The sequence below is a fragment of the Carya illinoinensis genome, chromosome 3 (assembly GCF_018687715.1).
Source record: "Carya illinoinensis cultivar Pawnee chromosome 3, C.illinoinensisPawnee_v1, whole genome shotgun sequence".
Taxonomy (NCBI): domain Eukaryota; kingdom Viridiplantae; phylum Streptophyta; class Magnoliopsida; order Fagales; family Juglandaceae; genus Carya; species Carya illinoinensis.
This window is the reverse complement of record NC_056754.1, coordinates 39,361,690-39,505,868: the sequence shown is the minus strand read 5'-3', so window position 1 is coordinate 39,505,868 and position 144,179 is coordinate 39,361,690. Positions and strand designations below refer to the sequence as shown.

The 144,179-nt window shown below is 38.2% G+C and overlaps 6 protein-coding genes and 1 long non-coding RNA gene across 7 annotated transcripts in view; 2 read left to right on the top strand and 5 right to left on the bottom strand.

Moving 5' to 3' along the window:
• Positions 1–331: 331 nt before the first annotated feature.
• Positions 332–9,965, bottom strand: LOC122304208 (vacuolar protein sorting-associated protein 27). Its single transcript, XM_043116324.1, has 10 exons — positions 9,707–9,965; positions 8,458–8,514; positions 8,302–8,369; positions 2,973–3,183; positions 2,794–2,894; positions 2,123–2,198; positions 1,971–2,030; positions 1,856–1,906; positions 1,589–1,667; positions 332–589 (listed from the first exon to the last, which is right to left on the bottom strand). The coding sequence occupies exons 1-10, from the start codon at positions 9,788–9,790 to the stop codon at positions 498–500; spliced, it is 879 nt and encodes a 292-aa protein (XP_042972258.1). The 5' UTR covers positions 9,791–9,965; the 3' UTR covers positions 332–497.
• A 16,139-nt stretch (positions 9,966–26,104) lies between these two features.
• Positions 26,105–27,221, bottom strand: LOC122304780 (protein FAR1-RELATED SEQUENCE 9-like). The gene is made up of 3 exons (XM_043117044.1): positions 26,576–27,221; positions 26,203–26,270; positions 26,105–26,113 (listed from the first exon to the last, which is right to left on the bottom strand). The coding sequence occupies exons 1-3, from the start codon at positions 27,219–27,221 to the stop codon at positions 26,105–26,107; spliced, it is 723 nt and encodes a 240-aa protein (XP_042972978.1).
• Positions 27,222–27,256: 35 nt separating this feature from the next.
• LOC122304779 (protein FAR1-RELATED SEQUENCE 5-like) lies at positions 27,257–28,225 on the bottom strand. The gene has a single exon (XM_043117043.1). The coding sequence runs from the start codon at positions 28,223–28,225 to the stop codon at positions 27,257–27,259; it is 969 nt and encodes a 322-aa protein (XP_042972977.1).
• Positions 28,226–46,394: 18,169 nt separating this feature from the next.
• On the bottom strand, positions 46,395–54,337 carry LOC122304207 (protein FATTY ACID EXPORT 2, chloroplastic-like). Its single transcript, XM_043116323.1, has 3 exons — positions 53,798–54,337; positions 51,417–51,551; positions 46,395–46,783 (listed from the first exon to the last, which is right to left on the bottom strand). The coding sequence occupies exons 1-3, from the start codon at positions 54,243–54,245 to the stop codon at positions 46,644–46,646; spliced, it is 723 nt and encodes a 240-aa protein (XP_042972257.1). The 5' UTR covers positions 54,246–54,337; the 3' UTR covers positions 46,395–46,643.
• A 6,893-nt stretch (positions 54,338–61,230) lies between these two features.
• Positions 61,231–88,514, top strand: LOC122304776. Its single transcript, XM_043117042.1, has 2 exons — positions 61,231–61,527; positions 88,170–88,514. The coding sequence occupies exons 1-2, from the start codon at positions 61,231–61,233 to the stop codon at positions 88,512–88,514; spliced, it is 642 nt and encodes a 213-aa protein (XP_042972976.1).
• Positions 88,515–121,978: 33,464 nt separating this feature from the next.
• Positions 121,979–124,385, bottom strand: LOC122304206. The gene is made up of 2 exons (XR_006240963.1): positions 123,610–124,385; positions 121,979–122,248 (listed from the first exon to the last, which is right to left on the bottom strand). It is a non-coding gene; the product is annotated as an uncharacterized LOC122304206 (long non-coding RNA).
• An 11,038-nt stretch (positions 124,386–135,423) lies between these two features.
• The window catches only part of LOC122304205 (uncharacterized oxidoreductase At1g06690, chloroplastic), a 12,316-nt gene continuing 3,560 nt past the window's right edge, over positions 135,424–144,179 (top strand). Inside the window, exons 1-7 of the mRNA XM_043116322.1 lie at positions 135,424–135,825; positions 138,092–138,183; positions 138,309–138,349; positions 138,441–138,605; positions 138,705–138,727; positions 138,840–138,911; positions 139,137–139,304. Of these exons, the coding sequence (XP_042972256.1) occupies positions 135,612–135,825; positions 138,092–138,183; positions 138,309–138,349; positions 138,441–138,605; positions 138,705–138,727; positions 138,840–138,911; positions 139,137–139,304 (775 nt within the window). The 5' untranslated portion in view covers positions 135,424–135,611. The remainder of the gene's footprint in view (positions 135,826–138,091; positions 138,184–138,308; positions 138,350–138,440; positions 138,606–138,704; positions 138,728–138,839; positions 138,912–139,136; positions 139,305–144,179) is intronic.

Genomic DNA, 144,179 nt, shown 5'->3' with positions numbered 1-144,179 from the left:
TCCCACTAATGCACTATAATTCCCATTATGAAAAGAATAAATCATTTTCAAGCAAAAGATACTATCGTAAAAAAAGAACCAAGGATAAAAATATGAAAGAAATTACAATACATGTTTATGCAAACCCCAAACAAAACTTTGTCATAAACCAACCCCAAAATTGGATTGAAGCATCTTTTAGATATTTCTAAACGTCCAATTCATTTTTTTTTTTTCTCAAGAGAGAGAAAAGAGAATCGAAAAGCAAGACTTGGAGAGAGAACAATGCATAATCGCATAAATTTGTAACTATACCGGCATTGAACCTTATTCCGTGCAATACAAAAGGGACTTCGAAAACAGAAGACCAATTTATAGTTTGACAGGAAAACCTTTCAGTACAGATAAACACGCCATGCAAACAACAGTAAATATTTAATACAAGACCATTTAGTAGTTCATCAAGTATTTTCTTGAATTTGAAACAGATATCTTAAACGACAAGATGAATAAAACTCTCAAATATGCTGATGGGGAGCCTCACCTTCTTCCATCTTCATTCGCATCTTGTATTGCAAAGTGGCAGGAGCACAATCCAATGGTGTTTCTCCTGAAGAAGCAAGCAGTAGAACTGTCCAATTAGATCGGATGGCAACTGCAAGTATTCTCGACTACATAATAATAATAATAATGGCTGAATATTATTTGCACATTTACAGGAATATTTTTGGGTGTACAACTCTTATTTATAATGCTATATTAAATCCAACCATTGCAATGTAAGATGGGCACAAAAAAGGTTTAATGTAATATTTCCATTATAGTAATAATAATTGTAGCCACCTTCATACACATGAATTAAAGAACAATGAATAAGCGAAGGAGAAAAGCATTGTTGTTTTTCATACGCCCACCAGATAGGCACAGCCTTCTCATAAGAGGTGCCCAAGGGAGCAAAACCATGTGCAAATTGGGACTAAGCCATCCACCTTTTTCTCCGTCTCTCTTCTTTCATATTTTGTAAATATTGGGAGAGATTTTCTCAAGACATACCAAACAAATTAAATACCACTTCCTTCTCAGATTGTTTTGACTAGATAGCCTAATACTTCAAAGCTTTATTGCAAAATCTAGGACGGGCAGAAGTCGTTTCACTTGAACAACCCGATCAAGCCTGGGATATTCATTCAGCCTCGTATGGCAACCAATTATTTTTCAAAAATTCTCAACATTTCTCGTAACTTCATTCCTAAACATCACTCAAACACAAAAAACCTTTATACTTAAATTTTCAACTTTTCATCTAATCATTACTCAAACACAAAAAATCAATACAACTTTTACAAACTCCAAAACAAAAATTAATCTGAAAAAATTATATTCAAACAACTTTTCAACTTTATCTATCAACTTTGACAAACTCCAATACAATACTTATTTTAAAAAAGATTTTTATTTAAAATTTCCCCTCCTTTTCCAAAACCTAATCTCAAACAAATTCCTAAAATTATCAAATATTTCAAAACATATTTGGTAACCAAGCATGTCCTACTCTACTAGCTAACAACTCAATCAAATTTCCATTCTAAGTGGACCAAGAATTAATTACCCTGTGCATTCTTGTAATCCATGCTTGCTCCACACTCCATTAGGATGAAAACTATGTCGGTTTGATTAAAGAGTGCCGCCTACACCCAATTACTGATATCAGTATCAAATGTTTTGAGCAAGGGAACACAAAAAAAAAAAAAAAAAAAAAAAGGCATCAACTCTTATTCACTAACAATTGATTACAAATCCTTGTGAAAAAAAAAAAAAATTATATATCTCTGTGAGTGGTTGTGGGTGTGGGTGAGAGAGAGAGAGAGATCAGTACCAAATGTAGCAAAGACAATCCTTGCTTGTCGTGGTAATTTGCATCCACACCCTGCAAATGTGACAAAGCATAAACCAATTTTCAAAGTTTACTGTTGCATTAAAATGTGGAATACCTCGCTCAGAAGTTTCTTTACTGCAGCAGTGTCACCATTCTTTATAGCTTCTCTTAAGCCCTAAGAACAACATTGTGCTAAATAAGTAAATAATCCACAGCAACTAAAATGCTTCTCCACATTTGGGTTAATAAATAATCCAGAATATATACCTCCCCATTGGGTTCATAATCCATCTGAGGTTCATTCAGAGTACCATTGGTCACTTGACCAAGATTGAAAACAGAACTACAAAAGAACTATCAATTAATAAAGATATACAGTTCAAGAGAGCAAAATGACAGTTTTGAAAGTCAATAATTATTATCCAGCATGATCAAATACATTATTGCATTGTCAAACTTACAGCATATGGAGTTATATAATTCGTAAATACATACAATAAATGCTTGATGGAACTTGAAAGGCATAAGCTATATTATGATGATCTATACATGTACAGAAAATTGAATTGAATATAACAGACTTCCACCCATGCTGAACAGAAACGTAACAGGAAAAATTGAATCCATCAGAAATCGGAAACAAAAATATCCCGAGTACATGAAACACCATCCAGCTGAGAGAACAATTAACATCAGATTGATCTTCATTGTCTGATGATAAATCAAAAATTTTCTGAATTGAAATTAGGTTTTAATCAGGTCAGCCAGAATAAAGTAATAGCAGCTAGACTGGTTTCAAGTCCCCTAGATTACAGAGAAAAAAGTGCCACTATATATTTCACACTACTAACAGAGATTCATCCTCAAAACCAAGGTTTAAAAGTGTAGTGGATTGGGAAGAAAAGAGATTTGATATTTAAACCCTGAAGGCAACATACCTCAACTTGTTGCTAGAAGTGGCACCTCTATTCCTGGGAATGGTGTCCACCTTCTTTGGTTTTGGATTCGTTTGAGGAGTAATGTTTGGCGCAATTTTCCTCTGCCAAAAAAGAGAATCAAATCTGTTAGGTGCATAGAAAACATAAGAGATTCATCTAAAGATCAAAAGTAATCATACCTGCAAAGCGAGTGCATCAGCCGGGGGGCCTGGAGCTTCACAAATGCATAAAGGCATTCCACACTTACATTCTGAAATGACTGACACAGATCGATGCTCTTCAGTTGGTCGAGCTTTAGAATCTACATCAGCACTTATGTCTAATTTAGAAACTGTATCTGTTACACGATCAACTCCATCTAAAGAAGCTTGTGGATCATCTTTTCCAGATCTGTGCTAAAAACAATTCCAAAATTAAGGACATACACTGAATCTGTAAGGACACATAGAAGCTTCTTTAATGCTCAGGCATTTTCAGAGTATTAAAGCCCAAAAGGATGCTTTAACTTTCAAAGATTTGACAGAACAAAATATATTAATAAACTAGCCCAAAAACTTTACAAAGCTAAGAATTCGAACTAACAGGATCAAAACTTAGAGTTTGTGATGAGATGGAAATTTAATGATCAAAGAGCATTTGTGGGCATAGATGAGTTCCAAGAAATCTAATTAATTGGGTCAATCATGGATGGGATAATCAAAGTTCAACATGAAAACTTTCTTAAAGTTCTTCTGAATTAAGTTGCAGGGCCCAACTGCAATAATTGTTTTTGATCAGCCAGACTGCAATAATTATCAGACGGACAAGAAAGGTGTCGGAAACCTGAGAAGTTTTCCCACTTCGAATGTATGCTATTATCCTCTGATGGCTTCCATTAACCAGTAACAAATTTGATACTTGTGAGGCTGCACCACCGCAGACATGAAAGATATAATGTCTAATATAATGTCAATCAGTAACCTGGGCTATTGTTTTCGAGCAGAGGAAGTCCTCCAGTAACTACCTCTCTCAGTACATTATTATCCACGCACCTAAATTATGGTACACTTCTTAAGATCCAAAGTCTAGCAAATATCCAACCATGCTAAAGTTTAATTAAGCTTCTTAATGTCCAAAGCGAAGCAAAACAAATAAATGTATACATAAGAGATAATATGCACTACCATGTGAATAGTCTACAGTATTGTATTTGTTGAAAACCACAGCCGCACACTAGGCTTCCTTAACGAAGCAAAGAGAGCTGTTGACTATCATGGCAAGAATTTGGAAACTCTAAACCGGTAGCAGGTGGGAATGCTGTATTGCTTTTCAAGGATAGATTTGGAGAGAGCCATGCTGCCACAAAACAGCATCCAATTTCGATTCTAGGATGCGAGATTCAAAGTGGCCTTGTCAACAAGCATGACTGGAAATGCATAGAGAACGGGTACCTTTATAGATCACTAAAATATGTGAAAAGGCATCAAATGATGGAAGCATATAATATAATCCATAAAGATGGCTATAAAACTGCTCCCAAATGAGTCTTAATCTCCAGTGGTCTATAAGTTCCATCAATAAAGGTGGGACACATTTCGTCTTCTTAGGTTGGCCTTATTCTCCACCAATACAGACCAAAAAATCAGTAGGCTGTAAGCACTATATAATGAACCTCAACCCAATAGAAAACCAGGATCAATTGTTTGGCAAGCCCAAATCAAAAGAAACCATATACACACCAGAGGCATGAGCCTATAGAACAGATCATGCTGAATGAAAAAGCATGCCCCTATAAAATAACCTAGTCTAGCAATTTGTAACACCCAAGCCCTAGAATCACCATAGGAAAAATTCGCACTTGATAGGAGGCTGCCGCATCCACCAAATTCAGAAGACCCTAAAAGAGTTGAATTTTTTGACTTGCCAAGAAATTCTACTGATACTAGGGATCCTAACCTTGCTAGGAAACCTAGTCACACTAGGAAACAACCAAGAAACCTAGATGTTAACTCTACCAACACTTAGGGTGGTCCTTTCATGAGTATGAATCTCATTTAGAGTGGTCACAAAGGTCAAAATTCTGAGAAATTTCCAGAACTTGCTGCTGCTGACTTGGAGGATTATTAGGAGTCCTCATCTTGACGGAAACCAAGGCATAATAGGAAACTGCCAAAACAATTTGTTAAAGACACGAAAAAGGCTGGAACATCTGGCAGGAAATCAAGAAAACCCTAAGACACCCTACAGTGGCAGCCACAAGAATCTCCTATCAAGTATAGGAGTCCAACTCCAACTAGGAAATCAAGAAACACTAAAGCCCTAGAACTCCAAGGCTGCCGCCCTGCAAACTTCAAGAACTTATCCCACTGAAACTCCAGTTGCCACCAGATCTGCCTAGAGTACAATAAAATTAGGACAACCTAGGATAAAACCTAGCAGCTGGGGCAAGTCCTCAATGGCCTAAGATTCTTAAACCTTATCAAAATCCAAGTCCCATACTCCATGAAAACATAGACTGCCACCCCCCTCTCCTCATCAAACTCTAAGAAATTTTCAAGAACATCAGCTGTAAGGACCTGCCTTCTGCCGCAAGCCTCCATTACAAGAAAAGCCATGCAACACTCTCTGTCGACTCAACCTCATAGGCATAAAAATCATCAAACCCCTGCCGTGCTACCCTGTATCCCTGCCTTTTTCATTGATTCTCACCATCAAAAACCAGCTAAGAAGCACCCTCACATCGTTTGCTTTGCGCCACCTGCTACATCACCTCTTTCTTGAAGATTTCTTGCCAATCTTTCTACTGAACCCCTAGGAGAAGCTGTTGCCATCCAAGGTTAAAGAAGAAGTCCAACTGCTGCCACCAGATTCTTTCTACTGTGCCGACAACCTAGGTATGATTATCCCTCAAACTTTGCATACCTTTAGCCATTAAACATAGAGTAGAACATTAACACCTAAACCGTGATGCTGTCCATGTTTACAGCACCAAGAAAACCAGAAAAAAGGATGGCTTTTGCTACCAAACTGCATACTGAGCACCATGACTTGCATGACTCTTTAAACTCTTTGTTAAATCTCATCAAATTTTGAAAGGGGTTGCTGTTACATCCCCAAAATTCCCCAAACAGCCACCAAAGTGCCAAGATGCAAGGACATGCATACATACAGCATGTAGTATAGCTTCATGCCAAAATTCTTTTTTGATAAGTAAAAGTAAAATTTCATTGATAAGAAAAGGCATAGCCCAAGTACACAAGGAGTACACATCGAATATGCCTAATTACCCCTAAGGACAAGTGAGAGAGCTTCATAACAAAATTCATGATTAAAACCCAGACTTTTATGCAGTTAGCATGCTGCCATAGAGTGGACAGCAACCCCAAAACTGACCAAAGGGTCGAAATTACTCTTTTGAAGCCCTAAAACATGTCAAACAGCCACTGTTATGATTCTGACAGTGACAGCAACATGTTCTCATCCACAAAACACCATACAAGCATGTGATTTCTTAGAGGTTGACAAGATGTTGATTGTGTGATTGAATAGGTGATTTTGATGCACTCGATTATTGCATAAGTTAAGAGGCAAGTAACCATGATCCCACCCTTTGAACTATTTTATGTAAGAAATCATGATTACATCCTTTTTATTACGATCACACTTGTAGAACAAAGTGATCATCTTTTTCCAAGCTATATTTTTTTTTTGATAAGTAAATAAATTATATTATCAAAAGAATAGGCAATTGCCCGGTACAAAGTATAGTTTCCATCACTACGTATGGGCGATGGACATCAGAAAATCATGTAGCTCTAGGCCATTAAAATCAACCGCTATGGTCCAAATACAAAGAGTTCTAAAAAAGAAAACTTTCAATTCCTCCATCGATCTCTCTTTGTCTTCAAAGGTCCTTGCATTGCGTTCTTGCCATAAACACCACATAATGCATATGGGTATCATCTTCCACACCTCTCTTATCTGTTGGTTGCCTCTCATATTTGTCCAGCTAGCCACTACTCCTGCCACCTTCTCAGGCATAACCCAAGCCAAGTCGATTCTGCACAGCACCTCATTCCATAACCCTCTTGCTATCTCGCAGTGAATTAAGAGATGGTCCACCGATTATTCCAAGCTATATGATATGTACATGTTTTGATTTATGACTATATGATGTATGGCTTATTCTATGGTAGCCCAAATTGCATGCACCCATATTTCAGTGGGGCCGGGGAACTTTCCCCAATATACAAGATATGAGGTGGGAGATGGTTCAAATATATGGTTGTATTCTGTGTGATGGAGAGATCAGCTTTTAGTGTAATTCCTGGTGGGAGATGGTTCAAATATAAGGTTCTATCATGTGTGGCGGAGAGATCAAACGTTTAGGGCAATTCATGGTGGGAAATGGTTTGATATTGCTTATTTTTAGGATGCATCTATGGTGGACCATTTACAATTCTCTCATAACCCTCATCAATGGGATGTTGATTTTACAGAAATGCCATATGGTTGGGAGGTGGATCTTTGTAATAATTTTTTGACCAGTTGTATTTCATTCAACTGGGAGAAGATGGTGAAGACAAGCTTTATCTCCCAATGATAGTAGCACTTTTTTGTGAGCAATATATGGCAGAACAAGGCTCCCATGAGAGTGGCTTTTCTTGTTTTGACAAAAGCTTTAAGGAAGATTTTCACCTTGAATAATTTAAGAAAGTAGCATGTTATAATGATTGATTGGTGTTGCATGTGTAAGAGAAGTGGGGAAACAATCCATCATCTTTTGCTTCATTGCGAGGTAGCATGCCTTATGGACCTTTCTTTTTTATTTTTTTTGGGCTACATTGGGCCATGCCTCGACAAGTAGTGAATCTATTTGTGTTGGAAAGGGTAGTTTGGTTGTCATCAAAGTGAAGCTTTATGGAAATTGATCAGAGTTGTGGAGACTATGAGAAGACGATGGCAGATCTCAAGGCCCTTCCAAAACCTTTTACCATCGGATGATTGCTCATAATTTTTTTTTTCTAGTTCTATCTTCCAGGATCTTCCTGATCTCTACTTTTTATGGTTAGTTGTATCTATTGTATACACCTTGTATATGTGAGTAGCTCCCTTTATGAGTATTAATATAATCTACCTTATTTATCAACAAAAATAAAAAAAAAAAAAAATCTCATTCACAAATCCATAAATATTCTTGAAGTCAACCTTAAGTATCATAGATATTCTTGATTGGAGTCAACCTTAAGTACAAGCTCATTCATATTAAAATTCTAGGAATCTCAACATTCGTCATTATGCATAACTAAGCTATTTCCTAACCCAAATATGTACAATTACTAGAAAGCACCTACAGCAAAGAAATAAAGAATGGAACAAAAACTTTAAGGAGTCACATTGCAATGAATCTACAAAGATATCACAATGTGCTTGTACATAATTTTTCAACTTACTGATGGTATTCAGTTTCCAATTACTTTCACTAATAACAAACAAAAAGCCCATTTTATATTCAGTAGCGTGATTTACCTAGAGGAATGGTTAAAGCAGTCGGTGCAAACTCTAACAAATGAGTGAATGCCAAATTGTGGTAAGGCCTGAATTTGTGCAGAGAGAGGTCATCAGCTATTGGTAAATTTCGATGTAAAACAATCAAACTAGCAGGACAAAGGGGAAAAATCCTACCATTTGATTTGATGAATGTTCACTGCACAAAGTCCTCCCACAACTTCGGCAGTGATGCTGCCACATAAGAGAGAAGAGAGATGAAGTCAGGCCAAATTCTAAAATCAACAGAACCAACAATATCTTTTTTGATCAAAACAGAACCAATAAAATCAACATGTTATATTTACAAAAAGAAAAAAAGTTCATGGTTAAACAAAAATCAGCATAAGATGAGGTGCATTTATCGTCACTTGGATGTATTCTACGAACTTTAAGGTATAATTACAAACATGTGAATAGAACACAATTTGAAAATATTAGGAGCCTGGATAACGGATCTCCTAATGGGGATTTAATGATAAACTAGGTTATTAGAGAAACCTAGAAACACCTTCAAACAATAGTTTCAAAATAATTCTTCTCAACAATTTTATTAATGCCCAAAGGTCACTTTAATAAACAAACCAATCTGTCCAAATAGAAGCATGACTCCAAAGCAAACTTAAAATTACAAACCATCCTAATAAGAAACAAGCTGCCGTCAAATAAAAATCAATTTATATGAACACAAAGACTCACTGAAAGATACCAATTAATGACTCCAATTTTAAGACAATTTGATCAAGACTCATAGCTTACGTGACCAAAGCTAGAACAAACCAATAGACATGATGAGGTAAACTTCTGTATCTCGCATGCCTGCACATGTAATATACTCCTATTCATTATAATGTGTTGTTGCCATTTGGACTTGGATTTTGCTGCTTGTAACTTCGTACGACTCGTAACAGACTTTTTCTACAGACAATTTGACAAGTTTTTAGGGGAATTTTAACAACACAAATTGAAACTAGATTGTTCCAACTAGAAACTATTCTCTGAATCTTGAATGGTAATAAAGAAAAATGAACAAATATCATGAGATTTACAAGCTTTAGAAAACAAAATTCACCAAATATCATACAGAATTACATAGTGGACATCATCAAAAGCCCACAAAGAATAAAATTGCAAAGAATAATTGCAGTTCACCAAACGATCTTCATACGTTAGGTGAATTAAAATTAAAAAGGGATTCAGGAATTACATGTCTGGTCCCTTAAAACTCAGATCATAGATATAGTTTGTTATTACCATTTCTATACTTCTTCTTACACATACACATACACATACACGCACACCACACAAACACACACAAATATATATGCATGCATATATACACAAACATACATCTATCCATCCATATATAAAGGAACCAAGGGGGTACCCGTCGCCTGAAGGTATTAAAGCTGCATTTGCAGACGTCGCAGCGCTCTGCTTCCTGGAAAGGGGGAGGCTCCGATGACATCATCTCTGATTTCTTCCAAACTCTCCAACCTGATCTTTATTATTTTCGAGTTTTCGATCCTCCCTCCATTTGGATGTCCTCGTTAATCCCTTGATCTGAACCCATATCCTGCTTGCCCATAAAAAAACCCGACAAAAGAATATAATACCCGAGTCATACCCCGCCGCTTTCGGGGCGACCCAATCTATTTACAATCTCCATTTTTAAACCTTTTATATAAATATATATATATATAAGATATTTTATTTCCTAACCCATCAATCTAGTTACAATTGCGAAACAACCACACTACTGTAAACGATAAAATCCGAGAAGGAATCCCACCAAACAATTATATCACCAACATTTCAAACATGTCTAGCAAGTCTGTGTGTTGCTTCATTTCCAAAGTATGCCCTTGTGTGTTTTCTTTTTTCTTTTTTCTATTTTTGGTTCTAATCAATCATGCATATATTAATAAAATAAAAGATTACAAAACAACTGAAGGGTCTTTCCTATTGTCTAAAAGTAAAATACTAGGATGAATAAAATTTAATAGAATGCTAGGAGACAAAGAGTTTGTAGCTGCCCATTACACAACAGAATGCGCAAGTCGATTTTAAGATTGATCAATCTTGTTAAAACTCCAATCAGGATGAGACTTTAAAGAATTTGTAATGTCATCCGAGATGGTAAATATTTGCCAAATCTCTTACGCTTTAAATGTAGAAAAAAATTACCAATTGGGAATCTCCAACTAGGGAGATATGAGAAGTGTTGATAAATTCTATCATTTTGAAAGCCAATTTAGTCGCTAGAGCTTCAACTATCACTAGGATTGTGGTAGGGTTCTCCTCAGTCCAGATTTCAATTACATCCTCTTTTGAGTTTCTACTAACTGCCGAGACTAATGAGAATGAGTTTCTGACCGTGCATTGAAAGATATGCAAATATAATCTGTAGGAGGATTTTGCCATTTTTTCCCCGAGTTGGTGCTGGTTTTTTCCTTCCAAGCTTGCAAATTTTCTTCATAAGAGAGATTTAACTACAGTGAAATTTTTTGAAGAGAGAATTCCTTTTGGTTATGAACCAAATCATTTTGAAGCCTCCAAATAAAATCTAAAATAAGGCCAGAAAAGATATTAGAAAGGTGTTCTTCTTTGGAGGGTAGCCCCAATTTCCACGTGGGATATAAACTTAATTGTATCCAATCCTTCATTAAATTTAATCCTAAGGAAGAGAGGTTTAAAGGCCAATTGCTCTGACTCCATAAGTTTCTTGATATAGGACATTCTATGAAGAGGTGTAACAGAGTCTCCTCTATTTCATCATAAAGAGGGCAATTTGTGAAGGTTACCGTTGAGATAAAGCATTCGAGGCGCTCTCTTGTCGGCAGGATATCCCACAGAATTTTCCATAAAAGGAACTTGTGCCTATCATGGATTCTAAGATTCCAGATTTTCCTCCATTGAATATCTAGAATCACTTCTCTGAGAAGGAAGGCAATATTGGAAGCTAGGTGATGGGCAGTTTTGATTGAGAAAATCTCATTTTGTGTTTTAGTCCAAATGAGTACATCCAGTCCTTGGTTTGAGAGGGGTAGAGGGATTTTTAGGATTTCATTTATACTATCCTGTTGAAAAAGAGATATTAGGATAGTTATATTCCAGGATCCATTGGCTTGAGAAATCAATTATGAGACTTTCATAGTATTTGAGATGTCTGTTGTGTGGTCTAGGGGAGTAGGTTTGAAGCCTTCCAAAATCAGTATCCAAGGGTCGGACCAAACTTTAACAGACAAGCCATTAATAATTTTGAAATACTTACATTTTTCTAGCAATGGTCTAATCTTGAGTAATCCTTTCCAGAAATGTGAGTCAGTGACCTTTGATGTCGTATTTTCGAAAACGCTTGATATCATATATTTCTTTGATAATAGCTTTTGCCAGATACTATTGGGAGTTTTGCACATTTCCCATCTCGTCTTTGCTAGCAAAGCCACATTCACATTTTCCATCAGTTGTAAACCTAGACCTCCATCTTTTTTCGGTTGGCATATGATTTTCCAAGATTTCAGGTAAAACTTGTGCCTTTGGTCTTTTGATTTTCTCCATCAAAAATTTCTGAAACTGGCATTTAGAGTCTTGCAAATAGACTTTGGGAATATATGTATTGACATCTAGTATGATGGAATAGAGCTTGCTACTGATTTGATGAATATGGTTCTACTAGCTTGAGAGAGCATTTTTGATTTCCAGCTATCCAGTCTTTTATTTATTTTTCCCAACAAATCTTTGTAATCTTCTTTTCTAGATCGGCCAAACGTTGTTTGTATTCCCAAGTATTTCATTTTTTAGGACGATTCTTTGTATGACAGATTCGCCGAGATTATTATTATTGTTGCCTGATTTGTATTTTGGGTAATAAAGATTAAGGACTTACTTTGGTTGATTCGCTGGCTCGACCAAGTTTGATATTTCTCTAAGACTTTATTGATAGGTAGGATCGAATTTTCTTTTGATTTCCTGAAGATTATTAGATCATCTGCAAAAAGAAGGTGAGAAATAGAGGACATTCTCTGCTAATTTTAATACCTTCTAAATTCCTTGATTTTTTTTATCTCACCAATAGTCTTGAGAGGACCTCCATACAAAGAATGAAGAGAAAATGTGAAATAGGGTCACCTTGTCATAGTCCTCTTTGTATTTTGAAGAAACCTTTTGGGGATCCGTTGATGAGAATTGAGAACGAAGTCATCGTTATACATTCCTTGATGAGGTTTATCCAAGTCAAGCTGAAACCCAAAACTTTCATAACCAAAAATAGAAATTTCCATTCCATATAGTCAAAAGCCTTTTTCATATCAAGCTTTAAGGTCATCTGCCCTTTTTTCCCTTTGTGGTGTTTAAGATGATGAAAAATCTCATGAGCAATTATGGAGTTTTCCTTTATGTTACGGCCAGGGACAAAGGCTGTTTGGAAATGGGATATTATACTTGGGAGTGATTTCTTTAAGCAGTTTGCCAATATTTTTGTAATGACTTTGTGTATAACATTAGTCAGGCTTATGGATTTATAGTGTTGTGGAGTGCTTGGACTTACAATTTTTGGAATGAGAGCTATGTGGGTGTGATTTATCTATTTCAGAAGTTTCCCGCTTCTAAAAACATTTTGCACCACCGCAATCACATCAATCTTGATAATGTGCCAGTAATGTTTGTAAAAGAAGCATGTCATTCTATCTGGTCTTGGAGTCTTATTGTTTGGAATTTGCTTAAGAGATCCAAGAATTTCGGCTTCCAAAGGTAAGGCTGGTAGGAAATAGTTTTCTTCATTTGAAATCTAACTTACAAAGAGATTTTCAAGGTGCTCCGGGAAAGAGGGATTCGTGGAGGTATAAATGGATTCAAAGTAATTAATGAAAATAGATTCAATAATATTCTAATCCATAGTCCAAATACATGGGCTTATCTTGATCAAATCAATCCCATTTCTTCTGCGACGGCTAGTAATTGACAAGTGGTAGAACTTTGTATTCAGATTCGTGGTGGTGAGCCAATTTATTCTTGATTTTTGCCTCCATAGAATTTCTTCGTGTTTTAGCTGCTCTTGAATTTTGTAATGAAGAAATTTCTCTCTCTGTAAGTTCCAGTGGTTTGGAATGTTGCTCTAAAGATTGCTTAGCTCCATCTCAAATTGTTGAATATTTGTTTGGATTGTCCCAAAATGATTTTTATTCCGAAGTTTGAGTGCCTTTTTTGTTTCCTTGATTTTGTTACAGAGAATGAATGCTGGATTCCCTTAGAATTGTAGGCTCCAAGCTTCTTGGATGATTATATTGCTGAGGGGCTCCCGAGTTCAGAATTCCTCAAATTTGATCAGAGAGGGATTTTTCGTTGTCTTCACAGTGTTTAGTAAGAGAGGATTATGATCTAAGGTCGCAGAAGTTATATGTTGGATAGTAGCATCTGGGAAGAGTAGACACCATTGTGCATTTGCTATACCACGATCAAGTCTTTCTCTGATCATCGTTCTCCCAATTCTATTATTTGTCCAAGTGAATGTTGGTCCCAAGAAGCCAATATCAATAAGACCATGAGTGTCCATTAGATTCTGTAGGCCACCTATGGAAGATGACGTTATTGACCTACCTCTATACTTATCATTTTGGCATAATAAATCATTGAAATCCCTTATGCAAAGCCAAGGACCTGTAAATGAGTTATGAATTGAATCCAAATGAGTCTAGAAGCTCACTTTTTGTTTCCATTGGGCCGGAGTGTAGGGCTGTTTGCCAACCCGACATGAAAATGCAAATGTTCGACCCGACCCGTATTTGATATATACCAATTACCCGTTAACCGATTAACCGATTACTCCTCCTTCTTCCTCCTCTTCTTTTTTTTTTTTTTGGGGGGGGTGGGGGGGGAAGGGAAATAGCAACTCAATAAAATATGATTTACCACAAAAAAAAAAACTCAATAAAATACAAAATTTTCATCACAAAGTAAAGTTTTTTTCTAATATTTCCTACGAGCCACAGTACATGAAAAAAAAATCAAAATCGGCGTAGGACGTAGCTATGATGCCCATCAATGGGGAAAAATGGGTCCTAAGGATAGAAAGATGAAGTACAGATGCCACACCCACACTACAACTTGAGAAAAACAACTCTTTGATGCCCATTTCCCCTTCCCTATTCCAAGCCAGACCCTATGCTTCTAAATCTACAACCAACTTTGAGTGAGATCCACAAAATCCTTTGCACTGAGATCTAGTATTAGTTCGAGTACACTTCTCCCTAGAAGTTGATTTGGATTTTGCTGACCTTGATAACATGAGAATTTGGGGCAATTTGTTCTATAAACTTGACCGGACTCCAAGGAATTTGAAGAGTACAGCTTTGACATCCATCAGAGTAAATCTTCAGAGAGAGAGAGAGAGAGAGAGAGAAACTTTCTAAAACAGATAGACGATTACGGGGTTGGAAATCGAAATAGGTTAAAATCGAGTAATGAGTAATACCCGTTTCTGATTTTAACCGTAAATGGGCCGGGTTTTGGGGTCGGGTTTTCGAGCTTTTTGTTTAGCCCTACCGGAGCGTAAACAAAAGAAACTAACTAAGGGTGATTAGGAGGGTCAGAATAAACAAAAGCAGAAATAACATTCTCATTAGTATGGATCGGTTCAACATCAACACCCGGTCGTCATAATAATAAAAGGCCTCCTTTTTGCCCAAGACAGCTACAATTACAAAATGGTGGAAACCTAATCTATTTACAATAATAGGGGTGCTATCATTAGCCACCAAAGTTTCCAACAAAAAAATAATATCCAAATTATAATTATTTATAAAAGCCCTTATACTTCTACTTGCTTTGGGGTGGGCTAAACCCCTACAATTCCATACCAATATCTTCATGGATCAACTAGAGGCATGGTAGAGCCCGCCTTATCAGCTTTCTTGAAATGTTTAGGCAGTAGTGCCTTTGGTGTGACTCTACTGTAGGATTTTTTCTTCGCAACTTCCTTTGTTTTTTTAGATTTCCCAGATGACTTAGTTTTAATAGATAGGAGTAAATCAGCCACCTCCTTATCCTCATCCCCAGTATCTTTCATTATGATTCCAGAATGTAGGGTCCCAGCCTCTATAATTTTTTGGACTTTAGATCTTTGTAAGTTTGGATCATTGAAACCAGAAGGGACAACACTTTTTTGTGAAGCTTTTATTTCAGTTATTGGGATCAAACTTATTGAGCTTTCAGAAGAGGGATTTCTATTTTTTTCTACGAAGCGAAAAGTTGGCTCTGGCTCCTTCGGTTTCTTTGAGACTAATTGAGAGCTAGAGATTTGGCAGATGGGGCCACCAACTGGATAGGATTATAAGTAATTGAAGGCACATAGTTTTATACCTTGGGCTTCAAACCCGAAGGGTTGTGCACGTTGTAAGGTGGACCTGATTTCACTTTAAATACTTAGGCCTTATTAACACGTTGGGTCGAAGCCTCAGCTGAGCCTTTAACACTTTCCATCTCTTCCCACAGGCCAGTTTACTTGGTTTAGCCGCAATCTTTTGGTTCACATGGTTCGTGCCTTTAGTCAACAAGCAGTCCTTCGGTTTGGATTGCATAAGTATTTCTGAACTAGTTTTCAACTAGCAAGCGACCCATTCCTCTAAATCTATAGTTGAAACCGCCCCTGTTTTATTGCTGAATGCTTGTGGTACAAAGGTTTGAGGCGGATGTGAGGCTTGAAAGATTGATGGGAGTTTGTTAGGTGGTGGAGGATTTACTATCTGGTGCAACGAAGAAATTCTGGTTGGTGAGGAAGCATTAATTTTTAGATTCAATTGGCTACTATAGCCAACAGTGGACTTGATCTTGGGCATATCGTCCTTCCTATCCAAAAGATTGAAAGTTGCTAGAGTGCCGTGGCAAGGAGCCGAGGAGTATTGACGGAGAACCATTTCTTTGATGCACTGCCTCTATTTTTTTACCATCAGGAGGTAAGTTTTGATCTATCTTGGTTGCTGGTGTCTATTTTCAGGGATCTGAGTTAGTATACTACAGGATTAGGGCTTGAAATTAGTTCATGAGAATTGTTGACCCTGATTGGATAGTAGTTCATGTTGGTCTTCAAATCTCCTCTAACAAATAAGTTTCCTCTAACCAAGAGGCTGCCATCTTCTACCACTTCTTTTCCTTTCCCAGTTCCGATATGTTCTTTTGCTTGTATTGCTTTTTGTTTTTTTTTTTTTTCCAAACTGAGGGGACATTGGTATTATCAGTGTCGATGAGCCAAAAATCCCATTTTCTCCTAAATCAACAGGGTATTGTGTTTTATCTTGGCTTGCTTCGTCTTCTACCCATTGAGTCATCAGGAGCATGTGAGTTCTTTCTTGACCACGATGCATAGGTTGGACGGTCATGAAAATTGGAGATTCCGCACGTAGTTAGGCCCAAACGGCATTTGTTCTGGGGTAGATTTTAAGAATTTTCAGAGAATTTGGGAGTGACCATTCCTCCCACAATCATAACAGAAGTCTAATAAGCATTCATACTTAAAAGAAACCCAAGTGTCGAGATTGCAGTCTCTTGGTTCCCAAAGACCTTGTTTCAGTGGTTTGGTGATGTCAATCTCCACCTTAATCCTGATGAATTTCTTACAAACTAAACAGAATAAAGGGTCTACATCCACTACAAGAAAGTTACCTGGGGCACTCCCTATTTTAAAAGCATTTTTTTGTTATGTGATTTCTTGTAAGACCATGGATTTGAACATGAAATGGTGAAATGTTGAGGCTAATCTCTTTCCATGTAGAATCTGCAGGGCAACTTTTGAGGATGAGGAGATGCCCCTTGAAATTCCAGGGAGCTTGATTCAGTATTCTGCTTTTGTCACTAGTATTTTGGAATGTAAAAAGGAACACATTTGCATCCAGATCTTCAATGTGGAATTTACTGAGGAAACTCCATGCAGCTCTAAAGGAGGCATGTAACGAAATTCTATTAAGAGGTTGAAGTGCCGCTATTCTACCAATGAGGGCTAGATCAGGGTCACCATTTGTTGGTTTCTTTTCTGGAGATAAGTTCAAACCCTCCCAAGAGATAGCCTCTGTCTGATGAATCAACTCTTCCATATCCATAGTAGAAGAATGAATAGAGGAAGAAAGAGCAAGAATTGTGGAGGTGGGGGATGGTGGTGGTGTGGTGATGGTCAAAGCAAGATGATCAAAGTCACTATGGAGAATTACAGAGAGAACTCTATTCTGGAGAGAGAGAGAGAGAAAGAGAGAGAGCTGGTTTCGAGGGAGTATTAGTGATGTCTGCCCTTGTGTGTTAGCATATATGTTAATGCATAAATTGGCACAACAAGTCGAATGAGAGGAAAGAATTATCCACGGCCCACAATAGTGATACGGGCTTCGATACAATGTTCTTCATATTCATCCATTAAATAAATAATAAAAATAAATATAGAGACACAAAAATTTACATAGTTTGGCATAAAAGCTTAATTCCACAGGGTGTTTAGGGGCAATATCCACTATAGTAAGCGATTTACAATCTCTCATGATCTTACATATCTCTCAATACAATGAAGGAATTTAGGATTTCTGGAGGTTAAAGAACATGCCTCTTTTGAGATGTGATCCTTTGAAGTCATTGTGCATGGTGGGGTTCGTGAGTCAAGAAGTTGTAGAGAGCCCCCTAATTTGTAGAGATCTCCTCCTTTTATAGAGGTTTATTTCCTTCTTTGGAGTGGTTGTGTCCTATTTGCCTTATAAAGCATTTTCCTTTTAGGAGTTTAAGTCAACTTTTCTTATCTTTTTTTGGCTTTATCTCTTGACTTTATCTTTTCCCTTATTATTATGATAGATTTCAATGGGCTGGACCCAGTTAACTTTATCCTTAACAAATGCCCGCAATTCTTAAGGCCAGTTTGCTCAACAAGAAAGCCTTCAGAATCTTCAAGTCAAGCTATGATAAACACTATAGAAAATAAATTCTGAGAACCAGTCCCTGGTTTTCTGTTTGTTTGTGCTAAGCAGTGAAGAACTCTTAATGCAGAGCTCGAATTGGAGAGATAGACAGGAGATGGACTTGACTATGTTAGGTGCGAACACAGAGCTCGTTTTGGAGTTTGTTTGTATGAACATTTGACTAATAAGTTGCACAAGACTATTTATCATTAGCAAATAGTGTGTATTTCCACGATTGTTTTTTGCTATTTGTTTGTAGTAGTGGATTTTTTACCCCTTGGTGCGATTTTTCTATTGATGTTTCCATTTTGGTATTTAAGATTAGAGTTTGTTTGCTATAACCTGCACTAAGTGGTCAAGGAGCCCATCGACCCCTTGTGTCCATCCCAAGTAGTTGCAGCGCCCATCAATTCGTTCCTGAAAGTAACCCATGTGAGGCTCATTCCCGGATGTAAACCACAAGTGGCAATTGTGGTGAGTAGAGACACTCAACTTTCTTGTTTAGGTGAGAGATGTGCTTGAACTCACTTAGGGGTGAGGAGGGAAACATTTCGTTGAATTGTTTCTCCTTTGTTTGTCAAGTACAAGTGGAGACACTTGGATTTTTGTTGGGCAAGAGGTTGTCTCGACTATGGAAAAGGGGCAAGTAGGGAAACATTTCGTAGACTTGTTGCCTCCTTTGTTCATTAGGTGCAAGTGGAGACACTCGACTTGGTGTTTGGTGGGAGGTTGCCTAGACCACATTAAAGGGACGAGGAGGGAAACACTTTGTTGAGTTGTTTCCTCCTTAGTTCACCAGGTGCGAGTGAAGACACTAGGCTTGATGCTTGGTGAAAGGTTTCCTCGACCGCCTGAAAGGGGCGAGGAGGGAAACACTTCGTTGAATTGTTTCCTCCTTTGTTCGTAAGGTGTGAGTGGAGACACTCGGCTTTGTGTTTGGCAAGAGGTTGCCTCAACTGTGTTAAAAGGGCCAAGAGGGAAACACTCTGTTGAGTTGTTTCCTCATTTGATCTCCAAGTGCAAGTGGGGACACTCTGCTTTGTGTTTGGCAGAAGGTTGCCTTGACCATGTTAAAGGGGTGAAGAGGGAAACACTTAACTAAATTGTTTCCTCCTTTCTTTGCCAGGGGCGAGTGAAGACACTCGACCTTGAGAGCTAGGTAGGAGATAGACTCAACCATGCTAGGTGCAAACGTGGAACATTGACTTTAGCAGAAGGTGGACTCAACCCTTATGGTAGGGTGGAGACAGATCTTGACTATGCCACTGTTGCAAGAGACAAGGCTCGGCCATTTTGCTTTAGTGAGAAGCAAGACTCAATCATGTTACTGTACTGGGAGGTCAAACTCAACTGCACTGTTGTTGCAAGAGACAAGGCTCAACTGGTCTGATACAACAGGAGGCATATTTGAGTGCTCTGTCATTTTGAAAAATTCTTTGAAAACCAAACTAGTTAGTGTAATCCAAATTAGAAGGTTGTAAGACTTGCAAACCTAAGCCAAGTGGCGGGACATCTAATATGCATTCAATTTCAATAATGCTTGAGAAAGGCTTGAGGTGTTGAGGCGAGGCTCAAGGGTGAAGTAGTCCTTTTGTTATTTTCTTTTTGTTGCCCGCAACACTCTTTGGCGCTTGGCCATACAACACTAGAGCCAAATCGAGCAAGTGTCAGCTAGGAGCACTCGGCTGGAGTCAATGGTAGATGAAATCGGCTATTGCAAAGCGTTGAGCCGCATTGCACTAGGGCCACATTGGGTGAGTGTCAACTGGGAGCACTCGGTCGAGATCCGTGGGAAGCAAACTTGACCAATATGGTCCTACAAGGGGCAGAGCTCAAGTACTTTGTTGCGATAGGAGACATACTCGACTGCTCTGAGAGGTTTCTGCCAAAAACCAAATAGGTTAGTGTAGATAATCCAAAAGTTTGAGATTTACAATCCTGAGTCATTTTGCTATAGTGTGTTGAGGCACACAAGCGAGAACCACAAGTAACCATGCTTTGGCAACGATGAAGATCTGGTGTGCCCGCAAGACCAAGCTGTCTATTATGATAAAAACAAATTAAGGTGCCTGAACGATGCTCGAGTGGGGCTTGTAGCTGATGTTTCATGTCACATGGGTGATTTTCAGCCAAGAATGTTCCTAGGACGTGTAGCTACTGAGATTCTCGTGGAACCTCAATTATTTTTATTGGAAAAACCTCCAAAAACCAAAGTTGTTTGTAAAAATGAAGATCAAAGAGTAAGTGAAGAAGTTACCCCAATTATTTGGCTCCATGCCACACGATTGGTAGATTTCACATCTTCTAGTGGTGAGCTAGTTGCTCGCTGCTATGAGCCGTTGTATTTATTTATTCATTGTTGATTGGTCAAAATGTTGCTCTCCGTGTGAGACATTGGCCACCTCACAAGGTTTGGCCATACATTGTTCGCTGTGGAGGTTATGAAATGTATTGCAGTGAATGCATTGCACTGGGTGAGCTATCATGTGAGTCGTTCAGGGTTAGTGGAGTTGCTTCCCGTCACCAAGGGCGAGCAATAGTGAATGCGTAAACAGTGGAATAGTAACCAAGTGGGACTGGAGTATCTGTGGTGAGTAGACATGGCAGGCAATGGCCTTCCAGAAGTCAAGCTCATGGTGGCATGCAATCTCTTATGGTGACTAATGTGATTGTGACGACCAAAGCAAAAGCAATGAGCTCTTCCAGGGCAAGCAAAGGTGGCGACCAATATCTTGTGGCAAACAATCCAAGTGGGAGTAAAGTTTCTAAGGTGAGCAAACGCTGTGGGCAAAGCTTTTGTGGTGGGCAAACCCAACGGGCAACTAATTGTTTCTGCCAATGTAGTGGAGCAACGACGGTTTAATGGTGCAATCGTGAATGGCAATTTGGGCTAATTGCAAACCGTGAATGGCAGTTAGAGTGGTCCAACAACTAGGGTGCAATGGTGCAATTGTGACTGGCAATCCAAGCAAGTTGCATGTGGGGACTTTCACATGGATGCTCAATTGGACAATGGTGATGGCCACGTATTGGTGGTGCTTAGGGTGGAGCTAGGTAGGCTAGGCGCGGTGGCAGCTGTTGTGTTGTAGTGGAGGTGCATGGCAGTTGGGAGTGCTCTGTTTTTGGTATCATAAAACAGAGGATTATCGTGGCTCACATTTGGCACTGTACATAGGGTTGTGGCAGTCTCATGGCGGCACGATTATTACGTTGGTTCCTGGCTGTAGCTGAGGGGAGTGGCGTGGAGGAGGCTCTACGGTTTAGCTTGGTGTAGCGTAGCAACTTGCATGGCACAAGCACGGTGGCTAGCATCATGTACTTCTCGGTGGTTTTATCTTCTTGGGTGGCAGCCTAGGGCTAAGTTGTTTTCCATTCTCTTAGCCTGACCATGTGTTGATGTGGAGGAGGATGGTTGTGAGGGGACCAAACAGGTTTGTTTGGTGATTGCTTCCAGTGATGAGTTTATTTGTTTGGTGATTGCTTCCAGTGATGAGTTTAGGGACTTTGGTGCTTGTGTGTTTCACTAGACATGTGGTAGACGAAGCGACGTGGTCGGATAAGCAGCTGCTATTGTGGCTTGTAGTGGAGAGGACCATGGGATGGTGGCTCAAACCCTAGCAACTAGCTAAAGAAGACAACTCACATGGTATTTATCCAACGTGCATGTTGGCAATGAAATTTACATGTCGGCCATGCTAAACCTACTCACCAGCCGTCAATATTCCCTTGCCTAACATAGGCATATCGGTCTCGTTGAGACCCAAGAAATCTAAAATTATATATGTTAATTAAATCACGTATATATGTATATATATATATTAAATGATGGGATGTGCTTTGTTTTTCAATGTCCCAAATTTACACAAAAGGAAAATTTATAAGTGCAGTAGAGATAACACTTTTTGCAAGATAAAGGGTGACATGACTTATCTAGTTTTTTGGAGATGTCATCTTTGAGTCTGACAATTTTTCGCTTGGAGATCAATAAATCGGGTCCCACAAACGTGCCAACTTTTAATACAGAAATTCGCATAATAAGCTGTAAGGGAGGAAATAATCATCTTCGGCCACGATGGTGATTCGAGTTTCGATACAATGTTCTTCATGTTCATCTATGAAATAGATAATAAATAAACATATAAAAATAAATAGAGAAATACAAAGATTTACATAGTTCGACATAAAAATCTACATTCATGGGATGTTTGGGGGCAAAATCCACTATAATGAGCAACTTATAACTTCTCATGGTCTCACGTGTCTCTCAATACAATAGAGAAACTTATAATTTTAAGAGATTGAAGATAATGCCTCCCTTGAGATCGGATCCTTTGGAATTTAGGCACCCAGTCAACTTAGCCCTTACAATGTAAGAACTGAATCTCTTGAGCATTGATCTACTAGCACCTGTCACCATGTTACTAATAGGAGATAACTGGAGATAAAGTTATAGTGTTTAGGATTATATTCGTAATCATAAGTAATACAACGCCTTCCACTTTCCTAGACTATATTTGTTATGCCCATGTGGCACACTAATTGTAATCCTCTACTTTCCTGCATTAACTTCATTTTATTTCTGCAAGTTGCCATAATAACTTTTCCTTTCTCATCCCTTACTATAATCAATATTTTTAATTTCATTTCATTCTGATCGAATTAGTCCCAATTTTTGTGTTGAAACCATAACCGATATATATGTATGGTGAATTTCGTTTCGGCCAAAATTCCTACCATTTCAAAATGTTTTGGACGGTTTCAACCAAATTTTGAAATTCCTTTTCAATTTCATCTAAAAAATTGTTTAGTTTTAATACAGAAACGATTTTATCTCATCTCATCTCATCATTATAAATTTTATAAATTCTCATATAAAATATAATAAATAATTCAACTTTTTCAAATTTCAAGACAATAATAATATTAAAAATAATATTCTAACAATATTTTATTTAACTTTCATTTAAAACTATCTCTTCTTATCTCATCTTACTATCCAAACTATTCCTGTGACATGTTGTCATTTTGTCACAAATCTTTTCTAATCCTGCGACATTTTATTTCTTTATTTCTTCTATTTTTCAACTCACATGTCTAAGGCTGCGTTTGGATATTGAGTTGAGTTGAGTTGAAAGTTGAATAAAATATTATTCAAATATTTTTTTTAATGTTATTATTATTTTGAGATTTGAAAAAGTTGAATTGTTTATTATATTTTGTGTTAAAATTAAAAAAAATATATAATGATTATATGAGAAAAGTTGAGATGAGTTAAAAAACCAAATTGGCCCACTCCATGTAAATATCTCTCTCTTTTCATTCTCTAGGCATTATGATTTTATTTACGTTATTTTCTCCCCTTTTTATCCTTAGGACCGGTCGGGCTGTTTATACTCAAATAACAGCCCGCCAATCAGCTGATGCCACGTAGGACTTCCACCGAGTAACTCGTGGACCAGCATCTGATGGAAGCCCCTTGCCCTCATTTGTAACTGAGGCCTAACTCCTCGTTCACCCTGAAGCCCTTCTCCCGAACGTGGTAGTCCCCTCCCCTCGTTCACGTTGAAGCCCTAACCTAATGCGATTCCCGAACGTGGTTGAGTCCCCTGCCCTCACTGCCCTAACGCGATCTCAGCCTGTGATTTCTCCAATATTCATCTCCGATCTCAGCCTGTGAAACCACGAAGCGATCCCTCACGTTGGCACGACCGGACCGATTAACAGCCTGCTATCGCTCGCCATTTCAGATCGATTTCTCAGCCCTCACGATTCGGAAGATTTTCGGTGATGTTATTTACTTAAATGATTTTAACTTCATATTCATAGCAATGATTTTCTATTCTTTTGGTTTCAAACAAAATACATACTGAAAATATTGGATTTGTTTGATGGTATTCATGGCAATGAAATATATCTCGCCCAAGTTTGAGTGGATTTGTTTGATGGTATTGGTAGGAAATCTACATTCTACATTCTACATTCTGAATAACTGGATTTGTTTGTTGTAATTAAGGGTAAAAGTAACTAGTAAATTAAATCGGTTTTGTTTGATGTCCACTTGCTTGCCAACTGTTTGTGTATATGACTAAAAGAGGTTGAATTTGTCCACGTTCAGTTACAAATAAAAATGCTAGCAGATACATAATCTGTGACCCTAAAAATGCAATCCTTTAGTTGAGCAGATTCTGTTTGAGGACTTGATATGCATGTTTTTCCAGATAGAATTGTTCACTGGAGTTTTCTTGTCTGCAATTCTTGGTGTATCTTTTGGTTCTTTGGCCACCTTGTTCACCAAGGATCCTGAAGTCTTAGGAATTGTTAAAATTGGGGTATTGGTACGTAACCACACTTATGTTTTAAAATTTGTTCAAAATACTTTTTTAGCTTTGAAAGTTGATGTAACTACCAGTGCCCTTTTGATATTTCTAATGATTTTATCTAAAACTTGTCACAGTTTGTCAGTGCTAGTCAACCTTTGAGAAATCACTTGCTTGTCCGACAACTTAGAAGGCCTCCCTAAACCCCATAAACCCCTAAACCCCATAAACCCCATTCTAGTTCTAAACCCCATAAACCCCATAAACCCCTAAACCCCTAAACCCCATAAACCCTAAAACCCTAAACCCTAAAACCCTAAACCCTAAACCCTAAACCCTAAACCCATAAACCCCTAAACCCTAAACCCTAAACCCATAAACCCCTAAACCCTAAACCCTAAAACCCTAAACCCTAAAACCCTAAACCCTAAACCCATAAACCCCTAAACCCTAAACCCTAAACCCTAAACCCTAAAACCCTAAACCCCTAAACCCTAAACCCTAAACCCATGTGATTCTTTTAGTTCTTTTATTTCTTTTAGTTCTTTTGACTAAATTTAGTTCATGTAGTTCTTTTAGTTCTTTTTACTAACTTAGAATTCCTCTTAATTGTTGTCTAATATATGCTGATCTGATTATGTCCTTTTTAGCAAATGAGTTCTGCTTCTCATTCTTGCACAAGTTTGGAGAGACCACTTTGCTATTGTGGCTGCCAAACGAAGCTACGGATTTCTGGAAAAGCAAATACTTTTGGTAGAAGATTTTTCAATTGTCCAAACTATAAGATGAATAAGCAATGTGGTTTTTTTGAGTGGATTGATCTTCAAAGTCAGCAAAACAATTGCTGTAAGATGACATTGGAGTTAGCTGAACGGAGGCACGAGAGGGTACTTCATGAGCGTCTACGCATCGAAGAATCCAAATTTAAAGCATTGGAGAAGAAATACATGAGAGTGTTACGACTATTAATCTTGACATGGTTTTTTTTAATAATAGCTTATAGTGTACTTTTTATGAATCCAATAAATTATAGTGTATCTCGGCCACTGCTACGACTCATGTAAGCCGTTGTAGTAAATGTACTAAATGTCTCTTATGTAATGAGAACATCCTATGAATTGAATGCTTTTGAAATTTCCGGACCTTATTCTGAGATCAATTGTAGAATGAATTGATAATGTATTTCGACTTTGGTATAGTTTTTTTGCTTTTTTCGTTGTCCAAAACATGCTATAAAGGGCTATCATTTGGAAGGCATAATTGAATAAATTATGAAAAAAGGTAAAATCCACTTTTCACCATTAAAGTATACTAAGTAGGGCAAAATTATAATTTGACTAGATAAAGTGCCACATTGGTACAAAAACCTTCTATCAAAATCCCATTACAATAATTTCAAACAAAAATCTTCAAACAAAAATCCGAAAACCAATAAAGTGCCACAAAAGTTAAACACCATTACAAAAGTGTCATGTATCTACATTCTATTACAAAAAATGCCACTTCTGAAGAAAGGACCATGTAAATCAAGCAAATCGGCTACATTCCCTGTCACACGCAAAATAATGACGGATTATTTTAACCGATAAAATAAGTAAGACATTTATTCACTTACAAGTGAGTTCTAAATCACTTACCAAGTCACATGGGAAGCCATCATTATTGTAAATGTATCGATTTGTTGTCAGTTGCTTGCCCCAAATCCCTACATAAACAACAACAAAACATAAACAAAACAAATTTCATATCATGATAATAAATTGATAAAATACAACTAAACAGGAATATACCTCACTGAAGGACAATTGTTTTTAACATGTCCCTCATTCTTGCAAATGCTACAACGTCTTTTCTTTGTTGTCTGTGTTTCTTTTGGGTTTTTCGATCGTAACGATTTTGGCCGTCCTTTTGTTGGTACCCGTGGAGGATCCTGGACCGTTTGTGAAAAATTCGATACAACTTGACTTCTTTCGTTTTGGATAATATTGGTTGACTCCCCTCTTTGTGAACATGCTACATGATCTTCCATTGCAAGTAACTCTTTATGAACTTTCTCCAATGCAAGACATAGATGATTGTGTTTTTCAGCTGACTGTGAGCCAAGTTCAACAATGTCATAAAGTTGAATCATCAACTTGCTTTTTCTCATCATAGGATCATCTTGTCCTACCTGAACTTGCCCTTCCATTAATGGTATGTCAGGAATGGGTCGAGCTTTAGCATTAATAGTCCATCTTTCTTTTACCCAATGCTGTGGCAATTTATCTAACATCGATTTCTTGCCAAAAACACACAAGATATGCCGACAAAGAAGCCCCATAAACTCCCACATATGGCATGTACATGTTGTCTGTTCTTCACCATTCTCCAATGTCACATGATAAAGTGGTTTCTCTTTACCACTTATTACCACTCCATATGTCTTTCTTTCACCCTCTTTAGATAATTTTGTAGCTTTGTACCGTAAACTATTGAACAGTTCATCTTGGAAGATTATGAAAGACTTTCTTGTATAAACCATTGCCGCCTCCTCTTCAATTTTAAGAGGTGTTTTCAATATAGCCCGCGTAGATCTTGTCCGCACATCTTTCTCTTTTTCTTTAAAGTAACGTGCATCTATTGCCTTTTCATACTGATACACAAAGTCACTTACCATAGTGCTTGAACGAACGTAATCTTTGAAAAATTTGTTCATGCTTTCGCTCCTTTGAGTTGTGACATGCCAGCACAAAATGTCGAACGCAAGTAAGCCGGAACCCATTTATCCCGTTGGCTATAAAGATTCTGCAACCAATTATTTTCTTCTAGTTCATACTTCTCTAATATACAGCCCCATTCTTGCTCGAACTCATTAGTTGTAATTGTCTCATGGATGCAATGACGGAAATCTTTGCCAAAGTCCGGGAATTTGTTATAAACATGGGCCAAGTGTTCAGGAAACTTTTGTAAAATATGCCATAAACATAACCTATGAGTTGTATTCGAGAGTACCTCTGCAATTGCCTTCGCCATTGCCTTGTCATCATCGGTAATAATAGTTGCAGGAGCTTTACCAAGCATTGCCTCTTGCCATGTCCTCAATAACCATGTATATGATTCAGCTGTTTCATTAACCAATAACGCACAACCAAATATTATGGTCTGATGATGATGGTTAACTCCAGAAAATGGCACAAATGGCATCTTATACACATTGGTCAGGTATGTGGCATCAAAGGTAACAACATCTCCAAAATACTGATATGCAGCTCTTGATCGCGCATCAGCCCAAAAACAACTTCTCATACACCCATCCTTATCAACTTGCATGGAGTACACAAACCCAGGTTCTGTGAGTTGTCGCTCAAGAAAGTAAGAATATAACCTTTGTGCATCCCCCTCTTCAAATACTTTTCTCCTCTTGTTTCCCAAGTAGTTTTCAACATCCTTACCAATACAGCCAACATTGAAGTCACCACCTGATTCTTTACTCAACACTGACATAATCTTTCTTGTCGGTACACCGGACTCATTCAAAGTCATGATAAGTTTTTTTTGGACTTTAGTAACCTTTCTATTTCCGCGGAGCAAACTAGCACTCCTTGGTGTAAGTAGAATGTGGTTATGTCCAACCACAAACTTGTTCACCATCCACTTTTCACCATCTTTTTTTACTCCCATAATTGCTTTACATCCAATCTTGGTCTCAGCAATCTCAGGAACTGTTCTTTCTTTTTCTTTTCGACTTACCCGCCGAAATCCTTCCCTTGTGCAAACATAGTCTACTGCACAAAGTTTTTTCTCATCTTTCGACAATCAAGTATGATTTGTCCGAATTGCAAAACCTTTCCGTCTTGCATAAGCTTTGTAAAATGATTGGGCGTCTTCGACATCGTCAAATATCATACCAATAAATGGCTCCAAAGCCCCACTACTTGAATCTTCCACATTCACTTGTTCTTGAAGATTGACTCCTTCTTCAACATTCAACCCATCTTCGACATTCACACAATCTTCAAGAGTCACATTACGCTCATCATCCACCCCATCTTCAGCATTGACATCAAATTGTGCATCTACACTATCATCATCGACTTCATCACTATCAACCCAATAACTTTGTTCCTTTCATAAAAAAAAAAAAACCACATCATAAATTCAATAGTTATTAAAAAACAACCAAATTATAAATCTATCTAACATGGTTTAACACCACCATGTTTGAGAAAAAAATTAAAATCCTCAAAAAGAGTGGAATGTAATATATGATCTAATAACTAACAAAAAGTTGAATAAATTTTTCTGATAAATAATTATGAAGATATATGCAAATGATTGTTGCTTATATAGCATGTGGCTTTAGAATTGATATTCCCTAGTGGTTTTCCAGCTACTTATCACAACGTCATTAATTTGTTGGTATTATAAATAGGAACCCGCAATAGATATATGGGCAAAATATATGGGATAAGATTAATCAGACTCCACCAATCAAAGTCGAAGCTATCACTACATGGCTAACATTAGTATGCTTTAGTTTTTTTTTTTTATCTAACATTACAGACAGGATGCCTGTTTTTTTGGGTGATAAGGGATCAATCAATACATGGCTAAATTGTTCTTCATCTTCCAAGTTTGATGATGTGCTTAAGCCATGCGAAGATCCAGATTTAGTTCATAGCTTTATACCCCTAAGAAATAACAAGATTTCTTATATTAATATTCGTCACTTTTTACGTATCTATGGAAATTCATATTTCAAATGTTTATTCTTTTTTGCCTATCTCAAATATTTCAAATGTTTAGCCAAAAATCCAACTGGAATATGTGAATATAACATAACAGAGCCCTTTGTGACATTTAATCAAACACATACCGTGTCAGCCATGATAACTCCTTCTGGGCAACCGATTGTGTCGGCCAATAATATCCTAAGCTGCGTCGGCGTTGGACTGATATACAGGCGGTGCGAACAACAGTAGCTGAGTTGGTTTCGGACTGAGAAGGGTAGTATGATTCGGAAGGGTGAATGGTTTCGGACTCAAATGGTCTCGTCCCCGATTTACTTCGGCGTCGGTTTCGGACTGCGATGATTGAGTCGGCGTCGGGCTGAGATAATTTCGTCGACGACGGGCTGCGATTTTGGCCGTCCGTCGGTGTCGGGCTGAGGCAAATGGCAGAAGGGAGAAAACCTGTGGCTCGCGATCGTGGGAAGGGCAGACGAAAAACTCAAGCTGAAGCCTTCTGATTCCCTGCTTCACGGTCTACGGGCTGTTTACAGCTTTCTCTTACGTGGCATCAGCTGATTGGCGGGCTGTTATTTGAGTATAAACAGCCCGACCGGTCTGAAGCGTTTCTGTACTTTTATATGTTGCCTTTAATATCTCTTTGTGGCTTTAATTGAAAACACTATGGTGTCAATCATTGTGGAAAAGGATTGAAATTAAACGCAGCAAAGAGAAATGATTTATATTGATATTTATTTGATGATTATTGATTATTGATTAATTATTGATTTTATCATATTCACTATGAATTACATATATAAAAATAAATTTTATAAATGATAAAATATATATAAATCTATATCTCAAAACAATATACCGAAATATTTCTTTTAGTACTTAAATCGAAATGATTACCGAAATAGAATTCAAAACTTTGATTATAACCCCCATTACTACCTTGTGTAGATTATTGAATATAGCCCCATCTATATTTAGTTGCAGAGTTGCTTATTGTAAATTGTAACACCCTCAACTTTGAAAAGCTCTATTTTATTATTTATTTAAGGTTATTATTTATGTGGGGAGTTTTATTTATTTTTATTATTTAATGTTAAGTTTCAATGTGAAAATTTGGGTGATATTGTATTAGGCTTTTAATCCAAACCCATTATTTATTAGAAGCCCAAATGGCGTCATTGAACACTATTGGATAAGTGACAGGCCGGAATTTCATTCATGGTGACTAGGGATTTTATTGGGCCCAATAAATTGGTTAAAACTCATATAATATTATGGAGCAAGTAGGCTCATATTTATGGGATAATAGAGCCTAGAGTTTATTTAAAAGCCCAAAAGTAAATTTATTTGACAAATTGGTTTATTTTGGACTCAAGACTTGGGCCATTGGGATTTATTAAATATGTGGCCCATGAATATATGGGCAAGTCCAATAATTTATTTGGATCCTTTTAAGTGATTTTACCTGTTTATTAAACTTAAGAAGATTACTAAAAGGCCCATAAAAGGGCCTGAAGAGAAAACATGAAAGAAAGCCCGTGAAGATAGGCTCAATGATAGACCGATCACATATAAACCCCATGACCCGTGAGACCCAAGTTCCAGACCCAAATAGTATATAAATAAAGCCTCCATGCACGGACACCTTATGAACCTCCGACTAGGTTTTCTATTGTTTGTGCCACCCAAGTTCCACAGAGAGTCGCCTGGACCAAACTAGTTGCTTCCCTCATGGATGCAAAGTGAGAAGAAACACCACAACAAGCCACTTTGTTAGCCTCTCTCCCTTTGTGTTGCAGTTTTTAGAGATGAGATGGGATAAGTTAAAGAGATGAGATGAGATAAGTTAAAGTTAAAGTTAAAAATTAAATAAAATATTAATAGAATATATTATTTTTATATTGAGATTTGAAAAAGTTAAATTGTTTATTTTATTTTATATGAGAATTTGAAAAAGTTGTAATGATTAAATAAGATGAAATAAGATGAGATGTTTTGTGAAAGTGAACAAGGCTTAATCTTCTTATTTTATTTTCATGTAAAGTCAACTTGGGCTAAGCTGTTATTTTTTCTCAGTTTAGTTATTTCTTGCCTTTTATATCTGTGTATAGAAACAAAGGCCCAGTGTAATTTTGTTCAAGTTGTTACAATTTTAATCTTCTCATTTTGTTTCATGTAAGGTTAATAAGTCTAATAGGGCTAAGTTGTTATTTTTTCTCTATTTAGTCATTTCCCTCCTTTTATATCTGTGTATATACACAGAGGCCCCACTTAATTCCATTCAAGTTCAATACAAAGTTTCCATTTACAAGATTACATTCGTTCCTAAGTTCTTGGATTCTAGGATTCTTATTTGTTTCATGGTATTAGAGAGGATACCTTAGAAAGGTTCACTTCCTTCTACTACAATGGCATCAACTACCTTTATTTCACTCATTCCAAATGATTCCTATGCAAATCCTTATCACTTGCAGCATGGAGATTCGCCTAGTATGGTGCTTGTATCTCAAGTCCTCATAGGAGATAACCATCATACTTGGTGTAGATCAATTCATATGGCTTTAAAGTCTAAAAACAAGATTGGGCTTATTAAAAGAGTAATAAACCAACCTAATGACACATATCCGTTGTATGAAACATGGGAGCGCTGCAACAATATGGTCTTGTCATGGATACTGAACTCTATCTCAAAGGTAATTGGTGAAACTATTGTCTATGCAAGAACAACAAAGGAGATGTGGGAAGAACTAAAATGATTCAAGTCTAAGTCGCAATAGGAAAAGGACTTAGAGCTCGAGATCACCCTTTCCTGCACTACAGAACTCGAACAAAAGTCCTAGGCAGATAAGGCAGTAGCCAAGCCGGCCGAGGTGGAATGCCAGTTGGCAGCCAGTAATGTTCTCATCAAGGATCTGAAGAGCAACTTGGCGAATGTGAATGATGTGGTTCCTTCCATGGATGCCCAAATGAAGAACGCACCATTCATTCGAGATTAAGCATGGGCATATGGTTACATTATGGGGCATAAAGAGGATGCGAGACCATGTGTTAGAGGGCCCTTAGGGCGACTTGAGGTCCCTTGACTTGGCAAAGCTACCGCCTAACTTGCAAACACTGAAGCCCAGGGCTTCCATAGGCCCAGAATGGATGCCAGACGCCTTTATGAGTGATCATGCCAGGTGACTTTATTTTTTTTAGCTCACACTCTTTGTATCGCATATATTCATTAATAACATACTTTTTCTTCTTCTGGAACTCTTTGTCATCCTTTCTCATTTTGCTCCTTTTTATGTACTTTCTCTATTGGGGAGTGTAACAGTGTAGACAATACTTAGATCAATCGACATAAACAACCAAGCCCTAGATGCAAGATGATTAAACTTTGTTAGGGAGATTGAGCAGTTCATAAGACTGAACTCACCTCATAGACTCTACCCTATCAACTTATGAATTTGTAAGCTTGATGGTTAGATTTGTAAGACTCGAGCAATTCATAGGATTTGTAAACTAGATGGCCTTGCCTTGCAAACTTGTAAGCTAGATGGAGGTTTAGTAGTATGTCAGATTAGACTCGCCTCATTGACCCTCGCAAACGTAAGGGGAGTCGATCAGTACGTCAGACTGGACTCACCTTATGCCTTGTAAACTGGAGGGAGGTCGAGCAGTACGTCAAACTGGACTCGCCTCGTTGACCCTCATAGGTGCGAGGGGGGTCAAGTAGTACATTAGACTGGACTAACCTTATAAACCTATAAACTTGATGGAGGTCAAGCAGTACGTCAGACTGGACTCGCCTCTTTGACCCTTGCAGGCACTAGGGAGTCGAGGAGTACATTGGACTAGACTCGCCCTATAAACTTGTAAATTGATGGAGGTTGAGTAGTACGTCAGACTTGACTTGCCTCATTGACACTCGCAAGTGCAAGGGGGATAGAGCAGTACCTTAGATTGTACTCACCCTATCCCTTGTAAACTGGATGGATGTCGAGTAGTACGTAAAACTAGACTCGCTTCATTGACCCTCATAGGCTCGAGAGGGGTTGAGCAGTACGTTAGACTGGACTTGCCCTTGAAACTTGTAAACTGGATGAAGGTCAAGCAATACATCATACTAGACTTGCCCTGTAAACTAGATGGAAGTTGAGTAGTATGTTAGACTGGACTCGCCTCATTGACCCTTGGAGGCACGATGGCAGTTGAGCAGTATGTTAGACTAGACTCTCCCTATGCCTTGTAAACTAGATGGAGGTCGACTAGTATGTCAGACTAGACTCTCCTCGTTGACTCTCGTAGGCGCGAGGGAAGGTCGAGCAATACGTTAGACTAGACTCTCCTTGTAAACTGGATGGAGGTCAAGCAATATGTCAAACTGGACTCACCTCGTTGATTTGGACAGGAATATACATACTCATGGGAGACAAACACAATTTCGTTTATTTCTTTGACGTTATTGAAATAAAGTATACCTTACACTTTCAGCAAAAGAACTTCTGCAAGTCTTTGGCATTCCATGGGTATGGTAGGTCCTTTCCTTGTGAGTCTTTAAGCCTATACGAGCATGAGCAATTGTTGTTCATGACTACATAGGGACCATCCCATCTCGGCCCTAGCTTTCCTTCGTCCCGGGTGGTTGTCCCTGTCTGTCTCAACACTAGGTCTCCAACTTTAAAGGATCTTGGTAGGAATTGCTGGTTGAAGTGGCGTTCGACCCTTCTTTTGTTGACTGTCGTCCTTCCCTCTGCCTCCAATCTTCTTTCTTTCAACAAGTCAAGCTCTTCTTCTAGTCTTGCACTATTAGAATCTTGATTGAGGTGTTGGATTCTGTAGGTGGGCATACCTACTTCAACGAGCGCAACTACCTCATGTCCATAGGTGAGGGTGAGGGAGTTTCGCCAATCGAGGTTCTGACCGTGGTTTGGTAAGCCCACAGAACCCTTGGGAGTTCTTCAGCCCACGCTCCCTTCTTGTCATTATGCCTTTTTTTAAGGATCCCGAGTAGTGTCTTGTTGGTCGCCTTGATTTGCCCATTGGATTGCGGGTGTCATGGGGAGGAATACTTAAACTAGATCCCCAGATCTCTGCACCAGTCACTATAATGGTGTGAGTCAATCTGCCTTCCATTGTCTGATATGATAAAACGAGGGATATTGAATCTGCACACAATTGCTTTCCTCATGAACCAAGTGATGTTGCTTGCCATTATCATCACCATGGCCTCCGCTTTAACCCATTTAGTGATGTAGTCTACTACCATCATTACGAACTTTACCCTTCCTCTGCCCAAAGGAAGAGGGCCAACCAGGTCAACACCTTATTGTACAAAGGGCCATGGTGACGTGATTGATGTCAACTCCTCCGGTGGGCAATGAGGTACCAGGGAGAATTCCTAGCACTTCCAACATTTTCGAATTAACTCCTTTGCATTTTTAAGGGCATGTGGCCAATAGTATCATGCCCTTATTACTTTGTCGCCAATGCTTTTCCTCCCAAGTGGTTACTGCACACTCTTTCGTGTACCTCTGCCAGGACGTACTACGTTTGCTCAAGCAAAACGCACCTTAGGAGGGGCATGAAATAACCCCATTTGTATAAGACCCCGTTAGTCATGATGAAGTGAGCTGCTCTATTCTTGATTTTCTTCACTTCCCACTTATCATCTAGTAACTCATTCGCATCAAGGTACTTGATTATATTTGCTGCCCATTCTAGAGCTCCTGACTTCACCTCTGAGATCTCAACCCCTATCGTGGGCATCTCTACTGGCCTGACCACTGTTTGCTCTGGTAGGGGCGAGTCTTCCTACCTGGACGCAGCTTGCACCAGGTTTTCGACCTTTTGGTTCTAAGCTCTTGTTATTTACTAAATCTGAAAATATTTAAAGTGGCTACATTTGTCTCCTACCAATGTTAAGTACTTTTTCAATTTTTCACTCTTCCTGATTAACTTCCCCCGGACCTTGTTGACGACTACCTGGGAGTTGGCTTTCACCTCTATCTCATTAGCCCCCAGCGACTCAACGACCATTAAGCTGGCCAGTAGCACTTTGTACTCTACTTTTTTGTTGGTGATTTGAATGCTAATCTAACAGTGTAGTTATATTCTTCTCCTACATCTAATGATATGCACCCCTACTCCCCCTATAGCCTGATATGATGAACCATCAACAAAGACCTGCCAGGGCTTCACAGGAGGTGCATCTTGAATCTCACCTAGGAAGCCAGTGAACCCCCCTATGAAGTCTGCCAGTACTTGACCTTTGACAGAGCTTCTATGGATGCATTTGATGTCGAACTCACTCAGTTCTACTGCCTAGTTCGTCAACCTGATCGAGACATCTAGTCACTGTAAAATCTTCTTCCGATGGGCTTCAGTCAGGACTCGCATTGGGCATGCCTGGAAGTACAATCTGAGTCGATAGGTAATCATTATAGGGGTAAAGGCAAGTTGGTCCATGCGAGGGTATCTTGCTTCCGTACCCCAGAAAGCACGGTTAGTGTAGTACACCAACTTCTGGGAGTCCTTCAAATCCCACACTAGGGCTCTATCATGCTGACCCCACCTTTCTTTGGCCTTAGTTCTTGCATGTCTTCTGATAAGGCTTCTGGCCTTAATGTTTTTTGAGAATTGGTTGTCTTCGGCATACAAAGGACACGTTATGCCTATAGGAAAAATCTCACAGATAGCACCACTATTAACGTTGTGTTTCATATGCCTGGACAAGGTTCTAGCAACTAAATCCAGGGTCTACACATGCGAAAATAAGGGAAAAATGGGCTCAATGTGGTTCGAGAAACCTCCAATTCCTAAATCAGTCTCTTTGTGTGTATAGTAATGAATGGAGCATCACCGAAAATCAGAGAGAAATTTTTGTACCTGGGATGTAGCTTTGATACAAAGCTCAGAGAGAACATTCTATCCTTCATGTGATGGGAACCAAGATGGGCCTACTCTTAAAGATCCTTTGCAAGTTCCAAATGGGCCAATTACAAGATCGAGAGCTAAGAAGATCAAGGAAGCAATGCAAGAATTAGTACAAACCACTTAGGAAGAAGCTAGCAAGAGCCCAATACTCAAGATGGGCTTGAAAGAAAAAGAACCATCTTTGATCCACTTGATCTAAGCTGTGGAAGACTTGACTTAGAAATATGGCCTTTAGATATTAAGGCTTTCAATTTGTTTAAAAGATTTTTATTATTAGTTTTGAATAAGTGGGTTTGAGGATGCTTAACCCACATATGTCTTATTTATTTGAACTAGGTTTAGAAGTACTGTAGCATGACACTGTTCACGCTACAGTACCCGCGGCTACTGTTTACTAAGGGCATTTTTGAGAGAAAGGGTCTCAAATTTTAGTCTAGGGTTTTATCATGTTTTGGAGAGGGTATTTAAAGGATGTAACCAGCCATTTCAAAGCAGACATTTATTTCGAATTTTAATTGTGAGTGAGTTTTCTCCTCTTATTCTTAATTGAACTTTAGAACTTATCAAAGGTAAATCACAACTTTTGTGGCGTTCTTCCTCGTAATTTGGGTTCTTGAGACGGGATTTCAACGGGTCTAGATTTTAATATAACCTAGGTTCTTGAAACGAGTTCTCAACGGGTCTAAATTCTCCATCCATAGACTTGAATTTGGCATTCTTGGATGAGTTTTCAAATTGATTGTGGGTTCAAGAGATTCTCTTCCGGCGGGTTCACATCATTTGGTATTCAAAGCAAGGTTTTCATTCAGGTCTAATTCTATCTTTTGTTTGTTGCATCTTTAATTCTAGAGCTTCATTGTTTTAGGGTTCCAAAAAAAAAAGTGCAGAAATTCATTCTTCTTAGGGATGCGAAAATTTGCACCATTTAGGATTGAAATATCTATGGTTGCATTGATTCCCTTCTATTTTATTGTCAATTTTTATGTGTTTGAATTCAATTGTTTGATTATCCCAATTGAATATTTCTGTTTGTAGTTGAATTGTTGAGAAAAGAAAAGAAAAAAAAAATCCTCCAGAAAAAAAAGAAAAAGAAAAAAGAAGTGTAGAAAAATCCAAATTTTTTTTTTGAGCCTTTCATCATTAGGATTGTGTATCCTTCATTACAGTTGGTATCTTGTGTTACACTCACTCTTTCATTCATATAATTTCTGTGATTCTCATGTCCTTTCTTTCATTATGTATTTCTCTTGTTCTTGTTTCTTGGATCTAATTGCTAGTTGGGATTAAACAAGGTTGTTTTATCTTGATTGAGTTCAATTAGTTCTGAAAGAACTTGATTGAGAAAACTCGAGGTAAAAGGTAAGAGAGTGTGAGATTATTATCGGAAAAAAAAAAAAAAAAAAAGCCATTTCAGAGTGAAACACGAGTGGAGTGCCATCATTTGAGTATAAACACGTAAGGGAGCGTGTGAGGTCTTTTCTTTTTCTGCTAACATTTTCTTTTTGCTGCACATTACAATGTCTCACCGCAGTGGCTCATCACCCAAGGGGATATCAGATAACTCATTTGTGTTGCAAGCTATGCAACAACAGTTTGAGCGGATGAACATGCTATTAGGGCAATGGAGAATAGGATGAATCAACAACAAGCAGAGATTAGAAATTTGCAAGGTGGGAGAAATCAGAAGCGACGTGAGCCTAGGGTTGAAAATGCATATGAGAATGAAGGAGATGATGAGGATGAGGAAGACCTAACATATGAAATTGGGTTGGGTAGACATAGAGGAGTTAGGCGTGAAAGAGGATTTGAGGGGAACCTAGGGGGTCGGGATGGTGTCGATAGAGACTTGGGGAGCATCAAAATGACAACATCATCTTTCCAAGGTAGAACTGACCCAGAGGTTTATCTAGAGTGGAAGAAAAAAATAGATTTGGTATTTGATTGTCATAATTACTCTGAGGAGAAGAAAGTAAAGTTGGCAGTAATTGAATTCACTGATTATGCTATTATTTGGTGGGATCAATTAGTGGCCACTAGGAGGAGGAATCATGAGAGGCCTGTAGAGACATGGGGAGAGTTGAAAGCTCTCATGAGGCGGAGATTTGTACCTAGTTACTACTATAGGGACCTTTATCAAAAGCTCCAAAATCTTACACAGGGGTCTAAGAGTGTGGAGGATTACCATAAGGAGATGGGGGTGGCTATGATTCGGGCTAATGTAGAGGAGGACCGGGAGGCCACCATGGCTAGATTTTTGAGTGGTTTGAATAGAGATATAGCCAATGTGGTTGAAGTGCAATATTATGTGGAGATAGAGGATATAGTGCACATGGCTATGAAGGTGGAGAGGCAATTAAAGAAAAAAGAGACAGCAAGGTACACTTCGGTTTCTAGCACTACTTGGAAATCAAAGTGGGATAGGAATGATCCTGCTGAAGCAAAGAGAAAGGTTCCTAAGGGCAAAGATGAGGGACCTAGCAGCAAAGCCAAGGTAGAATCTCAACCTTCAAGGAATAGAGAAAATTAAATGCTTTAAGTGTTTGGGTTTAGGGCACATTACTTCTCAATGTCCAAATAGGCGAGTGATGATTATGCGTGATAATGGGGAGGTGATGACTGAGAGTGAGGATGATCGTGATGGAATGCCCGAGTTGGTTGATGCTAATGATGACGAAGGAGTGATATACGCTGTGAGTGAGTCTCTTATTGCAAGGCGTGCTCTCAACACACACATTAAGGTGGATGATGCCGAGCAACAGAGAGATGACATTTTTCGTACTAGATGCCACATCAACAACAAGGTATGTAGAATGATTATTGATGGAGGGAGTTGTACTAATGTTGCTAGCACTATTTTAGTTGAGAAATTGTATTTACCTACTTTGAAACACCTTAAACCATACAAGTTGCAGTGGTTGAATGATTGTGAGGAGGTTAGGGTAAATAAGCAAGTGTTAGTTTTTTTTTCAATTGGGAGGTACAAGGATGAGGTACTTTGTGATGTAGTACCAATGCATGCTGGCCATATTTTGTTGGGGAGGCTGTGGCAGTGTGATAGGAGAGTGATTTATGATGGGTTTAGAAATATGTATAACTTTGAAAAGGATAGAAAAAGAATCAAACTTGCTCTTTTAACTCCAAGCCAGGTCTATGAAGACCAATTGAAACTGAAAAGTGAGGTTGCTCAGAAAAGAAAGAGTGAAAATGAGAGTAATCAAAAAAGAAAGAGTGAAAATGAGAGTGATAAAAAAAAATGAGTGAAAAAGAGATTGAGCAGAAAAGAAAGAGTGATAGTGAAAATGAGCACAATAAAAAGAGTGAAAAAGAAAGTAGAGATGTGGCTGAAAGTAGAGAAAAAAGAGTAGAGCCATGAGAGAAAAAAGAAAGAGAGTCTGTAGAGAGGAAAGGAAAGACAAAAGTGAGTTTCTATGCCAGAGAGAGTGAGGTTAGGAGGGCTTTCTTCACAGATCGCCCTATGATTTTTCTTGTCTATAAAGAGTCTTATCTTACTCTTGATGACACTCACCAGTCTATTCCTAATTTGGCTATTTCTTTGTTGCAGGAGTTTGATGATGTATTCCCAGAGGAGATGCCTAATGAGTTGCCACCCATTATAGGCATTGAGCATCAGATTGATTTTGTACCTGGAGCTGCTATTCCAAACCGACCAGCCTATAGGAGTAATCCAGAGGGGACAAAGGAGCTTCAAAGGCAAGTTGAGGACTTGATGAGTAAGGGGTACGTGAGGGAGAGCATGAATCCATGTGCAGTACCAGTGCTATTAGTGCCAAAGAAGGATGGGACGTGGAGAATGTGTGTTGATTGTAGGGCGGTCAACAATATTACAGTAAAGTATCGGCATCCCATTCCTAGATTAGATGATATGCTTGATGAATTGCATGGCTCATGTATTTTTAGTAAAATTGATCTTAAAAGTGGGTACCATCAAATTCAAATGAAAGAGGATGATGAATGGAAAACTGATTTTAAGATTAAGTATGACCTTTATGAATGGTTGGTTATACCATTTGGACTTACAAATGCATCCAATACTTTCATGAGATTGATGAACCATGTCCTACGTGCATTCATTGGCAAGTTTGTGGTTGTGTATTTTGATGATATCCCAATGTACAACAAGGACTTAAATGAGCATATTGAGCATTTGAGATATGTGTTTGATGTGTTGAGATGTGAAAAGTTATATGCTAATTTCAAGAAATGTACCTTTTGCATGGAAAGAGTTATTTTTCTTGGATATGTTGTTAGTACAAAGGGTATTGAGGTGGATGAAGAGAAAGTCAAGGCCATCAAGGAGTGGCCAACGCCAAAGAGCATCACTGAAGTAAGAAGCTTTCATGGCTTAGTTAGCTTTTATCGGCGTTTTGTTAAAGACTTTATCACCATTGTTGTACCACTCACTAAAGTCATTAAAAAGAATGTTGGGTTTCATTGGGGGGCTACTCAAGAGAATGGTTTTGCCACCATTAAAGAAAGGTTGTGCTCTACACCTGTGCTAGCATTACCTGATTTTAACAAAACTTTTGAGATTGAATGTGATGCCTCAGGTATGGGGATTGGAGCTGTTTTGATGCAGGATAGGCGGCCCATAGCCTTCTTCAGTGAAAAGTTAAGTGAGGTCTCACTCAAGTACCCTACTTATGACAAAGAGCTTTATGCTCTTGTTCGTGCATTGGAGACTTGGCAGCACTACGTATAGCCTAGGGAATTTGTGATGCACACCGATCATGAATCATTGAAGCATCTCAAGAGTCAAGGTAAGTTGAATAAAAGGCATGCTCGTTGGATGGAATACATTGAAACATTTCCATATGTCATCCGTTACAAGAAAGGTAAGGATAACATTGTTGCTGATGCTTTATCTCGAAGGTATGTACTTCTTACTTCTATGAGTGCTAAGATACTTGGGTTTGAATATGTGAAAGACCTATATGCCGATGACGCTGACTTCTCTAATGTGTACATGGCATGTGATAAGACAGCATTTGGTAAGTTTTACAAGCATGAGGGTTACTTGTTTAAAGAAAACAAACTTTGTGTGCCAAGTTGTTCTATGCGTGAATTACTAGTGCCTGAGGCACATGGTGAGGGATTAATGGGACACTTTGGTGTCAATAAGACTTTGGATATTTTGCATGAACATTTCTTTTGGCCTAAGATGAAGAGAGATGTCACTCGCATTTGCGGCAGGTGCATTACATGTAGGAAGGCCAAATTTAAAGTGTTGCCACATGGGTTGTATACACCCTTACCCGTTCCTAGTGAACCATGAGTTAACATATCTATGGACTTTGTTTTGGGGCTACCTAGGACAAAAATGGGGTAGAGATTCTATTTTTTTGGTTGTGGATAGATTTAGTAAGATGACACATTTCATTCCATGCCATAAAACATATGATACCACAAATATAACTGACTTATTTTTCAGAGAGATAGTGCGACTCCATGGTGTTCCCAGGAGTATTGTTTCTGATAGGGATGTTAAATTCCTTAGCTACTTTTGGAAGGTGTTGTGGGGGAAATTGGGTACCAAGCTCTTATTTTCCACTACTTGTCATCCGCAAACTGATGGTCAGACTGAAGTAGTTAATAGGACCTTAACTCAGCTTTTACGCACTGTTGTTCATAAGAATTTAAAAACTTGGGAGGATTGTTTGCCATTTATAGAGTTTGCATATAATAGGACCGTGCATACTACTACTTCATATTCTCCTTTTGAAATTGTTTATGGATTCAATCCGCTTACCCCTTTAGATTTGTTGCCTTTACCAGTTGATGGCAGGAGTAGCTTGGATGGACAAAAGAATGCGGAGTTGGTGAAATCACTACATGAGATGGTACGGCTTCAAATTGCCCAAAAGAATGAAAGGGTTGCTTCCCAAGCCAATAAAGGGCGAAGGCGTGTCATCTTTGAACTTGAAGATTGGGTTTGGGTTCACATGCGCAAAGCAAGATTCCCAATTCATCGGAGGACTAAGTTGCATCCTTGAGGAGATGAATCTTTCCAAATCTTTGAGAAAATTAATGAAAATACCTATAAAATGGATCTCCCAGGTGAGTATAATGTGTCTGCTACCTTCAATGTTTCTGATCTTTCTCCTTTTGATGTAGGTGAAGATTCGAGGTCAAATCCTTTTGAGGAAAGAGGGAATGATGGGAACCAAGGCAGGTCTACTCTTAAAGATCCTTTACAAGTTCCAAATGGGCCAATTACAAGATCGAGAGCCAAGAAGATCAAGAAAGCAATGCAAGGTACAAACCACTTGGGAAAAAGCTAGCAAGAGCCCAACACTCAAGATGGGCTTGAAAGAAAAAGAACCATCTTTGATCCACTTGATCCAAGCTGTGGAAGACTTGACTTAGAAATATGGCCTTTAGATATTAAGGCTTTCAATTTGTTCAAAGGATTTTTATTATTAGTTTTGAATAAGTGGGCTTGAAGATTCTTAACCCACATATGTCTTATTTATTTGAACTAGGGTTTAGAAGTACTGTAGCATGACACTGTTCACGCTACAGTACCCGCTGTTCACTAAGGGCATTTTTGAGAGAAAGGGTCTCAAATTTTAGTCTAGGGTTTTATCATGTTTTGGGGAGGGTATTTAAAGGATGTAACTAGCCATTTCAAAGCAGACATTTATTTCAAATTTTAATTGTGAGTGAGTTTTCTCCTCTTATTCTTAATTGAACTTTAGAACTTATCAAAAGTAAATCACAACTTTTGTAGCGTTCCTCCTCGTAATTTGGGTTCTTGAGACGGGATTTCAACGGGTCTAGATTTTAATATAACCTAGGTTCTTGAAACGAGTTCTCAACGGGTCTAAATTCTCCATCCATAGACTTGAATTTGGCATTCTTGGATGAGTTTTCAAATTGATTGTGGGTTCAAGAGATTCTCTTCCGGCGGGTTCACATCATCATGTCACGGTTAAGCCGTCCCCTTCACATCTATTTTCATATGTGACATGGTGTTCTGTGGAAGAGCTTTTAATGTGACAACCATATGATTTTGTCCTTATTTTCCATAGTACTAATTGGAGTTTTTAGAATCAAATTAGCTTCCCCCTCCTCGAAAATGTCTTGTGCCAATTCTACAACGGTTGCCTTGCCATCTAGGGTCTTGACTAGACTAGTGACTTTACTAGGATTAGAGTGGCCTAGCCATCTGTCTTTCCAGATTAGGATGGATCCTTCTCAGTAAGGAGTGCATACCACATGGAGAAGTCAAGGGAGGTGGCAACTCAAGGTCAAGCATCAGCAAGTAACAGATTTAAAAATGTGTGGAATAAAATTTGGCAACTTCATGTAACTCTTAGTGATAAAGTTTTCGACCCCCCCCCCCCCTCCTAAAACTCAATCCAATTTGTTTAAGAAGAAAGTGGTGAATGATCCCCTATGCCCCATCTGTTGCAGGGAAGAAGAGAATGTCCTACATGTCTTATGGAGCTGTAAAGCAGCAATGGATGTGTGGAGTCAATGCTCTAAAAGGCTTCAGAAATGCACTATCTCTCAGTTGCCAATGCTGCTATTTTTTGACTTATTAACTAGGGTGCTAGATGAAGAAAAATTATAAGAATTTGTGGTGGTGGCAAGGAAACTCTGGTGGAGAAGAAACTCCTTCGTCTTTAACAAGGAGTTTACTCATTCAAACTCCATTGTAAGGGATGCAAGAACTTTGTTAGACATGCTGTTAGAGAGGGATAATGAGCATAACAGCAGAGAAATACAGGTATGTTCCTTAGTTGCTGTATGGCAGGCCCCTCCATCGAAATGGTTTAAGATTAATTGGGATGGTGTTGTGGATAGGGCTAGTGGATTGATTGGCATTGGAGTGCCTATTAGGGACTATGCTAGCCAGATCATTGCCACAATGAAGCAGAGGAAACAATTTTTTCCTGACCCCTATTAGCTTGAGTCATTTGGAGCTTTACAGGCTACTAAACTGGAATTGGATCTTGGATTGCAATAGATTGTTATTGAGGGGGAATCTTTGCAAGTCACAAAGTCTTTACTAGAAGAAAAAGAAGCATGAAGTAGTTCTAGCATGTTTATGAGTGAAGTAAGGTCATATCTTAAACATTTTACAAAGTAGGAAGTTTCTCTTGTTAGGAGAAACGGCAATATTATAGCGAACTTACTTGTAAAAGATGCTCTTACCATTTTGATTTAATTGTAACTATGGAGGAAGCTCCTCCCTGTATCTTTTCAATTTTATAATGGAATGGCATAAGGATATTTCCTTTCCCAAAAAAAGCAACAGTTTTAATTTTTTTTTTTTTTTAAATTTTCCTTGCCCTTAGCCTAGTTTCCCATACTAAGCACTTTCTTAATTTGATACAACCTAAAGGGCTGAATCCTTTGGATGACTCCAAGGATGTTGGAAGGGAAGGATGGGTCGAGATGGGCCTCACCACCCAGCCCAAGCCTAGCTAAGATAGGCTGTGTGGGAAACAACTCTTCCACTTCATGTGCCTTTCATCAATACTTTGAGTTGAGTTTGTCACTAAACTAGTTGGTTAACCAATCATGAGTGGTGGTATCAAATTATTCGGGACTTGGTAACAAAGTAGACAAGGAATTTGTAATATTGCCTAAGTGAACACAAAGTGTACACAACGTATTCATAAAATTGTCCAAGCGAATGACTATATAGAATAATGATGAGCAATCGATTAAGATGGCGAAGTTCGATGGAAGAAAATCTTTTCTTTTGAGTTGCGAAAAGCTTTACTTAATAAAGAAAGAAGCTAACAAGTACATCAAATGAAAATGGAAGAGAGACGGATCTTAAAGCCTCTCGAATGAATCTAAACTAGATTTTATAGACTCCTAGTTTGATTATGAGATATCTATTTCTATTTAACAGGGGTTATATGCAGTGAATGGTAGCATATTGTACACATAGTAAGAAAAATAAAAGGGGTGAAGAATAGAGTTTTCTTTACAAGAGTTCTCTATATCATCTCCTACTTTCCTATACTCTTGGTAACTTGTTTAGAATTGCCTCTCAAAAACTCTCCATTCTCTCTCCCAAAAAAAAAAAAAAAACCCCTAACATACCAGAGTGATTAACGGGGGTGGGAGCTTTGGCCAAAGTCTTGGACTTTGGCCAACTGCCGATCTTCAAGACCACCGAACGCGACGCCAAAAGGGAAGGAGCGTAGCCCACACGCGCGAGACGGAGTCTCGGACGAAACCAAAGCGTGGCTATCACCGCCACCAGGGAGCCACCTGCCGACTCAAAACCTGGCTTTTATGGGACCTAAGACTCCGAGTGATCATCAAACGACAGTCGGATCCCCTCTAAGAGTGGTTGCTCTGCACGCACCACTGATTTGTGTTTTTCGTCCGTATGTTTTCACTGTTATTTTCTGACTTTTTGTTTCGTATTCCTTGTTTAAACCGAGCGGGTGATGAGTTTTTTTGACCAGACACAATCTAAAACTTGTGCTGTGGAGTAAGGCAGACGATGTTACAGCCAATCTCTGCAATAGAGGTTTAGTGGTCCGCATGCGAGCTGGGTACTCGTATTGTTTTTGGGCTCCTAATATCGACGTGTAGGGTGGGTGTGCCATTGAGCTCTCGCCACTGCTGGGTTTCTCTATTGTTCTGTTTTTGCTTTGTAATTTAGTTTTTATGTTGTTCTATTAATAATATTTTAGGAATAGGCTTTTGAACTTAATGTCCAAAGTAGTATTGTTCCTTACTCCACCTTCTAGGTCGAAAGGGCCTGGTCATTCTATTTTATACAGATGCTCTCTCTATTTAAAGAGGTTTAGAAGTTAAGACAATGTCCACCACTTCGTATGCGAGGGTGCTTCAGAGCAGATGCATAGATTAGCTTATAATCTAGATTTTCCTGTATTGATAAGTCATATTTGTAACTTCGTTATAATGAATGAATTTACATTTAAAAAAAAAAAAAAAAAATCTTGTTTAGAATCGGTTTGCCTTGAATTCACGAGTCCTTCAGGTCACAAATTGATCCTCATGCAAACACATTCTGTTATCGAGCCAACTGCATATGTCAATGCATGGCACATAGCATCAAGGTCAAGACAACATTCAGGCTCGTACGGCAACCTAAAACAGCAGACAATGGTCAAGACAAAGTAATTTCTAAGGGTAGGGTAGGGGAAGGGGGGAGGGACATGGCTTAAGACTTGAGTAGAAGCATCTGTATAGAAATATGTGTACAGGGAACATATAAACAGCTCTAATAACAAAAATAAAAGAAAAACTGGAACACTAACACAGCAGACAGTGGTCCAAATAAAAGTTCAATGCGTACTACACAACACAGAAGACAAGCAAAAACAGTGATCCTGGTTCCCAGATGAGATATAATTCGATCAAAGTTGGTGACTACCATACAGCCTCAGCTGATAACTAAAGTCTCGCTTGTAAACATTTCAGTGTAGACTCCGCATAATCCCATGTAAGTAGCCACCAGTCATTATAAGCGACACCAGAGATACAACACCTGCTGGAAATATCTTCCCAGATTTCTTAAAACGAGTACCCATCACTCCCAAAAGTGCAGCAGACAGGCCTAGCAAGTAGGAGATACAAAAGCATTTAAACAAAGTTTAGATTGAAAATGAAGGATCCAGAAATTGACAGCCTTCAATAAGTAACTAAAACTTAATAAGATTAGGAGGTAGACAAACAATTAGAAATTCAAAAAATTAAAAGACCTACCTTACCATTCAATTTCCGATTGCAAAATATTTTAGATATATATATGTAATGAATGTATCTGTCAATTTGCATTGTAACGTCCAGACCTAGATTTCTTAATCTTTAAAGTTTGGACCACAAGCCCAATTTTGTTACAGCTAGAAGGAAGATTATTTTATTGGGCCATTAGCTCATTCGTAATATTCGAGGAGATAGGATTGGATATGAAATTATGGTCCTAGATTCAAAATGGAGTAGGTTTGGGCCATTAGGCTCATATATGGATGGATAAGCCCAAGAATTAACTAGCCAAAGCCCCATTTTTGGCTATTAAATACGTGATAATGGAAACCAGCAGTTTCTGGATAAGTTAGAACTAGATTAGGTGCCAAGAAACCCTCTAGATGAAGGTTATCCACACTTAGCCTGTTAGGGAAGAATTCTTGCACCAATAAGAGTCTGTTGCAGCCTGCCAGGACTCTTTTAAGATAAGATTTGAGCTGTTCCAGATCTCGGGAAGTACAAATCACCCCCATTTATGACTCTTAAATGGATCCAAATAGTAGCAACATATTTACCCTAGAACTCCTAGCCATTAGGATTCTTAGAACCCCTTTTTAAAACAAACAGAGTTAAATTCGTACAGAAGCTGCAGTGAGTATGGAAAGTTTTTATAGCAATCCCTTGTGATGTTCTTCAAGAAAATCAATCCCTAATCCTAGATAACTGCTGCAATTTCAGGATATTGAAAAAAGAACCATCCTCACCCAATCAAGGCCAACCCTTTTCCAGCAACTTCAAGTAGCTGATTATCGATGCATTTGTTATCGATGGAAGCAAAGAGGTAAATGAGTAATGATACTCACACCATGAGAGTATTTTTTTAAAATGATGTTACTTTTATAAGGTATTTTACAAAAGTAACCCTCATTTAAAACATAGTTGTGTAAAGTGTTGTGAAAAATATTGCGTAAATCATTTTCCTTATTGAAGCCCTTTTTACGTATCAAGTTATGATGAAAGTGACTTTTCAATGTCATGTTATTATATGTTGTATATGCATCACAATATGTTTTCATTTATGATTACGATGAGCTATATTATGTGTTTTACATGTATCATGGTAAGAAATATAAAAGACAAGATATGAAAGAAGCTTTAAGAATGTCCATAAGAGTTGCATGACACCAATGCAGTTATTGGTGGATGTGCAAGCCATGGACCTAAGCATGGTCCATCATAGTATGTTATGATAAGTTAAGTGGTTCCCGTTGTGGCCACAGACATTGGAACCGGTGCACAATCCTGCACACAGGGGTTAAGGTGTGCTAGCAATTAAAGAAAGTAAATAATGAGTTATGCATAGTACATGTGTATGTTAGTATTAGTACTAAGTATTAAGGATTATGTTAGTATTAATAATGAGTTATCCAACTAATGAGTTATGTTAGTATTAAGTATTAAATATTATCCTTTTCTATTTGGGATAATATTCCAGAAAAAATGGAGAGGAAATTGGCTAGTTGGAAAAGGATGTATTAATCCAAAGGTGTTAGGGTCACCGTAATCAAAAGCATTCTTTCCAACTTGCCAACCTCTTTCCTATCATTATTCCCACTCCCCATCAAAGTGGCTCATCGCATGGAGAAACTCCAAGTGACTTCTTACAGGGGGATCAATGATGACTTCAAATTTCACTTGGTGAAATGGTACAAAATTTGCTCTCCCATTCAAGAGGAGGTTTGAGTATTCAGAACTTGCAGTTTTTCAGCAAAGCTTTGATTGGTAAGTGGCTGTGGAGATATCACAATGAGAGGGGGCTTTGTGGAGAAGCATCATTGAATTGAAGCATGGGGAACCATGGGGAGGATGGTGTACCAAGGAGGTGAGTGGGCCTCATGGGGTGGGACTATGGAAGCATATAAGAAGATGTTGGGTCATATAATCAAGATAAACCCGCTTTAAAGTGTGTGATGGATCCAAAATTAAATTTTGGCATGATGTATGGAGTGGTGATATGGTGCGGAAGGAAACTTCTCCACAAGTTTATGGCATAGCAAGTATGAAAAAAGCCTCGATTGCGGACGTCTTCATACTCTCTAATAGCACTCCACAATGGAATGTCACATTCCTTAGAAATGCACAAGATTGGAAAATTGCAGCTGTTTCAGACTTCAATAACCTAGTTTACTCCACTCGGTTGTTGGCAGGAGTTGAAGATAAGATCTTTTGGAGCCCTTCTAAGATAGGGAAGTTTTTAGTCCGCTCTTTCTACAAAGCCATGAAAATGCATGGTACAAATTCATTCCCATGGAAGAGTATTTGGAAGAAAAACGTGCCCCTAAAGGCAAAGTTTTTTGTATGGATGGCTTCCTTGGGGAAGATCCTCACTCTAGACAATCTAAGGAAATGTCGAATCATAGTCTTGAATTGGTGTTGTATGTGTAAAAAGAGTGGAGAGTCAGTTGCATCTACTACTTCATTGTGAGATTGCCAAAACATTGAGGAATGAAGTTTTTGCTCGAGCAGGATTAGCTTGGGTGATGCCAAGACAGTAGTGGACCTCCTAGCTTCTTGGAAAGCCATTCAACATAACTCTCAGATTGCCTCTATTTGGAAGTTGGTTCCAATATGTTTACAGTGGTGTATTTGGAGGGAGAGGAGCGAAAGAAGTATCGAAAATCAAGAACAGTCAACGGAAGAGCTTAGAAGTCTATGTTTCAATACTTTACTCCATTGGTCGATTGTAATTGATTTTAATGGCTTGTCATTTCATGAATTCCTTGTATCTCTAAACTAAGCATGCATAGGCGTTGCTCTTGTATATGTCCCATATACTTGAGCTTTTGCCTATCTTTCGATCAATAAAATCTTATTTACTGATTTAAAAGGAAAAAAAAAAACAAAAACGTATTAAGTATGCAAACTTTTCAAGCAAATCCTATGTTTATTATGTTTACTGTATGATGTACTACTTAATGAATATTTGATTCATTTTGGGTCTTTATTTGTTTTTTTATGTTTTCAAAATGTCCAGGTAAAGACAATAGTGTTGACAAGCTGACATCCAAGCATATATCACGTGTCAAGGGATTTTCAGACTTAGGCCTCGTTTAGTTATACAGATTAGATAAGAAATTTATGAATAGTAGTGAAATGATTTGAGTTAAGATTTTTATGGGGTTTTGGGAAAGGAGAGAGAAAAAATTGAATATAAAAATTATAAAATGAAAAGAGGATAAGAATATAATTTTTTAATATTATTTTTATTTTGAGATTTGAAAAAGTTTAATTATATTTTGTTTTTTGTTTTTTTTTTTTTTAAGTTTAGGAAAGTTGTAATGATTAGGTAATGATTAGATGAAAAGTTAAAAATTTGAAATTAATAAATATTTGTGTTTGAATGGCATTTGGATGTTGCGTAAAGATGAGATGGGATGAGATGATTTCAAAGTTTGTGAAACCAAACTAGGCCTTAGTTAATAAGTCTCTTTTTTTTTCACAAAAAGATCAGTTTTATATTTTTCTTGTTATTAGATTATATTTTTACGCTATGTTTTTTGGGAATTTATTTCACAAAATTAGGTGTTTTTATTATGTTGGGTCTCTTTACCGGGCATAGTTACAAAAGTATGTAACAAACCCAACCTAGGGGAAGGGTTCTCGGGTGTTACATGCATGCTTACCATTATGACATCCCTTTCATTAGTTTCCAAGAATTAAAACAATATTTCAAAAGTGAAACTTCCAACTGTAAATGCTCAGCATTCGACCAGCAGTTACATGGATGACCTTTTGGCTTATTATAATGCATGAGTAGGAACTTTTGTATAGGTAATGCAAGCACGAATAGGATTACAGGGGTATGAGTAATTACTTTAGTTACTAACTTTTTTAGATCCTTTAGAAGACCATAACTTAAGTTTGCTTCAATAAATCTTCTACAAAATTCTAATAACCATGAAGTCCACTAATTGAGCATTCTTTAAAAAGAAGATTTTAGTACGGACCATGCTAATGAAAACACTAAGGCCTCGTTTGGTTACACACAGATGAGATAAGATGAATTGAATAAAATATTGTTAGAATATAATTTTGTTAGATGAGATAATTGAGCATTCTTTAATAAAAAGATTTTAGTACAGGCCATGCTAATGAAAACACTAAGGCCTTGTTTGGTTACACAAAGATGAGATGAAATAAATTGAATAAATATTGTTAGAATATAATTTTTTAATATTATTTCTGATTTGGAATTCGAAAAAGTTGAATTGTTAATTATATTTTGTGTAGGAGTTTGAGAAACATGTAATAATTATATGAGATCATCTCATCTCGGTAACCAAACCAGGCCTAAAAGCAGGTTGGTCTTATCCATACATGCATAGAATAAATCTCTTGAAACATGGCTCTAGCAACATAAATATATAATAAATATAACAATATATATATATAATAAATATGGAAAATTTAACATAATTGTGAAGAGCATGATTAAGTCTTACCAAGGCCTATGGATGATGCAAGAACAGGCTTTGTGGGAAGTGTAGCATAAACATAATACAGTAGTGAGGCTGATACTCCTCCTGCCAGGAGTGACTTCTGGCTGCCACTCTTCATGTAGCCCATAGCTCCACCCACTGTCAAATATCAGTCATGCTTCAATAATATATACAGATTGGAACAGAGCGGAAAAGGTGAAAATACAGTCATAATTTAGTTTTGCTTCTTGATTAGTTTATAGAACCAAGGCTAAAGACGTCAAGGAAACCGATATGACTCATTTGCATAACGATTCAACTAAATGAGAAAAGAGTAAGGCTAGATACAGTCCTAGGATGTAAAATTCTTGCTCACTTCCTTTGAAAAAATGGGAACCACCATGAAAATGTTGGTCTTTTCACGTGAATCCCAAATTCCCTATACTTCTTTTCAAATGAAGTGTGCGGAACTTGCACACTCTAGCACTGTACAAATCATTTTACATAACAAAATATGCTCAATATCAGTGTCTTTCCATAAATAACCAAAGTTTTTAGTAATAAACGTGAAGGATGCAACCTGAGTAAACAGGCAGTACATACAAGACCTAATTCAGCAGTCCCCAATGGTGCAAAGCAATTATTTTTCAAGTAATTCAGTGGTCTGCCAACTTAGATGCATAATTAACCCGAATTAAGCCTTACTACCAAAGATGGAATTACAAAATTTAATTCCTTGCGCCCACCCATTACATGCCATGCTCGAATTATGTGAAATATTACTGCCCAAATTTTCTCCAAAACATTTGCATAAATTTTATAAAGCCGGATTCTTTAGTTGTTTTATGGTAAAAGTTCGTAAAAACTTAAAAGGGAATTTTGAATAGTTACGAGATGATAAAAAAGTTGAAAGTTAAATAAAATATTGTTTGAATATTATTTTTATTTTAGAATTAACAAAAATTAATTGTTTATTGTATTTTGTACAAGAATTAGGGGTGGGCAGCAGGGGCCCACACCCAAACCCCGTCCACCCCCACTTGGGTGGGCGGGCTACCCCTCTCTGCATGCCCAGTGGGGGCCACGCCCCCTGCTCAGCTCCACTATGTATAAAAAAATTAAATTTTATATATTTATATAAATATTTAAATTGTATATATGTTGAATAGTTGAAGTTGTATTCAAGTTGGACAGCTGCAATTGAGAACATTCAGACAATTGATAATTGAGAAAACGTGGATTGATGGTTATGGAGTGGTGTTTCATGTGTAAGAAAGCTGGGGGATCAGTAGATCATTTACTTATACACTGTGATGTGGCTAAGGGGTTATGGGATGGGGTGTTTAGAAGATCTGAAGAATTCTGGGCCATGCCAAATTCAGTGATAGAATTACTTGCTTGTTAGCCTAGACTTCATTCTTGCTCTCAAGTGGCAGTTGTGTAGAAGATGATTTCTTTGTATATTACGTGGTGCATTTGGCTGGAGAGAAATGAGAGGTATTTTAATAATAGGGAACGAACTGTAGAAGAACTTTGGAAATGTTTTATGTTTTCCCTATTTATTTGGTTTTTAACTATTGTTCTGAATGGGGGGCAGTTCATGAGTTTCTGTCCTCGTTGCTTTAGTTGTTGAATGTATTTAAGTGTTTATTTTGTATACTGTTTGGGTACATGGGCTTCGCCTATTGCATTTGTTGAATAAAATTCTTATAAAAAAAAAAAAAAAACACTCTAATGAGTTCAAATTCTTTTTGTATTTTAAAAAAATTTATAATTTAAATTCTATTATAATTTTGATCTAAAAAAATCTTTTTTAACCTAAAAATAATTTTTAAACCCAATGGATTGGCCGGGGGGGGGGGGGGGGGGGGGGGAGGGATGAGGATTTCGAGCCCGCTCCTCGGCGGTTGAAAACCCTTCCCTTTGTGATATGGGATGAGATGCAGAAAATGGTCAACCCAACCCCGCACCATGCAAGTATCACCCTTAATAAAAATTTGATAAAATTGTAATAATTAGATAAGATAAAAAGAGTTATTCTCTTGATTCAAATAACACCTTATTATTTTTATTAAGAATTTTACTACGTACAAGCAAAGTCACATACTAATCTGGTACTAATACTGATTCCTTCATATTTAAAATTTAAATTAATACTATTTTCAATAAAATCTATTTTTTAACCAATAACATTAAATTGACGTGCAGATTAATATACAATTATACTTACAACTAGATTTTTTCTTTTATTAAACCTCGTGCAACTATTTTTCGTTTGCTTAGCCAGAAAGATATGAAATGAATTATTCGCGGCTACCCTCCCCAATCAAGCAAACAAAAAGAAAGGGGAGAAAAAGAAGGCGTCAATAAATAAAGTATTTATGCTGAAAGCGTTAGTTCCTTACCTCCAACAAGAGCGGCATAAGCCAGAGTTAACTTTTGAGACATGGACATGCCAGCCATCTTCTTGTTGTTTTCGTCTGACCCGCCTCCGCGCTCTTCGTCGTCTCCGTCACCACCGCCGCCACCTCCACCACCGCCTCCCCCTCTGTTACCCAATTCGTCTCCGTCACCACCACCGCCAGTAGCAGTATCCGGTCGGGAAGAGTATATGGTGGGCGCTTGAACTGAGTCAGAAGAGACGGCCCCAGAAGCAGCCAAAATGCACCGTCTTTGCTCCGATCTGACCCCAACTCCCAAAGAAGATCGCAGTTCTGAAAGCCGTCGGCTTGAACAACAAATGGTGCTGTTACTACCACCGTTGTTGCGGGTTTCCCGATGTAAGCGAAATCCAACCCTGCGCCGTGCCACAAGTAGAGAAGACTGAGAAATACCAATTAAGACGTCCGCCATCCCTCCCTTTTTTGTTTTGTACTTTTGTTCGCTGCGATGGCCTTTCGTTTCAGTGTTCTCGACCTTTCCAATTTCCAAACCCGAAGTTCTCAACCGGGTCTTAACTTCGGATTGATCGCTGTGACCCAGGGCCGGCCCAACAAGTTGTTGGGCCTAAGCCGAAATTTTGAGGAACCTCTTTTATTAAAAAGGTAAAATACAATTAATTTATTTTTATTTTTATTTTTATGTTATATTTTTATTTAAAAATTACTCCTATCATAAATTCATTTTTATTTAAAATTTTATACCACCTTCTTAATTAATAACCGACTTAATTTTTATTAAAAAATTATCAGTTTAATTTTTTTTTATTAAAATTAGTTACACGTGTTTTAGATTCTCAAAATCAATTATATCTATTATTATAAATAAAATTCTATAAATGCACACATTTGGAAAAAAAATGGCTCGTCTCTTTAAATGATTATACTAAAATCTTTTATCAACACCGAAAAGTAGATTTTACTCTTTATAATTTTCATGCTATATATTAAACTAATAATAACAAAAAGAAAGTGTACCAAAAGAATTAGATTATGTGAAATAATTATTTTGTGGAGATAAGATAAGAAGTTAGATCACTTCATGTCTTAGTACCAGAAATGAAAATGAGATTGATAAGAGAAAAAGTTTTGTCATCATCAAGTGAAATCAAATATAATAAAACTTAAAAAAAGAATTCCAATATTAACATATATATTTAGAAATATAATCATAAATATTCAAGAATAACCAAGCAAAAAAAAAAAAAAAAACTCAAGCCAACGAGTATGTTTTTGGTAATTAAAAACATTACTAACATCTTTATTAATTACTTAATATGGAAATAAAAATTTTGACGGTGAGTTGAAAGATTATAAAACAGAAAACTATAAACTAAGAAAAGTTCAATAAAAATTGAGTTTTCAGAAGAAATGAAAATATGATAATTTAGAAAGAGAACTAATTATATAATATCTATTTGATACTTTTGATATTTTTCATTGATTTATTCAATTGTTTCTAGTTATGGCTTTTTTTCTTTTAAAAAATTCTGTATGAAATATTTTTAGGAGTCTTTTTCCACTTGAGGCTTTAAACAATTGCCTAAGTTGCCTAATAAAAGGGTCAGCCTGTTGCTGTCCAAGGCCCGCAAAGATTCGCAATTTCTGTTTTTATTTATTTCAAATTTTAAAATCCAAAGTTAAAACGCCGGATACATATGTGCTTAATATATATATATATATAAATATATATATATAACAAACTACATTTACGTCAATTTGGAAATTTAAAAACGGATTCATTACTAAAATTGAAATTTTAGATTTTCTTGATTTTACAGATTATCTATATTAATAATAATATGGTGTTTACATATACTAAACTACTTTATATTATAATATAAATATATTATTTTATAAATATTAACACATACTATTATAATATTAAAATTAACTATAGTCTATATGTTAAATAGAGGGGACGCCCACACTGGCAGACCTCCCCTTTGGATGCATACGTTATAACGCATGGCTTAAAGTTATGCGTTACACAGCCGGTAAATGCATGGCTTTAAGGCTAGCCGTGTAGGAGGGGCTATATATAGCTCCCCTCCTGTTGATTCTGGTGCATCAATCACAATAGTAAAAAATCTCTCTCTCACTTGTTCTCTCTTGAAATAGTCTATAGACTGTGGATTTGTTAAGTGTTACTCTAGTTTTATAACTATATATTACACTTTACTATTAAGAGAAAACACTTGTTTTTTGTCGCGCTGGAGAAACTTGTGGAGCATTTCTTTAAGCTGAATCTGAGGTACTTTCCGCTGTATTTTTCTTACATTGGTATCAGAGACTTTATAATTGCTTCCAGTTTCTGTTTGGTATATGCATATCAACTGTGTTTTTTTTATGTGATTTGCGCACATGTGGTGTTGCATTTTAAAAAAAAAAAAAAAATTTGACGAGCCGCTCTACAATGGACGAAAAGCACCGCGTCCACCACCTGTGCATGGAGGAGCAGCGCGCACCAAATGGTGCTGCGCTCACCACCCACGCAAGGTGGTGCACCGGCTCGGTCACAATGCGCGCGCACCAGAGCAGCACCGGCTCGGTGCAGCGCGCACCAGAGCAAGGTCGGCTCGGTGCTGCGCGCATCAGAGGGGTGGTGCTGCCAGCACCACCTTAGTGCTGCTCCAGCACCCAGCTTCCTCTGGAAGCAGTTTCCAGCGATCGGCAGCGCCGGTGACATCCATAAACGGCAGCTGTGATTTTTTTTTTTTTTCTGAGTTACTGTTCACGTGAACAGTAATTTGCAGGAGGATGAAGATGACTTGAGTTATCTACCCTCTGATGGGTCGGGTTGGGCTTGGGCCGAAGTTTTTTTTTTATTTTATTAAAAATAAATAAATAAATAAATAAAACATAAAGTGGCACAAATGGGTTTTGAACCCAAGACCTACCACTAAACTAAGGAGAAGGCACACCATTGGGCTGCGAATATTCTTTGGTTTAAGTGAGGGTTTTAATTTTTTTTTTGTTAAATAATAATAAAAAATAAAATTTTTTTTTGTGACATGATTTAATATATGCTTGAATATATTGTTATATTATATGTGATCTTTTATTTAATGTTATAGATTAAATGTGATAACATGTGAATATTTGTTTGTTTTCATGCTATTTTTTTCCATAATATTATATTACATGTGATCTTTTATTTAATTTTGAAATTAAATGTGATAACATGTATGTGTGTATTGAACATATGGAAATATGATTATTTTATCATCTATGAATGTTAGACTTGAATGTTTAAACATTAGTCTTTATTTCTTTTAGTGATAAAAATATAGAAAATCCCACTAAGTAGTCTTAGTTAGAATTGTCAGTGTGAATGATAGACTGAAAGAATTGCAGTGACTCCAGTAAGAATTGTAAATGCATTGTATAGCCAAAAGACCATGGTGACCCCAGTAAGAACTGTAAATGCATTGTATAGCCAGAAAGACTACAGTGGCCCCAGTAAGAACTGTAAATACACTGATGGAACAAGAAAAATGGACTGTAATGGTCTCATATGAACTATCTTTGTAGACTGGCCCAACAGGTTACTGTAGTCTGGCTGTCTTTGTAGACTGGCCCAACAGGTTGCTATGGTCTGGGTAGCTGTCCTTGTAAACTGGCCCAAAAGGTTACTACGGTTTTAGTAGGTTATGTCTTTACATATGACTAGGACTAGGAGACTACTTAAAATAGTGGGAGTATGGTTGAGATTTATGATAATAAATTCTTCCATATTTTTTTTTAAAAATAATTTGCGCGGGAATTAGGTTAGAAATTTAATAATTGGATATTGTGGCGCAAGAGATAATTATGAAGCTTAGCGATTTTTTGATCTTGCGACATGTCTAAATTATTCTTTTTCTATCTTGAAAGGACGCGGCCGATTTCTTAGGTGTGTGTGTAATATCCCTTCTTTGCGTATTGAAGTAATATGACATCCAAAACTATAGTTGCCGACTTAAACAAGGGGGAGAAATTAGATGGGGAAAACTATGACATATGACATCGCAAGATCCAATATGTCTTAGATGAGCAAGAGGTCTTGGAGGCCTTGTCTCACATCCTTACTGTGCCCGCAGAAGGGACGTCGGAACAACATAAATAGATCAACAAGCCTATACTCAATGGGCTAAGAAAAATCGGTGCACGTTCATAATAATGTTAAGCAACATGCATAATGATCTAATGTGTGAGTTCGAGGTCTATGACACTGCCCAAAGCATGTGGAAGGCTTTAAAATTGAAGTTTGGTGGAACTTCAGCGATAAGGTTGCGTGGATTAACCATGAGATTCAACTCCTATAAGATGCGCTCTGACCACACGATGAAGCAGCATCTTAGGGCTATGCCAATTATGATCCGCGAACTTAGGTCGGCAGGAAATAACCTGACAGATGAACAGCAAGTCCAGACAGTGATTAGGTCACTACCAAATTCTTGAAAAAATATGAGGCAGAACCTGACGCATAACGAGAACACCAAAGACTTTGATGATGTCTCGCGTCACTTGAAATTGGAGGCTGAGCGCCTAGAGGCTGTTAAGCCCAATCATACGGCCTATGTGGCTAATGCTGGTTCGCGCAAGGAATCAAGGCCTAAGCGCAAGAAGTCCAAGATTGGGGTAGCTGTTGGACAAATTAAAAATGTGTCAGAAACTTCTTAGCGTACCAAGTGGGGCAAGCGTGGGAAGAACAAGTCAAAATTAGAGTGTTTCAACTGCAGAAAGACTGTCCACTTCGCTTGTGACTGCACTGAGCCGAAGAAGGTACACTCTGACTTTTCTCGCATTGTTTTTGTAACTAGCCATGTGATGGTTGCTCACTCCTATCCTTTGTAGACTACTGATTCAGGAGCAACCGAGCACATAGCGTTAGACATAGTCAGATTTGTGGAGTATCGCCGGATTCCAACTGGGAGCCGTGATATCAAGGTGGGGAATGGAGCTAGCGTGGAGGTACTGGGACTTGGTACCTACAAGCTGGATTTGCGGGGAGGCCGCACTCTTTTCCTCCACAATGTGCTATACGCTCCCGAGATCCGACGAAACTTACTTTCAGTTGTTACTCTATTAAAACTTGGTTTTCGAATTGTTTTTGAAAACAATAATGTTTCCTTTTATTTGGGCCATGTGTTTTATGGCAATACTTTTCTGCAAGACGGTTTTATGATATTAGATTTGGTTTATTCTAATATAAATGAATCTATTGCTTTTCTTTCTTCATCTGTTGATAGTTTGGATTCACATACATGGTATGCTAGGCTTGGCCATATAGGACAAGATAGAATGACTCGGTTAGCTAGAGAAGGCCTGATAGGCAATCTCGCTAGGGTCATCTTGCCCACGTGTGAACATTGTCTAATGGGAAAAGCTAAGAGAAAACTGTTTGGAAAAGTCACTAGGGCATCTTTTCCACTGCAATTAGTCCACTCATACATCTGTGGTCTAGTGAGTGTGAGGGCAAGACACAGAGGTATCTACTTCATCACTTTTATAGATGATTTTTCACGTTATGGTCATGTCTACTTAATCTCCCATAAGTCTGAAGCATTGGAGTGTTTTAGACGATATCTAAGAATGGTTGAGAATCAGTTAGACAAGAGTTTAAAAACTCTAAGAACTGACCGAGGACGAGAATATCTCTCTGAGCAATTTAAAAGGCTCTGTGATGAAAAAGGAATCAAAAGACAGTTAACGATGCCGAGTACGCCGCAGCAAAATGGCGTGGCGGAAAGGAGAAATCGAACACTGCTTGAGATGGTTAGGTCAATGATGGCGCAAGCAAACCTACCAAATTCTTTTTGAGGGATGCACTTTTGACTACTGCCTACATTCTTAACAGAGTGCCCTCCAAATCAGTAACTTTCACTCTATATGAACTATGGACCGGCGAGAAACCCAATTTGAGTAACTTGTGGCCATGAGGTTGAATGGGTTTTGTTCATGATCTTTCTCATAAGTATGGGAAATTAGGCCCTAGAGGGAATAAGTGTATCTTTATAAGGTACTCAGAACACTCTAAAGGGTATGTGTTAATAGGCGAATAAACTGATGGAAGTGTGACTGAAATTGAATCACGAGATGTGGACTTCATTGAAAATGAATTTCCAAGTAGAGGTGAGGTTGATAGGAGTTTAGAACTTCATGAGATTATAGAACAAGAGGAAAGTGCTCCAAGGAATTTAGTTGAGAATGAGGAAGAAATTCCTCAAGCTCCTACAAATAAGGACTTAAATCCGAGTGGGAGTATACCACTTGTCAATCAATTACAACAACCTCAACCGCGTAGAAGCACACGTGAAAGTATTCCCCGTCGTCGTTTTGAGATTAAAGGGGAAGCTTTTATGGTAGCTCCGCATGATGATGATGAGCCTAGGACAATTAATGAGGCTCTCTCATCTTCTACTAAAGATGAGTGGATGAAAGCTCTTAATGATGAAATTGAGTCTATGAAAACTAACCAGGTTTGGGATCTGGTTGATCTACCGACAGGGCGTAAGACTATTGGGAACAAATGGATTCTTAAAGTCAAACGCAAGTCGGATGGATCGATAGATAAGTACAAAGCTCGCTTAGTGGCGAAAGGATATACCCAACAGGAGGGTATAGGCTATGAAGAAACTTTTTCACTAGTCGTGAGGTTTGCTTCAATTCGCTTGATTCTAGCTATAGTAGCAAACATGGATTTGGAACTCTACCAGATGGATGTTAAGACAACATTTCTCAATGGAGAACTAGATGAGGAGATCTATATGGATCAACCAACGGGTTTTGTGGTCAAAGGTCAGGAGCGCAAAGTGTGCAAGCTCAAACGATCTATATATGGCCTAAAACAATCATCTAGGCAATGGTACCTCAGATTCCATCGAGCCGTTCTTTCGAATGGGTTTACGATGATCACATAGGACCATTGTGTTTATGTCAAAAGATCCAAGAAAAGTTTCATTACGTTGTCATTATATGTTGACGACATACTACTAACTGGAAATGATAAAAGGTTGATAGTCGCCACAAAAGAGTGGTTATTCTTCAATTTTGAAATGAAGGATATTGGTAAGGCATAATACATTCTGGGAGTTAAGATCTACAGAGATCGCTCAAAGAGAATATTGTGTTTGTCCCAATGAAATTACATAAAGAAAGTTCTCGAACGCTTCCTAATGAGTGAATGTAAACCCATTGACACCCCTATTACAAAAAGCGAGAACTTATCTAAAGAGTTGTGTCCTAAGACTCAAAGAGAAAAGGAAAAGATGGCCCGTGTCCCTTATGCTAATGCTGTGGGTAGTCTAATGTACGCAATGATGTGTACTCGGCCTGACATATGCTATGCAGTTGGCTTAGTAAGTAGATTCCAATCTAATCCCGAACTGGCTCACTGGAAAGCAGTCAAGAGGATTATGCGATATCTAAAGGGAACTGCAGATTATGTGCTATGCTATCAAGGTTCAGATTTGCAGCTAAGAGGTTACAGCGATGCCGACTGGGGCAGTGACCTAGATGAGCGTAAATCAACAACTGGGTATGTATTTCTGCTCAACAATGGCGCCATTACATGGAGCAGCAAGAAACAACCTTGTATAGTTTTATCCACCATGGAGGCAGAATACATAGCTTGTTCTGCAGCAGTTCAAGAAGTTGTTTGGTTACAGAGGTTCCTCAAGCATTTAGACATTGGCACAGATACTTCAAATCCGGTGACAATATTCTGCGATAGCACAGCTGCTCTTGCATATGCTAAGGACTCTAAATACCATGGAAGAACCAAACACATAGATATCAGATATTACTACATCAGAGACATGGTAGCGCAAAAGGAAGTGGTTCTAAAACACCTCTCTACAAGTTGCATGGTTGCTGATCCCTTAACGAAGCCCATAGTAAGAGAAGTCTTTGAGGCTCATGTTAGGAATCTAGGACTACGAAGACTGTAAATGTAATTTCTGTTTCAAATGACATTGAGATCTAACCTTTCCTTTGGGATATTAATACAATATGATTCAGTTATTGTCTTTATCGTATTGTTTTTTCTAATACACACACAAGATATGTCAACAGGCTTAGATCGACTCACTCATAAGAGCGTTCGCCTCTAGCGTTTGAGAAGCGAGTAGAGATGAGAAATTTTGTTCTTAGATACCTATCCAAATTGATAAGTTAGTTGACACAAAGATATGTCGTTTTAGTGGGAGCTAAAATAAGGTCCAATAAAAGGACTATGCATGGGTTACCCCACAATCTATGTAGCATGTGGTTAGCCAGATGTGAGATCTTCTTTGACGCCTTGGAGGCGAGCAAATGGAGGAACTCGGGTTAGATGCTTAAGGAGCGACTAGACTAAGATCTATACGGTGTTGATATAGACATATGCTCTTTAAGAATGAGAAATCCACCTTAGCATGTATTTCATACTACATGTGCTTATTCGACCAAATGAGTAAGCGAGTAAAAGGTTTCCCTCTTTATCATTGTGTGAGTCTCATTTTTAAGTGTCCTTTACTTTTGACTCTGTCACGAGATGAAGGTTGTGATGTTTGCTACTTTGGCATGTTGTCTATGACCATGATTAATACGGTCTAAAGAGGCATTGCTGGGAAAGCGGTTCGACCAAAGTTGAATGATATGAGTGCAAAGGAAAGATTATTCGATATCGCATCTTCGATAGTGTTTGCTGATGTCAAACTATGACGCTACATACTGGTAGCGACTAAGGTTGTAAACATATTAAAATGATTTGGAGTTAGTCAAGTATTGTTCTGAGTTTTCTGAACTCAAGAGGGTTTCGAAAATGCTTGATCTGATGCGATTGAATAAGTCTAGGATATGACCAGACACTTTAGGGATGTTACTATGCTAGTCTTCTCTGGGAGAGATTTAGTGTATGTACTCCCACCTTTCTAAAGATATGCTTGGTGGTCGCACGGGCTATTTACTTGTGTGAACAAGATTGAGAACATTAGAGAGATGCAGACCTAGGGTCATGCCCACTGTGTGCGAGTGGGAGATGTTAAATGGAGGGGGCCCACACAGGCAGACCCCCCCTTTGGATGCATACGTTATAACGCATGGCTTAAAGCCATGCGTTACACAGCCGTTTCCAGCGTATTGAAGGCTGGCCTTTAAGGCCAGCCGTGTAGGAAGGGCTATATATAGCCCCCCTCCTTTTGATTCTAGTGCATCAATCACAATAGTAAAAAATCTCTCTCACTTGTTCTCTCTTGAAATAGTCTATAGGCTGTGGATTTGTTAAGTGTTACTTTAGTTTTATAACTACGTAGTATACTTTACTACTAAGAGAAAACGCTTGTTTTTTGTCGCCCTGGAGAAACTTGTGGAGCATTTCTTTAAACTGAACTTGAGGTACTTTCTGTTGTGTTTTTCTTACACTATATAAATTCTAAACTTTTTATATAAATATATATTATCAAATGTGTAAAAATATATTTACAAAAAGAATATATATTATAATTTATTATGCCAAAAGTGTATTTATCCTTGATATATATATATATATATATATATCAAAAGGAAGTTTATATTAATAACTTAATATTAATGTTTATGTTTAAAATTAACATGTTATGTTATGTTTGTAACGCCCTAGTCCCAGAGGTCCAGGGAGTTAGGTTTTATTACTTAATATCAATTAAAATATCACAATTATAAAATCCAAAAAACTCCATAAAATATTAATTCATTTACTCAACCCAAATGTCCATATTTCTTCATAGTGACAACAAAGAAATTCTCAAAAATAAAAAAAAAATTAAAACTCTTCAACAACTCAAAAATATCATTAACTCAACATATCAAAATAACAAAACATAATTAATTTACTAACCATGACTCTCAAATAAGCACTTGTACCCTCAGACATTTATTCCTCTACGATTATCAAACCTCTCTAATGCTGCCTACTTTTGCTAATCTCCAGCTGAACCATCAAGATTATCTGAAAAATATTATGGAGATTAAAGGTGAGTTATCAACAGCTAGCTCAATATGCAGAAATAAATAATTTCATTTTCATAATACATACCCCATAACAAACTAGCTATCAAAACATCAGAGCAATATTTTATAAACTGTTCATGTACAAGAAAACTGTTCATATTCAAAGATCGATTACAGAGGGTACCTATCAGAGCACTATAGACGGAAATTACAGGTAGAACTCTACCACCATCCTTGCTTACCACCATTCTTTCAGCTCCTGGGTACTAGGAATTGTTAGGCGAGATTCTACCACCATCCCTGACTTTGCTCTAATACTAACTATTCATATCACTTCAAAGATTTTTTATTCATATTCAAAACTGCACATGTATCTTATCATATCATATCAAATCACGTGTTGAATATCTTTATATCATTTCCATATGATTAAAACAAATCCAAAACATTTTCATATAACATGTATAAAATTCTTAAATATAATATTCACTCTTTTGTACATTTCATAAATATATCACATATTATTTATGTCTACACTAGTTATATCAGAAAACACTTTCCTCTTTCATATAGATTTCATAAGTAATGCAGAAATACATAACTAAAGTTGTTTTTAACATTTTCTTTTCAAAACACATCATGCACATTTTCAAAACCAACCTCAATTCATTTTTCTTTTTATTTTTTTATGCCAAACCTAGCATAGGAACCCCACTTACTGGCTCTCTTAGCCGTTCAGAAAAATTTCCTCAACAAAGCTGAACAATTATTAATCGTTTTTTTTTTAAATAGACTAAGGTCTCCTGTCCATAAGAGACCCCGTCCCAGAATTTATTAAAAGACCCTCACGTATGGCGGAGAAATACCATAAAACAATCACAAAAGAAAGAACAAAACATCCCACCCTTTCAAACCAAAAAACAAAAAAACCCATTACATATCACCTTCTCAAATAAGGCATCCCTATTTTATCTAGCCGTACAAGACCCCGAATCTGCCCATGAATGGCAGATGCATCATTAAAATCTAACGTCAAACTCTTGCTCCTTGCTTTGCCAAAAAATCCGCCATCATATTAGCTTCTCTATAGATATGCCGACAATGTACATTAAGCTCCCTAACCATGAGTTGCACTTCTTCCCAAAAGTTCAAAAGAAACCAATATTTACATATCCCGAAAGCTAGCCAACCAACAATAACTGCAGAATCCGATTCTACCAACACATCCTATATATTTAACCGTTGACATAACCGAAGACCATCATATAAGGCCCTGCATTCAGCAATAGTATTAGTGGCATGTCCATATTTATGTGCAAACCCCCAATAACATCTCCTCTATAATCCCGAAGAATACCCCCTCCCCCTACCTGTCCTGGGTTTCCACAAGAGCCACCATCTATATTTAACTTTATTCTACCTCTGTTTGGGGGACTCCATGCAATTAATTTAATAGGCTTTGGTGAAATAGGGATCATCGGACATGCAAGCCTCTCCATTATCTCTCTATCCTCTCCACCAATGTGCTGGAAATTTCTTATTTTGTATGCCATATCTCTAATCCATAATTTAACTGAACGAATTGTGACGCCCCCAAATCCCCACGCCTGGACACGGGGAAATCGAAACATCCGGATGATGACAACCCGGGTCACCACCCTAACGACGAGTGCCAAGTGTGTATAAAAGCAACAAATGTGCAAAGGAAACGCAGCGGATAACGAAAGTCATATAACTAAGTACCAGAATTTTTCTTAATATAATACAAGCTGTTCAAAACATACATAAATAAAATATTACATAACACAAATATAATTTTAAAAACAGCTACAAAACATTACTTCAACTCAAAACTCCGGCGGAGCCGCATCCTCAGGCTCAGCTTCCTCCTCCTCCTCGAATCCTGCACCAAAATCTACGGAACCAAAAATGGTGCCGCAGGTAAGTAAAATCCAAACACCACCAGATAAAATATATAGAACTCAAACAATATGCATGAAGTGATGCCAATGCACAAAATCCATAAAATCATATTTTTCCAGACGCGCCAAAAATTCCATTTGGCTCAAAAACATATCCTTTCCAAATATCACGCCAAAAGTCACATTTGGCCCATATCCATCTCAAACCATTATCCATTTTATCCGTATGCATCATGACCTCCCCTAGGGGTCATCCGCACACCCTGGCTCCAGTGCCACACCGCAGAGTACCACCACGCATATGACACCTAACGAGCGATGCCCAGTTCCACGCCCCACGTGTTCGTAGCCAAGCATCCTTTAGCCCTCGCTAGAGAAGGGTCACGGAGTCGGTGCGTAGAGCGATGCCCGGTTCCGCGCCCGGCGCGTTCGTAGCCAAGCATCCCCTAGCCCCCGCTCTCGTCATCGCCCAACGACAACTCAGGGGACATCACTCAGTTTATTCCGCTCCTGAGTGACCAGAGGAGCTCCACCGAGATAATACCCCATCCCGGCTTGGGGTCGTGATACACACGCACCCGTAAGTCCACTTACGCCAACAAACAGGCTTTTCACAATTAAACAAAAACACACGTGCATGCACCATGTAAATGCTATATCAATGCACAAAAATAATCAACCAACATAAATCAACAAAACCAAGCACTCCATCCACAACCCATCCGACCCCCGAACTCCTCGGACTCAGTCCAGAATCAGCCAACCAACAGATAAATATTTATTGAATGAGCAAAATATATTTAAATCTAAAAGTAGAGTTTGGAAAATATTTACAGCGCTATATGGTATTTTTAGAAAGCTCGCGGCATTGCAAACGGTAGAGGAAGAGCAACGTAACAGTGTAATTTACACTGTTGCCGTGGGTAATAAATTACCTATTTTCGAACGGGGACAAACCAAGGCATGAAATTGATAGGGAATGGTCTTGAGATATTTATGAAGCTAAAGGAAACGAGTTTTGGTCGTGGGTGGTGGTGGAAATGGCGGTCGAAGGCCAAAAAGGGGCTGAACGGAGTTGAGCTCGTGGGAGCTGCTCCGGCAACGGATCTAGGTTGGAAATGGGTGGTTTAGGTCGGCAAGAGGTAGGGGAAGAAGCTATGAAAAGATGGTGGCCGGAGGTGGTGCGACGGTGCCAGAAACGGTGAAAAACCGTATGGCTTGGAGGAGCTTGTGGTGGCTAACGGTGGCTCGGATGGAGGTGAAACTTGGTGGGGATGTTCACCGGTGAGAGGGGAAGAAAACTGGGTGGGTGGTGTAGGCCACGCCGCCGGCGAGCAGCGGTTCTGGGCTGCGAAAGCAACCGGCGACAGGGGCAAAAACAGAGCAGGTGCAGCGACTTCCGGTGGCTCTCGAAGGCTAACGGCTGGTCCGATGACTCTGAAAATTGGTGGGGATAATCTCTGGTGGAAGGGGAAGAGAATGGTGGTGGCAGTGCACTAAACGGTGGCTGGACGGCGGAGAAATGGGCGGTCAAACGGGCGGCGATGGGAAGGGGTAGGAGAAGGGGGCTGCACGAGGAGAGAGAAAACGGGAAGAAAAAGAAGAAGAAAAAGAAAGAAAAGAAAGAAAAGAAGAAAAAGAAAAGGAAAAAGAGAAAAAGAAAAAGAGGAAAGAAAAGAAATGAGGTCCAATCCTCACTCCGGAGACCAAAAATCGATCCGCCGAAAACGATATTAAAAACCGTAAAATGACTAAAATAAATTAAACACAACATCAAATAAATTAAAACCAATTTAAAATGCATTAATTTAAAATAAATAAACCAATATATTAATTAAAATAAAAACAACAATTCAGTGAAAATACACATAAAAGCGGGTCATCACATCCTCCCCCCTTAAAAACAAATTTCGTCCTCGAAATTTGCAAGATCAACCATCAGCGCCAAACAGATACAAGGTACAACTACAAACATATTTGAGAGATACATAACGTCGACAACTCCCAACAAAACCAATGGTTATTAACTTTACACCACAAATTGCTAATGTCAAAGACGCATTTGCTTTACCTTCCGAATTTTCATCCTATTCCAACCTTGGTAACCTAATAGCCACTTCTCGAAATTAACCATCAATAAATAAAATTTGCACGACCAAAAGATTAATCTCCCATTAAAACTCTGAATTACTACTAATTCCTCAAAATCGATACAAAATTTGAACTTCTAAAAATCTCCAAAAATCATGCTTTCGCGCGCACTCTTATAACTCACCAACATACATAAAGGCTATATCCTTAAAATTAATATCATGAAGTACAAGCTCAATCCACACCTAACCACAAGAAAACGTTTACCACAATCATATACTTCCAAAAACCACAAATCTTCACTCATTCCTCAGTTGGCCATCGCTGCCCTAAACGAAAATCGACATTCCGCAAAAATACATCCATTGATTGATGACAGAAACCAGTACTAATCAACCTCCAGGCCCCAATTTGAAAACACATAACACCATCCCAAAATACACCTGTCTCTTCTAAATATAAGGAACATCTCCAAAAGCCAAGTCCTTCCTGGCCAACCAACGAGAGCGCTTATAACTTCTATCCGATATCCCATACTTCAAACTCATTATAAACTACCATTGACATCACCTAGACATAATCAAAACGCTCTTGGTAACTCACCCACCTACTTGTACTCTCAAAAACTATAGTTTTAGCACAACTAATTCCTTCATAGCACTTCACAAATAAATCTCAAGACAGGCCATACTGTTTAAATCTTCAATCCATCAAAAACTATTAAACAACATTCAAGGATCCTACTGCTTTATTACTTCATACATATGATCATGCTACCCACCTTTGATGCATAAGTTTCAACTTCCAAGATTTATTACTTGATACACCCCACATGGTGACCTAACGATCTCCTTTCAAGTTAAATAACCATATCCCCAATTCTCCCAACTGGATACTTGATCTCCAAAGAAAAGTATAGCCTCACCAATTTAAATTCCTATGACTTCAAGTCGCAATTAATTCTCAAGATGAATACAACAGTCGTTTCAAACCATCATCCCAATGGGTAACCCGATTTGACTGTACATTCCGTTCAACTTACCAAATGACTCAGAGCCAAAATATCTTGAATTTAGTATTATCACACAGATTCCTCTTCAACTCCTACCAAGCCAAAAATAGATTAGAGTAGAACCAGCACTCCCCGAAATCCATACGCACTTACCATTACTACTCATCGATCTCATGTACTCTTAGCCAACACCACAAATCATTCAAACGTACAAGTGATCCATTATTACATTTCCATCACCTGGACTTATATCCTCAACTCAACAAGAATCATTCCTGAATCTACTCAACTTATATCCTTAAATCAGCAACTAGCTATTGCTTAAAGTTTGGTACCGAGAATGACCTTAGACCTGCTAATAATCCATTCCCAAAAGTCTGCAGATCATATAACCTCAAATTCAATCGTATTTAATACCAACACAAAATCTACTATTTCCAACATCCTGATAGACCTATATCTTTCGAATCGATAGAATCATTTCTTAAAATCTGGCACTACAACCTCGGGTTAACAGTAAATATTTTTCTAAACTAGCTCGATATATTCAATCCTCAAAGAAAAACACGAACTAGAAGATCATTACCTCCAATTCTCAAAGGAATCTACTCTAGAAAAATTTTCATATCAATAACTCAAGTCTAATCAACCCCATTTTAATGGTTACAAACTAATCACTCACTAGAGTAGATCAAGCTACAGCACTAAGTCTGTAAAACTAAGAACTCAATTCCAATTATAAATCAGTCCTTCAATTCTGCAATTCTAAAACCTTAAATCAAACAAGAATCATCTTCCGGAATCTCTAAGATCAAAGAACTTACATCCTATAAAAGAAAATCGACTCTCAAATCCTTCAAATTCTAAAACATTACTAGATAATAAATCATTTTCTGAAATTCTCAAGATTGGTGGCTTTAATCCGAAATATTCACCTTAAAAGTTTGTAAAATCTAAAGCCCTATTTGCCACCAAATTACTCATCCGAATCACGAAATCTAAAACTCGAAACTTAATTATTTCCCCCCCAAAGCTTGTCGAACCTAACACCTTAATTACCATAAACTTATTTTCCTAAAATCTATAAGGCCCCAAACTTTAAAACTTTAATGAAATTTCATAAAATCTAAATCTATTGAACTTACAAACTACTACGCTATAGACCATTTCATAAACTCCACGGAACTAAAGAACTCAATTATTCTACTTCCCTAAAAGATCACCCAGCTCATGCCACTCTCTCTAAGCCTCTATAATATAAGAAAAACAAACCACACAAGGTGTTCATCACTAAAGATTAGATTAGACCCCTACCTGTCATGACTCTAACATTTTGAGTCTCCGTAACCTCGCCTCCAACGGTACCAAGAGTCACTACGCACATGAGCCCGAGCTAAATGCCTCTGGTTAGTTTTACCACTGCGACGAGCTCCACGGCTTTCTTGAACTCGACTAGGGCAATCACGAGCAAGATGTCCCGTCTGGCCGCATTCAAAACATTGGTTACTACCCAGACGACACTCGCTTCCATGAGCTCTATTACATCTTCCACAAACTGGCACTCGTCCTCCCATACGCACTCCCGAGGCTGCTAATGGTCGAATCCCAGTCTACTGAACAAACTTCTGAGGCAAACCCGAACTACTTCCTTCACCAGTAAAACTCCGCCTCTTTTGTCTTGAAGGGGAGCCCATATTCAGATTATTCTCTCGCTCTACAAGAGTGACCACATCCACTAAATCCTGAAAAGTGAATATCCGGTAGCTGACCACCATTCGGCATATATCAGAACGTAGACCCTCTTGGAAACGCTCTGCCTGCATCTCCTCCGAGGCGATGAGGTGAGGAGCAAATCACCCAAGTTCTATAAATTTTCAGGCGTACTGCTCCACGGTCATGCTCCTTTGGACTAAGCTTGAGAACTCTCATACTTTTTACCACCTCACTGAAGCAGGAAAGAAGCGATCATTAAATTCTTTCTTAAAGCGCTGCCAGGTCACAGCGGCAATAGACCCCAATCCTTAAACAAAATTCCCTTAAACACATCCTTAAAGTTCGCTGAACCTACACTCTCCTATCCTATAGCCTCGTTACATAAATTCTACAAAACCTTGACCTCAATCATCTTAAGCGACTTAAAGCTAATCCCTCTCCTCATTGCTACGTGAGTTCCCGCTTTACAAAGATTGCCTAAACCATGACATTCCCTTCAGACCTCAACATCATACAAGCAAACCACATCACTAAAAATTCAAACCTACTACACTAAATGTTCTTGCCTAATAATAGTATCCTCGATTATACTGCCTTCCTGCCACAACACAACATTTGACCCCCTTTAAGAAAAACAAATAAAACCAACAACATAAAACCAAAAACTCAAACCAAACCACATAACAAGAAAACAAAAAAAAGAAACCAGCATGCAATAACACAACTAAATAAATACATACAAGCAAATAAGCTCAAACAAATAAAACAATTAGAACATATTCAAAAGCAACTTTACTTAAAATAAATTTTAAAACACAACTTTAAAAACATTCTGGTACTACCTACGGGACATGCTCTGATACCACCTGTGACGCCCCCAAATCCCCACGCCTGGATACGGGAAAATCAAGACGTCCGGATGATGACAACCCGTGTCACCACCCTAATGACGAGTGCCAAGTGTGTGTAAAAGCAACAAATGTGCAAAGGAAACGCAGCGGATAACGAAAGTCATATAACTAAGTACCAGAATTTTTCTTAGTATAATACAAGCTGTTCAAAACATACATAAATAAAATATTACATAACACAAATATAGTTTTAAAAACAGCTACAAAACATTACTTCAACTCAAAACTCCGGCGGAGCCGCATCCTCGGGCTCAGCCTCCTCCTCCTCCTCGAATCCTGCACCAAAATCTACGGAACCAAAAATGGTGCCGCAGGTAAGAAAAATCCAAACACCACCAGATAAAACATATAGAACTCAAACAATATGCATGAAGTGATGCCAATGCGCAAAACCCATAAAATCATATTTTTCCACACGCGCCAAAAATCTCATTTGGCCCAAAAACATATCCTTTCCAAATATCATGCCAAAAGTCACATTTGGCCCATATCCATCTCAAACCATTATCCATTTTATCCGTATGCATCATGACCTCCCCTAGGGGCCATCCGCACACCCTGGCTCCAGTGCCACACCGCAGAGTACCACCATGCATGTGACACCTAACGAGCGATGCCCAGTTCCACGCCCCACGTGTTCGTAGCCAAGCATCCTCTAACCCTCACCAGCGAAGGGCCACGGAGTCGGTGCTTAGAGCGATGCCCGGTTCCGCGCCCGGCGCGTTCGTAGCCAAGCATCCCCTAGCCCCGCTCCCGTCATCGCCCAGCGACAACCCAGGGGACATCACTCAGTTTATTCCGCTCCCGAGTGACCAGAGGAGCTCCACCGAGATAATACCCCATCCCAACTTGGGGTCGTGATACACACGCACCCGTAAGTCCACTTACGCCAACAAACAGGCTTTTCACAATTAAACAAAAACACACGTGCATGCACCATGTAAATGCTATATCAATGCACAACACTAATCAACCAACATAAATCAACAAAACCAAGCACTCCGTCCACAACTCATCCGACCCCCGAACTCCTCGGACTCAGTCCGGAATCAGCCAACCAATAGATAAATATTTATTGAATGAGCAAAATATATTTAAATCTAAAAGTAGAGTTTGAAAAATACTTACAGTGCTATATGATATTTTTAGAAAGCTCGCGGCGTTGCAAACGGCAGAGGAAGAGCAACGTAACAGTGTAATTTACACTGTTGCCGTGGGTAATAAATTATCCATTTTCGAACGAGGACAAACCAAGGCACGAAATTGATAGGGAATGGTCTTGATATATTTATGAAGCTAAAGGAAACGAGTTTTGGCCGTGGGTGGTGGTGGAAATGGCGGTCGAAGGCCAAAAAGGGGCTGAACGGAGTTGAGCTCGTGGGAGCTGCTCCGGCAACGGATCGAGGCCGGAAATGGGTGGTTTAGGTCGGCAAGAAGTAGGGGAAGAAGCTGTGAAAAGATGGTGGCCGGAGGTGGTGCGACGACGCCAGAAACGGTGAAAAACCGTATGGCTTGGAGGAGCTCGTGGTGGCTAACGGTGGCTCGGATGGAGGTGAAACTTGGTGGGGATGTTCACCGGTGAGAGGGGAAGAAAACTGGGTGGGTGGTGTAGGCCACGCCGCCAGCGAGCAGCGGTTCTGGGCTGCGAAAGCAACCGGCGACAGGGGCAAAAACAGAGCAGGTGCAGCGACTTCTGGCGGCTCTTGAAGGCTAATGGCTGGTCCGATGGCTCTGAAAATTGGTGGGGATAATCTCTGGTGGAAGGGGAAGAGAATGGTGGTGGAGGTACACTAAACGGTGGCCGAACGGTGGAGAAATGCGGTCAAACGGGCGGCGACGGGAAGGGGTAGGAGAAGGGGGCTGCATGGGGAGAGAGAAAACGGGAAGAAAAAGAAGAAAAAGAAAGAAAAGAAAGAAAAGAAGAAAAAGAAAAGGAAAAAGAGAAAAAGAAAAAGAGGAAAGAAAAGAAATGAGGTCCAATCCTCACTCCGGAGACCAAAAATCGATCCGCCGAAAACGATATTAAAAACCGTAAAACGACTAAAATAAATTAAACACAACATCAAAGAAATTAAAACCAATTTAAAATACATTAATTTAAAATAAATAAACCAATATATTAATTAAAATAAAAACAACAATTCAGTGAAAATACACGTAAAAGCGGGTCATCACACGAATGATCTTATCAGTCATAAATTTTTCACCTTCCATCCTTGCCTCACATCTTGCCCTCCATATTGACCAAGAAATGACAATAGGAAGAGAACTTCTAATCCAACCCACCTGAGAGTTCATAGAAGCTTTATTCCACCAGCAGTACATCATTCCTTCGCAGAATCTAATGTGCGCAATCTTTATACGGCATGCATCAGCAAAAAACTGCCATACCACTTTAGGTCCTTCCCCCTCACAAAATAAATGATTAAACGATTCTACCTTGGCCTGAAAGCAGCACTCACACTTTGAAACTATAGGAATTCCGAGTCGCCGAATAACATCATCAATCCGAATAGCTCTCCTTCTAGCTCTCCAAACAAAAAAGGACATCTTTTTTGGAATCCATTCTTTCCATAGCCATTTTTTCCAAGTACACACTGCCCCCCTGTTTCTGATTAACTACTATGCTGATTTTGTAGAGAATTCCCCATTTATTGTATGCTTCCATACGCATATATCAGTTCCTGATTTAAGCCGCACACCTGAAGCAACAATTTTGGCCAAAGTAGCATCATTTACCAACGGCTGTATCCGATTCAGTATAGGCCCCGAATCATCAAACATGTCTTTAACCTGCAACTTTTCATTTTCAATAATAGTCATGTAACTCTATAAATATTTGAAATTAACATCTTTTTCAATACTAAACACGAAACGCTAAGTAACCTATTTTTCTAACAATCTAAATTCCTCATGACCTTAAAATATAAAAAATTCTCTAAACATCAATTTTCACTTAATATCTCGTACTATTTAAACTCTAAATTATCTTGATAACTTAGAAAGCATGGCTGGCATTTATACCCAATTTAGACAAAGCCATGAAACAAGAACATCCTCACTTTACTATGGACTTATAATAACCCTAATTCAAAAATAAAAATTAATAAAAAAAATAACCAAGGTCTAATATAAATTCATAAGCATTTTTATTTAAAAGAAAACATATACTTCTTCAAAAATAAAAGCCCACTTTTAAAAACAAATTAATCATGGACAACATGTTTTCACTAGGATACCCAAGTGCAGCAAAGACTCACAGAGAGGAGTTACAACGGAGCTAGGCAAATGCGATGGTTATGCAGGCAAGATGAGTGGTTGAGCATTGATGAGAGAGAGAGAGAGAGAGAGAGAGAGAGAGAGAGAGAGAGAGAGAGAGAGAGAGAGAGATGTGAGAGAGAGAGAGTAGGCCAAGAGAGTGTAACGGAGATGTTACCGGTGGCCTACTGAGAGGGACATGGTGGACCTGGAGCAGCATGTAGTGCCTGTCGAAGTTTTCTGTGCTGGTGGAAATGACGTGGAGGTGGCTGGTGCTGTGTGGTGGCTCCGCACGAAATGAGCACTAGGCTGGTTGATGCTCTTTTTTTTGGGGGCTAAAACAGGGGACAAATGGTTGGGTATTCCATGAGAAGGGGGGGTCGTGGCATACTTAGGGGTGTAAAAAAAATTCTGTAAACTAGACCGGACCAGACCAAACCGGTGGGATCGGTCCAATCCCAAGTTTAGTTCAGTCTGGTACCGATTTTATTTTTCTTTAAAGGGATCAAAATTGGTCTAGTTTTAATTTTTCTTTTTCTAAAACCGGACTGGACCAGTTTACATATATATATTTTAATTTTTTCTATCGTATATAATATTTATATATAATATATAACTATATATAAAATAGTTTTGTATTATATGATAAATTATTAATTAATATATTATTAAATTTTAAAATCTTATATCATTTTGTTTATTGGATTAATAGTTATACTAATATTATATAGTGCATATTAATAGTTATATTAATACTATATTACTATATATATTATAACATACTATAATATATCATTATATTATATATTATATTATATCATTATAGTCTATAATACAATTATAATATATATTATAATATACTACAATATATTATCACTATAGTATTAAATACTATATTATATATTAAAACTGAAAAACTGGATCGAAAAGTGGTAAAACTGGAGTACCGGTTTAGGAGGGTAACCGGTACGCAATCGATTTTGAAAATGCAAAAATGGTGTATACCAATTCGGTCCTAAATTTTGTCCAAAACAGGACCGAATCGAACTCGTTACACCACTAAGCGTACTAGTTAGGCTGACAGAGTCTTCGCAGAGGAGGCCTGGTCTTGGGCATGTGCTGGTTCGAGCAGCTGGGTAGTGGCATTGGCTCTATGCATGGGAGACTTGGGACGTTGGTTCTTCCCGAGTTGATGTGGGTCCACATTGCTAGATGTCTTACTGCATGGAGCTTGACAGAGGCTACCCTAAGGTGGTGGTGGGGTAGAGGTCTCGGTTTGGCATTCTGTGAAGAGGAGAACGAGCGGCAACTCAAACTAGGGTTGAGGATGTTTAAAACATGCATCCATGAGTTTGAGTAACATGCATATATATATATAGTGACACCGAGAACCCTAATTGAAGACGTGCATGCGGAGGAAAAGGTGTGACACCCCCAAATCCCCACGCCCGAACACGGAGAAATCGAGACGTCCGGATGGTGACAACCCGGGTCACCATCCCATGGACGGGTGCCAAGTGTGTGCAAAGGCAACAAATGTGCAAAAGGAAACGCAGCGGATAACGAAAGTCATATAACTAAGTACCAGAATTTTTTTCTTAATGTAATACAAGCTGTTTAAAACATACGTAAATAAAATATTACAAAAAACCCAAATACATTTTTAAACAAATATAAAACATATCATCAGCAACCCGGCGGAGCCGCATCCTTGGGCTCAGCCTCCTCCTCCTCATCCTCATCACCTGCACCAAAAGCTACGGAACCACAAATAGTTCCGCAGGTAAGTAAACCCAAACGCTACCAGATAAAAACACATAGGACTCAAACAATATGCATGAAACATGCCCAATGCACAAAGCCCATAAAACATAATTTTTTTCCACACACGCCAAAAATCCCATTTGGCCCAAAAACATATCCTTTCCAAAAAAACACGCCAAAAGTCACATTTGGCCGCCAAAAGTCCATTTGGCCCAATATCTCGCCAGAAGTCCATCCGGCCCAATATCTCGCCAGAATTCCATCTGGCCCACGCCAAAAGTCCCATTTGGCCTCACAAACCATTATCCAATTTTAACCGCGTGCACCATGACCTCCCTTAGGGGTCATCCGCACACCCTGGCTCCAGTGTCACACCGTAGAGTACCACCACGCATGTGACACCTAACGAGCGATGCCCAGTTCCGCGCCCCGCGCGTTCGTAGCCAAGCATCCTCTAGCCCTCGCCAGTGAAGGGCTACGGAGTCTGTGAGTAGGGCGATGCCCGGTTCCGCGCCCGGCGCGTTCGTAGCCAAGCATCCCCTAGCCCCGCTCCCGTCATCGCTCTCGACAACTCAGGGGACATCACTCAGTTTATTCCGCTCCCGAGTGACTAGAGGAGCTCCACCGAGATAATAACCAATCCCGGCTTGGGCTCGTGATACACACGCACCCGCAATACACTTACGCCAATACACAGGCTTTTCACATAAATCCACAAACACACGTGCATGCACCATGTAATGCCATAACAATGCATAATAAAATAATCCAACAATCATAAATCAAATAAACAGGCAACTCCGTCCTCCATCCATCCAACCCCCGAAACTCCTCGGACTCAGTCCGGAATCAACAACCAACAACAGTAAATAAATAGAATGAGCGATATATATTTAAATCTGAAAATAGGGTTTGGAAAATACTTACAGCGCTATACGGTAATTTTAGAAAACACCCGGCGTTGCAAACGGCGGAAAAACAGCAACGTCACAGTGAAAATTCACTGTGGCCGTGGGTTGTGAAAAACCCACTTTTGAACGGGGACAAACTAGGACACGAAATTGATAGGGAATGGTCTAGGGATGATTGTGAAGCTATTGGAAGTGGTGGTTGGCCGTGGGTGGCGGCGAAATCGCCGGAAATGACCGGAAAACGCAAATCGGAAACTAAGCTCGTAGGAGCTGTTCCGGTGGTCGTTGGAGGCTGGAAATGGGTGGGCTAGGACGGCAAGGAGTCGGTGATGAAGTGGTAAAGAGGTGGTGGCCGGAGGTGAAGCGACGGCGGCGGATCGAGCCAAAAACCGTGTGGAAAGAAATGGCTCTAGGTGGCTAACGACTGGCCGAATGGGGGAGATATTTGGTGGGGTGGTGCGCCGGAGGGAGGGGGTTCGAACGAGACCGGCGGCGAGCCAAACGGTGGCCGGACGGCAGCGGTCTGGGCTGAAGAAGATTCCGGTGACAGGGGCAAAAACAGAGCAGGTGCAGCGACTTCCGGCGGCTCTCGAAAGCTAACGGCTGGTCCGATGGCTCTGAAAATTGGTGGGGATGATCTATGGTGGAAGGGGAAGAGAATGGTGGTGACGGTGCATCAAACGGTGGCCGGACGGCGGAGAACCGGCCGGTCAAAGGGGCAGCGACGGGATGGATAAATGAGAGAAAACGCACGGGACGGAAGGAAAGGAAGAAGAAAGAGAAAAGAAAGAAAAAGAAAAGGAAAAAAGAAAGAAGAAGAAAAAAAGAAAAGAGAAAAAAGGAAAAGGAAATAGAGAAAAAGGAAAAAGATGTGAAAAGAAATGAGGTCCAATCCTCACTCCGAAAAACACGCCGAAAAGAGATTAAAAACCATAAAACAACTAAAAGAAATAAAACACAACATCAAATAAATTAAAAACCAATTTAAAACACAATAATTTAAAATAAATAAACCAATATATTAATTAAATTAAAAACAACCCTTCAGTGAAAATACACGTAAAAGCGGGTCATCGCATCCTTCCCCCCTTAAAAGAAATTTCGTCCTCGAAATTTGCAAGATCAACCATCAGCGCCAAACAGATACAACATACAACTCCGAACATATTTGAGAGATACATATCATCGACAACTCCCAACAAATCCAATGGTTATTAACTTCACACCATAAATTGCTAATATCGACGACGCCTCTACTTTACCTTCCGAATTTTCATCCTATTCCAACCTTGGTAACCTAATAGCCACTTCCAAAATTAACCATCAATAAATCAAATTGCACGACCAAAAGATTAATGTCCCATTAAAACTTCGAATCACTACTAAATCCTCAAAATCAACACAAAATTTGAACTCCTAAGAATCTCCAAAAATCATGCTTTCGCGCACACTCTGATAATTCACCAAACTACATAAAGGCTATATCCTCAAAATTAATATCATGAAGTATAAGCTCAAGCCACACCTAATCATAATAAAACCTTTATCACTTTTCCATAGAAAATCATATACCTCCAAAAACCTCAAATCTCCACTCATTCCTCAGTTGGCCATTGCTGCCCCAATCGAAAACCAACATTCCGCAAAATACATCCATTGATTGATGACAGAACCAGTACTAATCAACCTCCAGGCCCCAATTTGAAAACATATAACATCATCCCCAAAATACACCTGTCTCTTCTAAAGATAAGGAACATCTCTAAAAGGCCCAAGTCCTTCCCCGCCAACCAACAAGAGCGCCTATAACCTCTATCCGATATCCCACACTTCAAGCTCATAATCTATATTTTGAATAACATCTAATCTTGCAATAACTAACTCACTATAAACTCCCATTGACTTCACCTAGACATAATCAAAACGCTCTTGGTAACTCACCCACCTACTTATACCCTCAAAAACTTTAGTTTTAGCACAACTAATTCCTTCAATAGCACTTCACAAATAAATCTCAAGACAGGCCATACTGTTTAAATCTTCAATCCATCAAAACTATTAAACAACACTCATGAATCCTAATGTTTTATTACTTCATACATATGATCATGCTACCCACCTTTGATGCATAGGTTTCATCTTCTAAGATTCATTACTTCATACTCCACACATGGTGACCTAATGATCTCCTTTCAAGCTATATAACCATATCCCCAATTCTCCCAACTAGATACTTGATCTCCAAAGAAAAGTATAACCTCACCAATTTAAATTCCTGTGTGACCTCAAGTCACAATTAATTCTTGAAGATAGACTCAACCATTAATGCCAACCATCACTCCAATTGGTAACCCACTTCAATTGTACATTCCATTCAACTTACCAAACAACTCAAAGCCAAAAAGAGACTAGGATTTGTACTCTCCGAAATCCATACACCCTCACCACCACTATAAATGGATCTCATGTACCCTTAGCTAAGATCAATAATCATTCTAACGTATAAGTGATCCATCACTTCCATTTCCAACATCCGTACCTTATCCTCAAAATAAACAAAAATTCATTTTCTAAAACCTGCATCATCTATTATCCTCACTCGGTATGAGTCAATCCTAAAACCTATCACTATAACCTCGAGCTATAACAATTATTGCCAACCAACATACCATTCAGTAACACGTTTCGACTGAACACTCCAATCTATTCACCACTATCACGTGTCGATCTCATACGTTCTTAGCCGAAACTAATAGTCATTCCAACACACAAATAGGCTATTACCACTATTTCCATCATCTCGACTTATATCCGCAAATCAACATGAATCATTCCTATATTTGCTTAACTTATACCCTTAACATTAGCAAATAGCTACCGCTTAAAACTTTATACTGAAAATGACCTTAAACCTGCTAATAATCCGTTCCCAAAAGTCTCAAGAACATAAGGTCTCAACTTCAATCGAATTCAATGCCAACAATTAAACTATTGCTTCCAAAACCTCAATGGATCTATATCTTCCGAACCGACAAAAATCATTTCCTAAAATCGATTATTACAACCTCGAGTTAACAATAGTCATTTTCTGAACTAAGTCAATATCTACAATCCTCAAAGAAGTATATGAGCTAAATCATTACCTTCCATTCTCAAAGAAATGTACTCCAGAAAAAAAAATTTCATATTATTAACTAAACTCTGATCAACCCCATTTTAATGGTTGCAAACTAATCACTCTCCAGAGTGGATCAAGCTAGCACCCCAAGTCTGTAAAATTAAGAACTCAACTCCTATTATAAATTGGTCCTTCAACTCTGCAATTCTAAAACCTTTAATCAAATAAGAATCATCTTCCGGAACTTCTAAGATCAAAGAACTTACATCCCATAATAGAACAATCGACTCCCAAATCTTTCAAATTCTAAAACATTAATAGATAATAAATCATTTTCCGAAATTCTCAAGATTGGTGGTTTTAATCCAAATCATTCACCTTAAAAGCTTGTAAAATCTAAAGCCCCAATTGCCACCAAATTGCTCATCCGAATCAGCGAAATTCAAAACTTGAAATTTAATTATTCCCCCCCAAAGCTTGTCGAACTTAACACCTTAATTACCATAAACTTATATTCCTAAAATCTATAAGGCCTCAAACCTTAGATAAAATTATCTTAAACCAATCCTTAAAGTTCGTTGAACCTACACTCTCCTATTCTATAGCTTCATTACATAAATTCTACAAAACCTAAGACCTCAACCATCTTAAGCGACTTAAAGCTAACTCCCCTCCTTAGTTGCAACTTACATTCCTACTCCCAAGAAATTGCCTGATCCATGTCGTTCCCTTCTAGCCACAATATTATGAAAGTAACCCACCTTTATAAAATTCAACCCTACTTCACTAATTTTCTTTTTTTTTTTTTTTTTTTTTTTTTTTTTTTTTTTTTTTTATCAACGACATTCTCAATAGTACCGTCCTCCTGCCATAGCACAATCCTCAATCCCACTTTAACTCCGGATAAAACAAAACAAAACAACTTAAAACAAAATAAATAAAATAAATAAACAACATCCTTGCAATTCAAATAAAATCAAATCAAACCAAACCAAATCAAATGGAATTAAATAAAATAAATTCAAATCAGATAAAATCGAATCAAATAAAGAAAAACAATTCAACTTAAATAAATTAAAATAATTTTAACACCAGCTTTTAAAACTTTCTGGTACTCCACCTATGGGACGCATGGTTTTACCCAGAGCCGAACCGCTCTGATACCACCTGTGACTCCCCCAAATCCCCACGCCCGAACACGGGGAAATCGAGATGTCCGGATGGTGACAACCCGGGTCACCATCCCATCGACGGGTGCCAAGTGTGTGCAAAGGCAACAAATGTGCAAAAGGAAACGCAGCGGATAACGAAAGTCATATAACTAAGTACCAGAATTTTTTTCTTAATGTAATACAAGCTGTTTAAAACATACGTAAATAAAATATTACAAAAAACCCAAATACAGTTTTAAACAAATATAAAACATATCATCAGCAACCTGGCGGAGCCGCATCCTCGGGCTCAGCCTCCTCCTCCTCATCCTCATCACCTGCACCAAAAGCTACGGAACCACAAATGGTTCCGCAGGTAAGTAAACCCAAACGCTACCAGATAAAAACACATAGGACTCAAACAATATGCATGAAACATGCCCAATGCACAAAGCCCATAAAACATAATTTTTTTCCACACACGTCAAAAATCCCATTTGGCCCAAAAACATATCCTTTCCAAAAAAACACGCCAAAAGTCACATTTGGCCGCCAAAAGTCCATTTGGCCCAATATCTCGCCAGAAGTCCATTCGGCCCAATATCTCGCCAGAATTCCATCTGGCCCACGCCAAAAGTCCCATTTGGCCTCACAAACCATTATCCAATTTTAACCGCGTGCACCATGACCTCCCTTAGGGGTCATCCGCACACCCTGGCTCCAGTGTCACACCGTAGAGTACCACCACGCATGTGACACCTAACGAACGATGCCCAGTTCCGCGCCCCGCGCGTTCGTAGCCAAGCATCCTCTAGCCCTCACCAGTGAAGGGCCACGGAGTCGGTGAGTAGGGCGATGCCCGGTTCCGCGCCCGGCGCGTTCGTAGCCAAGCATCCCCTAGCCCCGCTCCCGTCATTGCTCTCGAAAACTCAGGGGACATCACTCAGTTTATTCCGCTCCCGAGTGACCAGAGGAGCTCCACCGAGATAATAACCCATCCCGGCTTGGGCTCGTGATACACACGCACCCGCAATACACTTACGCCAATACACAGGCTTTCCACATAAATCCACAAACACACGTGCATGCACCATGTAATGCCATAACAATGCATAATAAAATAATCCAACAATCATAAATCAAATAAACAGGCAACTCCGTCCTCCATCCATCCAACCCCCGAAACTCCTCGGACTCAGTCCGGAATCAACAACCAACAACAGTAAATAAATAGAATGAGCTATATATATTTAAATCTGAAAATAGGATTTGGAAAATACTTACAGCGCTATACGGTAATTTTAGAAAACACCCGGCGTTGCAAACGGCGGAAAAACAGCAACGTCACAGTGAAAATTCACTGTGGCCGTGGGTTGTGAAAAACCCACTTTTGAACGGGGACAAAATAGGACACAAAATTGATAGGGAATGGTCTAGGGATGATTGTGAAGCTATTGGAAGTGGTGGTTGGCCGTGGGTGGCGGCGAAATCGCCGGAAATGACCGGAAAATGCAAATCGGAAACTAAGCTCGTAGGAGCTGTTCCGGTGGTCGTTGGAGGCTGGAAATGGGTGGGCTAGGACGGCAAGGAGTCGGTGATGAAGTGGTAAAGAGGTGGTGGCCGGAGGTGGAGCGACGGCGGCGGATCGAGCCAAAAACCGTGTGGAAAGAAATGGCTCTAGGTGGCTAACGGCTGGCCGAATGGGGGAGATATTTGGTGAGGTGGTGCGTCGGAGGGAGGGGGTTCGAACGAGACCGGTGGCGAGCCAAACGGTGGTCGGACGGCGGCGGTCTGGGCTGAAGAAGATTCCGGTGACAGGGGCAAAAACAGAGCAGGTGCAGCGACTTCCGGCGGCTCTCGAAAGCTAACGGCTGGTCCGATGGCTCTGAAAATTGGTGGGGATGATCTATGGTGGAAGGGGAAGAGAATGGTGGTGACGGTGCATCAAACGGTGGCCGGACGGCGGAGAACCGGCCGGTCAAAGGGGCAGCGACGGGATGGATAAATGAGAGAAAACGCACGGGACGGAAGGAAAGGAAGAAGAAAGAGAAAAGAAAGAAAAAGAAAAGGAAAAAAGAAAGAAGAAGAAAAAAAGAAAAGAGAAAAAAGGAAAAGGAAATAGAGAAAAAGGAAAAAGATGTGAAAAGAAATGAGGTCCAATCCTCACTCCGAAAAACACGCCGAAAAGAGATTAAAAACCACAAAACAACTAAAAGAAATAAAACACAACATCAAATAAATTAAAAACCAATTTAAAACACAATAATTTAAAATAAATAAACCAATATATTAATTAAATTAAAAACAACCCTTCAGTGAAAATACACGTAAAAACGGGTCATCACAAAAGGGCGCGATATAGGCAACCTTAGTTTGAGAAGAAAATTGATGCCCAACTGCTTATCGAGTATCAATCCTTTAAATGAGTGGTTGCCAAGAATTAGTAAAAAAGAAAAAAAAAACATGCATGGAGCCGGCGAGAAGAGGGGTCTGGCACGAGATCTTATGGGCTTGGGCTTTTCCTTAAAAACAAACCCAAGAAAAAATTTTGAATGCAGGCTTGGCCTGGGTGTTACGATATTAATTTTATATTATAAGATTAAAATTTATATATTATTGAAATGTTATATTAAAATTTATATGATTAATTTTATATTATATCACATGTTATATTAATTTTATATTATAAGATTAATAGACTTGAATAGTAAGATTATAATTTCATGTTATATTAATTAGCAACTTAGCATATAATATATATGATATAATTAAAAAAATTAAAAATATATATACCAATCTAGTCCGGTTCAGTTTAAATTGGTTTTAAAAATATGAAAATCGAAAACAAGGTAGACCAATAAATACACATGTATCCAAATACTTAGTTCATACACCCAAAACGAGGTAGCCTAAACACATATGGTCGCCTGGCTAGTAAATATGTACAACTCTCCAACAAGGTAAATAGATTCTACAACAGAAGCAAGCTTCCATGCCTATTCCTTGGGCAAGGCCAGCTCTACATCCTCGAGTATCATTCATGGATCTATCTTTGCATCAAAGCCTACAGTTTCGTTATTGAAACCATAAGTATGTTAGATAGCTATGATAAAATTACTAATAAGAGAGAATACGTGTGCAATGTACAGTTTCATGTAATAGAATTGGTGAACACATATATTAGTGTATAACCAGGAATCACCCCATTAGGCAAAAACACATGTGTTCTTAAATATAGCAAGGAATTACCCTCTTAGTAAAACATGACTATATAAGCATGGCAAGAAATCACCCAATGAGGAATTACCCATTATTTAAAACTCAATATATTGTATGTATAGGTTGCCGAGGCAAGGAATCACCATCTTCTCAAACATGTAAAACTTATCGCATTCATCACATAGAAGTTCACATTTATCACACAGACATTTGTCACCTGAAATGGCGACAAGGGAAGCCACTCCATTGTTTAAAATCTGGGAATCATTCCCACCCAACGAACGTGCAAGCTGACTTGCCTGTCACACACAGGTCGACACTCACACAGAGTTTTCTCACACACAGATATACATGTTGCACCCAAGAATGTCTACTCGGCCAACCAACTCGAAGACACCACACATGATATGCTTGGAGCATTCTCCTTCTCGTCTATCAGGAGAAGCCAACATGATTCTGTTCCACCCTAATCATCACAAAGACTATCTCTACTTGTATGAAGCTTGTGGCAAAGTACCACATGAATGGTTTAGGGACTCTCTCTACCTATCCATGATGATTGACACACGATATGGTTACACACACCCGGATATTATACAAAATTAATCCAAAAATAATCATATTCAAGATCTCATAAAATGCGAAGTAAACATATTTATAAACATAATGGTGAAAACATTTATTTATTCATTATTAGAAAGGGAGAGATTACAGAGTAGAGTATGCATATGCCATGTTTTATACATTCTCACAACATGCACCCCACATTCCCCAACATTGTCTTAGAAACTATCTCACTACTCAAAATTACTATGGTGGCATTGCGCTGCTCCTCTCTTTGTCTCATTTAAAATCTCTTGCTTTCTCTTAAGAATCTGACTCCAAGGACACTCAGGTGTTTGCAATCTCAAAAGTGGGATTTTGTCCTGTGTCCAATCCCTTTTATAGGGTGGGATCGTCATATGTCTTTCTTACGTACTTATAACTCTAAGTATGAAAATGAGTCCTTTAGTCTCTGTCGTCCCTACGGGTATAATCGGTCCAGTTTGGTCCGATGTTGTACAATTTTTAGAACTGAACTGGTTACAACGGTTTTGTATTTTCAAGAACTGATTTTGTATCAGTTACCCTCCTAAACTGTTACTTCCGATTTTATTGGTTCCAGTTTAGTTCGGTCCAGTTTTTTGATTTTAATCAAGTGTTAATTTATATTATATATTAATATATCATAGTCTTATAGTGTTACTACTATAAATTATAATATTATGCTAATATCATAGTATCATATTATACTAATATCATAGTATTAATACTAACATATTAAGTTAACTATATTATGCTATAACTCTTATAACATATGATCAAACAAATTACAAATGTTCATATTTAAGATTAAATTTTTATGTTATAAATTATAATATAAAATTATTTTATATATGATATATAATTATATATAAAAATTTCATATTTAATTATATATATTATATATAAAAATTATGTATAAAAATATTTTTATAATATTAAAATTTTAACTTATATATATCTTTTTAAACCGGTTTGGTCCCGAAAAGCACATAACTAAAACAGACCTAATCCAACTGGTTTTTACAATAAATGATTCCGAACCGGTCCAAAACTAGACCAACCAGTCTAGTTCGATCCAATCTGGGCTAGTTTTCCGGTTTAAACTTTCACCCATAGTCGTCTCACTATAGAATGATAGAGACAGACTAGCAGGACATGGTTTGCACATGCTTTTAGCCTGCCTTACCTCCAGTCCTCAATCTTTCTCCGAGCAAGGATCTCCCAAGTGGCATTTGACCATATCTCTAGGTCTAGACAGTATGGTTTGAAATATCAGCCTAAACCCACTGCAGATTTGACCTTTTAGGTGGAGTGTGGGCTCCTACAACCCTTCCACCTTATGAGCATTTCCATGTTGTTTCGGAAAGCTCATTTAATTGAACCAGTCCTTCCTGGACTGTTGCACACCTTGGGTTGGTAACTCTCCTTCTTGCCCAAGTTACCAACCTCTTTAGCTTCTCATTCCTGCATTCGGTCAGCTTTTCTAACTTGCCTATCATAAGGTAAAAAGCCCATTTTCACCTTGCTCGGTGATGCATTTGTCAAATTTTCTACAAACTATTTGCTTGCCCATTTTCTGGACAAGCTACACTTTGCTGAACCCGCATATATTTTTCACCAAGTCAATGGAGTATCCCTCATCTTTACCTTGCATTCACACTCGATTGGCAGTTTGTCACCTTGCGTTGGCATGGTCCTCACACTTGGCATTACAAAATCACAAATATTTTTATTGCACCATAAATTTCTAAATATTCAAACTAGTACAATGATGCAAAGCTTTTTGTCTATTTATGATCATAAGTATTTCAATTAAATCCAAAAAGTTTCATGTTCTCTTAAAGATCATAAATTGACTTTTGTCTTGAAATAAAATTCTAACTAGTTTAATCCATCAAATTTTCTATATTTTCATATTTGATCAATATGTCTACGATTAAAGAAATTCATTTGATCTTAGTTTCTTTTGGAATATCATAGTTCTAGAGTCCCAACTAAATTTAAATCATCTACATATACCGCAATAATAACAAATCCAAAATTTGACCTTTTAATGAAAACACAAGCAAATTGGATCATTCTCAAATCCTCATTTTCTATAGATATTCATTGAGACAATTGTAAACTAGGCATCAGAATGCTTTCTCCCATATAAATATATTTTTAGTTTAACAAAATAAATACTTCGAGATGTTGTATTATATGCTTCATTTATTTTATTTTCTTCATGGATTTTAATATATATCATTATCTGGGTATAAATATGTTGTAACCCAATCTCTTAAACACATATCCATATTTTCTATGACTATCAAACTAATAAAATATTTAAATATAATCTCACATGCACTAGAGGAAAATATGTTTCCTCATTATCATTATCAAGTTTCTACGAGAAACCTTATGCAATAGTTCATGTTTTGTATATCTCACAATTTATTTATTTTTCATTATGTTTACGTACAATGATTCATTATATTCAATAGGTGTTTGGACTATAGGTATTAATACGTTACGTTTTGCTTGTGATATCCTTTTCTTTTTTTTTTATAAATTGTTTCTTTTCATTTTGGGTAATCATATCTACGTCAATATTTTTGGCCATTTTTAATCAATTTCATCATCATTTTTGGTGATGTTAAGGGCAACTTTGAATAAGAATATGTTATCAAAATATATTGAGATCTCGTTATCTCTAGGTACCTATTGCTCTTTAGAGATTTTGTGTAGGGAGACAGGGGTGGATTTACATTTAACAGACGGGATGATATGGGCGATGAGCCTAGTCCTATTTTCTCATTGCTCCCGACTCACCATTGGGTTGGATTTCATTCAAACTGGGTTCTACATAATGTGGATGAAATTCGTGACTACATAGGGATCTCTTGCAAGGGTTTTGAAGAACAATTTAAAGCTCTACTTACAACTATAGAGGAGGGACAACCTTTTCTGGCTAGATCCTTCTTGGAAAAAGTAAGGGATCTAAAGAGTTTGTCTTGTTTAATCAATTATGATGCAAGGGAAGGTAGTGCAAGTAAAGGAAGGCACAAGGACAGGGCCAACAGTGATACATGAAGCCAAAGATTCTCTTTTTGGAATGTTTGGGGTTTGAACGACCCATCCAAGCATCTTCGCATTAGAAATCTGATTCAGAAATGGAAATTTGATGTATTTTGTATACAGGAAACCAAATTGAAACTCATTAATAGAAATATTATAAGTGTTTGTGGGGTTGTTTGTGATGACCCGCTTTCGCTTGTATTTTCGCTGAAACGGTTGTTTTTATTTTAATTAATATATTAGTTTATTTATTTTAATTTATTGCGCTTTAAAATTGGTTTTTTATTTAATTGATGTTGTGTTTTATTTCTTTTAGTTTGTTTCCTTTTTACGGTTTTTAAATCTCGTTACGGCGGTCTAGTTTTGTTTTCCCGGACTGAGGATTAGACCTCATCTTCCTTCCCTACACCTCTTTTCTTTTTTTCCTTTTTCTTTTTCCTTTTTCCCTTTTTTCTTCTTTCTTTTCCTTTATTTTTCTCTTTTTTCTTTCTTTTCTTTTCTTTTTTTTCTTTTCCCTTCCCGCGTTGACCCCCCCATCTCTCTCTCTCTTCTCTCTCTCTCTCTCTCTCTCTCTCTCTCTCTCTCTCTCTCTCTCTCCCTCTCACGCCGGAGCCCTTTCAGCCTCGACTCGCCGCCGTCCGGCCACCGTGTGGCTCACCGCCCACACTGGTCGACTCCTCTCCCTCCGGCGCACCTCCCCACCAAAACCCACCCCTATCCGGCTGGCCGTTTGGCCGGAAAAGCCCTTCAAAGCCTGCACGGTTTTTGCTCCAATCCGCCACCATCGCTCCACCTCCGGCCACCATTTCTTCACCACTTCATCACCGGTCCCTTGCCATCCTAACCCACCTATTTTTAGCCTCCAACGACCACCGGAACAGCTCCCACGAGCTAGCTTTCCTTTTCGGGAAATCCGGCCTCCCACCGCCGTTTCTGCTGCCACCCACGGCCAACCACCACTTCCTATAGCTTCACAATCATCCCTAGACCATTCCCTATCGATCCCAAGCCTTGGTTTGTCCCCGTTCAAAAGTGGGTATTTCACAACCCACGACCACAGTGAATTTTCACTGTAACGTTGCTTTTTCACCGTCGTTTGCAACGCCGGGTGTTTTCTAAAATTACCGTATAGCGCTGTAAGTATTTTCCAAACCCTATTTTCAGATTTAAATATATATCACTCATTCAATTTATTTATTGCTGCTGGTTGGTTGATTCCAGACTGAGTCCGAGGAGTTCGGGGGTCGGATGGATGGAGGACAGAGTTGCTTGATTTATTGTGTTATGGTTGGTTGTTTGTTTTGTGCATTGATAATTGCATTTGCATGGTGCATGCACGTGTATTATATTTTATTTGAGAAATCCTGTTTTGCTGGCGTGAATGGTTTTTAGGTGCGTGTGTCTCACGAGCCCAAGCCGGGATGGGTTATTATCTTGGTGGAGCTCATCTGGTCACTCGGGAGTGGATAAAATTGAGTGACATCCCCTGGGTTGTCGCAGGGCGACGACCGGATTGCACGATACGGTAACGTTGTCGTGTCGACTCCGTGGTCCCTAGAGTGGCGGGGACTAGAGGATGGCCTGGTCAGGTACGCGCTAGGCGCGAGTCTGGGCATCACTCGTGTAGGTGTCACATGCATGGTCGTTACCTACGGTGTGGCACAGAGCCAGGGTGTGCGGATGATCCCTAGGAGAGATTATGGTGCATGCATAATTGGATCATTTTTATGGTTTTCGGATGTGGGCCATTTTCTTGGAAAATGGCGAGGTTGGTTTCAAGTCTTTTGATCCATTTTCTGGGAAAATGGTGGTTTGGGCCATTATCTGGGATAATGGCGAGGCTTGGTTATGAGGATATGTTTTTATGGGCCAAATGGGTTTTTTTGGCGTGCGTGGTAAAAATGTGGTTTTGCGGGACTTGTGCTTTGGCTTTTCTTGCATCCATGTTGCTTGAGTTCTATGTGTTTTTATCTGGTGGTGTTTGGGTTTTACTTACCTACGGTACCATTTTTGGTTCCGTAACTTTTGGTGCAGAGTTCGAGGATGAGGAGGAGGAGGCTGAGCCCAAGGATGCGGCTCCGCCGGGTTGCTGATGTTATGCTTTGTATTTGATATTATATTATATGCGTGTTTTGTAATATGTTATTTATGTACGTTTTGGAATAGCTTTGTATTAAACAAGAAAAAATTCTGGCACTTAGTTATTGACTTGCTTTTCGCTGCGTATTTCTCGTGCACATTCTTCGTTTATACACACACTTGGCACACGTCGATAGGGTGATAACCTGTGAGGTCATCATCCGGACGTCTCGATTTCCCCATGTCCGTGCATGGGGATTTGGGGGCATCACAGGTGGTATCAGAGCGGTTTGGCTCTGGGTAAAACCACATGTCCCGTAGGCAGTACCAGAATGCTTTTTAAAGTTGTGTTTTGAAAATTATGTTAAGTACAGCTATTTGATTTGTTTTATTTGTTTTATTTGTTTGAGTTTGTTTGTTTGTTTTTATTTATTTGGTTATGTTTTTGCAAGTTGGTTTCTTTTGTTTTCTGTGATGTGGTGTTGGTCTTTGGTTCTGTTTTTATTGGTTGTTGGTTTTATTTGTTTTTGTTTTCTGAAAGGGGGTCAAAGGTTGTGGTGGCAGGAAAATGGGAAGGCCAAAGAAATCTACTCAGGAGCCACGGGACAATACATCAAGAGATGACTCCATAGCTCAAGCCATAAGGCAGATGACGGAATTTATGCAGCAAAATTATAGGCCACAACAGACAGGGCCTTGGCCACAACAAGGGGGTCCCTGGCCGCCACAAGGAGGGCCTTGTCCGCAACAAGAAGGATTTTGGCCACAACCAGGAGGTCCTTGGCCATATCAGGGAGGGCCTTGGCCTTACCCGGGAGGATCTAGCAGCATGGTGCAAGCCGGGTGCACCTATGAGCGCTTCCTGGCGCATAGGACTCCACACTTCACTGGAGAAGAGGATCCGCTTCGAGCTGGAAAGTGGATCAAGGACCTAGAGAGAACATTTGAGGTGTGTGGATGCACCGAGGTGCAACAGGTACTCTACGCCAGCTATCTCTTGCAAGGCACTGCTTCGAATTGGTGGGATACCAAGAGAGTGATACTGGAATCAGAATTGGGATCTTTCGCTGCGGTGACCTGGCAGCGCTTCAAGAAGGAGTTTAATGACCGATTCTTTCCTGCATCGGTATCGGTAAGGAAGCAAAAGGCAAGAGAGTTTCAGATTTGGTCCAAAGGGGCGCGACAGTGGAACAGTACGCCCAGAGATTCATAGAACTTGAGCGATTTGCTCCTCACCTTATCGCCACAGAGGAGATGCGAGCTGATCGTTTTCAGGAGGGACTACGCCCTGATATACGCCGTATGGTGGTCAGCCATCGGATATCCACTTTTCAGGAACTAGTGGATGTGGCCACCCTGGTGGAACGAGAAAATAATCTGAGTATGGGCTCCCCTCCAGGGCATAAGAGGCGGAGTTTTTCTGGTGAAGGAAGCAGCTCGGGTTCGCCTCAGAAATTTGTTCAGCGGACCGAGACTCGACCGCAAGCATCCTCAAGTGTTCGCATGGGAGGACGTGTGCCTGTTTGCGGAGTTTGTAATAGAGCCCATGTGGGTGAGTGCCAACCTAGTGGAACTCGATGTTATAATTGTGGCCAACAGGGTCACTTTGCCCGAGAATGTCCAAGAGCAGCTCAAGGAAGCCGTGGGGGTAGACGCGGTGGAAGAACAAACCCGAGACAAACAGTGCAAGCCCGGGTTTATGCTGTCACACCCGGAGAGGTGGATGATGAGGCGCCAGCGACCCATGATGCTGGAGTAATTACAGGTATGGATTAATTTAATTTTAAGTTGGATTTAATTTTTGGTGTAATTGGTTTCTTCTTTGTTTTTTTTTTTTTTTTTTGGATTTCATGGGTTGATGTGTTGGTTCAGGAAGAGTTCATTTGTATGAGTTTTATGCTTGCACTTTGTTTGATTCCGGTGCGTCGCAGTCGTTTGTATCTTCCACGTTTGCGCGGGTGTGTAATTTGGTTACGGAACCGTTGCCGAAGTCTATGGTAGTGGCTCTACCTGATGGTGAAATGGTGTGGTGTTCCAATGTTGCTTTGGGATGCCCGTTAAATTTTGAGGGAAGGTTCTTGGATGCTGATTTGGTAGTATTCAAGCTGTTGGGTTTTGATATCATCCTCAGAATGGATTGGCTATACCGATATTCTGCTAGTATTAATTGCAAAAGTCGAAAAATTAGCTTTCAGCTTCCAGATGGTGATTGTCTGGAATTTGCGGGAAGTAAATTAAAAGAAAAGTCGATAATTATATCGGCGATTCAAGCAAGAAGAGAGATTCCATGGGGAGCGGATGCATTATTGGTTCAGATGGTGTCCACGCTGTCTGAGGAGAAGTTGTTGGCAGACATTCCAGTTGTGGAAGAATTCCCCGATATGTTTGTGGATGACTTGCCCGGACTACCCCCTGTTCGGGAAATGGAGTTTGTTATAGACTTGGAACCTGGAGCGGCTCCTGTGCATAAAGCTCCTTATCGCATGGCACCGGCTGAATTAAAAGAGTTGAAGACTCAGTTGCAAGAGCTGGTAAAGAAGGGATTTATTCAGCCTAGTACGTCACCGTGGGGTGCACCAATTTTATTTGTTAAAAAGAAAGATGGAACCCTCCGTATGTGCATAGATTATCGGGAATTGAATAAGGTGACCATCAAAAATAAATATCCTCTCCCGCGGATAGATGATTTATTTGATCAGCTTCAAGGAGCAGCCGTGTTCTCTAAAATTGATTTGAGGTCGGGATACTACCAGCTGAGGATCAGAGACAAGGATGTGCCTAAAACTGCTTTCAGGTCGAGGTATGGGCATTATGAATTTAAGGTGATGCCGTTTGGGTTAGCTAATGCCCCTGTTGCTTTCATGGATTTAATGAATCGAGTGTTTCGACCTTATCTGGATTCCTTTGTGGTAGTATTCATCGATGATATTCTGATTGATTCCCGAGATGTTGAAGAGCATGTGTATCATCTTCGTCTGGTACTTGGGAAATTGAGAGAACACCAGTTGTATGCCAAGCTCAGTAAGTGTGAATTCTGGTTGGAAGAAGTTAAATTTCTTGGGCATGTAATTTCCCGAGACGGAGTGGCTGTTGATCCTAGTAAGGTAGAAGCCATTTTGTCATGGCAGCGCCCGACTACAGTGCGCGAGATCCGGAGTTTCTTGGGGCTCGCTGGTTACTACCGAAGATTTGTAGAGGGTTTTGCTCGCTTATCCGGACCTCTCACAGCTTTGACTCGGAAGAATACAGAGTTTGTTTGGTCAGAGAAATGTGAGAGAAGCTTCCAGGAATTAAAGAACCGGTTGACGACGGCACCAGTGTTAGCGCTCCCAGAACCGCATAAGCCATTCATAGTCTTCAGTGATGCGTCTAAGTTTGGTTTGGGTTGTGTCCTTATGCAGGAAGGACGGGTTGTAGCCTATGAATCTCGTCAGCTAAAGGACCATGAGAAGAATTATCCGACGCACGATCTAGAATTGGTTGCGATTGTTTTTGCTCTCAAGATCTGGCAGCACTTCTTGTATGGGGAAGCTTGCGAGGTATTTACTGATCACAAGAGCTTGAAGCATTTGTTTTCCCAGAAAAATCTGAATATGAGGCAGAAGCGATGACTAGAGCTAATCAGTGACTATCAATGTGAGATCAAGTACCATCTGGGGAAGGCTAATATAGTTGCTGATGCTTTGAGCCGGAAGTCACACTTGGAAGATGAAGCCGAGCCGTCAGAATTGGATTCGTTGCTTTGTGGGATGAGAAGGCTCCTTATAGAGAGTTCGCAGCAAGAAGAGGTTTTATCTTCAATTCTTGATATTCGGGTAACTGATTTTGAAGAATTGAAGACTCTCCAAAGGAAGGATCCGAAGCTGCTGAACATCAGAAAAAGAGTCAGAAAATCTCGAGGGCCGTTGCATTATAGCATGGATAAAGATGGGATACTTCGGTTCCGAGATCGCAGAGTGGTCCCAAAGGACTCAGAATTCAAGGAGCGGATCATGGCGGAAGCTCATGTGGCCCCTTATTCAGTTCATCCCGGCAGTACAAAGATGTATCGAGACTTGAAGAAAAATTACTGGTGGGATGGAATGAAGAAGGATATTGCCTTGTATATTGAGAAATGCCACACATGCCGGCAAGTGAAGGCCGAGCATCAAAGACCTGCAGGTATGCTCCAACCCCTCCCTATTCCTGAGTGGAAATGGGATGACATCACGATGGACTTTGTAGTGGGTTTGCCGAGAACGCCTAGTGGGAAAAATTCTGTTTGGGTGATTGTTAACCGGTTAACGAAGAGTGCTCATTTCCTGCCTGTTAATAACACCGACTCTTTGGGTAAGTTGACCCGCTTGTATGTCAAGGAGATAGTGCGGCTACACGGCATACCAAAGAGTATAGTGTCGGATCGAGACCCGAGATTCACGTCGCAGTTCTGGAAGAGTTTGCAGGCAGCTTTGGGTACTAAGTTGAAGTTCAGTACTAATTATCACCCGTAGACAGACGGCCAGTCAGAGCGCACGATTCAGACCCTTGAAGACATGTTACGAGCCTGTGTCATGAATTTTCAAGGGAGTTGGGAAAACCATCTGCCGCTCATTGAGTTTGCATATAATAACAGCTTCCATGCGACCATTCAGATGGCTCCCTATGAAGCTCTTTATGGGAGAAAGTGCAGGTCGCCCTTGTGTTAGGATGAAGTCGGGGAGAGTAGGATAATTGGACCCGAAATAATTCAAGAAATGCAAAGCCAAGTCCAGATCATCAGAGATAAAATGGCGGCAGCTCAGAGTCGCCAGAAAAGCTACGTTGATACCAGGAGGAGAGAGTTGTCTTTTGAAGTTGGTGATTGGGTTTATCTCAAAGTCTCTCCCATGAGAGGTGTTAAGCGTTTTGGTAAGAAGAGGAAGTTAGATTCGAGGTATGTCGGCCCTTTTCAGATTCTGGAGAAGGTACGGTCCGTTGCCTATAGAGTTGCTTTGCTAAGATATTTTGGGGATGTTCATGATGTCTTCCATGTATCATCCCTGAAGAAGAGCTTTGGACAGCAAGAGCCACGCTTTGTCGACCCAGAGGGTATTCAGTTGCAACCAGATCTCACTTATGAAGTTGTTCCGTCGCAGATCATGGATTGGAAGGAGCAACGGTTGAGGTCCAAGGTGATACCTTTGGTTAAAGTGGCTTGGGGAGATCCGTTAGCACAAAACTTCTCTTGGGAGCGAGTAGCGGACATGAGGGAGCAGTACCCGTATTTGTTTGAAGGATGAAGGTATGTATCTTAATCTTGGTCACAGTTGGTTTATGTGCTTTTATGTGGCTTGCTTTAAGTTGGTGGTTGATCTTGCAAATTTCGAGGACGAAATTTGTTTTTAAGGGGGGGAGGATGTGATGACCCGCTTTCGCTTGTATTTTCGCTGAAATGGTTGTTTTTATTTTAATTAATATATTAGTTTATTTATTTTAATTTATTGCGCTTTAAAATTGGTTTTTTATTTAATTGATGTTGTGTTTTATTTCTTTTAATTTGTTTCCTTTTTACGGTTTTTAAATCTCGTTGCAGCGGTCTAGTTTTGTTTTCCCAGATTGAGGATTAGACCTCATCTTCCTTCCCTACACCTCTTTTCTTTTTTTCCTTTTTCTCTTTTTTCTTCTTTCTTTTCCTTTCTTTTTCTCTTTTTTCTTTTCTTTTCTTTTCTTTTTTTTCTTTTCCCTTCCCGCGTCGACCCCCCCGTCTCTCTCTCTCTCTCTCTCTCTCTCTCTCTCTCTCTCTCTCTCTCTCTCTCTCTCTCTCTCTCTCTCTCTCTCTCTCTCTCTCTCTCTCTCTCTCACACACACACACACACACACACACCGGAGCCCTTTCAACCTTGACCCGCCGCCGTCCGGCCACCGTGCGGCTCACTGCCCACACCGGTCGACTCCTCTCCCTCCGGCGCACCTCCCCACCAAAACTCACCCCCATCCGGCCGGCCGTTTGGCCGGAAAAGCCCTTCAAAGCCTGCACGGTTTTTGCTCCGATCTGCCGTCGTCGCTCCACCTCCGGCCACCATTTCTTCACCACTTCATCACCGGTCCCTTGCCGTCCTAACCCACCTATTTTCGGCCTCCAACGACCACAGGAACAGCTCCCACGAGCTAGCTTTCCTTTTCGGGAAATCCGGCCTCCCACTGCCGTTTCTGCCGCCACCCACGGCCAACCACCACTTCCTATAGCTTCACAATCATCCCTAGACCATTCCCTATCGATCCCAAGCCCTGGTTTGTCCCCGTTCAAAAGTGAGTATTTCACAACCCACGGCCACAGTGAATTTTCACTGTAACATTGCTTTTTCACCGCCGTTTGCAACGACAGGTGTTTTCTAAAATTACCGTATAGCGCTGTAAGTATTTTCCAAACCCTATTTTCAGATTTAAATATATATCACTCATTCAATTTATTTATTGCTGCTGGTTGGTTGATTCCGGACTGAGTCCGAGGAGTTTGGGGGTCGGATGGATGGAGGATGAAGTTGCTTGATTTATTGTGTTATGGTTGGTTGTTTGTTTTGTGCATTGATAATTGCATTTGCATGGTGCATGCACGTGTATTATATTTTATTTGAGAAATCCTGTTTTGCTGGCGTGAATGGTTTTTGGGTGCGTGTGTCTCACGAGCCCAAGCCGGGATGGGTTATTATCTCGGTGGAGCTCCTCTGGTCACTCGAGAGTGGATAAAATTGAGTGACATCCCCTGGGTTGTCGCAGGGCGACGACCGGATCGCACGATGCGGTAACGCTGTCGTGTCAACTCCGTGGTCCCTAGAGTGGCGGGGACTAGAGGATGGCCTGGTCAGGTACGCGCTGGGCGCGAGTCTGGGCATCACTCGTGTAGGTGTCACATGCGTGGTCGTTACCTGCGGTGTGGCACAGAGCCAGGGTGTGCGGATGATCCCTAGGGGAGATCATGGTGCATGTATAATTGGATCATTTTTATGGTTTTCGGATGTGGGCCATTTTCTAGGAAAATGGCGAGGTTGGTTTCGAGTCTTTTGATCCATTTTCTGGGAAAATGGTGGTTTGGGCCATTATCTGGGATAATGGCGAGGCTTGGTTATGAGGATATGTTTTTATGGGCCAAATGGATTTTTTTGGCGTGCGTGGTAAAAATGTGGTTTTGCGGGACTTGTGCTTTGGCTTTTCTTGCATCCATGTTGCTTGAGTTCTATGTGTTTTTATCTGGTGGTGTTTGGGTTTTACTTACCTGCGGTACCATTTCTGGTTCCGTAGCTTTTGGTGCAGAGTTCGAGGATGAGGAGGAGGAGGCTGAGCCCGAGGATGCGGCTCCGCCGGGTTGCTGATGTTATGCTTTGTATTTGATATTATATTATATGCGTGTTTTGTAATATTTTATTTATGTACGTTTTGGAATAGCTTTGTATTAAACAAGAAAAAATTCTGGTACTTAGTTATTGACTTGCTTTTCGCTGCGTATTTCTCGTGCACATTCTTCGTTTATACACACACTTGGCACACGTTGATAGGGTGATGACCCGTGAGGTCATCATCCGGATGTCTCGATTTCCCCGTGTCCTTGCATGGGGATTTGGGGGCGTCACATTGTTCTTATGTGGGATGGGTCTATCTCGCTTCGCAGGGGGCTTCAGGTGGTATTGTTTTGATGTGGGATAAGAGAGTAGGATTTTGGTAGAAGAGTATGTTGGAGAATTTTGGTGGCTTGTTCTTTTAAGAATGTGGATGATGGTTTCGGGTGGGGTTATGCTAGTGTGTATGGGCTAATGTTGATTTTGATAGAAGATTTTTATGGGATGAGATTGCTAGTTTATGTAGTTTGTGGGAGGACCCATGGTGCATTGGTGGTGATTTTAATATCACTCGATTTTCGATTGAACGGCTGGGGAATTCTTATATTTGTTCAGCCATTGCTGATTTTTCTCATTTAATTTTTGACATGGACTTGGTTGGTTTGCCTTTGGCAGGGGGTGATTTCACTTGGTCGAACAAGAGGACATGGTCTAGGTTGGACAAATTCTTTGTCTCTTCTTCTTGGGAGGAGCCTTTCCCTGACTTATATCAAAAACACCTTCCAAGATTAAGTTTTGATCATTTCACCATTTTATTGGACTATGAGGGTATCCATGAGGGGTGACGATATTTTAAATTTGAGAACATGTGGTTAAAAGTTGATAGTTTTGCAGGTAAGATGAGACAATGGCAGTCCTCCTATTAGTTGTCGGGTTCACCCAACTTTGTTTTAGATTTTAAATTCAAAACTTTAAAGAACGATTTGAAGAAATGGAATGAGGAAGTTCTTGGGAACATTGTTGATTAGAAAAAGCCTCTTTTTAAGGAGCTTCATTACTTTGATGAAAATGAGGCTAGTGGGGATCTTTCGGTTGATGAGAAACTTGGCGTTGCTGCTGAGTTGTAAAAAATTATTCTTATGGAGGAGATTTCCTAGTAAGAAAAGTCTCGGACTCTTTGATTGAAGGAAGGAGACAAGTGCACCAAATTCTTTCATAGAGTTGCCAACTCTCATTGAAGGAATAATGTTATTGAGGTGCTTCACTCAAATGGTAGAATCCTTTCGGATCATCGGGATATTGAGGATCTTATTGTTCATTTTTATGAATATCTCATTTTGGAGCAATATTCATGCTGACCTAAGGTTGATGGGCTGCATTTTAATTCAATTAACCAGCCTAGTGTAGTTTGGTTGGAGAGAATGTGTAACACCCCTTCTCGTGAGTTGGAAATGTCACATATCTTCATAAAAATAAACTTGACAATATATCTCTTTTTTTTTAATAAAATAAAATTTACATTTATTTCATAAAAGAATTATTTAATAAAAACATATCTCCAAATAAAATTAAATGAAACAATTGAATAAAATTTATGTCATACAAATAATTTATTCTAAGAAGTAGGGATGAAAAACAACCGGGGAACCGGTAAACCAGATCGGACCGGACTAAACAGGTGGGTTTGGTTCGATGATAATTATTAATTTTTTATATGATTGTTTTATTAGATATGATTTTTGTATATAATATATTTAATTACATATAAAATAATTTTATACTATATGATATTACTAATTAAAATAATAATAAATTTTAAAATCCTATATAAATAACTATATATTATCACTATAGTCTATAATATAATTATGATATATATTATAATATACTATAATATATTATCACTATATTATTATTTACTATAATATATAATAAACTGGAAAAATCGAATTGGATCTGATAAAACCAGAAGTACATGTTTGGGGGTGTAACCAGTATGGTATTAATTATTCAAATCTTAAAACCGGTATATACCAGTTCAGTTCTAAAATATGTCCAAAATTGGACTAGTTACACCCCTACGAAGAAGTTTGGAATTTAATCAACTACTCCATCTAAGCCTGGCCCTTCTGCTCATACTCATCTTTATGCTTACCTTGGGTTGTTTAAAAACATAAAACAAATTAAAATGAGTCGATAACTCAGTAAGAAACCCATCATAACATAAACATACTTAACATAAGGTTTTTAATAAAACAATTCATTCTAAGAACTTAAAATCATAATCATTCATACATATGCTTATGTCATGCATAACTTATTTTAAATTATTTGACTTATCATACTAATCTTGTTGGCCCATACACTTAACCTCGTGTGCAAGGTTGTGTATTGGCCCCACATCTTAGGGCCGCAAGAGGAGCTGCTAATAGTATTCTAGTATACTATGGTGGACTATGCTTAGATCCATGGTTTACACATCCATTTATAAATTGCATTGGTACCATGCATTTGAATGGCCATCTGATTAACTATTCTGAGCTTATCTTACACTTGATCTTATAAAAACTTACATGTCTTATACAATGTGAGATGCATGAAATACAGAATACATATATAATTATAATATGCGAAATGAAATATAATGAATGACATACTTGCAAATATCATGACATTTGTGATACATAAACATTAGCTTCTAAGGAATTGACTTTAGTAATAATAATATATAACTAGCTAATGTATGCTAATCTTAATAGGGGTGTTACCCGCACCATACAGTGCGGGGTAGACACCCCCCCCGCCCCCCACCCCTGCATGGGGCGGATGGAGAAAGTTTTTCCCGTCCCGCATGACGGGGTACGGTGTGGGGGGGCAATCTGTCTGCCCCTCGCACCCTCTTTTGGGCCATTTTGGGCCTAGAAACCTCAGTAATGGGCCAAAAATGGTCCACAAAGTTGTATTTTTGGCCCCAAAAAAGCTTGTAGGTCATTTTCATTTTTTAGCCCATAAAATTATAAGTAAAAAGAAAAAAAATTTTAAAAACCAGATTAAAAAAATGTTATGAATGGTAATTGATTTTATGGCTAATAAAAGTTACTAGTCTAAGAGTCTAATACGTAATAAACTAATAATAATAACTAAACTATTACAAAATTGAAAGGCTAAACAATTACAAAATTACAAATATAAAAGTGTCCAAGGGACATTGTATTAACATTACAAATCATTGAATACAAAATATGAACAAATAATTAAAAATGGAATATTCTAAAGAGGCTTGTCAGCTGCGGCTTGTCTTTGAGTCAATGGGTGTGACAGTTGGGGCGGCCCGGGCTTGAGCACATTTTTATATTGTAGAGGTGCTAGACGTCTCATGTGTTACTACGAAAATTAATATTAAAATTAATAACGATGAAATGGAAATGAATATAAATAAATTAAAATAATAAAATAAAAAACAATTACCAGGTGGTCCAAATCCAGACTGATCACCACCCTCATCGGTCTCCTTAAAATCTAAAATATCTAGAACATGAATACTCTTTTCTATCGTCCAACTCTATGTGCATATCAATGCCTCTACAGTTGTAGGAGACAATGAACTACGGAAAGGATCCAATATACGACCTTCGGTACTAAAGGTTGACTCTGAGGCAACGATGCTAATAGGGATGGCCAAAATACAGCGGGCAATCTCAGAAATGATGAGATATTTCTTTGAGGCATTCTTCCACCATCTTAATATATCGAAATTATCATCATCATCTTGGACCATATCCCCTGACAAATAGTTGTCTAACTCAGAAACGACCTCCTTAGATTGATGGACTAGTGTGAGATTTTGTGCGAGGGCCTCAACGCCTTCTTTGTAAGAGGCCCAGTCACGGTATCTGTAGAAGGCGTTGAGGTCGGTGTATGTGTCTTCGATGTTGCACCACTCTTAATTGCATTAAACTCATCATACAATTTTTTCAGGGTATCTCGGGCCAATTCACCAATAAGTTCAGTCCATATCTAATCGTGAACAAGTCTCAACCCATATAACAAGCCTGAAACTTTCAGACGGGGATCAAGAATAACAGCCACATATAAGAAAATATTCATTCTAGTCAAATCTCCCCAATACTTGTCATATTTTAGCATCATGGTCACTTTCATCCCCCTCATTCTTTCATTGGAATCCATACGCATATCTTTTACTTCTTCTTTTACCCTACATATTTGTTGACAAAACCCATGGGATGTAGGGTACAAAGAACCATATATATTCAGTGTGACATCATAAAATAATCTAAGAAGATCAACGAAAGTAGAAACTACTACCCAATTATCATCATTAGGCTTTCGTGATCCCCCGTGCTCATCAAAGTATTTGACATATATTATGTCTTCATCACCCAATAATTAAAAGACTGCCTTATATTCTTGGGTCGCCTCCAACATCAAGAAGGTTGAGTTCCATCTGGTAGGAACATCAGTACAAAGACCCTGCTTCGATATTATGTCCGCAGCCTTTGCAGCAACTTTGAATTTTTCCAATCTAGAAGGAGAAGACCTCACTCATTTCACAGCCATTCTAACTCGTGCAACCGAATTATCAACATCTTTCAACCCCTCAGTCACAATTAAATTCAAAATATGTGCAGCACATCTAACATGCAAATATTCACCACCCAAAAATGTCTTATTTGCATCTTTAAGATAATTCTTTAGATATCTCAAGGCGACATCATTAGACGACGCATTATCAACTAACACGGACAAAACCTTTTCCAACCCCCACTCCTTTATTGCAGCCTCCAAGGCCTTCCCAATCGTCTCACTCTTATGATCAGTTATTTAACAAAATTTAATAATCTTTTTGTGCAGAACCCAATCAGCATCAACAAAATGCACAGTCAATGACATGTAATTCATATTTTGGATAGAAGTCCAAGTTTCGATAGTGAGGCAAACTACCAAACCCGCCAATTGGCCCCTCAAAACATCTTTATCACGGATGTACATCTTCTTAATATCTTTTGCCATAGTGTGACGAGAAAGAAGTACAAATCTCGGTTCTAACTCTTGGACAAATTCTTGGAACCCTGTACCCTCCACAAACTGAAAAGGCAGCTCGTCTATGAAAATCATACGAGCTAACTTCCTTCTACACTCATCGGGGTTATACTTCGTATACCCCTTCAATGTTGGCCGCCCGGCCCTATTACTCTCATTCGCCATTTTAAAATCTAGTCTAAATTGACCCTTCTCTACTAAAGATTTTAAAATTGGACTCTTCTTGCATTGTTCTTCTAAATGGACCTTCAACTGGAATGTACCATATTTCCTATAATGACATCCATACATTTTTTCACAGTGATTACATTTAGCTTATGGGTTATTGGCGTTACCACTCTCTAGTTTGATAAAATGTTGCCAAACTATGGATACAGGTTTCTTGCTCTGTGTGGGCTTCGGGGCAAGGCAAGGTGTACTCGTTATAGGGGTAGGAGTAGGGTTAGGTTCTGGGGTAGGGGTGTTGGCTAGGGCAAGCGAGCTATCACTGAAATCCGAAGACATTCCTGATTATCCAACAGAAAGAAAAAAATAATAATAATTCAAAGTGCAATCCAACACAATCATCAAAAACTGCATACAAATAGTAGACTCACACATCTTTTGGATATTTTTTTTAGGGGTTTTATTGATTGAAACCCCAAAAGGCCTTTAGGGGTTTCAATCAATGAAACCCCTCAATTAACATGTATGCATAAAATTATTAAAAATCATATATAATATTATAATGTCATTCAAGTATTTAATATCATGTATAAAAGAGTATAAAATATAAAATAATAAATAAATAAATAATTTAGGGTTGATAGTAAGTTAGTAACCATTTCATTTTAGTGGTTTCAAGCAATGAAACCCCAAAAACAATAATTGGGTTTCGGATTGGAACCCCAAATAATTTAGGGTTCCAATCCAAAACCCTAAATCAATATAGGGGCCTAAATTGATTGAAACCCCAAAAAAAAATTAGGGTTTCAGATTGGAACCCCAAATTAAATTGGAGTTCCAATCCGAAACCCCAAATCAATTTTGAAACCCCTAAATTGATTTGGGGGTTTCAATCCATGAAACCCTAATTTAAATTAGGGTTTTGGATTGGAACCCCAAATTAAATTTAGGGTTCCAATCCGAAACCCCAAATCAATTTAGGGGTTTCAATGATTTGGGAGTTTCAATCCATGAAACCCCTAAATCAATTTAGGTGGTTTCAATCCATGAAACCCCTAAATTGATTGAAACCCCTAAATCGATTTAGGGGTTTCATGATTTAGGGGATAGGGTTTCAATGAAATTTACAAAAAAAAAAAATCCATTTATTGAAATCCGAAACAAATTAAACAATCACAACAAGAAATAGAAAACCCTAACACTGAATACACATGCTTGATGATCACGAATCCACAGCACACAAGTCACAAATCCCATCCTCCATCTCCGATTCAACCCATCATTCCTCCAATCTTCAATCAAAACTCAAAATAAATAAATAAATAAATAAAAATCAACGAAGAAATGAGAGAGAGAGAGGAGAGAATGAGCTAACTTACCGTGTTCGTGCAGCGTGCGGAGTGTGTCCGGCGTCGTGCGAGAGAGAGGAGAGAATGAGAGCGACTGGTTGTGAAAGGGGGGAGGGAACGTGGGGGTGACGGGCGAGAGATTCGAGAAGATTTGGCAGTGTGCGAAGGCCGAAGGGAGGAGAGGATGCGGGGGGGGGGGGGGGGAGGGAGGGGGTTTAAACTTAGGGTGAAAACTAAATGAAACGGCGCCGTTTTTTTCATCACAAAACGGTGCCGTTTCATTTAGTGGGTTAATAATAAACCTTATAGATGAAACAGCGCCGTTTTGTCAAACGGCGTCATTTCATATAAGAAGACTTATTTATTATATACACACACACACACATATATATATATAATATAATATAATATATATTATATATATGCTTAACTAGGGTGGGGCGGGGGAAAAACGGCCGGGGGGAGGTCGTTTCCGTCCCCCGCCTCCGCTAGGACGCCACCATACGGGCGCCCCCCCCCCCCCCCCCCGGCCCTTGCAGTGCTAATGCCCCGCCCCGCATATGCGGGGGCGGGGCGAACGAGGCGGAGCAACGGGTTCCGGGTACCCACTACCCACCCCTAAATCTTAATTTATGATCAAGTTACTTATCTCATAGCTAAATCCAATATTTCTGAAGCAAAACTGAATACCTATAAACTATGTGACTTATGTAAATTTCTAATTAAATACATATTTAGAAATTTAGGTCTGAAATACTAAATGATCCGTTTTTAATAATCTAAATCTTCTCATTTTAAGTTCTAAAATAGTTAAATCTTTCGTGGGCCTAAAGCATCATAAATCCATATAACCCATTAAATCCCAAAACCTATATGCAAACCCCAAGTAAAACTATAAGCTAAATCCAAGCCAACTCTAATTTGCCAATGGTTATAAAATAAGGGCAATAGTGTAAAAGCATCAACACAATTTTCAATTATTCTACTAAACGTGATCATGACAAGGGCTTATGACACTTTGTGTAAGGAAAATGATTGTTTGACTACCAAATATGTCCACTCATTTATTTTTATTTTTTTCTTAACGGTTTAGGAAGTGATTATTAATGAATTTATATTTTTTTTTGTAATTGTTAAGGACGTTTAAAAAATGATTAAAGAAAAATTAAAAAAAATTATTTTATATTAATGTGCACATTTGGTGGGCACATTTGATAGTCATCCTATCCTTGTCCTTTGCGTAAAATCTATGCATGGAAAAACCGTAATATATAAAGAGAGTTGGATGGGTTAAAAAGTTGCAGGTACTTTCTTTCAGAAAGCAAGTTGTACTGCATGGACAAAGCAATTTCACAGAGGATCAAACGGCAAAAGTTATAATTTGAGGGACAAAAACGTAATGTTACTCGAAAAGACTTGCCCTACTTTCAGCCTTTATATATGAGACTTAGAACCCATAGAGATGAAAGCAAATTAAAAAGTTAGTGCTACAAGACAAAGAGATGAGGCTCACCATGAGAGGGACGCCGTGCGACAGAGTTGGGCTAAGGTGAAGACATTGCCGACGACTGGATTGAGGATATAAAAAGATAAAGGAGAGTGTTGAACATGTATTACTTGAAATCAAATCACTCAAATCAAATCACTCACTAACTATGATTCGGGATTTTCGTGTAATAAGGATTGTCAAAGGATATGAATTTGAAGATGAAGAAGTATTCGGCATGTTTGATTTGGTATGGGGGTTTGATGTTTAATCTGTAGAAGGAAGGAACGAGGTTGTAATTGAGGAGGACTGTGTGTATAATGGATTATGAATGCAGATGATGCGGCAGGATTGGTATTGGGAATTTGAGATTAAGATAAATATGTAAAATTGATCTGGTTGCTAAAAGTTTAAGATATGGTAGAGTTTGAGATAAAAAATTGGCATTGAATTTTTAAGGAACTTGATCAATGGATTTGGATTCAAAACTTAGTAAAAACCTAAACTGATAATTTAATTACATTTATCCCCTAAAATAATAATAATAATCTGAATTAAAGTATTTATGATAAAAACTAAATAAATAGACTAAAACTATTTTATATCTTAGTTTGAGGATCTGTTACATAATGTTTGAAGAAGAGGAGGTGCTTAATGTGATAAGAGGAATGGATAAAGATAAAGCATCGAGACCGAATGGCTTTTGCATGGAATTTTTTCAGAGTGGTTGGGACATCATTAGGAAGGACGTAATGCTATGTTTATTGTGCTTATACATAAAAAGGTTGGGTCCGTGGAGGTGAAGGATTTTCATCTCATCAGTCTTGTCAGTGGTATGTACAAGATCATCTCAAATGTGCTTGCTAACCGAATGAGTGTGGTTATAGGGAAGATCATCACAAAGTCTCAAAATGCCTTTTTCAAGGGAAGACAAATACTTGATTCCGTTCTCATTTCTAATAAATGCTTGGAAATTAAAATAAGAAGTGGCGTTCCAGGCATTCTTTGTAAATTGGATATGGAGAACACTTTCGACCAGTTAAATTGGGACTTTTTGGTATATATTCTTGGTAGGTACTGTTTTGGAAATGAGTGGTGCGAGTAGATTAGGCAATGCATTTCTACTATTAGATTTTCGGTATTGGTTAATGGCACCCCAACTGATTTTTTTAACAACTTCCGGGGATTGAGACAAGGGAATTCACTGTTTTCTTTCACTTTTTTAAGTCATGGATGTGTTGAGCAAAATATTGGAGGCGACAGTGGATAGGGGTTTCATCTCGGGCTTCTCAGTGGGTAGTTCTTCATATGGCTACATTAATGTTTCTCATTTACTCTTTGCGGATGACATTTTAATCCTTTATGAGCCAAATTCTGATTTGATTTGTTCATTATGGGCTCTTTTGTTCTTTGAAGCTGTATCCGGCTTAATGGTTAACTTGTCAAAGTTTAAAATAGTCACCGTAGGTTTGGTCAATAATTTAGAAGATTTAGCCGATATTTTGGGTTGTGCGGTTTTCACTTTGCCTATGAAGTATCTTGGTCTTCCTTTGAGGGCTCCCTTTAAACCTAAGGCAATTTGGGATGAGGTTATAGAAAAGATTGAATGTAGATTAGCTGGTTGGAAAATAATATATTTGTCCAAAGGGGGAATAATCACTTTAATCAACAATAGTTTTATCTAATATTGCAACCTACTTCCTTTCTTTATTTCATTTGCTTGCAAAAATGGAAAATAGAATGGAAAGGATCTTTCATGGTTTCTTGTGAGGTGGATTGGAGGATGAGAAGAAATTTCAGTTGCTTAAGTGGGATAAGATTTGCACTCATTTATCTTTGGGAGGTTTAGGGATTAGAAATCTGAAAACTTTCAACACAACGCTAGGGAAATGGTTGTGGCGGTACCATTTAGAAAGTGATGCACTTTGGAGGATCTTTAATGATGCCAAATTTGGGAGCATATGGGGTGGGTGATGCTGTAACGAAATAAGAGGGGCATATGGTGTGGGAGTATGGAAATTCATTCGTAATGGATGGGTCGGGATAAATGGATCAGATTTTGGCACTACCTATGGTGTGGAGATGAGACTTTGAATAATACTATCCTTTCTCTTTTTAGAATTTTCTCGAATAAAGATGCTTCCATGGCATATTATATGGATATTACTATTGGTCTTATTCATTGGTCAGTTAGCTTTATTATGGATATCCAGGATTGGGAGGTGGGAGACATTACTGATTTTTACAACTTGTTTTATGCTTTCAAAATAAAATCTAGAGGTGATGATAGATTACTTTGGAACCAGCTTGGCAATAAGATATTCATGGTTAGATCTTTGTACAAGGTCTTGGTGTCTCATTCTTCTACTGATTTTTTTCCTTGGAAAATTATTTGGAGATGCAAAGTGCCTCTCAAGGTGGCCTTCTTCAATTGGTTGGCTTCTCATGAGAAAATTCGTACTATCGACAAGTTGAGAAAGTGTGGTATCATTGTAATGGATTGGTATTTCATGTATAAAAGGGGTGGTGAATCAACAAATCACCTTCTTCTCCATTGTGATGCGTCAAAGGCTTTGTGGGATGAGGTTTTTGCTAAGCTTGGCATTGCTTGGGTGATGCCTAAAAGGGTGGTGAATCTCCTGGCTTGTTGGAGAGAGATTCAAGACAATTGTCAAATAGTAGTCGTTTAGAAGATGGTACCTCTTTGTCTTATGTGATATATTTGGAATGGGAGGAATGGGTATTGTTTTGACAGTAAAAAAAGCTCGATGGGAGGGATTAAAGACTTCTTTTATCATACTTTGTTGCTTTGGGTTTCAATTATTGTAATGGATGGGATTAGTCTAAACGACTTTTGTGCTTTGTTCATCTTTAGTTTGTAATTAGGTGTTTTTTTCTTATATACTTCCTATGTACTTGAGTTATGCCTATTTACGTGGTTTAATAAAATTCCTATAAAAACAAGTATCAAAGTATCCGGTCTTGTTAACAAACTAGACAATGAATTTGTAATATTGCCCAAGTGAACACAAAGTATTCATAAAATTGTCCAAGCGAATGATTGTATAGAATAATGATGAGCAACCAATTGAGATGGCAAAGTTTGATGGAAGAAAAAATTTTGCTTTTGAGTTGCAAAAAATAGAAATTCATATACACCTAAAATATGATTAAGTCTCGCCCATTCATGCATGTTTGCTTGACAAAATAAGAGACTGTCACAACAAAAAAATAGATAGTTCATCCTCGCCACACCTCTTGCTATATGGACACTAGACAGATAACCATGTTGTTGAGTAGCATGTAATTGAGAACTTAAAGCCTCAGCACAACGAATAAATGAGTAAGGTGATAAGGGCCAACCCTATCATAATTTAGGAAATTTGGCTGATATTTTGAGTTGTAAGGATTCCACTTTGCTTATGAAGTATCTTGGTCTTCTTTTGAGGGCTCCCTTTAAACCTAAGGCCATTTGGGATGAGGTTATGGACAAAACTGATTGTAGATTAGCTGGTTGGAAAATGATATATTTTTCCGAATGGAGAATTAATCAAGAGTACTTTATCTAATATCCCAACCTACTTCCTTTCTTTATTTCCTTTGCCTACAGGAATGGCGAATAGAATGGAAAGGATCTTTCGTGGTTTCTTGTGGGGTGGATTGGAGCATGAGAAAAACTTTTACTTGCTTAAGTGGGACAAGATTTGCACTCATTTATCTTTGGGAGGTTTGGGAACTAGAAAGTTGAAAACTTTCAACAAGGCACTTAGGGAAATGGTTGTAGTGGTACCATTTAGAAGAGGATGCTCTTTTGAGGATTGTTATTGATGCCAAATTTGGGAGCATATGGGGAGGGTGGTGCTCTAACGAAATAAGAGGGGCATATGATGTGAGAGTGGAAAATCATTCGTAATGGATGAGGGGAGTTCTCCAAAAATTTTAGATTGAAGGTGGGTAGGGATAACCGGATCAAATTTTGGCACTACCTATGGTGTGGAGATGAGACTTTGATGAATATTTTCCCTTCTCTTTTTAGAATTGCCTCAAATAAAGATGCTTCAATTACTGGTCTTATTCATTGGTCTGTTAGCTTTATTAGGGATGTCCAGGATTGGGAGGTGGGGGACATCATTGATTTTTACAGCTTGCTTTATGCTTTCAAAATATGATCTGGAGGGGATGATAGATTACTTTGGAACCAGCTTGACTGTAAGATATTCGCAATTAGATCTTTGTACAAGGTCTTGGTGTCTCATTCTTCTATTGATTTTTTTCCTTGGAAAATTATTTGGAGATGTAAAGTGTCTCTAAAGGTGGCCTTCTTCAATTGGTTGGCTTCTCATGAGAAAATTCGTGCTATCGACAAATTGAGAAAGCGGGGTATCATTGTAATGGATTGGTGTTTCATGTATAAAAGGGGTGGTGAATTGGCAAATCACATTCTTCTCCATTGTGATGCGTCAAAGGCTTTGTGGAATGAAGTCTTTGCTAAACTTGGCAAAGGTTGAATCTCTTGACCTGTTGGAGAGAGATTCAAGGCAACCATCAAATAGCGGTCATTTAGAAGATGGTGTCTCTTTGTCTTATGTGATATATTTGGAATTGGGGGAATGGGTGTTGTTTTGACAATAAAAAAGCTCGGTCGGAGGGATTAAAGACTTTTTTTATTATACTTTGTTGCTTTGTACATCAATTATTGTAATGGATGGGACTAGTCTAAACGACTTTTGGGCTTTTTTCATCTTTAGTTTGTAATTAAGTTTTTCTCTCTTATATACTTCATGTATACTTGAGCTATGTATTGCCTAAACTTTGACTTAAACTAAGGAACTAAAAATTTAGTACAATTTTACCTGCAAGTATACAGATGTTATAGTACCTCATAGGGTCGAATCCATAGAGATTGACTTATGTGATAAAGAAAATAAACTCAAACAATAAAAAGAAATTACTAAAAAGATCGAATATAAAATAAAATTACTGAGATGATGATTTTTGAAATAACTAAATAAAACTAAAATGATAAAATGAATTGATATGGAGAAAGACTAAGGTTTCGAGAATCCGTCTAATAATTTAGAATATCGTTTCTGATCGAATTACTTTAATTAAACTAGAATAATGATTCCGTTTAATTGGAAGATTTAGCATTTACGGTCAAAAAAAAAAAGTCGCTAATGATTGAGCATGAATGATTGATGATTAAAACATTCACAAAACTATTTGAATATCATAAAGATTCTTTAAGCATTCACTGTATTCGAAAATCACAATGAATCAAGATAAATATATAGATAATCAAAATATTCAATAATAAAATCCTTCAATCGATCAAACTCACTAAATAAATTTTACGTTGATCCGAAAACAATATTTAAATCATTAAACTTCACCTCTAACCTTAGTATGAAAATCTAGCCAACCATATTCATCACAAGTGCTATAGAAATCACATAAATATCCTCCATTAGAAAATTAAAATAAAACACAAGAAATATTAGAAAACAACTTAAAAGCAATAAAATCCGGAAACCCCCAGTCCTAACGTAAAACGTAAAACTAAAACAGAAAAATAAAATAAAATCCGAGAGAGAGAGAGTTCTTCTCCGTCTGAAATTTCAGTCCCTAAAACCACCAAAGATAAAAATAAATCTAGCCGCCTCCTCTGTTCTTCGTCCGAACCAACCAAATGTAAAGCAGAATTAAAGCCAGCCAAAATTAAACAAGTCACCGCCTAATGGTTTGCTCCCACCGACTCTCCTTTTTCCCTTGGAAAAGCATCCACCAACTTCTCTCAACTCCCACGTCCCTCCTAAACGAAAAACTAAACTCCCTCAACTCCCCACGTCCCTCTACATCCCTCTCTACTCAGCCAAATAAAACTCCAACCGACCGACACTCCTGCCAGAAAAATAAATCCCAACCGACTCTCCCTTCAATTCCAACCTCACGTCAATACTCTACTCCCACGTCCCTCCTGAACGAAAAACTAAACTCCCTCAACTCCCCACGTCCCTCTACGTCTAGACCACCCATCTCCATGTCCTTCACTTGTTTGTCTTTTCAACGTGTCTCCATTTGGTTTCAGCCTCCTTCTTAGACTTTAACGTTGCATGTGTTTGTCTACCTCAAACCATTTTCTTCACTGCATGCATCTATGAACAACTAAGGTAAGAAAGTCACCACCGAAAGTCTTCGTCTTTTTTTTTTTTTTTTTTTCAGCTGCCTAAGTACACCGCTTCCTCCCTTCTCTTCATTCCTCTCAATTAGTATGTGCTTTTGGTCAAAAGTTCCAACCAAATCCTATGTGAATTTTATTTAAGCTGAAAATAAGTAGATAAAAATAGCACTCAAAAATAAATTAAGATGAAAAATAGATTATCAAAAATATATTATATTTGTGAGGAAATATTGTCCAATTAAATCATAGTTATCAAATTAAGCATAAACATGATATCAATCAATTAAAAATCACAACTCGTATTTATGCTTATTGACCATTTTTTCATCTAAAACCAATAATAGTGTCATGAAAAATTTAAAATATATTGATTTTAAATAGCTAAAATACGTAATATTTCAGCTCAATCACTATGCCTAATCACATGGTTTAATAAAATTCTTATAAAAAAAAAAAAGTATCAAAGTATCTAGTCTTGTTAACAAAGTAGACAATGAATTTGTAATATTGCCTAAGTGAACACATAGTATTCATAAAATTGTCCAAAAGAATGACTATATAGAATAATGATGAGCAACCGATTGAGATGGCTACATTTGATGGAAGAAAAACTTTTGCTTTTCAGCTGCAAAAAATAGAAATTCATGATGCCTTATTACAAATTGGGCAACAAAATGCTTTACTTAATAAAGAAAGAAGCCAATAAGTACGGCAATGAAGATGGAAAAGAGATGGATATATATATATTTTTAGAGAAATGATATTTGCAGTCGTGGTTATGCAAACGGCGTGCAGTCGCTTTGAAAAAAATAAATTAATATGAGACCCACATGAAAAAAAACTAACTTTTTAATCGTGGACCCCACTCTTTTTCAAAGCGATTGCGCGGCGTTTGCAATTCCACGACTGTATGTAGCATTGCTCATATTTTTTATAGTGAAACATTATTCGTTCATTCATAAAAGGACAATTACAACTCTGACCTGAGATATACAACCTAACTTCTAACTTTTCAAACTCCCCAACACACAAATTTCTTTATGGCTAGCATAGTCTTGTCCAGCACCTCTAGACAACCGTTTGAATGGCATCACGTTGTCTTAGAACACCATCTAAGACGGTAACAAGTCTCACACTCCCATGAAGTTGAGAACATACTCAATGGACCCTATTCCTAAAGATAATGTTTTTCATTCTTTTATTTTATTTTTTATTTTTATTTTTTGTGTTTTTGTTTTTTCCTAATACAACTTGAAGCAAAGTAAATGGTAGAAAATATAAATACATGGAAAATAGAAAAACACAGCAAAGCAGAGGTTGTCGTGGCGCGTGAGGGAGTAACTAATGGCCTTAGAGATGGCCGTCAGTCAAGTTTGAAGTAACTAGTGGCCTTGGACCCATAACAGCCACACATGACGGTAGAAAAGCACCCCGGCAGAGGCTCGTAGGATTCACATGCCATCTTCGAACTGCGTATGTGGCTCACGCACCACTCCTTTCGGTGAACTTCTTCATTCGTCTTAAGGATTGGCGCTTGAGAATCCTATAGTGGGATGCGTGTTGGCCGTTGGGTGCCAGAGAGTTACAGATCGGCCTTTCGCCCTCCCTTGGCCTGAAAAACACCAAAAAAAGAAAAGGAAAAAAAAAAGACTAAAAGAAGAGGGAGGAGGGAAGAGGGAAGGAGGAGGGAGGGAGAAGCTGAGCTCCTCTCCCACTGTGCAGTGTCTCTTTTGTGTTGTTTTCTAGAGAGAAGAAGGAGCCTCTCTCTCTAAAACTAGGGCAGTCTCCCGACTATTCCCCTCTGAAATGAGATGGATATTAAAGCCGTCTCCATGTTTCTGGAGAATAATATTGTCTTTGATATAAAAGGTGAGACTTCGACATTTGGTTTGTTGGCAAGCTAGAGAGTTTGTATAAACCAACGAATGAATCTACACTAGATTTTATAGACCATTAGTTTGATTATGAAAGATCTCTCTCTCTTTAACAGGGGTTATATGCAGTGAATGGTAGCGTATTGTAAACAGTAAGAAAAGCAGAGTGTGTGATGAATAAAGTTTTCTTTACAGTTCTCTATACCATCTCTTACAAGGGATTTGGTCTAAGCTAATTGATGGTGCTATTAACTCGAGAAATTGCAAACTGTGAATGATATTGCAAGGATTGGGATGACTGGATTGTATACCACAGCTTAGAGAGATGGGTCTCTAAGATTTTCTTGCCGTAACTTCTATCACCAAGAGTAAATTTCTCCATCGTTGATTACCCATAGACGTAAGCCTACTTTCCCATACGCTTTGTAACTTGTTCGTCACTGGTTTACCGTGAATTCACGTGTCCTTCAGATCACAAATTGATCCTGATGCAAACACATTCTGTTATCGAGCCAACTGCTTATCTCATTATGTTGAAGAAATTAAAAGGCACAAGACATGTTTGATAAAAAGCTTCTATTGAACTGTAAAACAGAATCAGTATAGCTAGCCACTACCTTTCTTGCATTCTACATTTACACAGTGCAGAGTATATATAGAGAGAAAAACATAACAGAATTGTGCCACATCATTATTCCTATTTACAGATTGATTCTTCTAGAATGTTCTCATCTATTCTAGAAGCTTGCTGTGAGTGATATTGTAGTGAGGCAGAGGGTAGAATAGTCTCAACATCCCCCCGCGATCCATGCATCACAGGAATAATGGTGAGGCTGGATCGAAGCTGTGTAAACCGAGGAGAAGAAAGAGGCTTAGTCATGATGTCAGCAATCTGATCTTTGCTTGAAATGAAGGAGACTTGTAAGGATTTTGCAGCGACTTTTTCCCGAACAAAATGATAATCTAACTCCACATGCTTTGTCCTTGAGTGCAGAACTGGATTAAGAGTAAGATAGGTAGCTCCAAGGTTGTCACACCAAAGTGTTGGTGGATGAGAGGATTGAATGCCGAGTTCTTTTAATAGGGACTGCAACCAAATAACTTCACAGGCAGTGTTAGCAACAGATTTGTACTCGGCTTCAGTGGAAGACCGAGCAACAGTAGGTTGTTTCTTAGAACCCCAGGAAATTAAATGAGAACCAAAGTAAATACAAAAACCTCCAGTGGAACGACGATCATCAGGACAACCAGCCCAGTCAGCATCAGAAAAGGCAGCAAGAGTTTGAGCCGAAGGGGGAGTAAAGCATAAACCAAAATTACGAGTATTATTCAGATATCTGAGAATACGTTTTACGGCAACCCAGTGGGGAAGACGTGGGCAGTGCATAAATTGACACACACGGTTGACAGCAAAGGTGATATCTGGTCTAGTGAAAGCAAGGTATTGAAGACTGCCCACTACACTACGATACTAGTGAGGATCCTCAAAGGTGGACCCATCTAAGGCAGTTAATTTTTCAGAAACTGACATAGGTGTAGCCACAGCCTTGGAGTTGATCATACCAGTACGTAATAGCAAATCAGTAACATACTTAGTTTGTGACAAGTATAAACCAGACTGATTTCGGCAAACCTCTATACCTAGAAAATAGTGAAGCAACCCTAAATCTTTAACAGGAAAGTATTGTTTCAAGGAAGAGATAAACTCGTAAATGATTTCAGAATTTGAACCTGTGACCAGAATATCATCTACATATATCAAGATATATACACAACCAGTAGATGTTCGCATAATAAACAGAGAGGAATCAGAGCTAGAACAAGTGAAACCGAGATGCAATAGTCTATCACTAAGTTTAGCAAACCAAGCTCTAGGAGCTTGTTTCAAACCATAAATAGACTTTCTTAACTTACAGACATGAGTGGGAAAATCTGGATTCACGAAACCGGGAGGTTGCTTCATGTAAACCGACTCCTCAAGGTCACCGTGTAAAAAAGCATTCTGTACATCGAGTTGATGCAATGGCCAATTAAAAGTGACAGCAAGAGAAAGTAAGAGACGTATGGTAACCGGTTTTACAACCGGACTGAAAGTTTCATGGTAGTCCAAACCGGGTTGTTGGTGAAACCCTTGAGCCACTAGGCGCGCCTTGCGACGCTCAAGTGAGCCATCAGATTTTCGTTTAGTTTTCAGAACCCATTTGGAGCCAAGAAGGTTATATGAAGGAGAAAACGGAACAAGATCCCAAGTTTTATTGGTGAGAAGGGCGTCAATCTCAGTTGCCATGGCAGTGCGCCACTCAACAAATTTTGAGGCCTCGGTAAAGGACGTGGGTTCTTCAGGGATGAGAGGAGAAGTCGAAACAGAGGAGGTGGTGAGAGACATGGTCGGTTTGCAAGAAGGCCAAGAAACGGTACCATCACTTTGGCGTAGAGGGCAGAAAACATTTGTCTTTGATCTAGTGAGCATCGGGTGACTGGGGGGTGGTACAAGTTGATTTGGAGAGGAAGGAAGACATTCGGTGGGAGGAATAGATGCAGAGTTCTGTGGAGGAACAGTAGGAGAGGCGGCGAGTTGAGAGTCTGAAGATAGGGAAGGCAGAATAGAAGATGCCGAAACCCTATGTGGTGTGGGCTGGGTTGTGGTCATGGGCCGGGTCAGGGACGTGAGATTAGTTATGGGGCCGAGAAAATGAGTAGGACTATTAGAAGAAACATGAGGGAGAGATTGGGATAAGGGCAGTGAAGAGGTATGAGGCCGAGAAAGGGAATCAGCTAGTGAGGTGGGCTGAGTGGCAAACAGAAAATGGGTCTCATAAAAAATTACATCCCTGGAAATGTAAGTTCGGCCCGTGGGTGGATGAAGACAAATGTACCCTTTGTGATCAGGGCTATAGCCCATAAAGACACAGGGTTTGGACCGATAGTCCAATTTATGTTGATTAAAAGGCCTGAGATTGGGCCAACAGGAGGACCCAAACACTTTAAAAGATTTATAATCAGGAAGTTGGCCCATTAATACTTCAAAAGGAGATCTATTTTGGAGTAGAGTAGTGGGCATGGAATTAATTAAGAAGGTAGCGGTTTGAAAAGGTTGAGCCCGATAAATGTGAGGAATAGATGCATGAGACATAAGGGATAAACCGGTCTCAACTATATGACGATGTCGCCGTTCCACACTCCCATTTTGTTGATGAGAGTGAGGACATGTGACACGATGAGTTATACCACAAGATTGAAAAATATTTTTTAGAGGGCGAAATTCACCTCCCCAATCAGTTTGAACTGAAACAACGGTAGTATTAAAATTGTTACTCACGTAACGAAGGAAAGCCACAACTAAGGCTGTTACATTGGATTTAACTTGCATAGGAAAATACCAGACAAATTTCAAAAAATCATCAACTAAAGAAAGATAATAACGCATGCCATGCATGGAAGGCACAGGGGCAGGGCCCCATACATCTAGAAACAAAAGTTGAAAAAAGGCGGATGAGGTAGAGCATGCGCTTTAGCACTGGAACAAGCAGGACAATGACTTATTGAAGCAGTAGTAGAAAGGGGAAGATTGAAACGATGCAAGATAAGAGAGGTGGTGCGTGAAGAGGGATGACCCAGCCTTGAATGCCATAATTGAGCTGAAGTCCGAATGCCCAAGAAAGCTTGTGGAGAGGTAATGGAAGCTGCAGCAGAGGGTGGCAAGACGTACAGCCCATCTTTAACGTGACCCTGAAGGAGAACTTCCCGGGAGCGTGAATCCTTCACAAAAAACAAATTAGAGTGAAATTCAAAAAACACACTATTATCACTACAAAACTGACGCACAGATAGTAGATTGCGTGAAATGGAGGGAACATGAAGGAGATTTTTTAAGAGAAAATTGCCAGAATGAGTCAGCAATTGAGCTGTGCCAAAATGATGAATGGGCAGTGATGAGCCATCTCCGATGCAAACTTGGTTAGGTCCCTGATACGGTGTCGACTCCAAGTTGAGGTTATTAAACTCAGACGTGAAATGATGTGAGGCAGCAGTATCTGGAAACCAGGTAGTGGCTGGTGAAGGAGACTGAGAAAGAGAGGTATAGTTAGCTGTATGAGACGACGAAGGCGAAGGTGAAAAAGAAGTAGTGAGCCGTTGATAACAAGACGGAGCAGTGTGTCCAAATTTCTGACATATTTGACATTGAGGAAGAGAATCAGTGTGACGCCCCCAAATCCCCACGCACGGACACGGGGAAATCGAGACGTCCGGATGGTGACAACCCGGGTCACCACCCTAATGACGGGTGCCAAGTGTGTGCAAAAGCAACATATGTGCACGAAGAAACACGCAGCGGATAACGAAAGCCATAACTAAGTACCAGAATTTTTTCTTAACATAATACAAGTTGTTTAAAACATACCTAAATAAAATATTACAAAACACGAACATAGTTTTAAAATCAAATATAAAGCATAACATCAGCAACCCGGCGGAGCCGCATCCTCGGGCTCAGCCTCCTCCTCCTCATCCTCAAAACCTGCACCAAAAGTTACGAAACCAAAAATGGTACCGCAGGTAAGTAAAACCCAAACACCACCAGATAAAAACACATAGAACTCAAACAACATGCATGAAGTGATGCCAATGTGCAAAATCCATAAAACATAACTTTCCACACACGCCAAAAATCTCATTTGGCCCAAAAACATATATTTTCCAAATATTACGCCAAAAGTCACATTTGGCCTTTATCCATCTCAAACCATTATCCATATTAACCGTATTCCCCTAGGGGTCATCCGCACACCCTGGCTCCAGTGCTACACCGCAGAGTACCACCACGCATGTGACACCTAACGAGCGATGCCCAGTTCCGTGCCCCGCACGTTCGTAGCCAAGCATCCTCTAGCCCTCACCAACGAAGGGCCACGGAGTCGGTGCGTAGAGCGATGCCCGGTTCCGCGCCCGGCGCGTTCGTAGCCAAGCAACCCCTAGCCCCCGCTCCCGTCGTCTAGCGACGACCCAGGGGACATCACTCAGTTTATTCCGCTCCTGAGTGACCAGAGGAGCTCCATCGGAATAATACCCCATCCCGGCTTGGGGTCGTGATACACACGTACCCGTAAGTCCAATTACGCCAATACACAGGCTTTTCACACTTAAACAAAAACACACGTGCATGCACCATGAAATGCCATATCGATGCAAAATAAAATAATCCAACACATAAATCAAATAAACAAGCAACTCCGTCCTCCATCCATCCGACCCCCAAACTCCTCGGACTCAATCCGGAATCAACCAACCAACAGCAGATAAAATAATTGAAAGAGCAATATGTATTTAAATCTAAAAATAGGGTTTGGAAAATACTTACAGCGCTATACGGTATTTTTAGAAAGCTCGCGGCGTTGCAAACGGCGAAGGAAGAGCAACGTAACAGTGTAATTTACACTGTTGCCGTGGGTAATAAATTACCCATTTTCGAACGAGGACAAACCAAGGCACGAAATTGATAGGGAATGGTCTTGAGATATTTATGAAGCTAAAGGAAACAAGTTTTGGCCATGGGTGGTGGTGGAAATGGCGGTCGAAGGCCAAAAAGGGGCTGAACGGAGTTGAGCTCGTGGGAGCTGCTCCGGCAACGGATCGAGGCCAGAAATGGGTGGTTTAGGTCGGCAAGAGGTAGGGGAAGAAACGGTGAAAAGATGGTGGCTCGGATGGAGGTGAAACTTGGTGGGGATGTTCACCGGTGAGAGGGGAAGAAAACTGGGTGGGTGGTGTAGGCCACGCCGCCGGCGAGCGGCGGTTCTGGGCTGCGAAAGCAACCGGCGACAGGGGCAAAAACAGAGCAGGTGCAGCGACTTCCAGCGGCTCTCGAAGGCTAACGGCTGATCCGATGGCTCTGAAAATTGGTGGGGATGATCTCTGGTGGAAGGGAAAGAGAATGGTGGTGACGGTGCACTAAACGGTGGCCGGACGGCGGAGAACTGGCCGGTCAAAGTGCTAGCGACGGGAATGAGGAAAAGGGGCAAATGTGCGTACGTGGGAGAGGAGGAAAACGGGAAGAAGAAGAAGAAGAAAAGAAAGAAGAAAAGAAAGAAGAAAAGAAAGAAAAGAAGAAAAGAAAAGGAAAAAGGGAAAAAAGAAAAAGAAAAGAAAAGAAATGAGGTACAATCCTCACCTCTGGAGTCCAACAACTGATCCAACGAAAATAAGTTTAAAAGCAATAAAACTAAGAAAATATTTTAAACACAACGTAAAGCTAAAATATAATAATTAACTAGTAAAAACAAACTATTTACTTTTAAATCCAAAGACAAGCTAAAATAAATTAAACAGCAATTTAAATTCAACAGCAATTAAAATTCAATTAAAATCCGATAATTTAAAATAAAAGAACTATTATATTAATTAAATTAAAATATTCCTTCAGTGAAAATACACGTAAAAACGGGGTGTCACAATCAGTGGAAGAAAGAGGCATATTATTAGGAGAAAAGGGTCTCTGTCCCGAGTAGGAACCACGAGGAGAAAAACATCCACGTCGTCCTCCACGGGATTGGGAACGACCACGAGTGAGAGCTGGAGTAGGAGAGAACCGAGTAGTATTGTGCGCAGCAAGAGTGGTGTTGGAAAGCAGATTTTGGGTTTGATGAGAAATACGAGCTTCATGATTCAAAAGGTAACTATAGAGAAGTGGGGAGGAAATATGATCGGGGCGTGTGGTAAGGGAGGTTACCAATGATTCATACTCAGAGCCAAGCCCAGCAAGAAGAGCAATGGAAAACTCAGAATCACTCAATGGATGTCCTGCAGCACTTAATGAAGCAGCAAGAGCTTTCGCCCGATTATAGTAATCGAAAGCTGATTCTAGTCCTTTTTTTAAAGAAGCTAACTGAAATTTTGTGTGAACAATATGGGCAGATGATTTTGCAGCAAAGAGGTTTTGAAGCGTGTTCCAGATAGCAAAGGAAGTGGTGCAATCAAGAACTTGTGCTAGCACCGATTCAGAGAGAGAAGCATTAAGAGTGGCCATAATCAATTTATCTTGAAGAACCCACTTTGTATGCTCAGTGCTAGGAGTATCAGTTTTCGACAGAGGAGGCATACGGGTTGAGCCATCCACATGCCCGAACAACTGATGACCTTCTAAAAAGGGCACAATATGAGCTTTCCATAGAAGATAGTTATCTATGGTAAGCTTGATTGTGATGAAATGAGACGCTGCATTTAAAATATTATTGGTATTTGTTTTATCGGATGGTGCCATGAGGAAAGAAAAGAAAAAAAAAAAAAAAAAAAAAAAAAAAAAAGAGAAGGGATGCGAGTCCTGTTTAGGCTCGTGATACCATGTTGAAGAAATTAAAAGGCACAAGACATGTTTGATAAAAAGCTTCTATTGAACTGTAAAACAGAATCAGTATAGCTAGCCACTACCTTTCTTGCATTCTACATTTACACAGTGCAGAGTATATATAGAGAGAAAAACATAACAGAATTGTGCCACATCATTATTCCTATTTACAGATTGATTCTTCTAGAATGTTCTCATCTATTCTAGAAGCTTGCTGTGAGTGATATTGTAGTGAGGCAGAGGGTAGAATAGTCTCAACACATTACATGGCACACAGTATCAATGTAAAGACAACATTCTGACTAGCACAGCAACCTAATTATTGTAATTTTTCATTTTAACGTGCCAGCACTTTTTGTCAAAATGGCAGTGGCAAAATTCACCTTCCAAGTATTTTTTTTTTTTTTTTTTTTGACAAGTCACTTCCAAAGAAATTCACGAGTTCAAACCTTATTTGAGCTTCTAAAAATGATTCTAACTGTTACGCCAACTTAAAAAGTCGAACAATCCAAAGTAAATTCTAAGGGTAGGGAAGCGGAAGGGGGGGAGGGGGAGGGACATGGCTTAAGTATAAGCACCCATATAGAAATGTGTGTACGGGAACATAAACAGCTCTAATAACAAAAACAAAGAAAAGATGGAACACAAACACAGCAGACAATATGCATATTATAACACAGAAGACATGTGAACACACTAATCCTGGCTACTGGATGAGATATAATTCGATCAAAGTTGGCGAGTACCATACAGACTCAGCAGATAACTAGAGTCTCGCTTGTAAACATTTCAGCGTGGACTCCGCATAATCCCAAAGTAACCAACGGTCATTATAAGCGACACCAAAGATACAACACGTGGATATATCTTCCCAAATTTCTCAAAACAACTACCCATCACTCCCAAAAGTGCAACAGACAGGCCTAGCAATTACAATGAGCTAGGTTATTATGTGTTGAACATGCATCATAGTAAGAAAGATAGAAGACAAGATATGAAAGAAGCTTTAAGAATGGCCATAAAAGATGCAAGTCACCAATGCAGTTATTGGTGTATGTGCAAGCCGTGGACTTAGTGTGGTCCACCATGGTATGTTATGATAAGCTAAGTGGTTCCCCTTGTGGCCATAGACAGTGGAACCGCTGCACAGCGCTGCACATGGGGATTAAGGTTTTCTGGCCATTAAAGAAAGGGAATAATAAGTTATGCATAGTACATCTTACGTGTTTATGTTAATATTAGTATAAGTATGCAAACTTTTCAAGAAAACTCGATGCTTATTATGTTTACTGTATAATGTACTACTTATCGAGTATTCTACTCATTATGAGTACTGTTTGTTTTTTTTTTTTAATGTTTTTAAAATGTCCACGTAATGAAAATAGTGTTGACGAGTTGACATCCAAGCATAGATCATGTGTCAAGGGATTTTCAGACTTAGTTAATATGTGTCTTTTTTTACAAAAAGATCAGTTTTAAATTTTCTTGTTATGAGATTGTATTTTTATGCTATGTTTTTTGGGAATTTATTTTCAAAAAACTAGGTATTTTTATTATGCTGGGTCTCAGGCACGGTTATGAAAGTACATAAAGCTCCAAACCTATGGGAAGGGTGTGTTACTTGCATGCTTACCTTACGTCCCTTTCATTATTTTCTAAGAATTAAAACAATGTTTCAAAAGTGAAACTTCCAACTGTAAATGCTCAGCATTCGACCAGCAGTTACATGGATGACCTTTTGGCTTATTATGATGCATGAGTAGGAAATTTTGTATAGGTAATGCATGCATGAGTAGGATTATAGGGGCATGAGCAATTACTTTAGTTACTAACTTATTTAGATCCATTAGAAGAACGTAACTTAAGTTTGCTATAAGTGTTACATTTGCATGTCCTTCAAGCCTCACCATAACTCAATAAGGCTAGAATAGATATACGAAGGCTAGCAGAACAATGAATCGATACCATAGGAGCTATTTGTTCCTTTTTCTCAAAAAATAAAAAGTGCATTGATCTTTGCTCTTGTAAAAAATCTTCTACAAAATTTTGATCTTTGCTCTTATAAAAAATCTTCTACAAAATTTTAATAAACATGAAGTCCACTAATTGAGCATCCTTTAATTAAAAAGATTTTAGTAGGGACCAAATGCGAATGAAAAGACTAAAAGTAGGTCTTATCCATACATGCATAGAATAAATATCTTGAAACATGGCTCTAGCAACATAAATTTATAATAAATATGGAAAATTTAACATAATTGTGAAGAGTATGATTAAGTCTTACCAAGCCCTATGGATGATGCAAGAACGGGTTTTGTGGGAAGTGTAGCATAAACATAATACAGTAGTGAGGCTGATACTCCCCCCGCCAGCAGTGAGTTCAGGCTGCCACTAATCGTGTAGTTCATATCTCCACCCACTATCAAATATCAGCCGTACTTCAATAATATATACAGATTGGAAAAGAGCGAAAAGGTCAAAGATACAGTCACAGTTTAGTTTTGCATCTTGATGAGTTAGCAGAACCAAGGCTAACAGACATTGAGGAAGATGGTCCAAATTTGTCTATGGTGGTGTATTTGGAGGGAGAGAAATGCAAGAAACTTTAAAGATCGAAAGTGGCCAATGGATGAGCTTAGTTATTTTTCAACACTTTACTCTATTGGTTCATTGTAATTGATTTTACTAGCATGTCTTTTCATAACTTCTTTGTATCGCTAAACTAGCATGCATAGGCGAAGCTCTTGTATATGTTCCGTATGCTCGGCCTTGGTCTATTTTACGCTCAATAAAAAAATTTTATCGATTAAAAAACAGACATCAAGGACGCGGATATGACTCCTTTGCATGAGAATTCAACTAAACAAGTAAAAAGTAATTTTAGATATAGTTATAGGATGTGTTCTCGCACAATTTATTTTTTTAAAAAAAAAGTAGAGTCTATCATGAAAATGTTGGTTTTTTTTTTTTTTTTGTGGGTCTCAAATTTCCTCTAGTTTTTTTCATTTTCCATAACAAAATATGTTCAATATCATTGTCTTTTTATAAATAACCAAAGCTTTCAGTACTTTTTTGTGGTTGGGACTGGGGGGTTCAATTACTGTCGGCTCAATACTTTGTCGAGCTTAACGCGAAATTTTGAATGAGATTTTTTATTTTAAAAAGTAAAATTTATTAAATTTATTTTTATTTTAATTTTTACATTATATTTTTATTCAAAAATCACTCTTATTGTTTTGTAAAGTAGAATTATCTAATTAAAATTTTATACCACATTTTCAATTAATAACCAATTTAATCTTTATTCAAAAATTATCGATTTAGAAAGAATTTTATCAAAATAAGTTTTATAATATATTTTTTAGATTTTCAAAATCAATTATATCTATTATTGTTGTTACCCAGATGACTAACACAAGAGAGATGGTGAATTGAGTTATATTTAAAAATTAACGATTATAAATCAAATACATAATATAAAATATAAACAAAATACAAATCAACAATAAATATAAAGAATAAGGGTAAGAGAGAAGCAAACTCAGTATGTTAACGAGGTTCGGCTCCATTGCCTACGTCCTCGCCTCAAGTTACTCCTTGAGGATTCTTAAATTAACTATTCAACCTCCTTCAAGTGGAGATAGAAACTTATTACACCTTTGAACAACACCACCACAAATGATCCGTGTAGAACATCATTCATACTTGCAATCACCTTACACGTGGTGATTCAACTATTTCCTATGTAGAACACTTTCTACACACACAAGGGTTATACACATCATTTTACTGATACAAGAGCTGATAATGGGTAGGTTACCAGATAACACTCCTCAATGAGTGAAATAAGAACAATACAGCTCAAACTATATCTCTCTCAAAATAAACAAGGGTAAGGCTCAATATAATTCTAAGCATATATAACAAGTTTAGCAATTCAACAATTGTTAATATTCTAGTCTGAAACTTCTCCCCCTTTTGACATCATTAAAAATGATCCACAACAAGTAAATGGACTGAAGCGAACGGTGTGTTAGTAGAAACTATAGATAATTGAAAAATTAGAGCCGCCCGTGACCCGACAAGTGCTGCAAAGCCTTTAGGCCTAACTCTATAAATTTAGTTTGGCTAGAGATTTAAACAATCGCCTGATGTTGTTGACAAACGAGATTGAGCAGAAATTTGAAGGCTCTGTGTTTCTATTTAATCTCGCTGGCTTAGCAAGAAAACTTTTGACAATATGTGTCCAGCGTATCTTGTATTTTTGACTAAATAAGATTTGAAGAGATGATAACCTGTCTTCTTCTTTATGCTATCTTTATAAAATCGGTCTTAAAGTTCATCCAATTCACATCAAATCTTATTCTCATCTCTATAATTCATCTGCATTCCTTCAACATTCTCGCTTTAAGCTTTCAATTCTTTTCTCAATGGCTCATTCTTCTAACATTCCTCTAAATTTATCCACGAGATATTCTACACCTCAATCTCCTATCATTTCTGTAGCTACCATTGGTGCCATGTTGCAGCAAGAGAATACTAATTTTGCTAATAAGTCAGATTCTAATACTATTTACAACTTAGTGAGTCTTGGGACTCGCTACTCCTCCTCTATATTTGCTTTTTTCAAATGGCTACAAGTCAGAAACCATGAGGTTGAAAAGCTTAAAGACCAAATTGTTGTACTTCAACGAATTGTTCAAGAGTCTCACACAAGGGAAAGAATCATTTGGCAGAAGAATAAACAGTTGAAATCCCTATTGGATTCTTCATTCCACTTGCCAGTTCCCATGGATAGAGATGACATTATATTGTATGAAGAGAATGAGCGTCTCAAACATGAGGTTAAAAACCTCAAGTTTATGTAAAAGTATTTAAAAAATATCTCTATTTGTATTGACTTTGGTCTATCTTTTAAGAGATATTCATATCATACATCATACATATTTCTCTTTTAATCATACATAATCTATCTTTTGGTAGAGGTTTTGTGAAAATATATGCTAACTGATTGTGTGTATTTGCAAACTCTTGTACTATATTACATTTCTGCACATGATCTTGAAGAAAATGATATCTTATTTCAATATGCTTAATTCTAGAATGTTGTATTGGGTTTTTTAAAATATTTATTGCATTTGTATTATCATATTTGATTGGAATGTAAGTATACATGAGTTTAAATTTTTCAAGTTGTTGCTTCATGTAAAGAACTTGAGTACAACAACTACTCGCAGCAATATATTCCACTTCAACAGTAGATAATACAACAGAATTTTATTTTTTTACTAAATCAGGAAACTAGTGCATGACTTAAGAAATGACATGCTCTACTAGTGTTTTTTGATCAATTTTACAACCAGTATAATTTGCATCTGTGTACGTGATGAGATCAAAAGATCTGTGCTTAAGATACCATAACCGTAAGTCAATTGTACCACTAAGATATATAAAAATACGCTTAACTGCAATTAAATGAAATTATTTTGGATATATAAGAATACGCTTAACTACAATTAAATGAGATTTTTTTGGAGATGATTGAAATCGTGTACATAAGCACATACTGAACATAATATCTGGTCTACTAGATGTCTAATATAATAAGCTACCAATCATACCTCGATATACCTTCGAGTCAACTGACTTATCAATTTCATCTTTATCAAATTCAGTGGATGGGCTCATAGGTATTTAAATTCTCTTAGCACATTCCATCCCAAATTTCTTAAGTAATTCTTTAATATATTTTGATTGATTGATGAATATTTTACTTTTTGCTTGCTTAATTTGTAATCTGAGAAAGAATGTAAGTTCTCCCATTATGCTCATTTCAAATTCTTCCTGCATAGTCTTAGCAAAAACTTGGCATATATTTTCATTAGTAGCACCGAATATTATATCATCAACATAATTCTGAATCAAAAGAATATCATCATTTTCGTTTTTAATTAAAAGAGTTGTATCAATTTTTCCTCTTAAAAAATATTTTTCAATTAATAAACCAACAATTCTCTTGTACTAAGTTCTAGGAGTTTGTTTGAGTCCGTATAGTGTTTTTGTGAGTTTGAAAACATGATTTAGAGAAATATGATTTTCAAAACCTAGAGGTTGCTCAACATATACCTCTTCATTTATAAAACAATTTAAGAAAGCATTTTTAACATCCATTTGAAAAAGTTTGAAATCTTTATAATAAATATATGCAAGTAGCATTCGAATAGTTTCTAATCTTGCGACTGGTGCATACGTCTTATCATAATCGATTCATTCTTCTTGATTGAAACATTGGGCTACAAGTCGAGCTTTATTTCTAGTAATGACTCTGGACTCATTTTTCTTGTTTCTAAAATCTCATTTTGTTCCAATAAGAGTATGATTTTTGGGTCTAGAAACAAGTATCCAAATATCATTTCTTTCAAATTGATTCAACTCTTCTTGCATAGCTAGAATTCAAGATTCATCAAGAAGTGTTTCATCAATATTTTTAGGTTTAATCTGAAATAGAAAAGCAATATGATTGTAAATATTTCTAAAAGATGACTGAGTACTTATACCTCATGAATGTTCTCCTAGAATTTGTTCCACTGGATGATCTTTCACAAATTTTCACTGTTTGGTTGCATCTTGTATTAAATTTTGATGATCTTTTCTGATGTCTCCATATTGGACTTCCTCTATTATGTTCTCTTTGTTGAGATTGAGATTTTTCGTATTATTTATACCTCATATTTCTTCATCAACGGATTTCTTGGAGAGTAAAAAATTAGATTCATCAAATACTGAATGCATAGATTCTAGTACAGTCAAATTCTTTTTATTGAATACTCTATAAACTTTACTATTAGTAGAATACCCAAGAAAGATACATTCATCAGATTTTGCATCAAACTTGCCTAAATTATCCCTGTCATTCAAAATAAAATATTTGGATCCAAATATATGAAAGTAACTAATGTTGAGTTTTTTTTCATTCCAAAGCTCATAGGGGTTTTATCTAGTTTAGACTTTAGTATAACTCTATTTATAACATAACATGCAGTACTTACCACTTTGGCCCAAAAGTAATTAGGCAAGTTGTTCTCATTGAGTATTGTTCTTACCATATCTTGAAGAGATCTATTTTTCCTCTCTACTACCTCATTTTGTTGAGAAGTTCGAGAAGCAGAAAAATTATACACAAAACTATTTTCATAACAAAAATTTTCAATATTTCTACTAACAAACTCTTTTTCCTTATCACTTCGGATACTTGAAATCGTATAGCCATTTTCATTTTAAATTCTTTTACATAACTTGGTAAAGACATTATGTGCCTCATTTTTATAAGCAATAAAGATGACCCAAGTATATATAGAGAAATCATCAATAATAACAAATGTATAATATTTTCTTCCTAAACTTGCAACTTTATTTACTCCAAAAGGATCCATGTGTATCAGTTACAGTGGTCTAGTAGTGAAAATATGTTTCTTGGTTTTAAAAGAAGTTTTTGCTTGTTTACCAAATTGTCATGCATCACAAATCTTGTCTTTAAAAAAATTTACCTTTGGTAAACTTATCAAAAGATCACTTTTTGAAAGTTTGGAAATAAGTTCCATATTGGCATGACCTAGTCTTCTATGCCATAGTCAACTAGTTTCAACTTGAGCTCAAAAATAAATAGTATCTTGTGAAATAAGTTCTTCAAAATGGATTGTATAAACATTGTTGCTTCTAAAAATAATAAAACAAACATTGCAATCATGATCATTCAAACTAATGCACTTATCTATTTTGAAATTAACTATAAATCTTTTATCACATAATTGACTTATATTCAAAAGATTGTACTTTAGACCTTCAACAAATAAAACATCTTCAATTATGAGAGAAGATTCATTACTAATTTTACCTATTTCCACGATCTTCCATTTCGAATTGTCTCTAAATGTCACGTGTTTTTCTTCTTTAGATCTAAGATCAAAGAACTTAGTCTTATATCCCGTCATGTGTTTTGAACATCCACTATCTAAAAATCATTTATTTTTCCTTGTGAGGGACTTCATGCATACCTATAAAAATAATTAAAATGATTTTTCTTGGTACCCAAGTTCTTTTGGTCCTTTATTTATTAGTATTAGAATAAACAAAATTTTTAGGTACCTATATGACCCTAATAGTTATTGTATGCTTTATTCTAATAGGACAAACATGATAATTATAACCATTTCTGTTACAAAAATTGCAAATAGCATGTGGCATATATAAAGAACTTGAGTAATTGTAATAGTATTTTTCTTTGACAAAATTATTTTTATGAAAAAAATTTTGAATATTAGACTTTGATGTAGAAGGATTATCAAAGAAGTTTTTATAAGATTTGTATTTTTGTTTTGGCAATATATCCCAAGCTTGCCTTGTCAAAAACACATCTTTGACTACCAAGAAGTTTTTCAAAATTTTTTTTTCCATTTGTAAAATTTGCAACAATAATTTCTAAATCAGTTATTTTCTTCTTTAACTCAAGATTTTTATTTTTCAAAACGAGATTTTCTTTTCTTAAAACATCAGTTTTATTTGTTAAAGAAGAATTTTTCTTTTAAAGTAGTATACTTGATACTTAATTTTTCAAATTTCTCTTATATCACTTCTAAAATATTTTACAATTTTTCATATGAAAGATCTTTAATATTATCGAGATTTGTTACCTCAAGATCATCTTTAGCCATAAGACAAAGATTTGCTGATTTTTCATTGCTTGCTTCACTATCTGAGTTACTAGAATCATTATTCCATGTAACTTTCATTACTTTCTTGCCCTTATTTCGATATTTCTTTAGCAGATGACATCTGACTTGATATGTCCAGGTTTATTGTATTTATAATAAATTAAAGAATTATTTTTACCTGAATATTTATTGAAAAATTTTTTGAAAGATTTCCTTGGAGGAGCTTTATTTTTCTTTAAGAATCTCTTAATTCTTTTTGTTATCATTTCAACTTCTTCATCTTTGTCATTATTTTTCTCATTTTATCACTTTCACTTTCATGAGGAACAGCTTTAAGTGCCAAACTCTTCTTTGGCTTTCCTTATTCTTATCCTCTTTTTAATGTGTACTTATGTGTAGAAAGTTACCCAATGAGTTCATTCAATTCGAGCTTCTTGAGGTCTCTAGTTTCAAGAATCGCTGTCACTTTTGATTTCAGCGTTTTGGTAGAGAGTTGAAAATTTTTCTTACCAACTCCACCTTGAAATAAACTTTGCCAAGAGCTGTCAATTTGTTTATGATGTTAGTAAAACGAGTGTACATACTAGAAATAGATTCATCATCATTCATCATAAACATTTCATATTTATGAGTAAGAATATAAATTTTTGATTCATTGACTTGCGAAGTTCCTTCATAAGTAACTTCCAAGTTATCCCAAATTTCCTTTGCCGTAGCGCAAGTCATTATTCTATTAAATTCATTTCTATTGAGAGTATTATATAATGAATTCATAGCAGTTAAATTCAATGTATAAAGTCTATCTTCTTCACGATCAAACTCTTCTTCTTCCTTTATGACCTTTACTCTATCAACCACTTTTCTTAGAATATAAGGTCCATTTACAGTGCATTTCCAGATTGCTCGACCTTGAGCCTGAAATAATATTCTCATTCTAACTTTTCAGAATGAGTAATTGTCTCCACAAAAGAGTGGAGGTCGACTGCTAGATTGACCTTCACCAAATGAAGCTGCAATCTTAACCATAAGATCTTAACTCAAAAGATAGTTAATCTTATAACAAAACTTTTGCTCTGATACCAATTATTATTGATCATAGGCTGCACCTATGTCACCTAACAATTGTACCTACCAGACTAGCCGGTCACCATTTCTACCGGTGCACCGTCACCCATGGTCGGAGAGTCTTGCTTTTGTGACACAGTCACAAGCGAGAGTTCCCATGAGTGATGTGCCTGTATGAACAGTACAGGTCAACTAGCTCTGATACTAATTGTTGCCAAGATGACTAACACAAGAGGGGGGTGAATTGAGTTGTATTTAAAAATTAACAATTATAAATTAAATACACAATATAAAATATAAACAAAATACAAAGTATCAATAAATATAAAAAGTAAGGGTAAGAAAAAAGCAAACTTGTTATGTTAATGAAGTTTGGCCCTACTACCTACGTCATCGCTTCAAGCTATCCCTTGAGGATCTCCAAATTCACTATTCAACCTCTTTTAGGTGGAGATAGAAACATATTACACCTTTGAGAAATACCACTACAAAGGATCCGTGTAGAACACCATCTACACTTGCAATCACCTTACACATGGTGATTCAACTATTTCCTGTGTAGAATACTTTCTACACACACAAGGGTTATACACACCATTTTACTGATATAAGAGTTGATAGTGGGTAGGTTATCAGAGAACACTCCTCAATGAGTGAAATAAAAATAATACAGTGGAAACTATATCTCTTTCAAAATGAACAAGGGTTAAGGCTCAATACTTAGAGAATAGAGAATGAAAGGTTTAAATGAATGTTGTATGCTCTTAGTATTGTAAATGTGAAGCTCTCAAATGATCTATTTATAGGCATATAAGATTTCATATTCAAATTTAAAAAGATTCACATATCAAAGACAACATCATTCACTTTTTCAAAAAATTCAAATAAAAGTTTCTTCTTTTTCACTTTTCAAGACAACATAATTCACTTTTCAAAAATTTCAAATCTAATCTTTTTACTTTTCGTATATGACAAAAGGAGTACACTATACTTTTCAAATTTTTCAAACAAAATCATCTACTTTTTGCATAAGTCAAAAATAGCATCAATCACTTTTGAAAATAGTCAAATAAAACATACATATGTGAAAGATGATAATCAATCATCTTTAATATTTTCAAAATTCAAACCTTTAATCATGTCATATACATGTGAAATATGACAATCAATCATCTTTCAAAATTTTCAAAATGTTCATGCACATGTAGAAAATGTATTTTAATGTTTTATGATAAAATATTAATTTTGAACCTTAATCCTAATTTCAAATTTTTAAGATATTTACAATATTACTCTATGAGTTTTAATGTGAATTTGTTCCCTTCTTGTTCATGTTTGGTTCCTTGATGTGCTTAACTCCATTGTGTAGACAACTTGAGTTTGAGACTCTTATATTCTTTGAATTCATTTGTTATCATCAAAATCTATGTGTAGATATATAATTACATGAAACTTGAATCTTTGAGTTCAACAATTGTAAATAAAGTTCTAAAAACCTAGGCATTTGGAAAAAATTGGGTCATTGTCTCTTCAAATGATTATATTAAAACATTTTATAAACACTGAAAAGTAGATTTTTCTCTTTATATTTTCTATATTGTATATGAAACTAATAATAATAAAAGGCAAGTGTATCATATAGAATGTGATTATGTGAAATAATTATTATGTGGAGATAAGATGAAAATATCACTTTATGTCTCTATACCAACACTAGAAATGAAAAGGAGATGGATAAGAGAAAAAGTTATGTCATCATCAAGTGAATTCAATCATAATAAAATTCTAAAAGAAAGAAATTCCAATATTAACATATATATTTAGAAATATAATCATAAAGATTCAAGAACACTCGTGAGGCCAATGAATACATTGTTGGTGATTAAGATTACATTAATCCTAGCAAAACAAAAATGATCAGGTGAACTAAAGAACACAGAGAAAATCAAAGAAAATGGGGTGGGTGGGGGAGCCAAATATATGATCACATGAACCAAGAAATAAAGAACATTTTTTGAAATGTATGTGCATATATATAACATCAAGTGACAATATAACCGAATATATGTCACACATCAAGTAACATTACATTAATCCTAGCAAAAAACACAAAAAAAAAAAAAATACAAAAAAACAAAAATCGAAATTCTAGTTCACAATTCACACATATATGCATCAAATCTACTTCACAAACCTATTTTATAATTAGAAACCAGTGGAACCTAATTTAGAATTCACAACTCTACTTTAGAGTTCACAAGCCTACCTCCAAGTTTATAAATCTAATTCACAAATCAACAATCACAAACCTAATTCAGAAACCAAAGAAAACAACATAACTAAATGTATCAACGATTCAACTATCAAGTATTTTGGTTCAAGAAAAAATGTTATCCCATAAGAGAACAATAACCACAATAGGCATAAAATGCTCTACACTCAAATCACCAAATGTTAATTAAGCAATTTTAATCAATTTACAAAGTTGATTAAAACCAATTTGTACCAAATCATCAGAATCTTGGACCGTACCCTAGATGCAATTTGTGGTAGTGTGGGGTGCATTTTTTTGGTTGATACTAGTGATAGTTGCGGTAGTGTGTAGAGGGGCTGAAGAGGGGAGGTATTGATGTTCGGTTGCTAGGGTTTGAGTGAAAGGGACTAAGGGAGTGAAAGAGAGAATGGGAGGGGATGCCCAATAATTGATATGGCATGAGTTGAAACAACGTCATTTGGATTGAAAATAAATCTAAATGGTGCTGTTTCAACATACTGGTTATTAAAAATATTGAGTTGCATGAAACGATGTTGTTTCACACAACTCAATTTATATTTTGATTTATTCACAAAATAAACGGTGCCTTTTTCCTATATGAGTTAGTGTTGTTTTTCCTCTCTTCTCTTTTTGGCACATAAATTAATAAAAAATTATTTAATTTGTAAAATTAAAATTAAGTGAATTATTTAATGTAGATTATGTAGCGAACTCATTAATAAAATAATTAATTATAATTATATTTATGATGTTAATAGTTACTAACTTAGAGTATGCAAATGTATTATGATAGTTAATGCATGATGGGCTATATTAAAATTTTAACATTTTGTATATGATTAATGAATAATTTTCATTGACAATAGGTTCATATATACTTGATACTTATTTAGTTATTTGCAACTGAGTTATTTTAAAAAAAATTTACCTAATTACTTTAATTAGATGTAGATAGTAATTAGTTAATGCCTAATGGTGATAGTTTAGTTAATTGATATAATATTTTAGTTAATTAATAGAATATTAGTAATTGCATATTTAATATTTAATATTTTTAATAGTGATATGTTAGATAAAAATTACATAGTTATTATTAAAAAAATATTTAAAAATATGTATATTTATATTCGGTCGGTCCTGTCTAGGGTGGGATTTGAAAATCCCACCCTGAGACCAAACCAAGAACCAAAAAATTTTACAATTGGAAGGCCAAAACCAATTAGTCTTCCCATCAGTTTGGTTTGGACCAACTTGAACCGTTTAGTCTAGTTGGTTTTTCGGGTCCAAATTGAATTCCTTACCACCCTAGTCTCTACTGTAACATTTGCATTATCAAACCAAACTTTCACCAATCAAAACTCCTTGAAAAATTTCCAAACATATACATAGCCCAGTTTGGATGCCCAGATGAGATACAAACCATCTCATGTGGGCAGTAAGGCAATCTGGTCTGTCTATCTAAATGGCATGCATTGTTTGTATTTCATCTATGGGTTTTGAAATTAACAATCGACATAAACAGTAAAAAGTGAAGTAAACAGTATATAAATGACAAAAAACCTAAAATGAACAGTGTAAAACAGACAGAAACAGTAAGTGAACAGTTAAAAACAGTAAGTAAATAGTACAAAACAGTAAGTGAATGGTAGCTATCCAAACAGTGAGACTCACTTATTTATGAAATCTCAAAAAGTAAAAAAGATCTCATTTCATCTTACTATTCAAACACACACTTTTTTATAAACTATCTTATCTCATCTTAATTCAATAATCTCATTACTATTTAAAATATTTTATATTATCTCATCTGAATTGCGTAATCAAACCACATTCTACCACGATAAACTTAGAAATTTGGAGAGTTTGTACATAAATGTGTAAGAATTTATGAAGTAAAATTTAAATGATCATGTCAAACCCATGCGTTTGTAACAATCTCAAATTTTTTTCACAATAGAAAATTCTTAAAATTTCTAACTTTATCGAGAAACGCCATCATTAGTAGATTAGTAGAAATATGACCACTCAATACTGCGCACGTGTATATCTTAAGAACCATTTCTCCGCATTTCTGGCAGCCAACCAATTTGTTTCCTACCGATCACTCTCTACTCCAATACTTCAGAGCTCATAGCATTTTGCCATTTTTGTTAAATTTGTGAAAAACCTTTATCGAATTTAAGAAACCTATTCTTGCTGGAGTTTGTTATCCCTGGAGTTGTGTAATTCCAAGAAATGATGGCCGTGCATGTTAGTAGTGCGTGCTTTTCTGTGTCCATTCACAGGAGAGTTCACCGGATAAGAGCTGTTGCTTCTGAGGAATTCGCTGCTTTGAAATCAGCCGAAGAGAAGGTGAGTTTAGGCGCCTCTGAATTGAAGGTCACAAAGCTTGGGATTGGAGCTTGGTCTTGGGGTGACACAAGCTATTGGAATAACTCTGAATGGGACGGTATGATCCCTAAATTCGCTCAAAATGGGGGAAATAACGTTTCGAAATTCTTGAATTACCCTGTTGGAATTGATTCTTAATATCAGCTGCGGCTTTACATGCTGGTTTTCGTGCTGCTATGCTTCGAACTAAATGCTGGAGTCCATCTACATATTCTTTGTACCATTGTTTTTGGGTGTTCGACTATCATGCTATAGTTCCAACTCACCGTTAGAATACATTGTCTTTCCATATTGTCTAGGCTTGAGAAAATGAACACAAATTGTGACTAAGAATTATCTCATCTCTAAAATTTACAATTTCCTTTTTTTACGTACCAAAACATACAAGAAAACAGGAGTTTATAGACGAGATACTAGATGAATTTAATTAATGCGAAATTTTTCGTGCTTGTTTATTAAGAGAGTAGTTTTTTTATTGGCACCTGGTGTCCAGGAACAGGGAACAGCATACCGACTAATCCCTGGGTGCACAGGCGTTTGGCAATGAGTTTCTCACAAGTGCACTTTGGGTAATTCAAAGGAAAAATCTTCCAGATGGCCCTAGATATTGTTTGCACCCAAGGGGATTTGAACCTTAGACCTAGAGGAGCATACCCCCAAGCCCAAGGCTTTTACCACTTGAGCCAACCACTAGGGGTTTAGTTAAAGGCAATCTTCTGTTGAAGGAAACGTGAGTTAAGGCTAAAGTTGGACTTGAACATGTCTAGGAGGTTTTCTTTTTTGCTAGGTGTCAGCGAGGTTGAAGATAAAATGAAAATATTGGGTTTCCTAATTATTGTATCTATCTGTAAATATTCAAATCATATAAAGCAAGTTGTGTAAATAGCAAGGCCGGCTCTCTTGCAAAAGTGGAAGAAGAGCATTCAGCATTGCAACCTACTTGTAATTTTTTAAAGTAAGAGGTTTTGTCAATTAAAAAAATTTGAGTTTAGTGAGGAATATCAGCATTTCTTGGTATATATAGTTGGCTATGTTAACATTGAAGCAATTATAAATATAACAATTAGTTGTTAGGAAAATGAATGATTAAAATATGTTTCCAAATTCGAAAGTCGCATCAGTTTGAACTAAAAGCAAACATTAGATTTAAGGAAAATCAAAATATGCAGAAAAGCCCAACAGCGTCACATTAATTCCTGGGATGACTGAACTACCCTGGAGAGCCCATAAACCTCTACCTACTTAAAAAATGGAGTGCTAAATGATCCTTTGGTTCCCTTCTGCTCTTCCAAATGTATCACCATTCCAAAATTTCCTTCTCATGCTTAATGAAGTCTCCACTAAGAACTCCTAGGAAGATGTGTAAAAAAGTAAAAAGTGCTTTAGGAGGTGCAGGAGTGCAGCGGATACTCTCCCAACTGAATGTTGCTTTGTCTATTCCCCTCAACTTTGATAAAGAAATTTAGCCTTGGGTCTTTAACCTGTCATTATCTTCCCAACCAGTCATTTTCATGAGCACTTCTGATTTGAACCTATAACCATCTACCAAGAAATCACCCACCATTTCTCTGCAGAGTCTTTTTTTTTTTTTGACAAAAGAAAATACCGATCTGCCCTTCTACCCAGACACTTAAGTTTCCTGACTGTCAACTGTAGAGCATAGTTTGGAAAAAGTGCATGATACTAACGTGGCACCAAATATTTTCCAAAGCTCTTCCCTTTTGTGGTAGTTCTCCCCACAACTCACTTTCAGAGAGAAACTTGATCAAGATTGTGTAATCTTCCTAACATGAGACAATTCATAGGATACTATCAATTCTACTCCTATGGAGAAATGCATCTACACAGTCCCAAAAAGTCTGCTCTCCATCCTCTTCTCCACTAAATGCTACATTGACTTCACTACTTAATGCGATATTGCACTCTAACTCATTTTTTAAGCTTTCTAGCCTCTTGATACCTTTACAAATTCAGAACCTGAAAGAACAAAATCAAACCCTGCTTGACCTCTTCCAATAGTCTATCATCATAGCCCTAAAGCAGTTGGAGTTGTCTCTTTGTGAAGTTAATGTTCAAATAGCAAACTCATTTTCTAATATTAATGCAGTTAATAAAATTATCAGATTTTAAGATGCCCTCAGGACCTCATTTATACCTTGTGTGCACCACAACATTTGTATCCTCCTTAACATGGGTTAGATTTACTATCTATTGCTGAATTTATTTTCAGCTAATTCTTGGTAGTTAGTTGGGAAAAGATGTTATCTTATGTATGAGTCTTTGAAGACATGTTTACATTTGCTCTTGCTCTGTGATGATTTTAGATAGAAAACTGAAGGCTGCTAAGGCTGCCTTTGATGTCAGTATTGACCGCGGTATAACTTTCTTTGACACTGCTGAAGTTTATGGCTCTCGGGTGAGAAATATGTCTTACTATTCTTTCATTCTTATCCATTGAATGCACTTAAAAAAAATATTATCCGTTAAATGCAGTGAAAGTGTCATCTGTCTGAATAACATTGTCATTTTCTGTTCATGTAGCTATCATTTGGTGCCATAAATTCAGAAACTCTACTTGGAAGGTAGATTCTGGAAATCCATTGTGGTTTAGATTTCTACTTTCAGACCATAAGTAAATTTGAATTAACCTGATAAAATTCTACCCTGTCACAGATTTATCAAGGAAAGAAAAGAAAAGGATCCAAACGTGCATGTTGCTGTTGCAACCAAGTTTGCAGCTTTGCCATGGAGACTGGGCCGTCAGAGTGTCCTCAATGCCCTTAAAGATTCCCTCTGTCGCCTTGGACTATCTTCAGTAGATCTATATCAACTCCATTGGTCTGTGCTTTATGAGCCTTTTTATATGATTTCTGTACCAGTGTCCCTTAAATAAGTTTTTTGTCATCCCTAGTGACAAAGTGTTTTGGAAAATTTCAGGCCTGGAGTATGGGGAAATGAAGGTTGTTCATGTGTTACCACTGTCTCATTGAACAACATTAGCTAATAAAATCAGAAATTTGTACAAATCCTGGATTCTGAAGAGGTTTAGTTCATTGCAAAATCAATTTTCAGGATATATCAATGGTCTTGGAGATGCTGTTGAGCAGGGCCTTGTCAAGGCTGTAGGTGTTTCAAACTACAGTGGTATTTTTCTACCATTCAAATTATAATTTATTATACTTATGCAAATAAAACAATGCATAACTCTTTTTGTTTGAGCCATCATTTTCTTTCTTTATTTTTTTCCTGGTTTCATATAAATGAACGAAACTATCCAGCAAAAATTACAAATTTTAACATGCATGGCTTGAAAATTTTACTCCATTAAATTTATGGGACACTTATGATGAGCACTGTGTATAATTTCAGAAAGGCGACTTCGCGATGCATATGAGAAGCTCAAGACGAGAGGTATTCCACTGGCTTCAAACCAAGTCAATTACAGCCTCATATATCGGGCACCTGAGGATAATGGTGTAAAGGCAACCTGTGATGAACTCGGGATCTCTTTGATTGCATATTCACCTATAGCCCAAGGTGAATTGCCTACACTCCAATGGTCTTGCTCCATTTTTTCTTTCTGTGTTACATAGACTTCTTAATCATTGCCACCGAAACCCAAAGCTTAAGATCCCCAGTTGGCAATAAGATGTGCCAAGAGAAACATTGTATTCTCAATTTGTGTATGTTAGGCATCTCATCATGACTTTAAATGCTGTCGGCCAATGATGTAATGATGACATGAGCATTTTGACCAGAAATTTTAATAACAAAGTTGTATCTGAGGTTTGCAGGAAATTGGCTTATGATTCTGAGAAATCAACATTGGGCATTTCTTTTTCTTCAGCATTTCAATTTTTTTCTGTGGTTTCTATTGCTGCTGTTGTTTCAGGGCCAATGATCTAATGACATGAGCACATTGACCAGAAATTTTAAAAACAAATTTGTATCTGAGGTTTGCAGGAAATTGGCTTATGATTCCGAGATATCAACATTGAGCATTTCTTTTTCTTCTGCATTTCAATTTTTTTCCATGGTTTCCATTGTTGCTGTTGTTTCAATATATACTCTGTTCTATCACTTTAATATAGGTTTGGTTTTTGTTAACGGAAAGAAAAACAAATTCCTCTACACAAGCCTATGCTTGTGCACATGCACATGTCTCTTGCTATGCTTTCAATGATTCTCATCAGATCGTGCGTTCAATCTGAATCTAATCCAATTAAATAAGATCCATAAACAAAAAATAGATTTGACGGTTAAGGTTTGATTATAAAATCTGAAAATGAATATAAATGGATAAAACTTAACTTTATTAGAATCCAATTCAATTAGAAGCTGACTATCATGTATTTTGTTAACATATCTCGCATAGCTTAATTTATTTTGTGATGGGTAGTGCAAATTTTTCTCTCCGTACAAGTGCAAATTTTTAGCATTTCTGTTTTCAAGTTCTGCCGTCGAGGATGATTTGTTATTGATGTTTACGTTGACGGGGGATAGGATGGGTTTCAGGCGGGAGTTTGTGATTGATTCTAAGCTTTTTTCAGTTGTGAGAGAGGGTGGTTTGATTCGCATTACTGAGAGAGGAAGGAGGTTTAAACAAGAATTATTGTTTGGACTGGGGACTGCGCAATGGCTAGGTGGAGCTCTGGAGGGTTGTGTGACAGATAAAAGAGACGAGTTCTTTTCATCTAGGAGGGAGGGTTACAGGAGTTTTATTATGCAAAGGTCCTCAAATAGTCGTGGTCGATTTGTTAAGGTGGCGGTGTATGGTGATGGGGGAAGAAACTGTTGCATTATCATCCCTGAAGAGGAAGGTAGTAATGGCTGGAGTAAACTACGAGAGGTGCTGAGGGAGAGTTTACAGATAGTGAAAAACAGCCATGGCAAACCTGGTGAAGCTTTGAAGAGAGGGTGTGAGAAGGTAATTTCCTATAGAGAAGCTCTACTGAAGGAGGGGACGCATGCGGGGTCAAATGGTGCAGGAGGGGGTACTGTGCATAGAGCCCATAGGGATCAATCTAGGGAGACAGAGTGTGGCAGAGACGTGAGGAAGTTTTTGACTCTGGTACGCGATATGCAGGAGCAGTTGAGGATGGTGCAGGAGGAGGTGTCCTTGGTGAGGAAGCTGGTCGAGGCTTTTAAAGAAGGTGGGGAAACGGTGAGTTTTAGGGGCAACAATGTAAGTTGGGCAGGAGGGGGCTTAGGCTGGAAGGGGGGAGCGGGCTGGGCTGGTCGTGGGCCAAAGCCCATGGATCATAGGAGGGACAGAGGATATAAGGGGAAGGGCTGGAATGGGTTTCAAGTGGGCCGGCCCTGGGCTGGGCCCGGGCCCCAGCTGAAGACCACGACCCGGCAGGAATGGGCACGGGTCACGGGTAACCCACCGGGTCATGGGTCGGGAGACAGACTCCTACCAGAATCTTCGTCGTGCCGGCAACAGAATCGGCCGGTCGTCCATCAGACGGCGCCGATGACGCCGTCCGACCACCAGAAGCTACCAGAAGTTGCTCTCAACGTTGATACGAAGAGCAACCAACAGCAGAGCTTTGGGCAGAGGAACGAGACGACGCCATCGGTGGTTCCTTCTCCACCCCGACGGCATCAGAACATGCCGGTGGATCAACCAGCGGCGACGCAAAGCCGGGTAGATTTTATGGAGCCTCAGACCACGCCGATAGAGCCTCTGGTGATTCTCCCCTCACCACCGAGTGGTTGTACTCTTGGGGGGTCTGTGCAGAACCGGCCGACGGGGCTTGGGGAGGAAGGGGAAGGTCCGGCGAGTCCCCTAGGGGTAATCTGTGCTACTGTAACGGTGGAAAACAGTGAAGGAGGAGAGGAGGGGGATTCAGCCAGTGAACTTTTTCTGTCCGATGAAGAGGGTTCTCAAAGGCTTTTACAGGGGATTATTGAGCATGAAGGGGAAGGGGGTTCAGAGAATGGAGGAGTGATCTTGGAGGGGCAGAAGGATTTTAGGATACAAAATCCAATTCCTCTTAACTGCATGTATCCGGATCCATCTAGTGCTTCAGATTGGGTGTTCCAAACAGTGAATGATATAAAGGACATGGTGGGTCTAAAGTGTGAAGGCTATGAAGAGCAATTTATGGCATTACTCACCGCCATTGAAGTGGGTCATCAACAACAAAGGAAAACGGGGTCCAAGAAACAGCGGGAACTCAATAGGCTAACATGGTCCATGAATTCGGAAGGTAGCTCAAGTAGGGAGAGGTCAAAAGGGAAGGGGCTGGCTTACTCCAATAAATGAAACCAAAAATTCTATCGTGGAATGTCCGGGGTCTAAATGATGCCGGTAAGCGGCTTCAAGTAAGAAACTTACTGCGAGGTTGGAAGCCGGATATTGTTTGCCTACAGGAAACGAAATTGAAACTAGTCAATACAAAAATTATACGTAGTATATGGGGCTGTGTTCATGTCGATTGGGTGTATTTGGCAGCTAAAGGAGCATCGGGAGGAGTGGTGGTGATGTGGGATCGACGGGTGGTGGAGAAATTGGAGGAGGCAGTGGGGTTGTTCTCAGTGGCATGTTCTTTTAGGAGCATGATCGATGGGTTTATGTGGGCCTTTGCAGGTGTTTATGGACCCAACGCAGATAGTGACCGAAGACTTCTATGGGATGAACTAGCTGGATTACACAGCTGGTGGGATCTTCCTTGGTGCATAGGCGGTGATTTCAATGTTACAAGATTCTCAAGCGAGAGCTTTGGAAATAGACGAATGCGTCCAGCAATGTCAGATTTCTCGGAATGCATTTCTGAGTTGAATCTAGTGGACTTACCACTAGCGGGGGGCATATATACATGGGCGAATAATCAGACATGGTCTAGGTTAGATAGATTTCTAATTTCCCCGGAATGGGAAATTCACTATCCAGAGGCGTGGCAGAAGAGATTGCCTCGGTTGTGCTCGGATCATTGGCCCATCATGCTGGACGGTGGGGGGATTCGAAGAAGGCAGCAACATTTTAAGTTCGAAAACATGTGGCTGCAAACTGAAGGCTTTGTGGAGAGGGTCGGACAGTGGTGGTCTTCATACCAATTTCAGGGTACTCCTAGTTTTGTTTTTGCTGGAAAGTTAAAGGCTTTAAAACAAGATCTAAAGCTTTGGAACAAGCAATCCTTTGGTAATATCGGGGATCTCAAGAAAACAAAACAGTGGGAGATACAAGAGTTAGAAAGGGTTCAAGAGTTAAGGCCGTTGAATCAGGAGGAACAAGCCCAAAAATTAGCTTTGGTTGTAGAGCTCGAGAGGATCATTCTAATGGAAGAGATCTCGTGGAGGCAGAAGTCTAGAGCCTTATGGCTGAAGGAAGGTGACCGTAGCACTAAGTTTTTCCACAGGGTTGCCAATTCTCACAGGCGATCCAACAACATCGATATGCTAAAGATTGATGGGTCAGAGTGCAGGGATGTGCAAGCGATTAACAATCACGTGGTTAGTTTTTATGAACAGCTTCTTACTGAGCAGGTGGGGTGGAGGCCTAAGCTAGAGGGGTTGGCTTTCGAGTCCATTGGACCTTTGGACTCTAATCGTTTGGAGAGGCCGTTTGAAGAGGCAGAGGTGATAGAAGTGGTACGGAAAATGGCGAAAGACAAGGCTCCGGGTCCAGATGGGTACTCGATGGGTTTTTTCCAAACTTGTTGGGAGATCCTAAGGGAGGACTTAATGGAGGTGCTGAAGGAGTTTTATTCGTTTGGAAAGTTTGAGAAAAGCTTAAATGCCACATTTATAGCCTTAATACCAAAAAGGGCGGGAGCGGAGGACATACAAGAGTTTCGCCCCATTAGCTTAGTCAATGGGGTCTATAAGATCTTATCCAAGGTACTGGCAAATCGCCTTAGTCAGATCGTTGGAAAGATTATTTCAAAGCCTCAAAATGCATTTGTAAAGGATAGACAGATCCTAGATGCAGTGCTCATCGCCAATGAATGCTTGGACAGTAGATTAAAAGCGGGTCATCCAGGGATTATATGTAAGCTAGACATGGAGAAGGCGTATGATCATGTTAATTGGGACTTTCTAATTGACATTTTGGGGAAGTGTGGTTTTGGGGAGAGATGGCGTACTTGGATCCGATGGTGCATTTCTACGGCGAAATTCTCAGTCTTAGTCAATGGAAGCCCTACAGGTTTTTTCAATAGCACTCGGGGACTAAGACAGGGAGATCCGTTGTCACCATTACTCTTTGTCATTGTAATGGAGGCTTTGAGCAGAATGATCTCAGTCCTGGTTGCAAATGGGCATATGACTGGTTACTTGATTGGAACCCCAGGAGGGGGTAGTATTAACATTTCCCATTTGTTGTTTGCAGATGACACACTAATTTTTTGTGAGGCGAACCAACTCCAAGTTAGAGTTCTGAAGGCACTCCTACTGTGCTTTGAGGTA

Bases quoted from the DNA above. Each gene is read 5' to 3' on its own strand.
- LOC122304208 (XM_043116324.1), bottom strand. From the start codon at position 9,790: ATGATGTCATCGGAGCCTCCCCCTTTCCAGGAAGCAGAGCGCTGCGAC. The intron at 8,515-9,706 runs GTACCCCCTTGG...CTTATGTGGCAG, and splicing joins TTAATACCTTCAGGCGACGG to CATCACTGCCGAAGTTGTGG. The intron at 8,370-8,457 runs GTAGGATTTTTC...GCACAAATTCAG, and splicing joins AACATTCATCAAATCAAATG to GCCTTACCACAATTTGGCAT.
- LOC122304780 (XM_043117044.1), bottom strand. From the start codon at position 27,221: ATGGTAAGTGACTTTGTGTATCAGTATGAAAAGGCAATAGATGCACGT. The intron at 26,271-26,575 runs GTTCACAAAGAG...TTGTTTATGTAG, and splicing joins AATGGAAGATCATGTAGCAT to GGATTTGGGGCAAGCAACTG.
- LOC122304779 (XM_043117043.1), bottom strand. From the start codon at position 28,225: ATGGGAGTAAAAAAAGATGGTGAAAAGTGGATGGTGAACAAGTTTGTG.
- LOC122304207 (XM_043116323.1), bottom strand. From the start codon at position 54,245: ATGGCGGACGTCTTAATTGGTATTTCTCAGTCTTCTCTACTTGTGGCA. The intron at 51,552-53,797 runs GTAAGGAACTAA...GATATTTGACAG, and splicing joins TTATGCCGCTCTTGTTGGAG to TGGGTGGAGCTATGGGCTAC. The intron at 46,784-51,416 runs GTAAGACTTAAT...CCTACTTGCTAG, and splicing joins TGCATCATCCATAGGCCTTG to GCCTGTCTGCTGCACTTTTG.
- LOC122304776 (XM_043117042.1), top strand. From the start codon at position 61,231: ATGCGATATCTAAAGGGAACTGCAGATTATGTGCTATGCTATCAAGGT. The intron at 61,528-88,169 runs GTGACAATATTC...GATTTTGTGTAG, and splicing joins GCACAGATACTTCAAATCCG to GGAGACAGGGGTGGATTTAC.